We start from the raw sequence: 137,746 nt of genomic DNA on the forward strand, positions 1-137,746 counted from the left end.
TTACTAGGCCCACTCATTGCTGGGAAGTAATAAAACGAGGCTACTGTCAGCCATTAGCCTGAGTTACTACCCAACACTAAAACAGAGCGACCAAGTGTTGAGTGACGGTTTTAGAAGGCCATTATGCCGCTGATAAAGTGGCCTAACATATGAAATGTGTTGTGAGTTAAATAAACATTAAACAAAGTGGCTGCCATGAAAGGTGTAGGGAGTTATAAAGCGGCACTTGCATTGAATTTTTACAGCATGTGGCTAACTGCAGGGTCTGAGTCCGGCGTCTACAGGCAGACGTTTCTGGTGAAACTGACGGGAGCGAGGAGTAGCTGAATTTCTGTGTCATTTCTCCACGTGACAGAACCCCCACGGGGGGGGGGGGGTTCATCTGCGATATCTACGGGAACTCGAACCTCACCTGTGAGCCGGTCATATGACTCGGTCCCTAATCGACAAAACGCGGCCCTCACGGGGCCTCCAGGCTGGGGCCAGAGCTTTCCCTGAGGTCACGTTCTCTGCATTTGTCTCTCTCAGTTCGAGGGGTCTAGCAACCTGGAGGGAGGAGGGGGGGGTTTACATTCTACAATCCAAAGCGTAGACATGGTGGATATTTTATACCCGATTTATTTATATTTGACTCCTTTCGAGGCAGCAACACGAACAGATCAATTGGAGGTTCACTGGATTAATGCTCTCAGAGGTGCCGCTGCAAAGATGAGCTGTGTATCGACCCACTGTTGCTTCTGCTCCCTGCGCATTGTGTGTGTATCAGTTAGTTATTAGTTTGTGGTGGGTTGATTGGGCAGAGATTTATTTGGGAGTCTGCGTCGTAAAAGCGGAAGATAAACTGAAATAATAGAGGCTTTAAAATGTAGCTTTTTAACTCAGGACTATGTGATAATGCAAGTGTCACTTTAGGGCGCCTGTAATTTGTGTTCGTATAGTGTGTTTTTTTTTTGTGGTACGCCACAGTGTTGCCTAAAAACGGAGCGATCTGTCGATGCATGACCAACACCACATGGTGGACCTGGAGGAGCTGCGGGAGGGGGGGCTTTGGCTCACAGGCTCAGTATTCCTGGGATCCTGCCGAAAGCCGAACATGGGTGATGAAAATGAAACACACACACACACCAAAGGTTGAAAACTAAATATGTAAACGTAAAAAACTGCCATCGGTCACTTGCTGTTTGGAATGAAGCCTGTCTGTTGTTTGACCTAATAACCTGCCTGGCGTTTTGCCACCAGCAGTGACAGCACGCGTATCCTAACCGCGGGGAAGGACCGTCCCCGCGCCAGCGCGTCACACCCGCCCCGCGTGCGTGGCACCGGGCAGGCGATCCGTTCGCTTGCTGGACCAACTTCGGCCTTTTCACCCCCATCGATGGCTCACCTCTCCCTGCCAATGTTACATAACCATCCATGCGCCAGACCTGTCCTGCCACAGCGTGTGAAGGCGCGTGTGTGTGTGTGTGTGTGTGTGGGGGCTGAGAAACCCCACCCCCAACCAGCACCACCCTGGCGTGTCAACCGTAATTAACTCTGCCACTGTTTGCGCCACTCTGCGGATCCTACAGTACAAGCAGAGGCTCGAACCCCAGCGGAGCGGGGTCCCCCGCTCGGAACAAGGCGGACACACAGCTGCCGTCGGGACAAGTGTTACTCCGTCCCGTGGTGCGTCTCTGTCCTCAGCGCACGCGAATATGGCGGCAATCACGGACACACCCCGCTCTTCACCTGCTAGTTATGCAGCTTGTTCATCCTCCTTCTGTCTGGGCTGTCAAAAGGCATTCTGGGAAATGTAGGAATGACACATGCAAAGACAGAAGGCAGGGGAAATGAGAGAGCCCCCAAAGTCTCATGCATTTTTTGTTAAAATTGATTTTTTTTCATGCCCGCTAATCGGCACATTCTGCACAAGATCCATAAATTGTTTGCACAAGCTATTATAAGTTGAGCACAAATTACTTTGTGGTAACTAGATAATAACTAGTGCACACAAAGTATTATCTTGTGGAAAAAACACTGTCATCCAATACCTTGTTTGCGCAAGATACTGTAGTTCCGTGTGCAAACTCGTGTGTATCTCTGTTAACTTGTTTGCGCAAGATATTATCAGATCTCTTGTTTGCGCAAGATAATAACTTCGATCCAACTTTTGCTAAAAAGATCTGATACTTTGTCCACACAAGACAGTCGCCTGTGCAAATTTGAGCAAACGTGTGTTCAAGATAAACAAGATAATCATTAACCTTTTCTGAACAAGAAATGAAGTAATATCTTTTGTTCTGGTCCGCACAAATGATTATGTTGTGTGAACAGGATAAAAAAAAAATAGCATGCTTTGGGGACTCTGTAACAGGTGAAGTACATCATACTGTAGAAGAGCTCCTGAAACCCACTCCACACAACAGACTGGTGATATTCGTCGGTGTCTGAGGAGCCGAGGGAGGGTTTTAACTTCATCACAGCTCCAGCTGGCCGACAGCGCTACATTCGTCGTGAAATAAAAGGAGGGACGTGCATCGTTTCGAGGACCCCCCCCCCCCCCCCAACGCTGTCCATCAATAACGCGGAGCTGTAAGACGATTCCGCTGAGAGCAGGGGGACGGTAGCAGTAGCTGTTGAAGCTCAGCCTACCTCCGGTGACGGTTCCAGTTACGGCTGTGGAAATCCACAGCGCCTTCACGAAAAACCTGCAGCACATTAAAGCTGAACTGCACCGCGGGAGGTGCGTTGGAGATAAAGTCTGGGCCGCTTTTTCGTTTTTCAAGTGGAGTCTGAAACGCGGGGGCCTGTCCGTGTTTGAGCTCGAGGCTGCAGACTGGGTAAATGTGATTGTATAACTGAATTTATGGGCTACCAATCAGGAACGTCGTTCTCTCATGGTATTCGAAATTCATTATAAAGTCATTTGGAGTGCATGAGGATTATGTTAAATTAGAGGAGAATATAATAAAAATACAGATATGGGTCGAGCACTTTACACTGAACACGGTGTTCTGGTGATAATCTCATTAATTAAAGCCCGGTTTATCTCCTCTGATCGAACGGTCTTAAAGGATGCTCCACTACATACGTGATATCAAGTCTTACCTCGTTTCTGTTTACGGTTTCAGTCGAGGCTAAGTGTCTGTACCGGCTTCTACAGGGTTCCTATCCTTTCGCTTGAAATGTTCAATTTATTCTGTTCTGCAGACTTGGATTGTGTGGATTTGATTAAATATCTGCTATGCTTTCTGCCAACCGTTAATTGACCTTTACAAACCCTGTATCATTGCTGTTTAAAGAAATATCTGTGGCAATAAACAGCGGAATAGGACGTTTACAACCACAAAAATAGAATTCCCAAAACCACTATTCTTCTATCAAGAAATACTAACCTGTTGTTTCGTGTTTGCCCAGACTTTTCCGACCTGTGCCTGAATTGTAAATATAGACGGAGTTGCCAGTTCATTAGTTAAAACCAACACTTCTCACTGATTTGACCAGTCAAACGAGTTATACGTGACTGCAGTTTGTGGTATAAATGAGAAAAAACTGGTTCCGGCATCAGTGGGTGTTCGGCTGGGAGTTGGAATGGGCAAGCCGAGTCGCCTTAGTGACTTTCACTGTGGCGGTTCCAGACTCTTCCTAACATAGAGATAATGGCATCGAGTCATCTACTCGAAGTTATTATCTAAATGGGAGCTTGTATGTATTTGATTGTGCATCTGACAGCGCGTTGTCCAACCATGTTGCATTGTGTTACAGCAGCCGTTAGTTCAACGGTTTAACCCGAAGACCCCGTGTGTCTGTTCCAGAGTTCTCTGTTGGGACCCCTGCGGGGCCATAAGTGCTCTTCTTAAAATGAAACAGGCGGCATGCGTCTTTTCACACAACGCCGACGCCGGTCTGAACACAGCCTGAGAAAGTGGGTCTTATCGACACCAGATCACCTGGAAACAGAAAACAGTTGCGAGAAAATACACGGTGGCAGCCACAGTCCTAGCTGACCCCACGTATTATCCCGGAAGTTGCTGCCCCCCCAACATACAGTGGCGCATTTTCCACTGGGTATCGGCGGAGGACACGTCCCCTCTCCCTCACCCCTCAAAGTCCGATTCTTGTCCCCCACACTTTTATTCTTTCAGATTGACCTCCTTTTTAAAACCCCCCCTAAACCTTGTCCTCTGTCCGTCAGGCTACCATAGTCCAGATGAGAAAGAAGAAGAGTTGATAAAGCTGCTGATATGCTGGGATATGCAGGGACAGAATATCAATAAAAGACAGTGAGCAGTAAAGCACAGAACTCCTATGGTAAAGATGCAAATAAAAAATACATTATTTATCATCTCTATCAAGGAAACTGAACTTTTTTTTAAACTTTCTTTTTTTTACCTCAGGCCCAGCAGCCACTGAAGAGCATCTTCACAGTTTTGTAGAATCTTTGCCTAAAGTATTCGTGCTATTCTAAAGACCTAAGGTCGTGTTCACAGACGTAAAAACAACAACCCCCTCATTCATTTCAAAGAGGACTCCGTGTTGGAATGGCAAGGGTGGCGATGCAGAAAGTCAAACCTTTTGCTGCAATGCAGTGTGGCAAAATGTAAGTGCACATTCCTGGTAGATTACTTAATCCTGTCAAAGTCGTAAATCTGCCTGGGAATCATTGCGATTGAGGATAAAATGAGTGCCGCTATGATAACTTTTCAGAGTTGTCCTTTGTTTAATGGTATTAAAAACGCTGTGCACTCTTCTGACAGCTGATAAGCCTTCAGACTCACAGATCTGTTAGTCAAACTCTGAAGTACAGTTCTTGCCTCACTGGTACCTGAAATGACAGGTCTTGTTTAACCCTGCACTGATTTTGGTCTGAAGGCGTACGAAGGAGGCACAATACACTATTATATAAGTGTACAAAAACTGGATAATCACAGTTATCATGGACTTTGAAAAGGTATAGAGGACCTTCTTACTGTATGTCTAACTGGCACTAATTCAATTGACCAGAAAATGGATATGAAAAAATTCAAAGAAAATGCCACAATACCATCTCTTTTTGGGGTTATTTGACCTAGAAGACATGAGTAACCTTTCACCACCTAATCATTCTGCTCTATGTGGTGAGCCCATGACGACTCATTTCATACAGGAAGTGGTCAGAGAGCTCAGCCTGCATGCACACACACTGTAATCAAACACACTCATATTAAAGCAACAGACTGAGACAGGCTCTGTCACATTACAGCCAGTGTTTAATCGAGTATTCAATGAGTATGTATTCTCACAAGGCATTAAACGTACAGCAAACTACCACTATCATCATACACGGTGATGGTCTCACTCCATGCCAGAACTCTGCCGGGACAGAAATAATACCATGACTACATGTCCACTGAAGGAACACATATCCTGATGCCATGCACTAATATTAACCATGAGCTGTAAAACCACTGGAAGAAAACAAACTAAATGCACTCACTCAGTATGATCATTTTTACATGAAACCATCACATGAAATGGGAATAATACACGCGCTCTTTTAGATAAAGAAGGGTGGCGACAATGTTATACACAATGCAATAACAATAAGAACAACAACATCGACAAGAACAATAACAGTATTAAAGCTTTTCATGACCATATCAACATTCAGTGTATTGGAAAATACAATCCCAATAGACTCTTTGTATAAAAAAGAAGCTTTTCAAGTCAGCATGGAACAAATAACAGTTCGTTTCTCAGGGATGGGGGCAGGGAGGATGACCGGGGCGGGTGTGCTTCCATAGATTTCAGAGGAGGGGAGGTGTCAGAAGTGTGTGTGTGCTGGGTGGGAGGAGCTGAGCTGGTCTATGTGGCGTAGCGTTTGGTCCACTGTTTGGCTATCCTGTCGTGCTCAGCTCTGTTGGTCAGGTACTGTGTGGCGATGCTTCCAACCAGAGGGTCGGCTGTAACACAAGAGGATTGAACGGAGTGAGACAACAAACAACAAGTGTGTAAATGGAGACCTTATTGGAGCGTTAAGCTTCTTGTTTTTAAATCAGCTCTGGGCTAATCAGTGTTATCTACAGTTCCTCCAATATGGTGGATATGATGCGGTGATGCTTCTTGCAGGACCAATGCTTTGCTAGATGTCCAACTCTACATCTTAACTATGACTACGAGTAACAGTAATTTTCATTTCTGATTAATGGATGATTTTTGCTTTCGATAAACATTAATATATCAACGCCAAAGAAATAATTAAAAATGCCATCATCATAAATTCCCAAAAAGCACAGTACACATTTATGCCACAAGTTTCATGTTATTCCAGGCTATTTGCCTTATCGACAGTTGTTGGTGGTAATGCGAAAAGAGCAAATTGTGCCTGTAAAGGCAGTGAAGAAGCAGCTATAAAAATGCTTTAAGAGGAGGGAAATGTATTCAGCATGTTTGTTACACCTCAAAGATGCACACAGTGTGTTTGGTAATAAAAACTGAATGTAACCATAAAACTACAGAGGGCGCCTTTAAATTTGAACTAATCCAGTAAACTAATTCAGTAATCAAGTGGTTTCAATACTAACCCTAACGTTCCACACATTATCTACTTTTTATTTTAACACCATTTTACAATTAGAGTTTTATTGTGGATTTGAAAAAAAGTTTAAAATAATGGTCTAAATGTTCGTTCGGTTTTTTCAACTTGATAAGAACAGAAATTGAGCCTAAACCAAATTTTGTAATTGTTTATTTTCTTCTGTATTAGGAGAATACACTCAGAATCTATATACTTCATTAAATAATTATTTTAACCACGTAACCTTACTGGCAGCTTTTGTGAGCCGACAAGTGCGTGAGTTTAAATCATGAAATGTTAAGACTTAAATGTGCATTACACCCAATAAAACTCAAATGTCGGATGAGACAGGCAATTGCTATTCTTGGAGGTTTAAAGGTACATGTGGAATATTTGACCATTGGTCGTGTAGAGGAGCGAGGTTTTTACGAGCAGGCCCCCGCGGATGTGCACGCGCATGCATGAAGACAATATGATACATATTCTCCTTCATGTTTCCATGCTACTCCACAAACGGTGGTGGTAATGCTCCAAGGAATGCAACAATACGCCACCAAAGGCACAGAAGAAGATAATTGCTAGCTAGACAACAACACTGTGAACAATGTAATTTTCAAACGTTAAAACAGTCTTGTTTGCCAGTGTTTTATGAGGAAGAAAATGTGTTCAACACATTTATTAGGCCTTAAAAATACACACAATACATTCTGGTGAGAAAAAAAACAAAACGTAAACAAAACGTTGTCCAGAGTACTTTTAACAGCAGTTGATTGTGACACTCTAACTGATGGTGGCACTAAAGGAAAGGTCAGGAATTCGCCAAAAATCATTAAGATTCGTCCTGTGGGGAGCATGAATATCCATGGCGAGTTTCAAAGAAATCTGTCCATTAGTTTCAGACATATTGTACATTGATATGGTCACACTATAATGTAAACCTGTCACACCTTTGCTAACGGATTTCCTGAGGGGACTGTGATTTTAGCAACAGCCTTCAAAAAAATCCACATCTGTGTGTGTGATATTCTATTCATTAAGACATACAGCATGTTTAAACAAACAGCCCCGTGTTTCTGTTTGACATCCAATTACCTGACAAAGTCTAAAATGGTGGAGAAACCTGCAGCTGATCACCTTGGCTGATCAGCAGGCATGGGGATTTTATTACAACCAGTGAAAACCACAGAAATTCCATAGAATTCCTGTGGTCTGAAGTGAAGCTTGTATCGTATGACATACAGCTTGGCCAACACTTTTATTGACAGCACAGTAAAATGTGCATGCTACTATAAATCAGAGGTGATCATAGTGGGCTCCAGCAGCAGTCCCGTCTGCTGACACGCTGCAGATGTCCGGTCAGTCAAAAGCCACTGTTATGAATTCCCACTGGCTCCTCTATCGATCGTGCAGCTGCTCAGTTCGTTGTGCCGCTGGTCAGTTTCTCAGTGAGGTGAAGGAGAGAGAGAAACAAATTCCCTGAGCCTCTCGTATACTCTGCTTGGCTTCAGTCTGTCTCCTGTGGGGCTTAGCCTGCTGACGGAGCAGTGTGATGAGCTTGGCTGAGCAAGCAGCAAAAACAGCCCCTCCGCACTCGTCCCTGCTAGGGTTTCAATGATGGGGGGGTTCTTACAGGCTTATACCCATATTTGATTATGGATGAATGGATCCTTACATGTTATGGCATCGTGGCCTGAAGCTGCAAGCATCTGACTTCTTATTACAGCACAGTTACTCTAAGAAGTCTGCTTGTTTTTCATGATTTTTCCAATTACACAATTACAGTTTGAGCCAAAGACAAAAGTCCAGGAGGAATTGTTTCTTGGTGGAAACTTCTGAAGGATTTTAGGGTTTTGTCGAGTCAAGTTTTGTCCGTCAAGTGTGGACATTTTGAACAAACGAAACAATTTTTAGAAGTGGCTGGATGACACTTCATACATGGTATTTCTTTTCAAGCTTACCCCAGGGCTTTAACTCTGGATACGCAACAAGATTCCATTCTTTGTGAATGTGGCATCGCACGCTGCAACTACAGTCATCTAGTGGTACATCATAGGGAAACTGAGAAAGGTTCAGCTTTACGCAAATATCCTTTGACATGCCAGAGTAACATCCAGGACACAACCAATCAGACTTGTTTTGATTTTCTGGTGAAGTGTTTTGCAACTTCATGACTTCAGCTCTTTGTTAGATTTGATAAAGGATTCTATACCAGATTTGGATTTGTTAAAATGCTGTCTAATTCAACCCTATCTGTACAGCAACACTAATGGAAAAAGCTACTTTTGACCTCTTGAACATGCAACACATTGTAGGAATAACTTGTTTCCACAAAGGCAGTGGGTCCTCTTTCAGGTGGCTTCAGGGTGACCAGAGTTGTGTAAGTCAGGAAAACGCAGGTGATAATGAGGCATATATTGGAACTACTGGACGAATTTAGAACAGATATTACATGTGTGCTCTGTTCAAAGTCATTTTATGGTAATTTCACCCTTTTTGAAACACTCAAATACATGTTTTCAGTCACTTTGGTTGTTGTACAGAAGTCAGGCCGAAGCACCACTAGCTGAGGACATACAAACTTAAACAGTATTTATCGCACATATACTGATATCAATCTAGATAGTAAAGCCTTCCTTTAAGGCAGGGTGAGGCAGGTGCTATTACAGGTTTGACAAACTGAAACCCCTGAAGCTACTGAGGGGAAAAAAAGCAGACACCTTTATTAGAAAAGACTGTCCGAAAATCAGCACACATCCGCTGAATGTACAATCTAACCCAGACAGCAGCGGTACAAATCACTGAGGAGGAATCCCTCTAGCTTTGTTAAAAAAATAAGATTACTTTTTGGTTATTCCACAGAGGTTGAGACAGGAAAAGACAGGGAGAAAAAGGGAGACGTGCGACAGACGCCCTGGGATGGATTTGAGACCTAAATACGCTCTGACATGGCATGTGGCTTAGCCCCAACGAGCCACCAGGACGCCCCAGGTAGAAATCTGCTTGTGGGACCGTGATGCAGGTGCTCAATGTAGCATGTTGCCAGGAATGGCAGCCCTGGTAGGGTTGATTAATTCTCATTGTCTTGATCTAACTCTCTAAAGTGCCATGAGACAATGTATGTTATGATTTGGTGCGATAATAATAAAACTGAATTGAATTGAATTGAATTCCATCCTCTTCCCCTGCTTTAATGAGCTACATGCCAATGATCTCCGCCCGCAAGGGAAATACAGACGGGAGGCGGTGGAGAGGAAAGGAGAGATATTTTTAGGATAGTTCAGATCCAGTGACCACATTCAGGATTTGATATTGGGTTTAAAAAAATAAGTGGTGAGACTGATTTTGATGAGGCAAGAGGCAGAAAGAGGGATAAAAAGTGCGTGGGCAACAGGGAGGAGGGGTAATAAGGATTTTTCTTTGGCAAGGACGGGGTGCTGATCAAGTCTTTTTTGTATCATACTTTAAAGGTATCAGCTCATATCATTTCAGCAACATCTGAAAACGCTGAGGAGGACTAGGAGGAAGGGGAGAAGAAGAGGAAAAGCTATTCTCATTTTCACCCACAGAGGGAGAATCTCCGCTGCTACATTTATCAAAGAGCAATCCCCACAGAGAATGCAAAAGCTATCAGCAGTGGTCTTCACAATCAGCACTATACCCCCGCTCATTCCCCACTATTGACATCTGAAATCACCTTCCATTCTCTTGCAATTTTTTTCCTACCTTTCTTGCTCTGACACATTCTTCACAGTTCTTTCTCTCTGAACCCCATATTGGTATCGATATTAGACAGATTTTTACAACTACTGCTTTTATGACCTTTGCTTGCTTATTGTAAATCTTTATACCAAGAGACATTAACCATATTGGGAGCTGAGGACCAGTGGACCTAGGTTTAACTGTTCCATAAAGACTGAATCCCCCCTTCCTTCAGCAGTGGACTTTGTTCTGCTGGCAATCTGGGTCATAATGGATCTAATTAGTTTTAAAAATGTTGATGTCTCAGTGAATGGTGTCAGCTGTTTACAGGACTGTGTTTAGCCAGGCAGTCCTGAATAAATATTGATTGGACTGCTAGAGAAGGAGCAGGAAAGCCTAGGCTTGCAGTTTACAACATGGTAAACTACAATGGTATGCTACCATCATTATTTTTGCGCCTCATTCCCACAAATGCCACATATTCACACTAAGAGTATTAGTGGTTATTGAAGAGAAGAATATTATCTATTACTGTGTAAAGTCAGGTCAAACAGCATCTGAAATCCTCGTTCCAACAGTGTCATCATGAGGGGCTGAGTCCCATGATATTCATAACTTTCCAAAACAGACAAACCATCAGTCACGTTAAGTTCACACAGAGACTGGCTTCGACACTGGTGTGTTGAAGTGTGAATGGATTCAGGGTTTGAACTTTTTTCTCAAGCGTTTTTTTTCCTTTTCACACAATAGAGTGCAACACTATGAATGCTTCCAGAATAAACCGTTACCCTCATTTATAGTTTGTTGCATCAAGACAACAAAGACACACAAAAGACACTTTTGCCCTAAGCTATCAGACGACACATTGTACAACCTACTTTGTTTGAAGCAGACTGAGGCTTTAACTCAGGTGCTATTGAACAAGATATTCCTCCCTATGTATTAAGTGAGTCTGGGCTTTCCTTCTCCTTTCATTGTAGTCGAAATATATTTCGACCCAGCCAATTTAGTCAATAGAAATTCAGCCAGCAGTGTTTCCATCATTGCAACAAGCCTGTCTATCCTCCGAGGATAATGCTGCTTTTGAGCTACAAAGCACGACTTGAGCCTGAAAGTGACACACCTCTATATACATTACCCGCACAGAATGGACACATCAGTCAAACTGCCACAGCTAAAACTGGGGAGAGATATGACAAGGAGAAGTGTGTGTGTGTGTGTGTGTGTGTGTGTGTGTGTGTGTGTGTGTGTGTGTGTGTGTGTGTGTGTGTGTGTGTGTGTGTGTTGTAGCTCTCACCAGGGTTGCAGTCAGTGAGCAGGGAGCAGATGGACAGTAGGACCTTGGAGATGGTGAGGGCAGGACTCCAGTTGTCCTTCAGGATGTCCAGACAGATCACCCCCTGACTGTTAATGTTGCAGTGGTAGATCCTCGTACGGAACGTCACCTGGGATTACAGAGAGAAGTTTAGATCAAAACTGTTATTAAAAGATACAATTCAATTTTAGGTTGCGTTGGGCCAATATTTTGCCCTGAACTTTGATAGTAACGCAGGAATAATTTAATAGCAAAAAAAGTCCAAAATAATCAGTATTTCCCATAAAAATGTAGATGCTGTAAGGGTGAAAAACCTTTGAGATGATGTTGAGATCATTACCAGCCACTAAAACTCAAAATCAAAACCCAGAATAGCAATAATAGCAATAACATGAAATGCTTATGCATGTGGAGGGAGGGAGTGCATGTTTATCTACAATAAACATGCACTCAAACTTCACCCATTACCTCTGCCATGGAAGCTGTGTTTTCCGTCTGGTTTGCTTGTCTGATTTTTGATGATCAGGATATAATCAAACATGTTAATACCTTTCACTTAAGGTATTTGAAGCAGTATTTGATTATTTTTATTTTTTGATGCTTGGGGTAAGTGTAACAAACTGCAAGAACATTAGAGTATTATCACCCCCTGAAGTTCATATGGCCATCGTGTTACCAACCAGTTGCCAACATTAGCATTCATTTGGAGTTGTGTTTTTGTACACCTGATGAATATATGGCCAATATTCACTCTCCTTTTAGCTCTGTTTTTGCCTCTGCTGACTCCTGAGGGAAATATCTGTCTCTTCAGCTCCACTATGTTCACCAGCTAGTTGTTAACTATGTCAGTATGCTGTTTGCTGCTGGGCGAGTAGTGTACAGTGGGTTTTTGGAACTTTTCACTGGAAACAGCTGCCTGCTGACGGAAGCAAAGTTGATGAGAGCACTGAGAGTGAGCCGAACGTTAAAGTCGTGGGCTGTAAAACCAAAACAATGAGCTGAAACATGCTCAAAGGCTCCGTAGAGCTTAGGTGAGTGGCAGAGTTTGTGATAATTAACTGTGCACTCATTACTGCAAGCTACACCTTTCACATTTCCCATAGCCACTTGAGTCATTGTTAATATAAAAACATTGATTAGAGCAGGTTTAAATCTGGTGGAAGATTAGGCCAATATTACTTAACAGTATGACACACCATATATGTATCCTGTGATTGTCTATCACAGTGTAATTTGGAGATCTTAATAGATCAGCCTTATCTCAACTCCAACTGAGCTATTATAAAGAAATGCAACAGTCAATACAGTGGAAGAAGATGATTGTAAAAGATTGCTGACAAACTACAGCTACTGTTACAGCTCTCACCAGGTCAATGACATACACTTCATACTGTGTCTATACAGTATAAAGGTAATCCTGCCAGTCCCTGTGGATCTACCTTAATCAGCAGTGAAGTGAAGACAGCCCTCAGTACTGCAAGGCCAAACATCAGCACAAGGAGCATAACATCATTAAGAAGTGACCCTTGACCCCCTCCTTAAAATCAATGATGCTGACCAGGACTGGCAGCCCAGGCACCCTTGGTCTCAGTCTCCCTTTTGTGCTTGTTTTGTGGCTGCAGCCTGCCCTTGTTTATTTCCTCCTCTTCCTCCCTCTTTTATCCTCTCATTAAATCTCCATTCCTCCCTTCACATCTCCTTCTTATGAGAAACAAACAACCCTGGCATGTGAGCAGAGGCCTCCCTCCTCACATTTCACGCTGGTATTACCGAGGGGATGGCGGCTGACTCGTGATAGACATACAAAGTAATAAACAGGATGCTTTCCATTACATGAAAGGACTTTCAGAGATGTGACAAGAAAAGGCAAGCAGGCGGGAGACGAGGTGATTGATGGTGACTGGTTGAGGGCAGGTCTTGTGTCTAAGTCGGTCCTCTTCTGTTCTCACACCTTTGCTGAGATGGGTTAGTGGTGGCATGCTAATGCTACCAGCCCAGCAGCCATGCAACAGATCCCTGGCTATCTTGTGTGGTCTCATTAACAGGCTGTAATCCCATCATAGTTGATGCTAATAGATTATGATGTTGCCTCTGCGTAACAAAGCTACGGCTTTAATCATACATCCCCTTTGTATTACTAGGTTTTTTCCTTCAGTGTCTAAACAGAATTTTTGTATTTTCATATTGTATCCCATCAATTCGCATTCTGGTTTACAATCAGAATTAATAAAATAAATACAGCTTTCACAGAAAACAATGAATACATCATTATAAAGATCTACAGCAGACATTATGGCAATCCAGCCATTATTTTTCAGTAGCTATATTTTGTTCATAATGGCTTGAGGAAAGCTCACAGAGACGGAGTGTCCAAAACGAAACGGTTTCATCCTCTGCAGAGCACACACAGCTCAAGTCTGATGATGGCAATAGACAAAAGGGGAACAGGTCCCTAAAATCATGAGGAATCATCCTCTCGGTACCATGAATATTCATACCAACATTTCATGGCAATCTAGTCAGTAGTTTTTCTCATATCTTAATCTGAATTGAGATAGATTATTAGATGGACAGACCGACATCTCATTGTTTAAAACTGCTTTAATTTTTTTTTTTTCCTTTGTCCACTCGGAGGTAGTCCTCCACAAATAGTGAAAAATTATACTCACTTGACAAACAACCAAGTTGATATGGCTAATGTGTGAGCAAATGATTAACTATTTACACAATCAGCAGTCCAACACTGACTCTACTTTTAGCTCTGTTTTGGTCTCATCAACTCCTGAGAAAAAAATCTGGCTCTTTAGCTCCTCAATGCTCCACTTTGTTCACCAGTTAGTCTCCAACTTTCTCTGTCTGTTTTTTGGTGCTGGACAGGTAGTGTACAGTGGGTTTGTCAGAGCTTTTTTGCTGATAACATTTGCCTGCCACGGCTGAAAACAACATTGTGAGAGTCTATGAGAGTCATTTTGCTTAACAGCAGTCATCTCAGCCGCAAGTGGCAATGACAGGAAAATGCTTAAATGCAGCGCAACAGTAGAACAAGTGAGCAAGTGAAAAATAGTCATAGAGTCAACAAACTAACCCAGTAACCTCAGTGTTGCGGCAATATCTAACCAGTGTTAGCCAACATTAGCCTCCATAAGCTACTGCTCACACCAGACCAAGTAAGGCTGAAACAGCAAACTCCCTGAGAGTAAAGAAAGGGTGCATTTTATTGCTCATGAAATCAACTTTTTTTTCAAGAAGAAAATTGTGTTATTTCTACTATAACGTAGTTTCTCTTTAAGTCTCAATGTTATTGGGGCTATAATTATACCTCAAATATCTGGATTTAAGCAAACTATTTGAAATCTTTCCCAAACAGGGAAGCATTTGTTTTATAAAACTGTGTGCATATTGTAAACCTGGACCACTTTCATGGATTAAGAAAATGCTTTTTCCAAATGTTCATGGCAGTGTGAAGAGGAAGACTGTGGAATTATGGTTTAAGGCTGATTTAGGGATGGATTTAGTGGTTTATATAATTTCATATCAAGATATCTATACATACCTTGATATAGTACATTTTCTGAAATTCAATTGAGAAACCTTTTATAGATAAAATAACCTGATGGAAAGTGCCTTTTTGGCTAGTCCAGTGGCCAAAAATGCCCTCTCTCACCCAAACCTTAACATAAAAACATTTTTTTTAAACCGTAAGAAAGAAGGTACTTCATCAAGTTGATAAAAAAATCCTGTCAATTCCAAATTGCCATTATCACCAAATGTCACTCATTTGCACATGCAAAAGGGCTACAGTTGGCTTACCTGTGACAGATCATGTTCCTCTATTATTACCTCAGTTCTGTTCATAACGCAAGGACCACATCTATCAGTCATTTTGGGCAAATGGATTGAAAAGCAATTGAACTGATTCATAGTTTTACGGCAAGGCAGTCATCATGACATATTTTAAATTAGACAAAATGAAAAGGTTTAAAAGAGGGAATGTATTGAATGGCTGATTGTCCATAAGTCTAAGCTTGACTTTATGACCCTTCATGGTACATTAAATAGCCTATTTCACAGTCTGAAAATGAGAATGATATCATGTAGAGGAAGATAAAGTATGGAGCAGAATTTAGTTCAAAGTCATGAGGAAATTATGGTAGATGGGGTGGGATAATGTTAGTTAGATTCTAATCTCTCAGCCTATGTGTAGGTAGCTCTGCTGAACAGGTCCTGGAATGGACTAAGGTTTGACCAAAATACAAATACTGAAGAAATGTCCTTGCCACGCTACACCTCTATCTAAGAGTATCAGTGTCAGCCTTAACAGGCTTTATCATCCTAACATTAGTGAGTGAGCCAGTGTAGTGAGCAGCTGCAGCTGTCAGATTGTCGACTGTGAGCCGGTGATCTGCTGGATGGCACAGCTCACAGTCAGACTGGAAAAACAAGGCTGCAGGAGGCCAAAAGTTTAGATGAGCTCTATTTCTCCTTCAGCATAGGCTGCCAGGAAGGAGGCAGTTTTAGCCAGTCAAGAGGGAATCAGGAGAAGATTGTTGTTCTTTGGGAGCCATGTTTCACACCAGACTGCAGATCAAATACCAAAGGCTATAACCAAATTCCCAATTAATTCAGTTTGTTGTAAAAATATTCCATGTTTTTCCAGCATTACATGTCCCATTCAAGATTGAGAAATCCAGTCAAATTTAAAAAGTTGCAGTGAGTCACTTGTTTTTCATCCAAACTGTGCAAATCTAGTTCTCATTTGTTCTGAGTCTCTAAGTTTACATTCTGTTGGTCAGCGATGGATATTATTTAAAAGTTTTTGATGCTGGTGCCAATGTAATAACCTAATTCCCATTCTGATAGTGACACCGTTACTCTTTTATACTCTCTTATCATTATGTAACAAAATAAATCCAACTTCAATCAGTGTCTCAGTGTTATCATAAACACATTTGCCTACCTTTAGTGGCTTAATGTATGAGAACATGAGGAAAAAATGACTCACATCGAGCCTTATCATTTGCTTAAATTATCACAGTGGATGCAGCATAATAGGCTGCATGAGAGACATGCCAACTAGTTATTGAGAAAGCATTCAGAAAATCTACTGTGATGTGTTGTTTTTTTTTTTTTAAAACAAAACTTTGAAATATGTAATTTTGTGTACTTATTCTCTGATCAGATAGTTATTGATTTAAATAAAAACTGCCAAAGAAATTTTAACTCAAGGTCAACTGACTAGCTTTTTCCAGAGCTTTTTACAGCATCTTACATGATATGTCTCACATGTCAAAAAGCTAGCAGTGGATCTTGAGTCAAGATTGTTCTGTTAAATTACAATTTCTAAGGTGAAAAAGGAACTTTGATGCTCAATGAAAAAAAGTATAATTTTGATGGTAACTCAGGTATTATATTTGCAATAGCACTGAACATTTTCAAATTAACACCCAGGCCTACTATTCTGTTTTTAAACCAATGTCAATATAGAAACCAAGTTTTAGTACCGATACATAATAATACATTTTTCAATTACCTCACAAAGTTTGTATAAATATCTTTTTACATTGTAAAAAAAGGTTTCTCTAAATGAAACCCTTTTTAAATTGCACAAAATAAACCAAATTTCTAAACGCATTAGTGTTCTATTTTGTGTGAACACAAAGCAGCCATATAAGAAATTAATTAAAATAAAATAGTCTAAGACAAGCAATATTATGATGTACTGTATATTAGGAAACAGAATTACGAATAGGCTAACAAGATTGTTCGGTACCAAAAAATTACCAAGAAGAGTGCACTGTTAACAAAATAAAAACAGGCAGGAATGACGCAATTTTCAGTACATTGTGTGATATGCAGTGCTTGTTAGTAAATAGGTGGTGAATGTAGGGATACAACTGTTCCTTGTCAGAAGGTAGTTACAAAAAAAATGGTTTCTGATGCTTTCTTGCCATTCAAGTACCAGTTTTCTATGCTTGCTGATTTAAGAACTTCCTGGCACTGAAGCAAAAAAACACACAAAACTTCAACACACCAAAATATCTCCACAAATACTGGACAGATTCCCTTTCTTGAACACCAGAGTCACATCAAAATTTCCTCTTGAGCAAAGTATCTTAAAAACTGGCCAGATTTCGATAAATTGCCGTGATTTTTCATGGTGCCCCAAAGGTCAAATCCTAATATTTGTGGTGACCATCTGACAGCATTACCCTCACGACAAGCTTTGCATACAAAGTACCGTGGGCAAATTCTGTACTGTTGCTGTTGTCAATTCAACAACTATCTTTCACTTCTCAACCAAAATCCAAAGCAAGCCAAGTGCTTCTCCATACTGAACGGTCAATGTTAAAACAGATGACATATATGGCAAATATCCTAAACGTTTCCCTGTTTCCCTTCTACCTGTTTATTTTTACAACATGTGTCTTTAAATAGCTGATAGAGCTTAGCTAGTGAGTATTTCCAGACATGAAACCAAAACCCAGGGCAAAATCAGAAGTACGACTCAAACCGAGGGAGGTGGCAACCGCTGTAAGCCAGTCTACTGCGCAAATTCTGAAGCACATTTGCATCAGCAGAACACACACACATACCCGAAAACCCACAGCCTCACTGGATGGAAGCCAAATGCTGCTGAATGCTACTGGCGTGTATATCAGGAGGGGACACAATAACAAGAAACAGATAAAGGATACAGCTGGTGATATTCGATATTGTTCTCATTGTCAAAAGATCAAACCCCACAAATAATGTATCCTACTAACAAGTATTGTGTATACATCCAAAACATGACATATCTTATTCCTCTGAGACACAAAGATCCATTGTTGTCCAAAAAGTAACTATGAATGAGCACAATGTTGCACTGGGTGACATGCTCCTTCATTGCCATGATTACACACACTGTAGTTTATTTTGACTCAATCCCACATACAGTACAGCATCCTGCTGCCAGAAAAACTCACTAGAAAATCAAATGTGGTTTCATCCATGGCTGAAAATAGTCCCACATGAGTAATGCTTGCTAAAAACTAGAGTGGCCAGCTGTTTTACAAAGTTACTAAGCCTTTAAAAAAAAAAAAAAAAAAAAAAAAAATCAAGCTAACTACACTCATGTCCTGTGATGAAAATGTTTATTAGTTTCATTTACATTTTAGTAATTTGCTTATTAGTTTTAGTTAACAATAACTCTACTTCAGTAAACTTTTGGCTTTATTTCACTGTGCATTTAAAATTTTGGTGTCTTCTTGGCATTCTGAGGCTACATTTTTCTCCATTTTTGATGTGACACTGTCCCTTTTCTCTTTGTATAGTAGCTGCCTATGCTTTCAATAGCAGAGGAACTGATCATTCAGAAGCTGGACTGACTCATTTGTTCATGAAAATACCATTCAGACAAGCAGCTAAAATACTGACTACATTGGCAAACATTTAGGGGAATATTTAGATTGGTTGACTGATGGTTGACAACTGAAAGCTGCGGAAATCGTAACGTGATAATGTTGCATTAATCTTAAATCCCAAGCAGTCCTTGCTAATGTTATGTTAATGTCATCTTACCTTTTTATAAATGATTTTACCTTTTTATAAATGGTAAAACAAGGTAACAAAGGTAACTAGGACAATTCAAGAAAACCTTGTTTTCATGAATTGTCGTAGCTGTTTTGTTGCCGTTTTTTGTGTAATGTTTAGTAGGATTGTGGATAAATTTAATTCACGAGTCAGTAGTAATAGTTTTCTTTTTAAATGCTTCCTTTAATTTTAGTTTTAAGTGTTCAATTTTTTGTTTTAGTTTTTGTAATGGAAAAAGGTTAGTAATTAATATTTTTCATCATAGTTTTCATTCATGAAATTAACAGTTTCTGTAGGGACCAATGGACTTTGGTCTGAATGTCACAGGCAGGGTAGGAAAGTTAGAGTGTAATGAAAGGCAGACTAACAATTGTTGGTTTTGATCTTTTCCTGGGATTTGTTAACGATAAGAAAAACATAGAACACCACCAGTTTTATCCTTCAATAGTTTAGTCTAGGAATATCCACAAAATAATAATTAACAGGACCATCATTTGTCTTCAGTTCTGATTCAATTTTTTGTGCTGCTGTCACCCGTTACATTGTAAACGTGCTGTAGGTGAACAAGCCTTTAACAGGTCATTGTTGTTGGACAACAGGGTGAAAGGCTGACAGCCTGCTGGGACAGTGGTTGCATTGTTCAAAGCTCTCAGTGAAGGAGTGGGGGGCTGTGCTGCATAGCTACAGCGGAACACTCACCTTGGGTGGTTTGAAGGGGTAGTCTGGTGTGAAGGCAATGTCCAGGAAAAACACTCCTCCCTCGTACACGGAGCCTGGAGGGCCCAGGATAGTCGACCTCCACTCATAGATGTTGTCTCCTTTAGGACCAGCGCTGTATTTATGAAAATAAAGAACAGAGGGAAGAAGAGGAGAAACTGAGTCTTCTATCAGGCATTTAGAGAGGAAAAGACGCTGTAATTGTGTAACTCAATTCTTTGTGCAGCAGCAAGGGATTGAATAAGTAAAGTGTGTGATTATCAGCTATTAAAACAACCACACAAAGCTGCCATTTAAAGTTGTTATCCATTAGAATATTAGGTAACATTGCTTCAGTGTATATAACAAAGACTGCATCTGTAAGCCAGGAGAAATGATGAGTATGATAAATGTCATGTAGGTAACTGATCTGTCTGGGATGTGCATCAAAGCATGAAACACACACTAACCAATCGCCAACCCCCCACTGCACACACAAACATGCAAAAAAGAAAGAAAAAAGGAAAAAAAACAAAAACAAAACACACACACAGCTGTGAGAAGAGAGGCACTAATCCAATTCCATTTTCCATTGGAATTAGGCCAGATGCCCCTGTCGGTTTCTTGTATTACTTTTACTTTCATCATTTACACACAGAGGGAAAGCCAGAGAGAGAGAGAGAGAGAGGGAGAGAGAGGGAGAGAGAGAGAGAGAGAGACAGAGAGAGAGAGAGAGAGCAGGAGAGTAAGTAAGTAAGAGCATGTGTGAGGCACAAAAATGTAAGATGAGAGTGTGAGTGGACTTGCTCATGTGAATCAGCAGTCTGTTGTAAAGCACCGGGCCACAGCAAACCTATTTCTTGTCAGCGTGTATTTGGACACAGAGAGGAACTACAAAGGCACTCAGAGAGCACAGACCTCTGCCAAGGCCAATGTCAAACAACATACATCAGACTTCAGAGAAAAAACATTCAGAGGCATAGTAACTCTGCCCCAAAATGTAATGGGTTCTTCCCTGGCACATGCCCCATTCCACCACTACGTTCAGTGCAAATCGGTTCTTTTTGCATAATCCTGCTGACAAATAAACAAACTAACAAACAGACACAGGTAGGAAACATAACCTCCTTGGCAGAGGTAATAAATAAAAAAAAAAACAAACTACAAAGGCACTCTGTAGAGCGAAAACCTCTGCGATAGGTGAAAATTGCCCTCTATCGCAATGTTAAGGAAATTGATAAAGAATTCCTGGATCCGCCCCTTTAATTGGATCTGCCCCAAAATATAACGGGATCGTCCATGGCCCATGCCTCATCCCTCTGCCAAGTTTGGTGAAAATCAGCTCAGTACTTTTTGCGTAATCTTCCTGACAAATAAACAAAGGAACAAACAAACAAACCAAGGGACACGGGTGAAAACATAACCTCCTTGGTGGAGGTAATTATGTGAGCTAGCCAGGGAAAAGATGCCAACATGTTCTCCTGGATGGATAAAAATAGCTCCTAGAGCGAAAGTTTGCCAGGGCAGACGGGGGACAACAGCCAATAAATCCCTCTGCTTGGTGTGAGGCAGTGGCCTGATGTGACTCAGTGGGGTTTATGTTTCAAACAGCTTTTCAATACTATAGAGCTGGCTGTGGCTATAGATCAGCACTATCAGATTTGGTAAAACCACAATATGGTGCTGATATTGGTCTTATTACTTCTATTATCAGCAGCTCTCCTCACTCTGGTCTATTACCTTAATATTTCAAACACACTTAAAGAAACCAAATTTTGAGCCACAGCTTTAAAGCAACTACAGAACTTAAACTGCCTATTGTGTCCAAAGTCTTGGAAAAAGTAGTTCTTAAGCAGTTTATGAAAGTCTTTCAATCAAACAATGCATTTGAAATGTTTAAATCTGGCTTTTGCCGTAATCAGAATACTGGGCCTGCTTTGCTCCATGTCACTAATGACCATAACATACTTATTGGCGGAGTCCACCCGTGGTAAATTCAGGAGAAGAGGACAGGGAGACTGGTCAGGTTTGAGGGAAAGCTGAACAGAGCAAAGTACAGAGATATCCTTATTGAAAACCTGGTCCCGAGTGCTCAGGACCTCAGACCGGGCCGCTGGTCACCTTACAACAGGACAATGAAACTAAGCACACAGCCAAGTCATTATGGGGAACTGAGTGCAGACTGATGAGGAAATGAATTTTAAATTAATTTAGACGATTTTAGCGTAAGACTGCAACATGTCAAAATGTGAAAAAAGTGAAAGGGGTCTGAATACTTGATTGCATATATATCCAGTTACAAGTGGAAACAATTTCTTTTCTGTTCAAACAGTGTGGTGACCCACAAGATTCCTTCTTTGGTCCCATAATGTTATTCTCAAGTAACATCTTCAGCCAATACAACATGTTCAACTATCTTATACAGATTTACGTTTACTCCTGTGGAAGATGCTTTTATCCAATGCGACTCACAAGTGAGTAACAACACTCAACCTTCAGTATAGTAGGATACCTTGGAGTAAACACCTATATGATAAACCTGTTCAATAAGAAAAAGTGCAAGGGGTTAAGGTAAAGAAATGCCAGTAAGTGTGAATTAGGCATGTTAGGGTGTTAGGTGTTAGAAGAAGAGGTGCTCTCCGAAGAGATGAGTCTTCAAAAGATTCTTGAAGATATAGAAGGACGACCATTCTGTGATAACATTTGGTAACTCATTCCGCCTTCAGGTAACCAGAAATGAGAACAACCTGGCCTGATTTAGCCTTGTATGTAGGTATGGGATTGCCAGATGACATTCCTTGGAGGAATGCAGTGGCCGAGATACCAAGCTGTACCTATATTTTAATCCTAACAATTTAATAAAATCATCAATTCTCTTACTGTCTCCATGACATTAAGAGATGAATGGCCCAAATGTCTTGCAGTTGAATGTTGATAAAACTGAAATATTGTCCCTGTTGTCTAAATAATTTGAGTAATTTAACTATTGAAAATCAGGTGGAATAACTGTGTTTGACTCCCCTCCCTGGTTGAAATTTTCAAGTTTCTGACTTCAAACTCAATGTTCGAAACTCTGTTGCCAGATTTATTACAAACACCAAACAGCCTGTTCTTGCTACTCCGATTTCAGCATGACACTGGCTCCATTTTAGGAAAGCCTTAGAGGTGTTGCTTATGTGTTAATAGCATAGTATCCTTCATGATATTTTGGTTATCAATGCTTTCTAATTGTCCAACAAACTAAAATCAAACCAGAAGGTGACAGAGCCTTTGCAAGTGTGGCCCCTAAACTTTGGAACATCTTATTATATCATGTTGGAATGGTGGATTCTGTTAATATTTTAACTGCTTGTACAGTTTGGTCTTTTTATTATTGTTAATGTTTTCAGTAGTGAGTATAAGCGTTTCATAATGGTTTAAATGTTATTTTACAGGCTTTTTCTCTACAAAATAAAAAAATCTGCTTGAAACACACCTTGTATAATTTCCTCTAACATGCTTAATGTGCCCTATGTGAACAACCCACCGTGTTAGCTTTGTTACATTAACCTGGTTAATTTTAAGGAATATGAGCACAAAAGAGAAATTCTTGGTAGGTTCAACAAACTACCAGTGTCGGCTTCAAGAAACCCATTATATGTCTAATCCTATTGCAAGGTAGACATTTCAGATCATCCTCTAGGCCTCTTAAGGTTGGCCAACTGCTGATTTTTCTCTCTGCTGAGTTCCCACAGTTAACTCTGCAGCATCTGGAAATGTTCAGGGCTCGGCCAGTACCTCCTCTTTTTTCTATTCCTGCAGCCTGATCCAACCTACTGTAACAGCGCAGAGAAGGTTCAATATTTTTACCACCTGCCTAGGCCTGTTAGAATGATGGAGAACACAGACCTCAAAGATTCACCTCAGGGTATGCTCTCTTATTTATCCAAGGTAAACCGGCTATCTTTATTTTCATTTGCTGGGGAGTTATCTTTTAGAATCTGGGATGTACTTCAAAAAACCAAAACTCATGCTGGAGCAAAAAGAGTGCTTTTATTAATGAAGGCTGAATGACAATGATGGACCTGGCTATTTCCCACGGTGTCAATTTCCACACTGTAAGCCATTAATAATGAGCGTGGAGCACTAAGAGTGCCCAGCTAGAGGAGAGCTATAATTAAGACAAGACTGTCTCTGCATCTTTTAGCTCCCTTGCAACACTGAATACTTTATACAGCCTTAAACTGACCAGTGGAAAATGAAATGTCGAGTCTATGACTAACCACAACAACGACACAAAGTGAATTGTCCCCTCAGCACGTATTTATTAATTTTAAAACTCCACTGAGGAGGATTTTTTAGCAAAAAACTTAAACATCCATGAACATTTTCTAGACAGCCAGAAGCATGCTGTGCTCAAGAATACATTTACAATAGGCATACATTTAGTAGTCAGATGCATCTCTGGACGAATTGAAACCAGTTTTCTTTTATACGTATGGAAAATGCTAATTGGCCTGAGAACTTCTTCTGCTTTGGTTTACTTTGTCAAAGTATATTTTTCAACTGTCCAACGTCCCACTCAGGGGACACAATTCTTTAATACCAAATTCAATTCAGTTTTATTTATGTAGCACCAAATCACAAGTGAAGTTATCTCAGGGCACTTTTCATGTAGAGAAGGTCTAGATCGTACTCTTTACATACTCTTTACACAGACCCTACATTCCCCCATGAGCAAGCACTTGGCAACAGCGGCAGGGAAAAACTCCCTTTTAACAGGTAGAAACCTTAAACAGAACCCGGCTAATGGTGGGCGGCCCCGACTGGCTGGGTTGAGAGAGACAGACAGAGAGAGAGAGAGAGAGAGAAAGAGAGAGAGAGAGCGAGATTAAAGGGATCCTATCAAACATATTTGTTTTATGTTATGCATGTATGTAAAAACAAAAACATTTTTGACTGATATATTTTTGTCTGATTTTTTAATCAAATAAAAAAAAAAGTATATCTATCAGTATATCACTATCAATTAAATCTTTCAAGCTCTTATTTACAAATAGTAACCAAGCCGCCTTGACAGTGCTGACTTTTGACAGAACAGAGTCAAAACAGAGCTAACTATCATAGCATGTTAGCTGTATTGCACCCTCCACACCCCTGCATATACTACTCCACAAAAAAAGCAAGGTTGGTAGACAAATATGAGACTGAAACTGATGGTACAAATACGTGTTTTGAGTAAACTGTAAGAACTTATTGCCTAGTTAGTGATCTTGCTGACTGGCAGACCGCAATCTAGGTAGCTTGGAGAGCCCTCGTGACTGATTAGTGCTGGTGTGTCCCCAGCTGGCTAGTGTGTTAGTGGTTATTTCACCAGCTACAGTAGTTTGCTGTGTGAGGTGCTGCTACATCACAGAGTTTCAAACACCTCGTATTTCACAAGGATGCACAGATGAACCATTTATTTTCTGGTGTGACTGACCTTCAGACCACGTCACAAAATGGTTTTGGCAATCAGATTTTAATCTGTTTAATCTAACGTAGCTTGGTTGCATTGACACCTGCCTTTGATTAACCCCAATTTTTAAAATAATCAAAAGCTCAAGATGCATGAAATCCAGGTATTAAACAGCAGACATGTTTTTGTAGATCAAAAACAGATATTAGCTCCACCCAAGAATCTGCATATTTCCGAGAGGATTTCTGCATTGGGATTTGATTAAATTAAGAAAATTTAACTGAGTAGCAAAGGGTAGGGATGTGCTGAATTCTTAAATAAATAAATAAATAAACATACAGTTTACATACTTCAAATGCATATGTATTAATATAAATATAAAACACCTTCTATAGCAGAACTTTGTGCAACTTGAGACAGTTGAGATTTTGGCTTAATTTATTTTGTAGAAAAAAGTTTAGCTGTTCTCAACTAACGTGAACCATAGACCTCATTTTCTCCAAATCTGAAAATTTTGTGGAAGAAAGCATTAAAATCCTGTAGTAAGAACACTGGGTGCCTTAGTTTACTGGTGTTGGTGTAGTGATGGAATCCTTAAAATTCAGTTTCCTCTACACTGTGCAGTGTTTTTCAATAAAATGTCAGTCTAATTGTATATTTAAAAATAAACAATCAGGACTGGATGGAGGTTAATTAATGAATCAGGTTTTGCTTTAGGTATTAAAGCCTTAGTTTTAAATTCTTAGCTAAAAAGATGTTGTCGGTGTAAGAAACAACCAACAGGCATATCAAGAGCTAATGGACCATATAGTTTATACATTCAGACTTAAGGGATGTTATGGCCTTCTTAAAGAACTCAAATCTCTTAATAGTTAGAGGACTCTGTTCATTAAAAGCTTATGGATGCATATTTTCGGCTGGACCGCAACAGTGGGGCTAGCACTATAAACGCGAATTTCCATGACTGACTGACTGACTGACTGACTGACTGACTGACTGACTGACTGACTGATAAAGTTGCAACACTGGCCAACTGAGTGCTGAGGTTACACCATTGGTCGGCCAGCTGAGTGTTGTGTGTTTCCCCATTGGCTGCTGCTCTTTCAAAATGAATTGGCACAAACAGTTTCTATTGTGTCATCAGGGGGTTGTTTACAGGCAATGTTGCCAATTTAGCACCTTTGTTGCTAAAAGTAATGACTTTTCACACCCCCTTTTAGCCACTTTTCTTCAAAAAAGCCTCCAGCAAAAAATCTAGCGACTTTTTGGACAAAACTTAGCTACTTTCTGAGAAGAGAGTCGCCAGTATTGCCCCGCGAGGTCCTGCCTTCCCTACGAGGTACACCTCTCTATGTGTCTCATTCAATTGACCACAGAGGCTGACACAGATGTGTATGAGCTTCTAACTTTCTCTCTGAATGATCATTTTATGAGTAAATATAGCTGAAATCACAGCAGAGCCGTTGTCTATAATTTATGTGTGGTAATTTTGTCAGATCATGTCACGGTTATAAAATCAGGATTTTAGCGGAGCAGAGCAGCAGCTTGGAAATGGCTTGGAAGTGACTGCTGGTTAACATGTCGTCTTAATGGGCCACGTTTCAGTCACTATTTCATACTTGTTTCATTGTCTGACAACAGAAACAGAAAAACATGTAAATGAGAACAGCTTTATTGGGAGTTTGGCTGTATTAAAATACTGTGTATGTGAGCAAAGACGGTATGAGAGAAGCAAACATTTAAAGGACGGTCGAGCCATATAATAGGTTTTGAACTAGTCTTGTTTTATCTGAAATTTCTACCAGTAACTCAAGAATGTTTTAGATAGATTGTACTACTACTGAAATTCAGTTTTATCTTACTCTCACTGTTGATTGCTATATGCTATTCAACACCTTTATAACACTCCTTGCATCACCCGTGCCCACCTTCTCAGACTATTTTTTACCCTCTCCTCCCACCATTTTTGCAACTCTTCCGGAAAACAATTTTTACTGAAGCAAGGGACACAAAGGCCCACATATACACACACGAACACACACACAACAATATAAAATACAGGAACTTTTACTGGTGGCTATAGAGGTTTGAGACTGCTGCGTTTCCTTGCCCAGGGCCACAGGGAAGAGCTCAGCTAACAGAGAAACTCAGAGCAGCTCTGCAGTCTTGTTTCAGCACAGAAGTGCTGAATGTGACTAATGTTTGAACTGAGTGGGTGTTTGTCAATTGTGGCTGAGATAATAGCCATAATCTCCTCTGGCAGCTTGTTAGGACATCAATTTGAAACAGGAGAATATTAAGTCACCTAGGGTTGTGAATATGTCAGATTACCTTTTAAACCATAATTTATAAAGGAAATCTCTAGTGAGCTCTGTGCGCTTTTCAAGCAACTCCCTGCTGAACATTCAGGCACACACAGACAGACACATTCACACAAGCAGCAGTGCAGTACAATCACAGCCTTGTACTGATGCAGCAGCAGCTGGGGGCTCAATGTCCCACTCAAGGGCACCTAGATAGTGGTTGTTTAGGGAGCAGAGAGTGTAATTCATTCACTTTTCTTCACAAACACTTTTCTAGCCAGTTTGGGGGTTTGATGAAATGTTTGGGGATTTGAAATGTTGACCTTCCACTTCTGTAACCTCAAAGCTACTTCTGATTTATGATTATGGACTTATGATAAGAATACAAAAGCTAATGTGTATGTTTAAGGGATGAGTATGAAGAGAAACGGGCAAAAACCAAAGAACAACTTTTGAATCTTTAACGAAATTAGCATGCATACCTTGACTTTAGTTTTAATTCTTGACATATAATAGAGGAAGAGGTACACTAAGTTCCACCTGAAAAGATGAAGAATAAAAAATTATAAATCCCTCAATTTTAGATAAGCTAAACAAAATATTTTTTCCTGCTGTTTTTTTGTGTCTAGCACACAGACGCATGGATTACCGATGATAAACAGTACACACACACACACACACACACACACACACACACACATAAACATATATAAACATAAACATATATATATATATATATATATATATATATATAAACATATAAATATATATATATATATATATATAAACAAACATATATATATATATATATATATATAAACATAAACATATATATATATATATAAACATAAACATATATATATATAAACATATATATATATATATAAACATAAACATATATATATATATATATATATATATATATATAAACATAAATATATATATATATATATATATATATATATATATATAAACATAAACATATATATATATCATATCATATCATATCATATCATATCATATATCACCTTCTACAGCACATAAGGTGACATAGTGAAGTTACACTTAGGCTCAGCCGGCATGTTTATCATGGTTGCCATGTTAGTTTAGCTTGTTAGCATGATTATGTTTGCTAATTAGCACTAAATACAAAGTGCAGCTGAGGATGATGTGAATGTCATTAGTTATGCAGATATTTGCTCATAAACCAAATTATTGGGCACTTTAAAACTAGAATAACAAATTTCTTGAAATATGTTTTGAACACAACATTGACATATCATTAACTTTTAAGTTGATTTTGTGAATTTGTTAGCAAACAGTTGCTTATTTACACTGATGTGTAAATAAGCAATACTTAAACTGAGCAGTGAGAGTGAACTAAAACAGTAAAGTAGTAGTCTGGACATCTTAACAATGAACTGAGACTCACTATAAAGCTCTGTAAAGCTGAGAGGAGCTGCAGCTTCAGGTTATAATTCTCTCTAATGCAGTCACTACCAGCAGCCCCTTTAACATTGTCATTTAACACATTGTTATTACAAAAATATTGATTACAGCCGCGTTCAAATTTTGACCTGTTGATGGCTCTAGATGAAAAGTCAGGGGGTCAACAAAGTTATTTCAATTAATTCTGTGGGTGACATGTACCAGACCATGGCAAGTGATTCAACAGTGTCAGGACATTTTAATTAAAAAACAATTTCAACTTGCTGGTGATGACCAGTTAGGGGATTACCAAAGTCATTTGGATTCAACTTTGGGAACCAAGAATTTTTATACCAAATTTTGTGCCAATCCATTTGCTACATTAGTGACAGATTTCAACTCAACTGTACTTAAACGATCACCAAAGATCATCTGGGGTCTATGAATATCTCTACAAAATTTGGCAATTCATTTAATAGTTATTGAGATATTTCAAATTAAGGCGGACTGATTGACAGACAGACATTGCCTTCCCTCAAAATATGACACTGGGTGTTCTGAAAAATCATTCCTGACATGACTTCATAGAAAAATCCTACTGCTATTCTCTCTATGTGTAAGGCTGATGTGCTACATGAATAAACATTTTCAATTCAGTGACAAATTTCAACAAAGCATGAAGAATGGTCAACATTAGATGTTTGTAAAATATAATAACAGTTTGTCCATTGCTTCAGTTGATCCGTTTTTATTTTCGTTAGTGCGAAAATGCTCATTTATTTTTTGCAAGATTTGAATACGATCACAAAAAGAAGGAAGACCAAAAGAAAATCAAAGCAGCCTTGCCAGCTCTGCCCTGCTTTAAACACTTTTAAAATCTCAGTGCCATTTTGTGATCGACAGAGCTGCATTCAGCTAACACCCCCCACAATGAATTGGTCAATTTAACATTAGTAATTTGCTTAATGGTGATGAAACCAGAGATGTTAGTAAAACAACTTACCATGACATTTATTAAATTAACATTTCAGGAGAGGTTAGAGGTTAATATATTGATAAAGCCTGCATCAAACAGGTCTATACATGGTTCCATTATTGGCTTTTCATCAAAAATCTGATCATGTCCAGTCACTGCTGTCTAGCTTTAATAAGATGGTGAAATTTGAATGACTGCATACCACTCAATCTTGCAACGGGTACTGGTTGTCTATTGGAAGACCCTAGCATGATCTGATCCTTTTTTACTCTTACCATCATCATTATAATCCTCATCCGGGGTTTCAAATAATCAACAGTGAATAGCTGTTTCAGGGGCTTTTGTTTCCTCACACTAGAGCTGCCACTCTTACTTGTAAATAAAACAACTGTTTGAACATGGGAAAAAATATAAGATTAAATTTGATTTCAAAATGTACGATTTAAGTGCAACAGGCCATGTTTTGTGTTCCAGGAGAGGTAATTTTTAAAACGCAAAAAATCTATAGCATGCCCTGTTTAACTGAACGAGGCAATTGTTTTTCTTCTTATCTCTCTGGCCTCATAGGTGAGGCAGGGGGAGGTATCATGAATGAATGGAACCACATCAAAGCCATCACATACTTTCGGATAAGGCTCTGTCCAGTGCATTCAAACAAATCTGAATTAACATCTTCTTATTCCCTTTTTTAATGGGCTATTTCTATTACCTTGGACATATCAAATTTTACAGAAACAAGCAGTCCTTCCAATGTTTTTGTAAAAAACACTTTAATTCCAGTTTGTGCATCTTTTGGGTTTTGTGGTACACGTGAACTTGAATCACAGGTAAAAATAGGCTTATGTCTTTGTTGAAAAAAAAAAATTCCAGTTTGGAATCAAGCATTTTTTGTTTTTTGTAATGGGAAAGTACAAGTATGTTTGAGGATTATGAAAATGTCCTAAACATCAAAACTCTTAAAATTAGAAAACAATCAAGACATACTAAACTTGAAAGAAACCAACTGTTGCCACAAAAAAGTAGCTATTAACTGCTTTCTTGCAAAAACTGTTGCACTCTTCGATAACTTTCTAAATATGGTGCCCCCATTAATTCTGAAAAGTGTGTTTCTTTTGCGCAAGACATTATATTTTGTGCACAAGACGCGAATCTTGTGTACATAAGATAAAAACTTCAACGAGATCCATAACATCTGTGCACAAAATATTAAATTTTGTACCTTATATATCTTTTCTGTACTTCAGAGGATCCACACAATAGCTGGACCCATACTGCAGGTAAATATTTACAAAAATCTTGCAGGTAGCTCCACACAGCCTAACAACAAACAATTATCAAACCTGTGACAGAGCAGCTGTGGTTTCAACAGTTACACTTAGAGCAACAGGCTCTTCAATGAGCAGTGACTTCTGCACTCAAAGTGGCACCATCTATCATTTTGCTCTGTGGATGTATCAATAATTCTGTTAGCTAATCAATTCAGCTAGTGATGGTCAGTTGTTGAGAGGACCCCGGCTGTCCATCTCTGTCAAGTCACATACATTGACAGTTTTAAACTTGGGGGGTTGGGAGGGATTTAAGGGAGGGATTCAGGAATGGTTTTGATTATTTTTTTTCATGGTTCTAATTAACTGGGGGGGCTGTGTTAAGACATCATTTCAGCTCTTGCTTTACTCTATCCATTTTCCATTTGCTGTATACACTGGAAATAAAATTTATACACTAATGCAATTTTCAAAGCTTCTTTTGTTTGTAGCTTAAGAGTACCATCAAACCTTCTGTTCTGCTCTTCACAGATGTTATAACCAAAATCATAAAATGTTGTTATGCAAAAAGGAAATACATGTCAATTTTGACATCAGCTATGCCTACAGTCTATACAGATGTTGCTTGTTATTGCAATTACAGATTCCGGACTTACCTGCTACTGGCCCTCCTGACCCAGAAATCAACCAATATTTCTACCCTGCAATACTGCCCTGACGAAAGCACTTCGAGACATATCACCCAACTCAGCAGTCGTACGGATCATTTTAGCATCTTCCAGCTCATTGTTTTGGCTTTATGGTCCACAACTTTGACGTTTTAGGTCAGTCTCAACACTTTAATCAACTGTGTGTCCAGCAGCCGTAGGCAGCTGTTTTAATCAAAAAGCTCTCATAAACCCACTGTACATTACGTGCTCGGCACTCAACGGAAGATAGAAAAAGTTAGCAACTACTTTCCTCGGGAGTTGTTCAAGGCCAAAACAGCTAAAAGAAGTTAATGTGGAAGTGAATGTTATACTTACATTCATAAGGTGGAAACACAACTCCAAATGGACGCTAACGTCGCTGTGTCTGCTGGATGTGTGAACAGGCAACTGTTTGCTAACATGTCTGCCAAATCAGTTTTATAAAAAAGATAATATGTAAGTGTTGTGTTTCCAGCTTTCTGTGCCGCCCCCAAGTGGCCAAAAAAACCAAATCATGCATCTTTAGGGAGATGAAATATTATGATAATTTTTCTAGGTATTAATTATAAAAGACAGGGTCCCATGATTGAGTAAAATTTGAAGAGCCACCTTTGGGCCCTGGCCATTTCAGTTTTTAATTGACTTAAAGTCAAGTCAATTCCATTTATATAGCTCATTATAAAAAAAATGCTACAAAGGGCTTTAAAATCTGTATAACATAACATAAAACACCTTATATCATCTATGTTTGCACAAAAATAAGGAGGAAACGTACACCAACAAAAAAGGTTTGTATAGTCAAATTTTGTTGTGCTGTAAAAACAATTCCTACAGTATATTTTTCTCCGTCTTTCGTCTAAACCAAAACTTTCAAAGAATCTTTGTTCTTCTGGGTGTGAAACAAATCTAACGGGGCTCTTGGTATGTTTGCTTACAGTGTGTTTGACTCCTTTGACACCTCAACATCTAGCCCACTAAAAGATTGTTATTATTATACAAGCACCTCAGCTATGTTTCTACGCTCAAGGGCACTGCGCAAATGTCAGTGACTCACCAGGGAGTGTAAGGAGAGGCTACACAGCACAAATCTACTACACACAGGTAAACAAACAAATACAGTATAGCACACAGGCAGAAAGCCAGGTGGGAGAAAGACTGTCACTGAAAGGAATAAGGGAATTTAGACATTTAGACATTGGTTATACCAAGTTGCCGGAGTCCTGTATTTGACCTGTGTATTTGACCATGTGTGAACAATTCCATTTGAACTTTAAATTTACCCAACACAGGTTTTGATCCTATTCCAAGTGTTTGTTAGTATAAGTAAACCAAGACAACCTATATTCAGGTGGTGTGAATTTAGATAAATCAAATACAGAAATGGTTTCAACTGTAAAATGTAGGGGAAAAATGGTCTTTCTCTTAAAAAATTATCATTTGCTCCTCAGACAAGCCTCTCAGTGAGACAGTAAATTTTACTTAATAATCCCAGTGAGATTAAATGAGGTCTGTGCCCCTCTGCTCAGTATCCCCTACCAGATAAACAGTTTTACTCTCCAACATTTGGCTGATTAGATTGTGATTGCACCCACTGACAGGCAGGGCAGAGGTGATTAATAAAGACAGATGGATATCCATGTACGATGAGATTCAAAAAGACAGGTCAGCAGGGTGTTGTTAGCCCCAGCTCCTTTTTGCTGCAGTAAAGACAGGACCAAAGAGGAGAGGACAGCAGAGGATGAAACCTGACCGGCAGCATTACCATCTACTTACACTTCAGGCTGGATGGCTAATCCTCCCTCCCATTCCAGATTACTAACTAACTGGATTAAAAACCAATGACGGATGATACAGCACTGCACCAACTCAGATACACTACACACTCCAAGCGCCTTCAGTGGCTGCAAAAACAGATTTGATTTGAAACAATCTCTACCGAAGCTGTCCAAGAGCTTTATGTATTGTATAACAGAATCTTCCACAGCAGATGGAGTTTGTCCAGTTGTCACAGGATTGTAGAGGTTCAAATTCCTGTTTTTCTACCACCACCACCACACTGGACCTTCTGGTGAGATTGTTTTGTCAAATTCTGTTTCAAAGGTCAAAATGAACTTCTAATCTCAACACTGTTGGATACCTGTAGATTCAGAAGATGGTTGCTCTTTAAATGCAACCTTTTAGCTAGCAAGCCAGGTGTTAACCATTGGTGCAGAGCCTTGTAGAAATGAGATCCTAACCATTGCACAGCACTTGAATATTGTGTTTACCAATCTATTTCAATTCTGACCTTGATTGTCAGTGACCTTTTAAAGCACAAATACTGAAATGACAACTGTCAGTGCAAGAAGTCCTCCAAATAAAACTCAAAATTTGTAGCTGCTTCTAGAAAAATGCATAAAAGTGTTTTCTGAACTCACGCCACTATCAGCAGGATGATATTATTTTGTCACTACCTTCCGAAACCTTTATAAATCACTGTTAAATCTGTTTTATGACGTGACAATGCTTAGGTTAAGGTTTGGTTAGATTTCCTAACCCTAACAACTTGGTTAGGAAAAGATAAGGGTTTTGATGACAACAAGTACTACTTAGTCAAGAATTAGGAAAACATGGTGGTTTGGGTTAAAATTTCTGCTTCAATAAAGTTAGGGAACCTCTGTTGCCTTGGTTACAATAATAACCACGTGATTAAGGTTAGGAAACTGTCATTTGGAAATGGGAAACGAACAACTGTTCCTTTGTTAAAATCTAATGTTTTGTTGTCCCATCCATCCAACTCAACCTTCTCCTTCTTTGGACTCTGTCATTCTATAATAATGTTGTGACTTCCTCCTTTGCTCCAAATGGACATGTCATAATTGCTATGAAATCTAGAAGGCTTTGTAACCTAACTGTAAACATAAGTCATTTTGAGGCATTGGCTGAAATGCTTGGTTCTTTTCTTTTTCTTGGCAGGATAGTTAGGTCAGTGGCATATCCTGAAAGTGACCCATGATGAATGATTCTGAAATCCTTCTTGATTTTTGGATTTTAGGTATTCTGCTTATCTAAAGGAGGATAAATGCCAATGCCTTCTTTGTAAAACTTCAATACACAAATCAAAAAGGTCTTTGCCAGGCTTGCCTGGCATTTTGTTGGGGACATTAACCAAATCTTACACCTCTGCATAGTGTTTTCCTTTTTCTATTAAGCAGAGGTGATATTACTGGTCATTTATGGAGGGTCTTAGTGCCTCAGTACGCTTCAAACACAGTTCTTGTCATATCTAACAGCATCTGAAACCCCCTCCCCCACTCATTTCCGACCTTGGAATTGGAGGAGCCATAGCTGATAGTGTTTGTAATTTTCCAAAACTGACAATCTCACAAGCATTCCCTCTTTATGCAGAAATGGTCCAGGTTTAAGGAAGTACACCTGAGTGCAACACCATGAATGCCTTTGAGGTCAGACTGTCCAAAAATGTGCACCATTATCTTTTTTTAATACAATTCACGTCATGACTACAAAGACACAAAAAAGACAGGGTTCATCAGGGAGACACCGTGATACAGCCAGGAGGGGGTTTTGACAGCAGGCTTTTTACCCTGCCTTTGAGTGTGGTCATTTGGAAATACTTTTCCTTCAGAAGTGGTTTGAAAACACTTTCTACATCTTAGTTTGATTTTAAGGAAACTAATCATTTTAGTCCTGAATTTTCATAATTGAACCCCCAACCTACATTGGGCACCTTATCGGACAGGGTAATACACCTTAACAGATGCTCTTATTCATTACAACTACAAAGCATTCTAAGAATAAATCTCATCAAGGAAAACTCAGCACGTTGCAGGCATTGACTGACAACCATCAACTAGTTGTAGCAGGTAATATTAAGGCATAATTCTCTGGAGGCTGTTCCTTACTGGTTAGTAGGATTTCAAAGCTTTGTTAGTGAATAACCAGCAAGAGGTGAAATGCTTCCTTAAAATAAAAGCTCTTAAGCCCTTTGTTGATTTAGCTAGAAGGACAAAATTTTCACTTGTGCAGACCTTTGTCCCTCTTCACTTGTTTCAGCTATATATTGACAATGCACAAATTCACTGGGAGCAGAAGTGACAAGAGCAGGCAACAGAAGGGCTGATTGGACGAAGGTCAAGCCTGGTGTTACACCAGCACTCTCTAACCTTTGAATCAGTACTAAACCAATTGCACTTCCCCATTGTCTTGAACATGTTGCCTAGCAACATTATATCCCTGCAGTGACTGTGTGCATGCGTGTCTGCATATGGTGCTGCAAGAGAAATTTCCATGGAAACAACAACAGTGGTACAAGCAGACACAACAGTGCTGCTTGACTCACCTGAAAATTGTTCAGCTGATGGATAAAAAAAATAAAGGTCGATAAACAAATGAATGATCTCACACATTTATCTTTGTTTATGGCTCATAATCTCCAAATAGGTCCTACAGGGACAAATCAACAGACATTAAGCTATTAAATGAGCCGATAAGATCATATAAAAGGAATCAAGACACAAATTATGTTAGTGACAGCTCATGGGCAGGCATCAAACCTAATACACTCCCTGTGTGCTGGGTCTAATGATGCCTCAAATAAAAAGTTAAATTTGCATCCATATAGAGCAGTTGGAAATGAATTAGGCCAGTCAGGTTTTGTGCATGATTTGCTTTGATGGTGAGCACTGACAGAGCAGTCATGAGAAAAGCTCATCATTCCCAAGTCAGTTACCTCATGTCTTATCTTTATGAAACACACTGGCACCCCGATGGCTCTTTCACACAGGATAAAGTTTCATTAGTGCTTACATGGTACAGCGCAGCACTTGACTAGATGTTTATGGAGAATTAAGTAAAGAATAGGTCGAAATACCATGGGAAGAAGCTCATTATCTCGTTATTATACAACTGCCACTGAAAATGCTTGCTTGGCTGGCAGGTGTCCTTTCAAACTCATATATAAAAGGCACCTCCAGTTCTGGTAAACTGCTTAACCACTTTTCAATGTTAAGTAGAAAAGATAAATTAAACTGTAAGTAACCATAGAAGCAAAAAATAGATATTTAATTTAATTTTCCATCAGTAAGTGAACCTCAGTGCTTTTTTTTGATAATGATCAAGATGAGTCCACAGCACTGAATATTGAAAACTTTGAAGTTCAGAAAGCTGATATCAAATATATGGTCAGATCTGTAATATCGTTCTTTATACTTTGGTCAGATAATTCATAATTTTAAATCATTTTAAGCCTTTTTTTTTTTTTGAAGTTCACATACAACTACGTCTGTTTAGACAACATTTAGCACTGGAGTAGGATGCCTTCTTTTTTTAAGCATAGGGTTTTGCAGAAAAGCATGTTCATATTTTTCTATGTAAGGTATTGAAAAAAGCATAGTTTTGGTTTCGATACTGAAACTCAAGTAATGTGTCAACTCTGGTGTCAAAGCATTTCAAACAATACCTAGACATAGTCCTGAAACAATGGACTTGATGGAGGAGTGCCAACTCAGCAATGTAAGTCGTTGCATTAACCTAGTTCATTAATTTTGTAAATCAGGATGTGCTTTGTCACTTAAATTTTATATATCATCTGTTATGGTCATGGACAAATCTTGATTGTCATCAGCCAGAGGGTTTGCATTATTGTCAGATAACCTCATGGTTCTGACACAGTAGTCTCATCACTATCCTAAAATAATATTAATAGCAGGAATGCCATGACTTCACTTACTAAAACAGTTGTTTCAAATTTGACCACGAGCAGCACAAAGTTTGATAAGAGTGTTTTTTTCCAAAATATAAACTAATAATAGTTGGATGCCAAAACCTTAACTGAAAGTTCACTTACTAGCTTTCCATCCACTGAAGAAGGTTGGATGGAGTTTACTCAGAGTGGATCGAATGAGGAAGACAGTCAGGAAGACAATGATATGTGGTTAAAAGCCCGAGAAAAGGCTTGTAAGTAGACCTTTAGTAAAAAAATGCTTTGCTCTCACACACATTTATGAATAAATAATTTGATTGCTGGCAAGTAAGCCATAATATAAGTAGGATACAGTACTTTATCCAGTGGGGTTATCACTAACCTAACAGCTCACTGTATATTATTCCATTCCTAAATAGTTCAAATATAATTCAATTTGCCTGCTGATAATGCAATCATAGCACTGTTACATTGTCAGCCTTGAAACATTATTTTCATTACAGTATACAGGAAAAACGAAGTGCAGCCATACTTCTGATTTGAGGAAGAAGGGGGAATCTCCAGGTCTGTGTCTTCATTCTCCAGTAGTTGTCTTTGGAGGCTTGGGTATTTGCTTTAGCTCAAAACCTTCTCTCTCTGCTCTCTCTGCTATATGTGTATCTGGCCTTTGTTTAACACATTCCTCTGCAGAAACTCAGATTGATTTTTCCATTTTCAGTAAATCAGCTGAGAAAAAGGATGTAGTCGTGCCCTTATTTTCAATACAGTGAATAGTACACTACAGAGATAAACCCTTTTGTTTTTGAACTGATGTGGTCAATAGTTTTTGGTGCTTTTGGTATCTATGTACCACTCTAAGACTGGGTATCAAACTCAATCCACTTCTTTTTAGGTATAGACAGAATTGACTTTCTGACCATGAGTATCGAAAATTGTAAAGTAGGGCTGGGGATTATGACCAAACATATTATAACAATATTTTTTTTTATGTTGATCAAAATCGATAATTATCAATATATAGATTTAACGTCATTAATGAGGAAAGAAACACATTAAAATGCTTGTTATAACTCAAGGATACACACAATGTTTTATGGTCAGTAACACTGATTGTAAGCATTGTCTATGAGAAAACTTCAGAGGGTACCTTTTAATTTGAATTTCGGGGGCTATATTCAGTTTAGAATCCTACATTAATCCCAAGGTTTGTTATGGTTCTAAACTAATATTTATTTTTAATCAATAATATGATACTCTCTGCAACGAAGTATACTAAACTATATTATATATACTGTATACTTGATGGGATGGTAAATTTACCTTTATTATATGGTGGAAAGTGTTTGTTGTGTTTCCCATCTACGCCGTTACAGTTTATCCATCTTTAGAAATCTGAACTACTCTCAAATCATCAGTGCTGTGTGATCTCTCTTTGCCACAATTTCATCGTCCTGAGTGGCCATGTGACTCTCCTCACAGTTGTTCATTTTTATGTTTCCAACAATCTGTGCGCATGTTTTTTTCCTTTTTGTGGCCCAGCGTGTCAGCTATGTAACTCCACTGCTGTAACCTAATAGAGTGATTGTACAAATGAGGTTTGACTCAAATGCAGAACAGATACATTTGTCAAAAATTACTCATCAGTTTTTTCGTGATTAATATCGAGATCATTTTTATCACTCAGCACTCGTGTAAAATTATAAAAGTTGGCATTGAATGGCTGATCTTAGTCTTGTTTGCTCATTTTCTGAGTCAGTATCTACTAATTTAGATTTTTTTCTAATTTTAGACTGCATTTTATATAGGCAAAGTTCTCATACTACTGCATTGTGGGAAGACAAAATAAATACTGGTGAGATGCTTGTCTAATTTTGTCAAATAGAAAAAAGGTTTTGTTGAAAAACATTTATAAATTCTTAAATCTTGTTCTGGAATATGGCTGGCTATTATTTGAAATATTTCAATAGTATTGCCAATACTAGACCTCAGTTTCGGTACTGGTAAAATAAGGTTCCCTTTGGAGTTTTTGGCCTCAATGCTGTAAAGTTGGTCTATGAGGGGGTCCAGGTTTGGTTTGTCTCATGCACATGCTAGAGGATTCGCCAGTATGCACATATACATAGGTGATGCAGTAAGCACTCCTGCCTATTACACTTATCTACAGGTGGTGGTAAGACACCAAGATATGCAGCAAACCAACAAAGACAGGGAAGAGCAAGTCTGCAATCAGGTCAACATAGATGTAAACAATGCTGGATTTAAAATACTTTTTAAAAATAATCTTTGCAAATGTTTTATGAGGAAAAATGCATGCATTCAACATGTTTGTTAGACCACACAATAATTAACAGATTTACACAGTCCTTTTTGGTGAATAACACTGAATGCAAACACTACCTTTTTTGTTTACAAGAAACCTTTGTAAGGCACCTTTTTTTCAATACATAACTTGGAGGATGTTTTTGTATGAGACTAAAAACAAGCACATATACAAGAACTTTGCCGAAATAAAAAAGTATAAAAACTGACCAAATTTTGACTTAACTCAGGAATTATCCGATCAAAAAATAAGTAACAAGATTCCGAATCTGGTACAATGACCAGTTAAAATGTACCCAGCCCTACATCTTGTCATACAAATGTAAACTTGGGCTGTATATAAAACCTCAAAAAAAATCATTAAATATTCTGCTTTAGCAAATCTGTGTAGACTTTGTGAATGACTTCTTGATGCTTTCTTAATAACTAGTTGGCATGCATCTCCCATGTAGCCTATTACATTTCATACACAGAGATAATTTAAGCAAATGATAAGGTTGGATGTGAGTCATTTTTCCCTCATGTCTTCACACATTCAGCCACTAAAGGGAGGCAAATGTGTTTATGATAACCTTTACCATTCCTGTAGCCGTTAATGGCTGCCATTATGGAGTAGAAATGGTAAATCATTAACCCTCCTCCACTAGCTGTGAGAAACAGCAGCCAGTAAAACAGCATAGAGCTGCAATAAGAAAACAGATAATAAGGGAAGGGGAAAAACAACAAAAAGAGAATAGAGATAAGTTTGATGATGTTTGGTTTAGTGAAGACCCAAAGCTCAAGGGAAAAACTCAGACAAAAGTAGTTAATGTAAAAAAATAAAAAAAATAAATCCAAGATAAAATCCTTAAATCAACCAAATTATCTCCTGTGTTAAATCACAGATAATCATAAATTTATGATTCTCCTTTAATAAAATGATGAAAACTTCATGAAGCAAATGTGAAGATTTCATCGGATTATGATCCATTTTCATCTTGACTTATAACGTACGGTTCAGAGTTATTCCTGTTCCATAAACCAGCTGTGTCTATAATGACATCAGCTGACTCTGAACTCTGAAACAGAGAGAACACTTGGACTGAATCTTTTTTTCTCAGAGTAGCTAGTCATGTCTCTGATAGTGTACGCCAATCATATCGAGTCACTGCGGTGAGAGATGAAAAGAGGCTGGAAGTCTGAATCTTCAGTGGTTTTAACGTGTGTTTTGACTTGGACTTCAAGCAAAAGCGACGGATAAATGGTACAGATGTGCATAAAAGGCTTTCATACATCTGAATTAAAGGAAAATCCGGGATACTCTGAATAGGAAATCAGTCTTAATTGGCCAAAAATTCTCAGAATGATCCATATTTAGTCTTTTTTTTTTTTTTTTTAGACGTATTTAAATCAGTTTTCCTGAGCTCCAGGGGTTTTCTGCACTTTTAGGACTGACCGGAAATGGAGGTTAGGCAGCGAAAAACAAAGCAACAAAGCAACAAAACAATGAGTAAAGATACAGTTATTACATAAACTGAATAATTTTCGTGATCCCTGCGCGATACAACTGCTCTGTGATTATTTGTATTTGTTACAACATACTATTTGGCCATAGTAAATCAAATTTTGATAACTCTTACAGCCAACAAGACCTTGAACCTAAACAACCATACAGGCTGCTTGTCCTTACCCTTGAATATGACCCATAGTAGCGTAGCAGCAACAGGTGTACCGGACCGTTGCTGTCATGATAACAATAACAAACCGACAGTTAAGGTTGTGAAATGGTCATGGTTAAAAGAAACATCGTTGACTATTAGTTTCACACAGGAAATGAACAGCAGACTCCTATGAGACACTGTTTTGTCAACCCATCCATCCAGCCCAACCTACTCCTAACGTGGTCTTTGCTCTAGATACTGCGTCACCTAACTTCCTTCTTTGCTCCTGTCATTATTACGACACCCACTAGAGGTCACCTAACAATAAAACGTAACTATGGGTTGTAATAAGCTGACGACCTACGGCTTGTTTTTTTAAAGGACAGACTCCTTACAGCACCTCAGATAATGTGCCAATTCATTACTTTTCCTAGTCAGGGTGAAGTCATGAAAAAACAAGCTGAAAATCACATTATTTTAATTTATAGGTTGCACCGCTGTAATACTTTAAAGATATGTTCATATTGTTATGAGGCTATAGAGTGTTTCCAATGACTGGGTGACATTACAGAAAATATTTACCCCAACTGTAGAGGCACATAGGGTTAACAATGTGCTGTAGTTAGGGTTTCCACTTCATTTAGAGGGTTAGGACGCCAATAATAATCCAGAACAGCCCTGTTTCGTGTCTGGCTGGAGACTTTTGTTGCATCTCTCTTTCCCTCATATCCTGTCTCTCTACTGCCCGTGATAAAGGTTTTAAACTACCCCCCAAAAAAACTTAAAAATGGGGTGTAGGTGGGGAGAAAGTGGTCAGTGTAATAAGAGGTTCTATATTCTGCTTTGGTCACCGCTGCATGCGCAATATGCAAGATATACCACTGCCTCCTGCAGAGGATGACGATGACGATAATATACATAATATCATTATGAGACGTAAGCTGTCTCATATTCCAGCCATGCGGTATTTTGGGTTCTTGCAAAAGCTAGGTAAGTAACTTATTTAGGATTATTTGCCTACACGCATACTGTAAAGCCTACACATAAAAAAAGGGGTGCTACTTTCTGCATTTTGAATTTTTCCACTAACACTCCAAACCACTACAATAGACCAGTCTCCAACTAGCCAATAACATTTACTTTTTTCGGAGGAAGTAACCAGAGACACAGTTTCTCTTTCATGGTAGCCCCTTTCTCTCTTTTGTACTCTCTCTCCCTCTCTCCTGTCTCTTGTTTATTTTCTAACTACATAGTGAGGCTTTTATCCATGTTTGGGAGGATAAAGAGAGATATTGCACCTGAAGCAACACGGGCATTTTTGGGAACAGCCATGTAAACCCACAAAAAAACTGCATCTTATATTTGGAGAGCCTGTGTCTTTATTGCCTTTCTGGGCTGCGTACAAATAGGTTGCGAAGGTTCCATCAAATGGATGTGTAATGTACTCAACTATGAACCACAATGTTGCTGGTTCGAGTAAAGTGCAACACACTGGCGGCGTATGACATCCTTACAAACACATGGAACCTTTGTTTCCTAATTTAGCTCATACACCAGCAGGATATGCCACTGTCCTATTTCGTGTATATCAAGTGTCCAGAAAATCATGCATTTAGACTCATTTACGCCGTAGATCAGCATATCTTGGGTCCTGTACACGGACTACTGCTTCTGTCTGTATGTCATGTCCAGTGTGTGCTACTGGTGTCAATTGATTCAGCTGTAACAGTAACCAACTGATCTGACACTGAGATAAGAAACTGTCTGTGTCGCACAGAAATCTGAAATATTTACACTATGTTTAAAGGATCTGACATCTACTACAACAACTCAGGGGATTTAGTTGTGTAGAGTGATAGAGAATTGGAAAAAATCTAATTTTTCATGGATGAGCACTGTTAGACAGTGCGCCACACTTTAGCTTCAATTTGTAAAAAGCAAAGCAATCTTACTTCTGAATTCTGATGATATACTGCAGAACCTTTTGCCCTATGTAAACCTTTACTGAATGTTGTTCTAATGAAATCTTCTAATGTAAAAATTTATGAAAGAAAGTCAGTCCTGAGATAATTTCAGGTCATTCCTCATGGCCTCAGTTTTGGTCTTCAAAAATCAGACTGGTGCCAGTGTGATGTTCCTTTCCCAGAAAAACACTCTTATCTAAAAGGCCTCTTTCATCTTTTGTAAAATGTCTTAAGTCAAACTTCTTTCATCCTACTCAAAAAGAGGGCATTAAATTCGACACTGGCAAGGGGATGGAGATATTCTGCTGGTGTGTGCAGTCGGCAGTGTCTCATCTTGTTGAAAGGTAACAAAATCCAGCAGTGGCATCACACCAGTGAGCTCTGTGCAGAGGCCAAGCTTCTGTCTAGAATAAATTCAGCGATGCCTCCGGTGCTACCTCCAACTTTCAAGCTTCACGCTACAAGCAAGAAACACTTTACCTGAAAATGTTGAGACAGCGGTCTAGATGAGAGCTCTGGAGAGGTCAAGGAGAGGTCAAGGAGTGACTGCAAACTCACTCAACAAAAATGCAGCTTGCTACTTCTGTCCACTGTATGACCCTATTCAGACCATGGCTGTGAGCTTGATCACTCCCATGGAGTCAATAAAAAAAATTATCTTCTTACCATATAATAATTAAAAAATCATAACAATTTTGTTTAATATCATTCCATTATATACTGTACATACTGCCCAGTCTACTTTAAATTATATATGAAATTTAATTCTAATTTTGTGGTATATATATCTCAAAATTAGCATTAAATCTTATTACTTACAAGGAGAGCCATTAAGCTCAGCAAGGTAGCAATGAGTTAATGTAACCTTTAAGAGCTTATTTACATGGAATATAAATTACTTGGCTGTGGGTATAATTCTATTGATCTCTATAGATGTTGATCAGGACAATTCCTTTTTTCAGCTTTTAATATGGAAACAGACTAATTTTCATAACATGAAGCTGTGTCCCTCCAACCATTTTACAGCTGAACAGGATCATTATCAGACAACCATGCGCCTTCACAACAAAAATTATAGACATTTATCTGGTAAGCAATAAGTGAGAGAATGGTCTACTCTATTAAAAATTGGTATAAAGACAATGTTTCTTATTTCCTGTTTTCCACCTTCGCATATCCCAGGTACATATTAAGTAATTTATATTCAGAATACACATATAGTAATTATTATAATTATTATAATTGATTTCCACAACTATTTAAAGGTATATTAAACGTACAGTTGATGCTTTAAAATATTTGAATATAATGTCAGTGTTTTCGTCTGTGGTCTTTGCTCAGTCTTGTCTTTATATCAGACTCTTGAATTCCAGTTTTGTCAGTGGTGGGAGTGCACCAATGTTCTGAGATGGGTCTGGACATTCACTGTTGACTATGACAAAAGAAATGTTACACTGTTAGAGAGTGCTATACTGAGTGTAGAACAATTGTCAAATAACGTTTTTTGGTCACTGTCAAATAATATCTCTGTCATCTACCACACAGCCTGAAAAGAGCCAAACTCTTCATTCACATATATTGTATTATTGTTTTATTTTGGTTAGTCTGCATCAACATGGTCATACTGATCAACACTCACCATCGTATTATATTGCAGATGAGTGGACATTGCTATTTCACCACTACCAAACAGACAAAATACAAGCTCTAATGTTACACTTTGCAATACACTAATTACTGACTAATTACCTGGCTAACTAACTATGAAACTGCAGATACTGTATGTTTCTAATATTCATTGAGGTCTATAAAATATCCTGTTACATGGCTGCCAATATAATATTTCCTAAATCATTTCAAAGCACTAATCCTGTTGGTTAAATAACATTCAGCTCCAGTCTGTTTTCATATATGTTAGCTAGTAAAATCTGTCAATTTGCTGGATGGTAATGAGCTCAAATGCTGTAAACCTAGTTAGTATCCCATGGCAGTTATTGCTAAATCAAAAATGTCATAGATGTCATAACTGGGACTGACTTCAACTTCCTACTTTACAAAAATGCACTGAAAACACCGCAACTCTGCAGTGCCAACACATTTATTTTGACAAATAAACTGATTTTCAAGTGAAAAAAAAAGGACCCCTTAAAAATGTCCACATTCCAAACAAATTGTGAAACAAAAAAAACTGTGTGACCGATTAAAATCAACAACAGTGTGGGCTTAATAACCTCATTAGGTCTGACTCCACAGGAGGCTGATGCTATATTAACCTCTTGAACCTCAAATTTCCCCTCAAATTTCCCTTTAAGTAATGCTAAAGTTAAGAAGCCCACAATGTATGACACTGTTGCATAGTAATTCGGTATCTGCTTGTTCTTACACTTTTCTAAAGCTACGATATGATGTTAAATTATGCTTAAAGAGAACTTTAGGAGACTGACAGTTTATTCTTTTGCCTTGAAAATAGCAGTTAATGAAAAAATCTCCACTAGTGGTTAATTTGAGCCTGAATTATATTTCTCTAGGCTGCACGTAGGTGAGTATGCACACCAGTCACTCAGATACATTTACATGGCGGTTTCTTTTATACTTTTATGTAGTATGTTTAAGTTTATATTCATCTCCGTTTGGAACCTGCGTCCTCTTAGGAGCTGAATCAACCAAACAGTTGCTTCACACACAGGTCTGCCCGACGCGTTGTTGAGATTTGGGAGGTGTGCACGTTGGCTCCTGTATGAGCTTCTGCAACCAATGCTTACCCATAACAACCAAGTAAGGGGACCTTGAGTAGACACTTTCAAATTCAAAAACAATTCTTACGGTAAGATTTGTTGTCTTGTGCACCAGACATATATGACACAAAATGGAAACTTTGGGGTCTCCACTAGAAATTCAAACAAAGTTCTATGGGTGTGGCTGCACAACATGTATTTGTAATAATGGACCACCCAGTGAGTTCACAATGTTAATATGAACTTGTTAGGCAATGTTTGTCTCACAAGGTTGTTGAAAATGCCACCTGAAACATCTGACGTGCGGTGACATAATCGAACTGTAACAGCATATCAAAGGGATAAAAAACTGGCACATCTAGGATAGACAGGCAAACAGTCAAAATGTTGTCTATTAAAGCAAAGACAGAGCAACAAAAGATGGAAATGAAACTTTCCAGCTTCAGTTGTATTGGCTTAAGCACCTGACCTTAAAGCTAACTGGTTTGCTGCGGCTCAAATGAACTCTGGGGCATTTGCTAGCTTGGTTTGACTCATTGTGGATATTGTGAAAGCTGTCAATCAGACTGTGGTACTGACCAAACAACTGCACTGAGACAAGCATGACAAGGTGGGTCTTGGACCAAACTGGGGGGAGGGGCATTGAACTGCCCTATATGTGTAAAACTATAGGTGAAATGTCAGTTGAAGCGTAAGAATTGAAAGCAGCTGAAGATGAAAGTGGTTGAAATGTTAGTTGAAGTGTAACAAGTGAAGGCAACTGAAGTGTCAGTTAATGAGTAAGGTGATAAAACATTGGAAATTTCAGCTAAGCACAAACTATGAAAGTCGTTTAAGAGAGTCATTCAAGTTAAAGAGTAAGAGATTAATGCACTTGACATCACAGGTGCCATATACAGTAAATTGTAAAAATTGTTGAAATCTGCAGAAACTTTGAAGTGGAAGCCCTGTAGATAGTTGAAGTTTGTGCATTGTAAGCAAGTGAAATGTCAGTTGGTATGTTGAGATCCAGTTAGCACTAACAGCAAGTAAAACATCAGTTGTAGTGTGAAATTTGAAGCAGTCGAACTGTCAGCTGAAGAAAAAAATGTTCCAATGTCAGTTGACATGCAGCTGGTGAAAGCAGTAGCAGTCAGTTAAAGTGTAAGCCATGACAGCACTTGAAATTTCAGATAAAGTGTAACTTAATGAGACAATTGAATAGCTCTCCTGTTACTCTGAATGCCAATAAGAAAAAAAAACCCAGCAAGTCTGATTGTTAAAAAGAGTGACAATGTGCACTGTTAAAAGATATAAATTATCTATCATGAGGAAATTCTGACCATAAGAAGAGTTTAGAGGTTTTTGTGAGAAAAGTTGACAAGCTGAACTAAGACACTTTGAAAACGATGAACCTCTTAGGTGTGAAAGTGACCTATGACACTTCGACCTAAGTGACCTAAGTACTTCAACTCCTCCACCCCACTTCCACTTTTATCGGATTCTATGCTTTATACTGTCCTCTGGTTTCATTAATCACCCCACACTTGCTACTTGGGTGAGGTCAAATAACGTTTCAGTAATATATCAGAGTTCCTCCCTCTGGCTTCTCTACCCGACCTGGCTTTGCCATTATATCGTCCTCAAGGGGAAACCACACACGCACCAAGGTCACAGAGACCTGCCAACTCAGCTCACTATTGTGAGTGAATGTCCTGAGCTACTTGTTAGGCGTTCTCTCATTATCGTATGCAGAGCTGATGGCAGCCCACTCTCACAGAAATGAACACATTCTCTGCATGGACAAAATTAAATGACTGAGGAAAATTGCCAAGTTACTGTGAATAAGAAACACCTTGAGTATATTGATATAAGAAGACACAATTCTTTCAAAACTACAGCACTATTACATTGGTATTATAAAAAACACACCACGACGAGGTTACTGTGAAAAGAGAGAGGGTGGGCGTATCAAAGGAAACATGGTGACCTCCCAGGCTAAGCAAATAAAACAATCCCTCAGTGCCCTACCCATAGTCATCATGGAAACATCGATTAGGTTGCACTCTGAACATTGATTATACATCGCTCCTCTATTGAGATGCGCTCCCATAGACTCCAATCACTCACAGCCAGACACACTCAGTCTATCTATTCACTTTGTCCTTCATCCTACTGATCTCTCACTCACCCTCCTGCAAAGACACATGCAGTTTGAGATACATGTAGAAGGAACATGCCATGTTTCTGGGTCAATCTCCCCTTCATAGCTACAAAAATCTGAGCATACAGCCCTTTTCAGGCATGCAAGTTGTAACATTAGTGGCGTCATCTACGTGTAAGTAACAGCGTTTGGGCTTTCAAACATAGGTCTCTCTTACATAAATGTCTCCTAATTGCTCTGTTCAATCAAGACAAGGCCGCTACAGGAAGAACCACAATGCTCCCACAATATTTGGCAGCTGACATGCAAGAGTGAGCAGCAGTTCTCTTAGTTCTCTAGCAGGCTGCACCTGTGATGGAGTTAAAAACTTATTTTGCAGGAACTTCAATTTACTGCCATTGTGAGTGAGAGAGACGATAGCCCGTGCTTCTCACCAGTCCTTCAACAGTGGTCTCTAAGATACCTGTGAAAGGTCTATCTGTCATTTGACATACAATCATTTTAATAAGGTAGGTTTCCATCCAAATGTAGGGCAAATTTAAACTGAATTTTCGAGACATTTACGTTTCCATCCACTTCTGTTAAATTAATATTAGGAGTTGGTTCATCAAGGTAAACAGCATGTGACACAAACTCTCCTGTCAGGTCCCAGTAAAAACCATTGCAGAAGAAGAGGGTTTAACAAGGTAACGCAATTAAAAGAGCACCAATCAATCCACAAAGAGTGAAAAACAATGTAGAAACATGATGGAAATATGCCATTTTTCTTTGTTTCATGCATTAATTTAAGGAATGCAAAAGTCTCATTTGTTGTTTTCACCTGCTGCTACTTTGAGTTACTTCAGTGGAGACATGGTTGTTGTTTTAAAACAGGTATCCAACTCTGAGCAACTGAGGGAATACGGCAGCTGACTCTCCATCCCCTTGTATTAAAAGGAGTACGGTATATTTTTCATAGATTGGTGATGCAAAAGCAGAAAAACACCTAGAGAACTTTTACTGTAATGCAGGTCATGCTGCGGCACACATGCTGCTCTCATGTATGTTAAAGGTGCAAACACTTTTATGTGCTGGCACTGTATTTGATGGTTTTCCAAAGGGTTTTTTTCTTTTTCTGATACTGAATGAAAGCACATTTTTACTAGCTGATCTGATGTGAGAAGAATCACCGCTATAATTTAAAATTTGCTCATTCACACTAGTTTGTGGTTTATTAAAGTGATTTCATTTTCTTTGTGGATAAGAAATAATTAAATGATATATGTATTACAACAATTTTAAGTGGGTGGGAAAAAAACTAATTAACTATGTCTGTGAATTTAATGTTATGCGTCTGTGGCCTTTGTGCTAAAGTGAGGAAATTTAATACAGACTTGAGTGTTACAGAAACTGCCGTTGTGACTTTTATGAAAAAGTGGCTCAATGGATTTCTAAACTTACTAACACATTTATTAGTGAAGTGCACGCACCTCAGAAAGGAGCTTAAAAGTTTCAGTTAAACTAACTGGTTAGTTAAATGACAAGCACATTCCTGCTGCATAAAAGTGTGCAAATGGAATATATATGAAGCAGATCACAAGTCACAGTAGAGCGGATTAGGTGATAAAAAAATATTATCAAGACTATAACAATACAAGGTCTCATAATGAAAAGCATGTATGCTCAGCCAACCTACACAGTATAGGTTAAATATAGAAGGTGGTAAAGTCTATTAGCACTCAACATCCGTGTCAATGCTTTCTTATTGATGGCATTCATTACAGTGTTGTCAGCTGGAAATGCCTTGATAAGTCATGTCCTGGGTTTTCACTTTAACTTAGTGTAAATTGAATGAATAGCAATTATACCTGAATAAAAACAAAAGCTTTCAATGTGCTCTGACTTTTCATTGCTTTATAATGATGATGACCTAAAATGAAGGGACTTAATTACAGTATATAGAGCTCACTATCAGAGCAATATCAAAATGAGGATATATAGGCATTTTATGGGAAAACCTTCTCACGTCTGTTTGTCTTGGATGCAATATTCTGCTATCCTGCTGGCCCACTGGCTGGGCATTCGTCACCTGAATGAAATCAAAAGCCCTGGCAGGAAGCTGATCCTCAGTGTGTGTGGTGGATGCTGAGGCCAGGAACTCGGCCTGACCATCTATGCAAAGCTACTTGCCAAAACAGTAATGGAATCCCACTGTAGCCTTGCTCTGCATTGGAACTATTTTTCCTGGTGCCAAGACTTCACTGTTTACCCACATATGAGCCCTCGGGTATGAGCTAACCCATCACCCCTCAGGAAGCTCTTATTCTCACAGCACTGCTGAGACTCAGGAAAAGGACGAAGAATCCACCCAGCGATGACTTATGCTGATCCATTAGCTCTTTTTAAAACAGCATTAACGCTTTTTCCCTGTTGAACTGCCTTGAAAATAAAACGGGAGACACCCCCCATTAAGGACCAAGGCTTGAAGGTGAGAGCTGTTGAAAGCAGACCACAAAAGGGCACATTAAGAATTCAACAGCAAGCGCAGCCACATCAGCTGGAAAACCAACTGAGGCATGCATGGAGACAATTAACCAGAGATTTACTGCGCGGAGGATGATCCTGCGAGGTATGGGGAATTTGCCACTTCCCCCTGTGGCCTCCTATGAGACACTCTGATTAATGGTAGCTCTGGGCCTTGCCAGTGCAGTGACTGGTATCAGAATGGAAAGGCAAGTAGCATGAATGGCTCCCACAGGCTCCATAGTGCTGCATCTGGCATGCAGGTGACCTACAGTCAGCTCGATGCAGTACAACTACCTTGAAACTCCAACTATCTTTGCACTGAGCTGTTAATTAATCTTATCAAGGGCAGACGTGCGTGTGGCGAGGACGGTTGAGGCGCCAGAGTGAATGAAAATGCTCTTTAGAGGTTGATGATACGAGCTACAGATACTTTTCAGATAAGCAGTGGAGAGGGATCAGAGCTGCCTGAGAAGCAAAAAGAAGGGATGATTTTGAACATAATCCCTGAGTGATTAAAAAAAAAAAAAAAACATCATTCCCACGCTTGCCATGGTATTGTCTGCTGACTAAAACACATTATGGTCCGACTTTAAGGCAGCTGCGGACTGTGTGCTACAGTGGAGTGTGTGGGTGCAGCCTGGCTCTCGCTGCACTATTGATTCAGAAACACTGCAGGTTGGAGAGGCATTGGCTGGCTATATGAAATGGAAAATAAACAGAGAACACCAAGTGGGATCTGTGGGAGCTCCATGGGAGCAGACCAAGAGATCCAAAACGGGTTAGAGAATACAGATTTATGGTGACAGCCCAAAAACCTACCCACTGCTCAAGATTTTAAAGAAACATTTAGTCTAAGTTCAAAAGCAACTCTCACTTTTAAGTTTCTTATCTATCTAATGGTAACTGTATCGTCAAACTTCTCTCTCAGGCTCTTTTACTCAGTTTAGCTCAAGACCAAACAAAAAACAACATCTGACAGGGCATCCAAACTGATTGATCAGGAGATGGAATAAAGCCCACAAGATTTCTGTTTGGGTTCACTGTTTTTGTGTGACAGTGAATTTAATATTCATGTCGAGAACTACACAGCCTATGAAAATAGTCGCATGATGTGAGTTATCTCAGTTAGGGCTAGGAGACAACATAATTTTAACAGAAAGCCTGTGTTACAAACTAGAGGTGGGAGTCTGAAACTGGTATTTACCTGGCAGGGAGGGTGTAACCAGAGACACTACTGAGTTGTATTATGGGAAGTCTATGATCCAGAGTTTTTGTGGAGCTTGAACCATACTACACCCAATTACACCTGATATTACCATGCTTTCTGTATGTTGATAAGGGAAAAAGTTAATATTGGTTTATATTTATGCAGAACGCACTGCATAGCAAATGCAATTGGATTAACCAAACCACAATTGGAGCTAGATGTAAATGCAATCTGTACAGTTTGGTCATATTTTTAAGAAGTTTAAAGGTTGCCTAACTCGGCCTCTTCCCTGTAGCTCAAGCTAATTTGGCAAAAAGCTCAAGAGGAATAGCTCTGCCAACCTAATTTTCATAGTAGGACATAATCACAGTGCAGGTAGAATGGGAGCAACAAGAAAACTTGTTAATATCAGGTGTAAATTCAAAGACTTGTTATCAGATGCCATTAACCACATAACATTTTCAGATACAGATAACATGTTCATACCGTGTTTCTACATCTCATAAATCTTCCAACTTTATGGAAGCGCAATACTAAACTTTTGGAGTATCCCTTTAACATATCAGAAGTACAGGAAAACAGCAATGCCAAGAAGGCTTTGCTTATATTGGTACTGCTGCTTCACAGAAAAATGAGAATAGACTATAGAGACTTTATGACAATAAGTCAGTGTGTGCCGGCACTTTTCCCACAGCAACCTTCAAAACACCTTTAACTGCCTACATGAATAGTGATGAATCTGTCTGTCCAGAGAAAGTTTAACTTCACTGAACTTTCTCCAAAACAGAAATGTAACTTAGACTGACACATCATCAGCACCGACAGATCTTGCTGAAAATTATAGGAATAAATAAAACAGACACAGTTGATAAGTGTGAAAGTTAAATGGGACATCAGAGGAAAATCTGAAAATCAGACTATATGGCTATGCATGTTTAACTGAAATGATATGAAATAAAGGTTAGTGACAACAAAATGCCACTGGAACCTGAAAAGTAGTGTATGAATTTGATCCTAAGGCATCAATTATTGACTCTTAACCTAAAAGGAACTGGAAAAAAACAGACTAGTTAACAACACTACAGACTGTGCAGTGTGTCCACCAGGCTTTCCCGAGGCCACACATTTATTTGGTAGTATCAGCCTCAGGTATGTATGATGACTGTTGTCAGCACAGCACAGCTTCACCTTATCTTCCCCCTCTTACAACTGGTTGGTTGAGTTAGGTTGTAACAACGCAGGCAAATAAAAGAGACGCCCTGGACTGTTTCTGTCTGCCTGCTGTCTGTTTTATCTCTGTGATGACAGGCGACTCAGGCTACTAACCAGCCAACTTATACACAACTTAGCTGCTCCTCTACAGACCAGAGGGCCTAATATTAAACTACTCACATTAAAGTTTGCAGCACAATGGCTCAGGTGGAGATGGGACAGTGCAGAGGCTTCATGGGCTGTAAGACGTCTCAATTTTTCTACATGGAGTAGTTGCCTTAGCTCTCTTCTGCAGCAGCATCCTGCTTCATGTTTATGCAGTTGCACACATTCACACTTTTTCTGGTGGCAGTTGAGCAGCTTTTACTCGAGCAGCTGGGGGCCAAAACCACATATAACGTCACATATCAGTGCACTGTTTATTTTTTATATTGTGATCCAATTATCTGTTTCAATTAATTATGTTTATTTATTTAATTGAGTTTATTACTCACTTTCTTGTAGGTTAGGTTAACATATATTCATATATTCAAGGCTTAAAGAAAGTGGCACAGCGAAAGCAATCCACGTGACTGAGAAATATTTGGTTCTAAACTCCTGTTCCTGGCAAGTTAACCGTTGACATGTTTGCTGGCTGGGCAAGCACTTGTCACAATAACTCCTGGAGCTCCTCTCTGTTTTGCCTCTTCTGTTCGGTTTACACATCCCTGAAATTTCTTTCACCATTGTACTCCATTTTAGGTCTGTGGCTAAGGATTATTTTCATTATCGTTTAACCTGCCAGTTAGTTTTCAATTATTTTTTTGGTTTTTGCAAAATGTAAAAAAAAAAAAAAACAATGAAAAATGCCAATCACAACTTTGCAGCACCCTGGGATGGGGGGGGGGGGGGGGTAAACTTATAAAAAAAAAATCTGGATTTTAGCAGTGCAGAGCAGCAGCTTGGAAATGGCTTAGAAGTGACAGCTGGTTAACATGTAGTCTCTATGGGCCAGGCTTCAATCACTACTTCATACTTGTTTCAAAAAGAAAACCATGTAAATAAGCGCAGCTTTATTGGGAATTCGGCTGTATCAAATTACTGTACATGTTAGAACAGAGAGTAGGAGATAGGCAAACAGATAAAGGGTGGTCCAGCACACACAAACACAAACACACACACACACACACACACACACACACACACACACACACACACACACACACACACACACACACACACACACACACAATATTCATGCTAACATACACAGCATGATGGTGTTGATGATTATGATGGTGCCTGGGTCACACCAATGTGCGTTTTTATAGGCTAATACTGATACTTTACATGTGAATCATTTTTAACTCGAACATTTTTACACCAGGCAACTTTAAAAAGTACTCACAGTCGGAGCTTTATTAACACTGGCTATAAAAACCTTGGATTTACACCATCCTGAGACACTACAGGTGTCCACTTAAATCCAGACTGAAAAAAAGCCCTTTCACCCTTTAAATAAGAATTCATATCAAAGAAAAATTACTTAACAATTGAATGATTGTATGCAGCTGGAGTCAGGGAGAAGCCAGCACATCAGAGGTGGAAGACATGTCTGCAAGATACCCTTTAATAAAAGGTTTTATAACTGGCCAATTATTGCTGGATGTATCAGTTTAGTCCTAATGGGTAATGCTCAGGAAGTGAAAGTGTGTTTCTGTGTATCTGACATGAATGAAGTTTCCTGAAGCGCAAGAGAGGAAGTGGTACAATTAGGTGTAAGTGCAACTGTGTCTCTCTTTAGTGTATGTGGGTGTGTATGTGTGGATAGGAGAATATGTAACATGTCTTTCAGTAAGAGACTTAGCTGCACTATAGGAGGATACTGCAGTCTGTCGTCTACAGATCAGGACAGCATATCTAATGTGAGGCTAATCATTCACCCAACACAGAGACAGGTTGCACATAGCTGATATACACACTGATGACCTCATTCGTACACCCACCATTGCAGAGACAGCTGTAGCAAACTACAGACAAGAGAAGGGATTAAATGAATGAGTATGGAGGAGCAGAAACAGGGGAGGAAAATTAGCTGCAGAATCAGTTATACTTTAGCAACACACTTGATCAGAATAGGAGAGTTTTACACCATTAAAGCTATTACATCCACTCAACAGCCTCATGGATTAAATTAATAGTTTAATAATAGAGCTTTCCTGGTGGATGAGAGGTCAAGATGCATACCATATAACCACAACATTTGATTCAAGGCCAGCTACATTTGTTGCATATCACAGCCCTCTCTCTCTCCCTATATAAAAAAAAAAATCACTATGAAGGCTTTTCTTTGAAATTAATAAACTGATAGTCTTTGCTGCTTTACCTCTGACATACACAGCACCTCATCCGTTAAGTAAAACAATGTCCATTGACAAACAGTATGTCACTTATAGAAGATGAAACTGAAAAGATCAGTAAAAGATTATTTGTGACTAATGATTTAGTGTCGCTAGGGCTGCAACTAATGACTATTTTCATTATGGATTAATCTGCTGATAACACATACAAGATGTGAAAATAAAACAAGCCTTCTCAATCTGTGAATTTACAGGAAAATTATTTTTCAAAATAAGTTTGTCCAAGTCTCCCGAGATTCTACCGAAGTTGCAGACTTCACTGCACATATCTGAACCCATTTGACAAATCACAATTTCCACAGCTTGCTCAAATCTTTTACAGGAGAACAAATTGGCACTAAGCGGCCACTTACTGTAGTAAATATTCGATTAGACAGACAACCACATAATGCCTGTTTGAGTCACTGAAATGAATTGCCCACTTGTGTATGCAGATCTGCACACTGAATTTAATTCTGAACTACTACTAAAATCCAGATAGCATCTTCCGTTTCAGACAGTTAAAGATGCACTTTATCCTGAAGCCTTCATAGAAGTTTGTAGTAATATCACATGCTCCTTTTTACAAAACCATTTTTTGGCCCAGAAGGGGGTTATGCGAATTAAAGCTATTCCGTGAGTTCATTTAACTTTCTACCCTGCTGACTCACGATACTTTCCAGTTGCATTGCCCAAAGTACTGATATTGACTGTCTCAAGGTCAAGTTTTCTAGACCCCAATCCATCCCGTTTCTGATGCATTACCACCTGAGCTAAATATGATGCACATAGCACCAGTGAATCATTCTATTATGCAGTTTTAGGGAAACGAATGTGCCTTGTTCAATCCAGGTTTTGGTAGTTAACAACACCGCATGCTTTCCAACACAACTGGTTAAACAACACTGCAAGCTTGTTGCCGAGATTTAGGAATAGTTTTCAATAGTTGGTTCCATTTTGGAACCAGTTCCATGTTGGCAAAATACCTAGATTTATTGAGTTCAAATGGTAACAAAGGTTCTATCAATCTCTCTTCCCATTTTTTTTTACTGGCAAGATAGAAATGTAGAAAACATTCAGGTTGCAGGCCTCCAATTTTTAGCAACTGACAACCCCTTTTCCCAGTTAAAATAACAGATCAACTGGGTGAAACAGTTGCTAATCTCATTTTCACCCAGTCAGATCAACAGCAGATTATAACAGCTGCAGTTAATTAGCATGCATTCTGTAATATACTGAACATTTATATTGAACCCTTTTGCTGTTTATCTATACACAGCTCGTTATTTGTGAGGTGAAAGAAACACCACTCTGTAACACCACTCTACAACCGTGAGTGGACTGTGTGCATTTTTTGTTCACCAAGAACAACAGACTGGTGACGCTTCCCAGGAGAAATGGTCTTTCTCCTCTAGCCTTCCCCAGTACTTGGAGCAAGTAGCTCAAGAAAAATAAGTGGTGCAAAGAAAGAAGGCTACACCTGTTACTTCTATAGGTAAGATCTATTTCACCAGCATTTCATATCTTCTGTTGTTAATCTAATTTTCAGGTTGCAGCTACAAGTTGGCAACATTAAATAGCATACCATTAAAAACTGCTTTTGTTATTAATTTAGTCAGCTGGAAACACTGAAAACACCTAATTAAGATTAAATAAGAGATCTAAAACTATTTAGATTACATAAACAGATCTGACAGTTGATCCAGATTTGATAAAAATGCTACTGAACCCCCACCCTACAGAGATTATAACATAGAGTTGGCTAGTGTTGGCTTTCGTGAGATTAACAGTCATTAAATCAAGAATAGGTCAAAACCTTGTATATGGCTGGACCATGTATGGTCGATGAGTAAAATGGAGGACGTAGTTGAAAACTGTTGTGGAAACTAGCTAAAGCCTGCTTGAAAAGTCGCTAAATGTTTCTTGATGATGTAATACGCTAATTATTATACATGATGGCATTGCATTGTATTTGCATTCTGCCTAGTGTCATCTGGTTTCATCTGTTTGCATCTCTCCTATGCTCTGTGCTCACATATACACATGTACAGTAATGTAATATAGGCAAATTCCCAATAAAGCTGTTATCATTTACATGTTTTTCTGTTTCTGTTGTCAGACAATGGCCAGTGGCTGCAGAGGGAAAGCCCAACCTCGTTCTCACGGGGCGATACTGACGACTCTCTTTTACAAAAAGTGGCTAAGGTTTGTCCAAAAAGTTGTAGATTTGTCGCTAGGTGCTTTTTTGTAAAAAATTCACTAATGGGGTCTTAAAATTCAGTAAATCTAGAAACAAATGCATTAACTTGGCAACACTGCCCGTAAACGCCCCCTGATGACATAACAGAAACAGTTCGCATCAATTAACTTTGAAAGAGCAGTGGCCAATGGGGAAACATTTTGCTGGCCAACCAACTGTGCAACTTCATCACACAGTCAGTCAGTCAGTCAGTCAGTCAGTCAGTCAGTCAGTAAGTACACCTTCAGCACAGAACAGAAGAGGCCTATCAGATATCCTTTTCCTTTGGGTGCCTATTTAGCTTAAACACAAAACAGTCTTAGTAAGTCTGTGCTACACTATATGAGCAAAAGTATGTCAACATGTGACCCATGTGAGATTATTAACATGTCATTTGAAAATTATGGATATCAATATGCTGCCCATCCTCCTTCACTCTTCTCGTTCAGTCTTTCCACCAAATGTTGGAACCTGGTTGCAGGGATTTGCTCCCATTCAGCCCCAAAAGCATTTGTGAGGTCAAGCATCGATGTTGGGTGATAACACCTAGCACACAGGCAGCATTCCAGTTTATCCAAAGGTGGTGGATGGGCTTGAGGTCAGGGCTCTGTGCAGGCATGTCAAATTCTTCCACACCAAACTGGAAAAACATTTCCTTATGGAGCGGGTTTCATGCAGGGTACTGTCAAGGTGAAACAGGAAAGGACTAAATCCAAACTATTGCCATAAAGCTGGGATCACACTATTGTCTGAAATGCCATTGTACCCACATACTTTTGGTCATATAGTTTAAGTTTTAGAAGCCTTTCGGTTAATAAGAAATGACGTGAATAAGTTATCACAGAGTTCTCCTTGAGAAAAATGTAAGAAATACTGGTCAACAGTCAAATATTTTTTCCTTGACAGGCTTTGACAGCAGCTATTAAGTGAAACACACTCAGTCAACTGTGTGGTTTCAAAGTCAACAGTAACTCCTATCCACAGCATGACTGCTTTCTAACATTACACAGTCACAGTCGAGGGTGACAAGAAGGTTGAGTGTCCTTGACAGTAACACTGAATACTTCTCCAGGGCCATAACCTTGAGCTCAAATGAGTAAGGCACCACCAAGACAGAAATTTTTCCACTATTTTAAGTCTGAAATGTGCATTATAAACGGATAAAGATCTGTGGCGACAAAGCAAAGGATCTTATTTCATAATTGATCACTGTATTGTTATCAAACAGCCTGAAACAGCCTGTTATTATAATATACCCCCATTATCCGTGAACTCACATAGTATATCAGTTAGATTTGATCATTTTAAACTTATCGAATTTGTTCTTGTGATCACATTTAGACTGCATCTTCCTTCCTCTCACTGTTCTTGTCTGAACAAATGCAACTTTCAGTCTGAGTAGTGTGTTGCTGGCTGAACGGCAGGTGTGCCCACTAGGCAACTGTTTCGCTGCTGCATGTTTCCTAATTTAAAAAAAATGGACTTCCTCCCATTTATCTGACAAGACAAAACTACAGTCACAGTAGCTTGCTGGGATGCTGCAGGGCTGGACTGCAGACATGACCTACAGACCAGACCACCACACACATGCCTCAACCTCACTCCAACATGACAGTTGAAAGGGACTGGACCACAGAAAAGAAGCTGCAGTTGTGTCAAGTATCCGTCAAACCATCTCTTGAAAAATAGTCTTCCTCTATTTCTAGACTAGAAATGCAAAAGATTAAATGTATCTGTACACCTCTATTTTTATTCTATAATCTATAAATCCATACAGTAAGTAGTTAGTTTCATATATTGAACTTATCTAGACTGCTTTCTGTTATTATGTGCCTTATAAACAAAGTCTCAGGGTTTATTAACTTACTCATTAGATGTTGGAGGCTAATAAAGAAAAAACTAAAGGGTCTCTCAGACTTTCTTCAGTATCCCCTCAGCCTGCATGTCCTTCATTAGTGGTTCTAATAAAAAAGTTCAGGAAAAAAAGGTATATTAATTTTTAATGGTGAAAGTGGAGGCAATCAATAAATTGCTACAGAAAATCCTGAGACGATGGTGCAGTGGTTAGCACTGTCTCCTAACAGCTAGAGAGTTCTGGGTTGTAACCCCGGTTCGGTCGGGGCCTTCCTGTGTGGAGTCTGCATGTTCTCCCCGTGCCTGCGTGGGTTCCCTCCGGGTACCTGTCTCCCTCCCACAATCCAAAGACATGATCGGTTAGGTCAACTGGCAACTCTAAATTGCCCGTAGGTGTGAATGCGAGTGTGACTGGTTGTTTGTCTCTATATGTTTGCCCTGTAATAGAGTGGTGACCTGTCCAGTGTGTACCCTGCCTCTCGTCCGATGTCAGCTGGGATTGGCTCCAGTCCTCCTGCGACCCTTTAAAGGATAGGCGGTATAGCTAATGAACGGATGGGATCATCACATCACTTTCAACACAGTGAATAATTTCATATTACCTTACACGTACAAGAATAATTTTAATCATGATCAAATTAAGATGATTTTGGGCACTTGAATCGGTATCTGGGGAGAAATTATTTGATCGGTGCAACCGCAATGTGAGATCTGAAAATGTTTTTTATGATGGGATGTACAGTATGTTCTTGTGAGTTTCTGATTGGATTTTAGGGTGTATTTTTTGTGATCTCGGGACTTTCAAAAAGAGTCCTGCGTCTCAATGAAATCTGATTAAACCTTAATAAGAAAATATTTTTTGATCCACTCAGCCCATTTTAACAACTTCAGTTATGAGTAATTCGAAAGTGCTGTTTTAAACTTTTTCTCACTAGTGGCTACCAATGCCACAAATTACCCAAAAGTCCACTCTTTACAAGTCATCTTGAATGCTGTTTGGTAGAACACGTCTCACAGTCTGTGGATAAAATCTTTTTCTGTTAGTTCTGCACTGTAAAAAGGAAAAAGTTGAGGAAACTCAAAATTTCAAAGGCAATAAACTTCAGTAAAATTCGGAGTAAGGCTATTGAAATTAGTTTCTTAAGATTAGGCTGTGAGTTTATCCAAATTAGAATTTTTACTTCTGTTAAGTTACAAGTTAGAGTAATATATTATTTTAAATGATCACAACTCTGAATTTTTCATCTTGGTTTGCGTTGTTTTTGTTTTGGCCAGAGAGAAGACTTTCTGACACCTTGAAGAGACGTGTATAAAAAGACACATAACAGCCTTGTTAATGTATCTTTTGTCATATTAGAAAAAAGAAGGATATCTGGTAAATTATAACCTTAAAGCAATATATGGTGGGAAGTAAATGTGAATAAGCTAACAACGTTTTTTACTAACTTCAATCGATGACGTAAGGAAACAATCCATCGGACATCTTGTTAACTGAACTCATGACTATAAGTTCTGAAGGTGAATTAAACAATTTATACTTGAATCCGACAAACACAAGTTAGCCAAACTTTCTGTATTTGTAATAAATCAAAGATTAAGTTATCAGGACCCTCTCACTTTTGTTGAAATAAGAGACCAGGTTCATTCATTGGTACAATTTAACTGTATACTTTAAAAGCTGATAATTTAAGTTTCTAAGGCCTAATAACCTCTAGTTGTTATTTATGTCAAAGAATATACATTGTTGTTTTCAGGGTGACATTGTTCAACACTGTTCGCTTTTGAATTCATCATCTGTGTAGTAAAAGCTGTGATTATATTGGTATATTATGGCTGGAAAAGAACTGACAGGCAGCATAGCTCTGTAGTCAATAACATCCTCTACTAATTTTTCTCCTGTCAATCACTGTGAGACTGCTGTAGGCAAAGTGTTAGGAATACAACTCATACTGCACATTTTACTGACATCTTTAAATCTTGTCTTGTGGCAGTATTAGACACTTGAGCAGACTAGAGACCTTTGACGATACTGATTCAGGACTCCTCTTTATGACTTTGATGTATTACAGTCCTCACAACTCACAACAGCCGTTGAGAGACTGATGGTTCTCACTAAACACACAGTTATAAGAGAGATCTATGAGAAGAGAGACTGTTAGGAACACTGTCTGCTTTGCCAATGCCAAAGAACATCTTTTTCCTGACACACTAACACAAACGTTGTATGGTCTTCATTTTGAAAAAAAGCCTCCATGCAGAAACCATGACTCAGAGTTAAACTACTTTCCACTGTCCAGCTGGCCAGGAAAATAGAGACCTGCAGTACATTCCTATGTGCTGTGCTGAACAGATGTGACTTCTGGACAAAAATGAATAATACATTTTATTTTTTTATATGAAGAGGGTTGATTGTAAATATACTGACACAAAATACCACCTATCGTGGACTTAAGTTTACAATTATTGATTTTAACTTGTGATGCTGCCTTCACCACATAATAGTTTGCATATTACATGCTTTTGATAATCCTCAACACAACAGAAAATACTCTACTGTTTATTACTGTTTTTGGTAAACATACAAATTTGTGATTGCCTTAAATGGGAAAATTTGTTTCCTTATCTTCATTGCTCACTAGAGTGTGATTACTCATTTTTAGGTGACTATTCTATCTGTGGTGGCTGTAGGAATATGAAATTAAGCCTGGCTACTATTATCTTGAATCACCTCACATTCATGCTGCCTGACATTTGATTTGCTTGTTGCTTCTTCATGTTGCATGGTTGTATTAACATCACTGATGTCACTGGTTGGTCACAGAAAATAATGCTATGCTTTGTTTCTTGTGCTTTGGGCGGGATTAATCTGTGAGGGGGCCCTGGGGCTAAATTTTGCTGTTTGGTCACTAGTGACATACCACCCCACCACCATCCCTACTACCACCTCTCACTCTCTGTGGATTACCCTGTCACCTCCAAGTTCCCTTTCAGTACAGTGCAAACTACACATGGCTCTAACATTATATGCCCAGAAACCCAGAAACTAGTATTACACATATGCAGGAATACTTGTCGACATTTTGCCTGGCTGGTAATCGCATCCTTCATGCACAGTGGGATTCTGCCCAACAAACAGTTAAGCAGAAGTGGTAGACAGTGCACCCAGACTCTGATGCAGCTGATCCCATGGTAATTGCTGTTAGTAGACGGCGGCCAAAATAACAGTCAAACTCATTAAATACATGCCATTTGCAGTGTGAAGTAATTCACACTGCAAGTTCCTCATAGTTCCCCATACGTTAATGTTTCCTTTTGTAACAATTTATTTATTTTTCATAATGTTGAGCAGGTGTCTTTCTTTTAGATGAGATGATCAAAGTTTACTGCAAAACACTTCAGGAAAACCTACACACGTCATCCAAAAAGGCAGGATTGATGCTGATCCAGCAAAACAAAAAGGAACCTGCATAGATTGCCCAAATTTAAATGCTGTCATTTTGAAGACATCAACTTGGACTCCAAGAAATCAGGATGGGTATTTTTCTCTTTTTTCCCCCAATCTTTTATATACCAGATGATTAATTGATTAATAGAAAAAATAATTGGGTGACTAATCTGTAATGAAAATAATCATTAGCTGCAGTCCTATTTCATTACGTTTAATTTTATTTAAATGTTATTCTTGTCTAATGTTATGCTCATCTCTGAAACCGCATTAAAACCATTTTGATTCACTTAAAGACTACACCGAGCAGCAGAGTAATTAAGATTAAGATTAATAGCTCTTTAAGGAACCTTATACAACACCTACACAGTAGGGGGAACAAACTTACTGCTTTTGAAAGACCAAATTATATACTAAACTATGAGTGTATGATTGAATGTCCAAATAAATTATAATAATAAAACAAGTCTACTTAAGGTTTTTAGACTGGTATTGCTTAACTGTCAGGGCAGAACTTGCACCAAATGAGCGAAACTGCTGGGCCGAGATCAGTTATTTAGTAAAAGACCAATGTAAGATGAATTTGTCGATCTTGCCCTATGGTAATACAGCTAAATGTATTTCTTTGTTATCAGCTTTGGATAATAGCAGGAAATTTACTAAACATTAGTTGACAGTTTGGCACAACAATACTCCTGCTCAAGTCTAATCACTTGTTTGTCAATAATGTACAGTAATTTAATGAAATGAACAAAGCATGCTCATTTGCATCAAAACAAAATACCACCTATCATGGAATTAAGTTTACAATTATAACTTTTTCATCACATAATACTTTGCATATTACATGCTTTTGATAATCATCATCCTCAACACAACAGAAAAGACCCATTTTTGGTAACCATACAAAGTTATGATTGCCTAAATTGGGAATATTTGTTTCCTTATCTTCATTGCTCCCTGGAGTGTGATTACAAATTTTTAAGTGACTATTGTTTATGTAGTGGCTGCAGGAATGTGAAATTAAACTTAGCTACTCTTTTCTTACATAAAACCAGTCCAACCCAGATGACATAAACATAATTCACATTTTGTTTTTTGCCACGTTTTATCTGTCATCTTCCTTTAAGAAACTAAACCAGCCCTTTACGCCAGACAACAATGAAAGCTGAGTTGTGTTTGAGTCAATCATATCTAAAGCCTAATTGTCATGGCTGAATAGGCATTTCTATCATTCAACCCATTCTGCACTGATACTCTCTTCTGCCTTATTACTTTCATTCCTTAGATGATACCGATATTCACTGGGAAGTTATTCCTCTGGAACACACAAAGTCTTACTGGGATTAAGGAGAGAGAGAAAGCAAGCAAGCATGAATGATAGTGTGAGCGAGCGAGAGAGCATGGCCAATTCCCCCTTGGAATCCACACATTGTTTCCCCGCAGCCGATGGGGGATTCTTATCAAAATGCTGCCAGGACTATCATGAAAGGATATGGTAATTATGGAAAACACACACACACACACAGCCAGCAAGGCGACCAAGTACTGGGCTAATATAAAGTGTCTGGTGTGGGGGCTATTTACATACCCTTCCAGAGTGCTTGTCACATTCAATTAATTACTCTCTGGCAGTGTGACAAAGATGATTAAAAAGAATCACGAAAAATATTTCCTCACATGGCTCCAAAAATTCCACTAAGTCCTTTTAAAATGAAGCCAAATGAAAACAAGGCATGCTGTCTTAGTAAAAGTTAAAGGTGGGGTTTTTTTTTTATTCATTCCCAAGAGGGATTACAGTACCATTGCTTCTATTGAGGAAGGGAATGTACAAAATGAGCCAGAGAGGATGCTTTCTGGAGCTACTGTGATCATGAGCTGTGCTTTATTCTGGCGGGAGAAAAAAAAAGAGCTAAAGCCTGTGGGGTAATGAGCTGCATCACAGCGTCCGTTCATAACCCCTCGCATCTGATTTCTTTCGGCGAACACAGCCTATTTAACACTGTCAGATCAATTAGTAGGTGAAGAAAGGGCTGGGGAGATGTGGAGCCTTTTGTTCAAACAGTCACTGTGTGTGAGTAGGTACAGTACTATTTGAGGGAATTTATCTCGGCAGAAGGTTTTTTAATGTTCACAATGTGCAATTGTGCTTTGCTTTTTGCTCAAAAGAACAGGCTGAATCAGAATTGTTGTGGTGAAACATGTAGACTAAATCAAACACTGGGGATGTGACAGCCTTGTGGGCAAATACCTCAGGGGGCATATGAATACAGAAATCTACATTTCAAGTAGCACCGTGCCTCCAGTGGCTTGCATGTCTGACTCCCCCTGAAAAATGCTCAAGCAGCTTGAGCCAAAATTTTCACTTATGACTGAGGATTCCCGACTTCAGCTGAGTCCCATTTGTCACAACGGGTCTTTTTAGTGTGGACATTCTTCAAGGAAGAACACAAAAATGTCATTTTCCATACAAGTGTCTGTCCATGAAATTTCTTTTTCCCCCTCTGTTGTTTGGCCCTTTGTCACGAAACATAATGGCTTGCTTCAGCCAGATTAGCCTTGTCTTTGAAATTGGAGGGGCCAACAAACAGCCTGCAGGTGCTGTGGAGATCTCTCAGACTCTGAAAGACACTCCCTTCATAAAAACAGGTTTATCACCTGCTAAAAGAAACAGTGGCTGTTTATTTACAATGCAGGCAGCGTGGAAGATGAATTGTTTTATTCTGAAAGGTGAGAGGCTTTATATCCATTTATGTCTGCAGATACAAAACTTTCCAAAGGTGAAATGGCAATTTTAAATGCCTTTCAAAATGAGAAATCCATTTGATGAGTGAACATAGTAAGTCAGCAAGTGCTGACCATGCAGCATTTGTCAAGAATTACAACAGATGAAAAAAATCTTCAAAATTTATAATCAATGCAAACAATGGATGCAGCTGTTCTCTTAAGAGAGTTATTCTTAGCTTGGCTAAGAATGGCTGCAATCATCATCTGGTCCATTTTACATTGTTCAGGTGTAGTTATTTTTCATGCATTGAAATCACATTGGTTCAGAGGTGGAAGAACAGAAATCTGGTTGGCTGTTGATGGATGACACTGTTAGGTAGAGATCTTCAAGTTAACCCGACCCATTAAAATCTCAAGACCCAAACCTTATTAATGATGATCTTTTAGCAGCTAGAGTAAGAAAATCTAGACAATAACTCCACATTAAGTATACATTAAATATCTTCATAAAAAATCATTAAAAAGGACCACTAACTCTATTTTTCAGAGCCACAGGATTCCTGCTCATGATACTGCATTATTTATCAACATGCCAGGTATCAGATGGGTACACGTGGATGGAACTGTGAATTCCTAATTAAAACCCTTTAGAGGAATTATGGAATGTTAGTTTAGTAAGTCAGTTTAGGTTTGTGAGTAAAAATAAGTGGTTAAATGAAGAGCTACAGAAGCATGTAATGAAGCTAAATGACACCTTCTGACTTTGCTGTCCTGTGTACACCAAAAGGAAAATGAGTACAGCATGCATCATCATTCATCACAGCAGCTCCGCGCAGTTTGTAAGATTTGTATATAACACCAGTAGACAGACATGCTAAGTATATTAGAAAGGTTGAACGTGATGGTGTATCTGCCCTCGGGTCAGCATATGGTACATATATAACTGAGGTTGACTTATTTTAACAACACAATTGTATAAATTGTCTGAAACAACAGAATTCAAATTTGCATGACTTTAAAAAGAATGATGGTGTATAAAATGTCTCCAAAGGGCTGATATTGACTCAAGTTTTCCCGCAGTTAAGTATATAGGTTTTAAATTTGGGGAGAATAGCACTGAGTTAAGGTATCAGAATTGGTATCGGAAGAGAAAAGGCTTGATTGGTAATTCCCTACTTTTTGGGTTGGGTGCTACTATTTGGAGTGACTAAACCCAGCTGCTCTACCTACAAGCATGAGAGCATCCATGCATCATTGAGTTTTCCTGCTTTCTCAGCCCTACAGGGGCTGAGCCAGAGGAAATGTCTACACATCAGTGACTTACTGCCTGCTCAGACCTCCGACTTTCCCTTGCCCTCTAACACTGCTCCCAAAAATCATCCCTTTGAGAAGAAGTACTAACGCTTACTGAACAGAAAGCCCACACAATCATAGCGCTGACTGAAATCTTGATTGGCAGGAGCAACTCTGCCGTTCACCACGCTCTGACACAGGAGCAAAATAAACCATGCAAACCAGTCAAGCCACAGCACAACACTGTTGCTACTGTGATCCTAATGGTAAACACTGCAAATACAGCACAGTAATCTACCTATGCTTTTCATGTGACTCACTGAGCCGGCACAATCCATTCACACAGCTCACACAGGCTCACATACACTCGCGCATTCACAAAAGTGCCTAAGGAGTCAGAGCAAATAGTCCTTTTAAAAACACACAATCAACAGGCTCCTACCTGCAATTTGGCGGAGGGTCCAAGGTTATCTCTGCTAGCTCCTTCTGGATTCTGAAATGAGAGGAAGATCTGTGTTATAATCACATTCCCAAACACACACACAAAACACAGACAGTTGTATAAATCCTGACTGTAAAATCAATCTGTAAGTGTACACACTGAATACCTCATTGATTTTCTAATGAGCTCAGGAGCACTGTGATTGAATACAGGAACAAGTCCTCTCACACAAGATCAACACGGGGATGCATGGCTGAATATTTGCTATTTTCTAACCATGTTAGCATAAATTGATATTGATGTCAAAAGGCCATGTTGGATAAAGGAATCGTATCTGATGTATCTGGGTAAATTAATTTTACTGCTGATCATGGTCCTGTCTCAGCCCTCATGCTTTCAGGAAGCGGTTGGGAGATTTTCCACAGTGGGCACATAAAAAAAAAAAATGTATAATGAACAGTCTGTCAAGAGGCCAGATTTCTCTCTGGTTAAGTATTCATTACATTATTATGCCAGTGATTTGCCTACAAGGATCTAGTAGCCAGGTGTTTTACTTGGTGTTTTACTTTACTATCAGCCAATCAGCTTTAAATGCTGCTGTTATTCTCTCCTGTGCAAAGTGTCACCTCTGCCTCATTTCATGTTTAAGGAAGTGGGAGTGAGTTGCTGCCTCAAATGAAGCAGTTTTAGTATTTTGGGGTCTTGTTCATGGGTGAGGGGAAAATGGAGCCACAGGCAGATTGTCATGGAATTGTAGATGCTCTATGCTCCTCCAAGCTCTATCTTCTGACAAAGATCTTATGGTCTGAAAAAAAGCCCAGAACAGGTACTAAATGGACCTTGACATGAGATTGTTTCCTTAACTGCTGTTTCCCAGAACGAACTCTGAACCTAAATAAATTAAACGTTTAGATTTCAAACAAATCCTACTGTCCCAATTACAAATGGCACACTAAGTGTACTGTGTCCTCACAGTCTTGCAAGTCCGGACTCACAAATTGAACTCCCAAGGACACAAGTTCAAACATGGCATATTCTGTACTGAGAAAGACCTTGAGAGAATTTCCATTTCCATTTTTCCTCTTTTCAATTCCCCTTGCAGCAAATGTTTAAGGATGCCATAATAACAACAAAACTAAATAACTGACTACTCTTATTTATCATGCAGTCTGTTCACTCAGCTGTTTGTTAGTTGAGACATAAAAATAATTTACTATTGCAAGAGAGAGGGAGAAGAAAGACAAGCAGTCAAAAATGACGTGATATATTGTTTCAGCAATGACATGGCAATGAATGGATGTGCAACAGTCACACTGCAAAGCAATATGATGCTTACTTACATTATACTAAACTTTTACTGCTTAAGAGAAGCGTCCTCTGTCAAATGTGTTAAAATGGCACTGTACTGTACACTGAAGAAAGAATACACTGTACACATCTGCAAGAATTATGGATATTGACAGGTGTACTTACATGCTTAATTTACCATTTTTGAGGAAAATAGTATCTTATTTCTGCCAATCAAGTGTAATTCGAAAGGCAAAAGTCTCAGTTTAAACACAGTTACAACAGTTAAATAAACAAACCTTTCCAAATTACAGACTAATTTGCTTCAGATTTCTCCCAAGGTTCCCCATTTTGAAATGCAGTGAAGTTACTAAAAAGTCCAAATTATCATCCGTTTTCCAGGTAACTTAGGAACCACAAACATTTGTTTAGGACCATCTTTCTGTCTACATATTTTGGAAAACTTTCAGGAGCTATCAGGCAAAGATATTCCTTTGTAAACAATTTTCTTATACCTGATACTGATGTACAACTGAATGCAAAATTGTTGTTGGCTGGCTTGACACCAACAAAAAACGATTGTTTTGTGAGGGATACCACTACCAATTCATCTTGGACAATGGTTATGGTTTATTAAAAGCTGTGATGATGAAAATGTCTGCCAAAAAGAATTAGCAAGCCTAAAGGTCCAGGCATGAAGTGGACTGCATGCAGGGGCAATTGGTTTCTACTACTACAACTACTACTACTACTACTACTACTACTACGAACTTGCAAGCTAACCATTAACCCCGTAGTGCTAACACACTAGCCAGCCGGCAACATGCTAGTGCTTGTTTGCCTCAATAGGTCTCCAGCTAGCTGGCTTGCTAACTTTGAATTAGCAAGCTTGGTTACTCACAGAACAGTAAGTTCACACAACCTATTCAAAAGACACGTTTGTACCATCGGCTGATGGTTTATAGATAGGTTTCCTGTTTACAGTTTAGGATACACATGGAGCAGGAGAGTAGAAAACCCAATGCCCCACTGTCATGATAGCTTGAATCATTTGAAGTATTTAGAAATGAAGCAGCTTGCTTGAAATCAGTAAAATTACTCTTAAAACGTGAAGAGCTCTGGCTATCTAACATGTTACATCTTTCCAGTGAAAAAAGACAGCTACTATAAGCAATGACACAAGACTACACAAAGATAGCTCTTGCAGGTAGTGAGAAATGAACTGTAAGTTTTTCCCAGACCCAAACCACCAACAGGCAGCAAAACCAAAGAGGTCCTCACTCTCAAAAGTAACATTAGCATTTATGATTATGTGACAGTTCCATTGACATTAACTGTTTCTGCTCAAAATCTTTAAATTCTGTTTTAAAGGTTTCAACAATACAAACTACTTTTAGCAATTATGGCACTGTCATGCACGTTAGTTCAATGGATTGTGTTTAAATAGAAAGCTGCACCAACCTTTGACAGCTCTATCTACCATTTTTGACTTGTCATGCACTTAGTGCGTTTTGTCACTTACAGTAAAACTGAAATTACCAGTTGTCTGGTAGTAGAGCAGTAAAGATGCATAACATTTAACGGCAACATTCCCAGTTCGATTCTAGCCAGGTAGCTTTGTAGCATTTCCTCGCCCTCTCTCCCCTTGCATTTCTTGTCTGTATATCTACTGTTTATCAACAAAAAGGAAAATGCCAATGCAAGAAAACTCATATCACTGGCTGTTTAAGGCTACTATCAGAACTAGCTAGATTATACGTGATTTGAACGGCCACACTTGAAGATGGAGTGAAATGCTGATCAAAATGGAGAGGGGGGAGACATGACTTCATTTTAAAACAGGAATAACAGCACACATTTTCAGACAGTCTCTTCAGGAAGACCTTCAAAGTGTTAAGTTATTCACATGAAAAGTGCTACAAATAGTTGTGAAACAAATGAAAAAAACAGATCTAGAGAGAGAAGTTCAATCCTTGGCTCTTTTCTCCCCTCTGCACACCTGGCCAATCACAGTGTGAAGTGGTAATGGATGTCAGACTGTCGGTTTTGTAAAGTTAGAGAAATGGTCGGACACAATCTCCCCTTATCCGACGTTGGAAATGTGTCGTGTGAGCAGGTTCCGAAGCTATTTGGCCATCCCACAAGCAGTTCTGATAGACTATACTGGTGCCTTAGCAGTTACAGGGAACATATTTGTGCCAAACGTCACTACTGTCAAGACAATTTGAAACTGGTCAAAGGCATAATTTGTGTATCGAAGCTATTCGATGTAAAGCATGCTGGCTTATTAGGAAAATTGTGTTTGAAATATATGTTGTCTTGTTTACAAAATAAAAACAAATAGTAAAAAACTGCTAGTATTCGCTTGTGTGAGGTTTTTCTACACTGGGAAATGTAAAATAAAAACCACACAAAAAACAAAACAAAACAGTAACTTAAGAATACAATGCCAGCTAAAGAAATGCAGCTACAAAAAGTTAATAACCATACATCATGTTAAAAAAACTTCTGGATGTTACGAAAACATAACAGATTGATGATATATAAAAAGGGTAAGAGTATGCAAGGAGGGATTCAGTCGGGGAAAGAGGGTAAAAGACATATATTTGCAAAGGAGCCTGTAATACAATCTCTACAGTTATGGAGTCATTCTCAGCTTGAGTGCTTGCTGTGTAATTTAATCTGCAGTATTTCCTGAGGTGGCACATTTTGACATCATAAGCTGGGGACCTGTTGGGGAGAGTGCTGCAATGAACGAGGCCAGGGGAATCCAAAGGGAAAAGCACTGATTGTACTGTGAGTTCTTCATGCTCGTGCATGGCCTCTTTAGTGAAACAGTTGCTTTCTCTAATGTTCCACAGCTCACTGCATTTGATAATCCCTTGAGACACTGCTAGCACTAAACTATTACATTTTGCATGCCTCGACAAATAAGTCAATATCATCTGAACATAGCTTTTATAATAGAAAGCACTAGGTTTGGCTTGTGTGTAGCAGCTAGCACTGAACGCAACTAAAAAACAACTATGGCTTTCAACCTTCCTATAAAATGGTAACCCTGGAGGTGCTTATTTTTTATGTTGTAGCCATCTTTGGTGATAAGAAGTCATCGCTGTGATAAAATGTCAGATGTGGCTGAAGTTATAAGAGCACAGTGCATCATATCCTTTGTGCCAGAGGATTTTCTTTCCTGGGAAATACCTGGAGCAGAATGTTTACAAGAGCAAATACAGAAGCTTTCATTGAAGTAGTCAGACAGATCCCAGGGAGTAGGGACACAAAAAGACTGTAGTTACCTAACTTAGCTATATGATAGCCAATATGAGCAGACAGTTTACATTAGGGTTTTGCCCCATTTGAATAATACTGTACATTTTTTTCCCCTAGTATGGTGGGGAAAGAAGGGCAATTGTTTTTCTCCACCATATAATCTTTAAGGTGTGTGTACGCCTAAATCAAAGTGTTTGTCGGGTGGTCGAACAAGGACTGAAAACCCTTTCCACCAAATTTTTCCAATGTTAGAATCGGGGAGGTCTGTTCCCTGCAGGTATTGTTGCTTTCCGTAGCCAGCAATTCAACAGTCACTCACTTCACACAGGTGTGGGAAAGGAGGCAAGGGCTGACCTTTCCTCTCAAGCTCTCTTTTTACAATCAACAAACCCCTGCTTGTCACTTATTGTATGCACAAATAAGCGCAGCACTAAGAATGCCTGCTGAGAAAGATTGTCTAAAAGTGTGCACAGTTAACTCCATCTGAATGATTATTATGTCTCTCCGTACTCTATGACAGCAGGCATTTCAACCTGCCGTCAGGTTTGGCTGGTCGGAACAACTACAGACACTTCTGATTTTCGATATGGTGGGATAACACGTCACACATGCTAGATGTTTTCACGTCTTTTTTCACACTTGCTCTCAGACACAGTTGGAAAACATGTTGTACAAACTAGTTTGTTTCAACATAGCCCGGCCCTTAGGGTCCAGTTGCACATGTATTTTTAATACCAACATTTCAAACCCAATTTAATTAATTTCAATAGAATGGCTGTTATCGGTGGATTAGCTTGCAGTGGCAAAGTAAATCTACATGAAATTTTCGGGTAGTGTTCAACTTTGGACAAAATTACACCATTGACCAATTACAGATGACTTGATGGTACTGACCTTTGGCAAAAATATGTTCCCAGTAACTGTTAAGGCATCAGTATGCTCTGTTAGAACTGCTTGTCGGATGGTCAGATATCTTTGGAAACTCCCTTCCCTTCCCTTGCACCTTTCCGAACCTCAGGTTAGAGGGGCTGTTTCTAACCATTTCTGTAACTTTCCGAAACTAACAATCCGACGACCACACCCGTTTCAAGCTGCGATTGGCCAGCTGTGCGGATGTCAGAAAGGAGCCAGGGTTTGAACTTCTGTCTCAGGCTCTCTTTTTTCATTCATTATACAAGTATTCCAGGGGAGTCTGTCTGAAAATGTGCACCCTTATATCCATAATGATGAACAATACCTTGTCTCCCACATTCAAGTGTGGCCGGTCGGAACAACTATAAACACATCTGATTTTACGACTTGGTTAGATAACACATTATACAAAGTAGACATCACCAAGGTGTGAGAGAATGGATGTATGTAGACACAACAGAATTCCAAGCAGCTATCAACATAACAAGAAGCACTTTTTTGCATGATTACAACATATTTAAACGTTACTTTTAGTGTTCTCTTTGTTCTCTTGGAGTAGCTCAAAGACAACTCATAGAACCGTGTTCATTCACTGCCGTCTTAGCAAATAAGTACTGAGACTGGACAAAAAGAACAATAGAACAATTCCTTGCCATGATTCACTTGCGTAGTTGTCTGGTAGGGCTGTCTCAGGAAAAGGCCTTGAATGAATAGGAAGTGAGGCTTCCATGTCAAATATCTTGTTTGGAAGAACACAAGTGCATGATGGTTGAGTGGATGAAGAAAATTATTTTTCTGTTGATTTTCTAAATGATTCCTCAAGTAACCATAAGCACAGAAAATCTCAAGTTATACACTCACTATTTTGATTGAGAGATGATTTCTGGTAATGTCAAAAACCAACACAGCACGGAACACTCAGCACCAAAGACAAAACAAAAGAACAATTAAGTGGCAGATGACCACTTGAGCAGGTAATCAAAGCGAGGGCAGGGCAGGCAGCAGAGAACACAAAGTAAAAGACAATCAGTGCGAAGAAAATCTACCTTTTGGCACTGGTGGAGAGCTTGGCAGCGGTCTTGCTGGAGATTTTGGCCTCCTTCTTTTTGGGCTGGGTCTGATCCCGCTGCTCGGGGCCTGACTGCTCCGGAGGAGCTGCCTCCCTCTGCTCAGCATCCGAGCTTCCCCCACTGGTGTTGGGGCTGTCGTCCGGCCTCGGCTGTACCTCATTGGACATGCTGACACTGCAAACACACAGGCAGTGTTAAGCACACACAGTGTCTATACAAAAACACATACCTAAAAGGTTTTATGCATCACATCAGAGACATGATTCCTTCATCCGGACGGGTCTAATCAATATTTTTTGAAGGCTGCTCACATTTTCTGCTACTCTTACAGAATAGATACATTATCAGTCAAATCCACCGTAGGACAGAAGGATGATGTTCACTACCTGACACGATTTTAACTAACTACTGCAACTAATGATTATTCACATTAACCACTAATAATCCACTGATTATTTTTTCTATTTCCCATCTGTAAATGTCTTGCTTTGTCCAATCAACAGTCCAAAATCCAAAGATATTTAATTTACAATGACATAAACAGAGAAAGGCAGGAAATCCTCATTTTGGAGAGGCTGGACCACAGAAAGTTTGGCATTTCTGCTTAATTAATCAAGCAGTACTCCAGGTGAGGGCTTTTTTTGCATGTCTTTTCCCATATAACCCCCCACCCCCACCCCCACCACATGTACACACACACACACACACACACGCACGCACACACACACGCACACACACACGCACACACACACGCACACACACACACACACACACACACGCACACATTTCCTGTCATCTCTCTACTGTCCACTTTCAAATAAAGACATACAAATAAAAAACTATTAATTAACTGTCAAAATTGTTCTAGAAGAATTTTCTGTCAATTAACTTTTTATTTCATTCATTTTTGCACAAAATTTAACCATTGTCTAATATTCTCAGTAAATTCAGCTACTTAGTGTAGTTGTCTGGTTAGATTATTACCAACTCCATCTGGGACATTCATAGAATTCATAAAAACATAAAATGTTTCATCAAGCTTCTCGCATCTATCTGCTAACAGTTTTATGAATCTCTGGACAGAGTCATTTTTTTCAAGAATGAAGAAAAAGCCTTCATTAAATTTAGGCCAGCAACTAATGATTGTTTTCATTAAGAATTATACTGCAGCTTAAGTACTCATTGAGTGATTAATTGTCTGTTTTATAAGCATCAGATGCCAACTGCAATTTTCCAGAGCCAAAATCACATGACAAGAGCTTTACAGCTCTATGAAGCCCTTATATAGAAGTCTTGGAAAATATCACTTTTGAATGATTTGGAAATTATACATGCCTTTTCTTCCTTTGGGATAGTGAAAATTTGTCAATTAATCCATCAACAGAATATTAACTGACAACAATAGTGACTGTTAAAACCAAATTTGCAAATATTCACTAGTTCCATCTTCTCAAATGTGAAGATTTTGTGGTGTTCTTACTCTTCTAAGACAGTAAATTGAATATCCTGGAGTTTTGGACAGTTAACAGACCAAATGTTAAAACAATCATAAATGCAGAAAAAAACCAGTAGATGAATCAGTGATCAAAACAGTCATTAGTTGCAGCGCCACTGATGTTATTCCTCCTCTGAAAGGGTTCTCCTAAACACCCCTACAGAGGTACATTTGAAGCCATGAGTGTAAAAAGTTAAATACAGACCACAGATCTTTTACCACTCATCCTCAGAATCACCCAAGTTGAGCATCTGCTGGTCATAAGCCTTGAGTCTCAATAATGAAAGACAGCTACAAGGTCATGTTCACTAAATCCAATTCCCCCATCACCCTGTGTGGGCGTGTGTACGTGTGTGAGTGCCAGTGCATGTGTGTGTGCATGCGTGAACGTCAAGGTGAATGCCTCTATTTACATTCCCAGGTCCGGAATGAAAAATGTACGACACAGATGAACATGTGTGAGGGCGTTTTTACTATGTGCTGTTGAGCTGCAAATGAATATCAAACTGGGCAGAAGTAAGGACAGACTGTTCAATAAACACGACAGCAGCTTTGGCAAGCCAACTTGGCTTCTGACATTTGACAAACAGCCACGGCACACAATTATCTGATGCAATTAACTGCATTTGGTGGTGAGCTGATATGGGGGATAACTGTGGGATTATATGGGTTAGGATAACACACAGGGGCATCATTTCAAAGGTTATCACATCTACATTACATACTCTGGTGAATGGAATCCTCTCAGGGTAAGCTGTTATTATTATGTAGGAAATGATGTGTTTCCAGTTGTCAGGTGAGGACAAACACACAAGGGTAAAAGCAGCAGACAGAGGAAGTATATCACTTTGGGCTCTTGCTCACCAGAGACTGGGCAGACGTCTTTTTCCCGATTGGTGTGAAACTGTCAAAAAACACCTCAACCATAACTACCAACCTTGGTTAAGCATTTCAGATTGTGTGTTACTGAGCAGGCCCTACCGAAAAACACGCACCCCAGAGAGGGGCCAGATGCATTCCGTGCACTTATGTGAAGAAACGAACATGTCAAATTCCCTCCAAACATTGGGCAGCTAGCTTAATGCTGCCTTGCTTTTCGGTAAAAGTATCGTAAATTTATTTCACTTTAAATCATTACTGAATCAAATTATTTTGTAGTTAACAAACCAAGCTCTTTAAAAAAAAAAAAAAAAAAAGAAATTTCATTTTTTACATTTGGTCCGCACCGTTAGCTAAGCTCACGTATTTCAGTGGGAAAGGTCGTGAGACTACCTGGCGAGCTCTTACGGAAGTTTAAATTTTATTGGACTTATTTGGAGTTTCGTATAATGGATGTACATAAAATTAAACGATGGCTGCTGATGATTTTTAAAGGTCTTGTGGTATTGTTGTAATGTATACAGTATATACACGTTTAAACGGGCGGAGGTTTAAAATCACTGATATTTTGGACTGAGTTCGGGGGGTGCTGGGGGGGGGGGGGTTCTCTCCATTCTGTGTCAAACAGAAAAGGCACGTATCGGGCTAATGTTGAGGAGCAACCCGGTCCCATGGCTTCCTGGCTATCGATGAAGAGTTAACAGCAAGACAGCCTCGGTATGAGACATCTTTATAGGTAGAACAAGATAGAACTGAACAGCACACTTATCCGATATCTAGCCTGTCCACTATCGGAGCTCTCACTGACCACTGCAAAATCCGCTCCAGCACAAAAGACAGAATGCATGCCCTCTTCTTTTCCCCAACCACCACCATCGCCCCCTCCCTCTAGAAGGTAACGCAATAAACCTTCATTCTGTTGGTTGACTTGATTTTTTAGAGAAGAATACGGGAGACTCACCTTTCTACGCAGGCTGGACGCACAGAGGCAGGAGAATTGTGTTATAATGTCCACTGTATTTCCCGTAATCCGTGACACTGGTCGTCCGCTGCTCTCCGTCCGTTGCTTTGACTGACTGCTGGAAAATGTGCCGAACCACGGCTGTCAGGGTAGGCGTAATTACAACCCTCGCTTCCGGTTTCAGCTGGCAAAATAAAAGCCCGATTGAGCGGGTTCTCGTGTTTTTCATCGGAAATATGAGTGACGCATTGCAAATGAAGTCCGTCTGCATTTAAGAGGACTATAGGAAACTATAGGAAATTAACTATACTCCGATGTTTCCAAGAAGTTACTCACTTTTACATTGGAAGACTCTTTACTTCTGCACATACTGTATATATTTGCACAAATATTTGCGCAATGCAAAAAACACGTGTATGGCCTAAGTATTGTAATGTCCACCAATCTATAATCTAAATCTGCTCATTGTAATGTATATAATATATATATATATATATATTGAATGCAATTTTCTTAATTTCTTATTTTGCTGCATTTTGTTGTGCTGTAACATGATCCTAAATTGTATCTTAAATAACATACTGTTTGTTGTAAACTTTAAATCATGGTTAATATTTTGGCAGTTTTTTTTTCAACTAAATGATGCAAAAAGTGCTGTGTAACAATCTATGACGAAAACTATCAATTTACACAGCTCCTCCATCTTTCGTTAGTTTTTGCTCTTGTAGAGAAGACAACTTAAGCAAAAAGTTTGGAAATTGGGAAATCTGTTCCCGTGATTATGCTGGTGAGTTCATTTTTCTGCAACATTTTCTGCCTGAAAACAGAATTTTATCATACCCCCCCCCCTCCTTTTTTTTAAATCAAACGTTTAATACATTTATTTTTCGAAAGAGAATCCCCACTTCCGGTCTCTTCCTTTTTACCGAAATTTGACCAATCAGACCGCCTCCGTGCGCGCTCCCGCGCGAGTGTACCCGCAAGATGTGTGCTGTCTGAAGCGTTATGGCAGGCTTTGATGGCAGGGTAGACTACAAAGGAAGTGGAAAAGAGAGGAATATCATCGGGGCTGCCAATCCATCTTGTTTGCAAAGTATGCATATAGATTTCAGAGGCAATTCCCTGCGTAGTAATGATTTACAGTAACAAGTAAGAGCAGTGGAGTTGTTAATGATGTCTGTGCTTTGGTGACCTACAACTATAGGGAGGCGAGGGCCACATGTAAACCTCATTACTCAATTCATAAAAAACACTGGAGCTAGTTAATATATTTGAAATGAACAGTAAACACACAAGATAGACATATAAATAGTATAATTGACTATGTGTAAATAACTGAATTAAGCCACTCCAAATGGTGTCATTACTTGATTGTATGTAGCACATTTCTCTCGTAAACGAATTCACTGACATTTTAGAAATATTGTTGCCTTTATTTGTCTGTGGTCTGTGTGGCCAGGTCTCCACTGCGGAACCCTTTCACGTGGTTTACGTTTCTCTATGCCGAGTATAGTGACGGACCTTAGCTCCTCAACATGCGCCATTGACATTAAACGTATCCCAAACGGCGGGGGGCCAGTTTCTTTCATTTTTTACTAGCTAGTCAGGGGCCGTAGCTCGTCTTAAGTAAACGTCCGCCTCATTTTGAAACAATGGAGACTATTTTAGAGCAACAGCGTCGCTATCACGAAGAGAAAGAGAGGCTAATGGATGCTAAAACGAAAGAAATGTTGCACAAGAAGTCCACGGTAAGCTGGCCGCTCTCTGGTAGCTTTAGCACTGTTGCTAACCAAATATTGAAAACATGAGAAACATCTGCAATTTAACCGATGTTTTCAAATGCGTCTTGTTTCTCTTTCTTGTAGCTGCGGGAACAGATTAACTCTGACCATCGAACAAGAGCAATGTTGGATGTAAGCAAGAGTTTTGATTTGTCATAAACACAGTCTGGCTAACGCTAGTATTGGTTCTAAGTTAGAGAGGTAATCTTTTTCTTGGGCTAAAGTTAGTTAAACCAACATGTTAGTTTAGTAATTTCATTTATGAAACAAGTTTTTCTAGCGTTAAGCAACGTAGCTACGAGAAGAGAGTGCCACATAGACATTTTTTCCTAAAATCTATCCGTTAAATATCTCTTCATTATAAAATAACAAATATGATTGCATTCTTTACTTTAAGCGTTATACGTTTTGTTGGGATCCACTGGAATATATAAGCACGCAAGTGATTCACCAAATAGGTTAATATGAACTTAAATTTCAACATCTGTTAACCGTCAACATTGGTTAACTCCTTAACTCCTCTAAACTATGGCCGCTGTACTACAGTGCAGATTTTAAAACTGAAAAATGAAATATTTCAAGGAACAATTCGCTCCTTTCTGTGGACTGCATATAACAGAGCACCCCGACAATTCAGAAGTGCTTCACAGTGAAACTTTGCAAGTTAAACAAAACAGCCATGTACTGTTAGAAGTTGGAGGGTGAAGAGACAGTGGTGGGAAAAGAGTTTGGTGAGCCATTTTCTCCATGTAATGCATAGGAATTTAGGTATAATTTCAGCAGCTGCGCTGTATTACCATTACAGTCTTCTCATCTTTTGACAGAGGTATATGGAAGTGAGCGCAAATCTCAGAGACTCCTATGAAGACAAAGATGGGTAAGCCTTTTCTAAGTGACTAACTTGCTCCAGTTTAAGTGGCTACACCTGCCTTAACTCATATTCAGATGTGTAAAAAGGGTCCCTCTCCAAATCATAGCTGTTACTGAAGGATCATGGTATTATGAGTTGTTAAACACAATACCTGTTGTCTTAGCCTTTTCACAAACATTTGCTGTTAGAATTTTATTTTATTTTATTTTTTTTTTTTTAATTGTCAATTTTTCATCCTTATGTTTTAATCATCGTGGACACAGGGACTGTAGTCAGAAAAACTTAGTAATTTGTGGTGTTTATTGTGGACTATTACATTCAGCATAGTAACTTAACCTTTTTATATTGATTAAAAAATGCCTTTTCTCATTGAAAGAATGAGGAGGGATGAACTTGCTGCCATCTCAGGACCAAATGAGTTTGCAGAGTTCTACAACAGACTGAAACAGATAAAGGAGTTTCACAGAAAACATCCAAATGAGGTAGTTAACCTCTGTAAATTGTCTAATTACGCTCTGTAAAGCTTTTGAAACTGAATATTAACAATATTGCTGTTTGAATTTCTTGTAGATTTCCATTCCCATGTCAGCAGAGTTTGAAGAGCTGATGAAGGCCAGAGACAACCCCAGTGAGGAGGCTCAGAGTAGGTTCTGTTGCACAACACAACTTTGACCCGACCACTCTATCTTTGTCATGGCCAGGTTGAGCAAATCTTACACTGGTCGTGACAAAGGTGTTTATCAGCTGGCCCTGTTAAAACCCAGATTTTTCCAGGCCAGCAGTGAGATAGTTCACATGAAATGAGAAGGGACTTTAACAATGAGGCCTGTCAAATGCATCATGCACTGATCCAGATCAGAAGATAAAAGGAAAGTAATTGATCCCTATTCTGAAATTTGGTTTATAATATAATCCAGTGAGGAAAATCACAGAATGCAATTCAAAAGCTACATTGTATAAAACTAGCATATAAATAGTAACAAATAACACACTCTGCCACCAGTGCTATAGACAGTTACTAGAAACATGTAGCTGGTGTAATAATCCATGTTATTTAATTAGATTTTTTGTTTCTTCACAAAGTCGTTCCAAAGCTGTAGTGATTGAACAAATGTACAACAGTCTGCAGTAATGCAATTACAGCCAGGATAGCTTTGAAGAAATCCAGATCAAGAGATGAATTACCCACAATAGATTTTCTGTATCACACAATTGTGGTCAAATACCTAACCTACTTGCTTTTTCTTATAAACCCTATAATATGGCCTGTATGGATGTCTATGGTGACATTACTGATATAAAATCATTCATTCAAATTGAAAATTTCCATTTGTGTTCAAATGATGTGTGACAAAAATATCTTATCTCATTTCTGGTGAAAACTAAAAGTTTGATAACAACACTGTTCTTCCAGGCCTCTTGTGTGAAATCTGTCAAATTCAGTTATGAAAGTCACCATGAGGGAGACCATTTCCATTGCATGTGCTTTGGAAATGTGCTAAATTCAGGCCTACAATTCAAACATCAAAGTCAAGTTTGCAGTCTATTTTTCATGTTTAGGTTGCACCCTTCGGTCTTATCTTGGTTACAGTTCATAACATTCATCAGCAATGTGTGTGTTATTTGCTTAAAAACCAATGGCTGCTCATAAATCATTATCAGTTTGTTTTTTTTTAACTCTCAAATATAGTCAGGCTCTATTAATCAATACATTATTATTATATTATCTCTAATGTAAGAACTTGCCTAAAACGGGCAGACTCTGCTGCCTTGTATACTCCTCAACAGTGTTATTTGAGTCTGTCATCTCTGGGCAGTATTTGGTCCATGGCAGGGTCCTGTAGGAATAGTGACTCCATATTTTCAGACAGGTGACTGCGGAGGATGCTTCAAATACATTTGAGCCTGGCTTTCTAATATTAGGTTGCTCTTTAACGGGTTAGCTGACCACCATTAAGATGTAGCCCAGTTACAAGTGAACTAGTTACGATTGATGTTCTGGGTCTGTGAGACTGGTTCCAAACCTGTAATGGATGATGGAGTGAAATCTGTGTATCTTCCACAGACCTGGTGGAGTTCACTGACGAGGAAGGTTATGGCCGTTACCTTGATCTCCACGACTGCTACCTGAAGTACATCAACTTGAAGGGAGCTGAGGTTATGATCCCTTAAGTCTGCATAATTCCTTCTTCACCTCCAAACTAAAGGGTTTTTTTTTTTTTAACCAATGTCTATGCTGTCTCTTTCTGCAGAAACCTGAGTATATCACTTACCTGTCTTCATTTGACCAGCTGTTTGACATCCCCAAGGACAGGAAAAATGCTGAATACAAAAAGTAGGTCCATCAAGCTTATTCTGATCAGAGCTGACTGCTGACACCATTTAAGTTTCAGTGTTTCTGAGTTTAAAGCACAGAACAAATCAACGGTTGGAGATTTAAAAAAACAAGGAATCATGCAATCTTCCTGTTGAACTAAATTAAATTTAAATTTCTGACTCATCCAGCAGCCGAACACACTCGAGACATTCTTCCTACAATGGAAATTAAACATTGTTCAGAGAGTTTGTCCCAACACTGTTGCAGAAGTTCCAACAAATGTGTTGCACTCGCAGGTTGCTTTGGTTTCACCTTCTGTCCAGTTCATCCTAAACCAGCTCCATGGGGTTTAGCTCTGGAGTCTGTTCTGGTCCTCCATCATGTGAAGCCACTGTCTAGTTCTGTTCTTCTAGTGTTCTGGGTCATTATCTTGCTATAGGATGAAGCCCTGACCAACCAGTCTCTCTTCCTTTGTTACCTGCCTTTTTTCTCACCATTCTGAGAGCAATATAACCAGTTTCTTAATCCCTGAAAAGGGTTGTTTTTGTATGAGATTTTACAGGATTGTTCAGTATTTGGTGACCTAAACTTTTTTTTTCCTGCTGAAATTTCAATAAAAACTGGAAAAATGGGGGTGTTGTGAAACTTTTGACCCGTAGAGTATATATAGCTGTGTTGATCTGGATAACACAGATAACACTGTAAGACTCACGTGATGTGGTGTCTGTGCAGGTATTTGGAGATGCTGCTGGAATACCTGCAGGACTACACGGACAGGGTCAAACCTCTGCTGGACCAGAACGAGCTCTACGGCAAAGTGCTGTCGGACTTTGAGAAAAAGTGGGAGAATGGGACCTTTCCGGGCTGGCCTGTAAGTTCTCCTGTCAGGGTCTTCATATGTGATGATGGTTCAGGTTTCAGTTATTCCCCTCATCTGACTCGATACTTTTTTCTGAATCTGTTTCGTGGGAATGTAGAAAGAGACAAGTAGTGCTTTGACACATGCTGGAGCTCATCTGGACCTTTCTGCCTTTTCTTCCTGGGAGGTAAAAAATTGAAGTGCTCATACTAGAAGATCTATCATTGAATATTAATGCTAAGAGTGCTAATATATGCGTGTGCTGATTTTTTATTTATTTATTTTTTTCCTCTTCTTTCTTATTCTTTCACACAGGAGTTGGCCTCCTTGGGTCTGGACAGATTGAAGTCTGCCCTCATGGCATTGGGACTGAAGTGTGGAGGGTGAGCATGTTGTTTGCAAACAGAAATAACATTAAAGCAGTAATGACGTAAATCTTGCATACCATGATTCCATGGAGAGTTCACTTTAAAAGAGCCCCCAGTTTCGGACCCTAACCCAAAATGAGATACCCAAAGTGTGGTTGAGTATCTTTTAGCTTTCTTTTAGCCATTTTTCACCGTAGGAACTTAACAAAACGTACAGTAACATGTAGCCATTGTCACAGGTTCTGCTTTTGTTTCCACTGTTCTCTACCCAGTTTGGGTTTTCAAGATCTAAATTTTGACTCTGCTCAATCGGCCATTCTGCATGCAACTTTCCGATACTTTCATGGGTTGCTGGCAGTGATGCCAGTTTGTGAGAAGACATGTCCTCGCATAACTACAAGGAAGGCTGCGAAAAACACATCCACAGTATGAAGAAATGGGGATACAACACACACCCAAAAAGTTTTAAAAGATAGAAGACTGTAAAAAAAGGATCACAATATTCACTGTGGAGGAAACTAAAAAACTGGCTCTACTTGTAAATGTTTGCTCACAGATGACCATCTGTGCTTTATCTGGACAAAGGGAGCTAACTTTAGTTTCGTTTGATCCAGTGACAGCAGCTTTACTGTAGGAAATGGAGCAAAGTTAGCTGCTATTATCTTTCTGTGGGAAACGAGCAAAATGACCTCTCAAGGCATACGATGCGCGTCAACACATCCAAGTGTCCGTACCCTGACGACTAATTCTGTCCAAATGATACCTTCAGTCTGTGCTACAAATGTCATTAAATAACACAATGCTGTATAATGCGCTCCAACAGAGTGTGTGTGTTGGACTAAAAGGACGGCGTGTGGCTGCCAGGCATCCTTAATTGTAGCAGAGAAAAGGAAGGAAGCGGCTGATAAAGAAAAAGTAGCAACAACAAGGCTAATTAGTGACAGGAAGCAATTTGAATTTTGCTACGGAGTAAGAGACATAAAAAATTGATTATAGCTGCAACTAACAATTTCTTTCACTGTCAGTTAATCTGTTGTTTATTTTTTTGATGAAACGTTTAGTCAGCAAATCCTCAGGTGAGCAGCTGAAATCAGCAAATGTTTGCTTGATCAATTACCAGTAGGATTGATTGATTATCAGAATCGATTATGATTAATTTTTTCTGTCGATCAACTTGTTATGACAGCACAAAAAATTATGCGGACTGGTCAAACAGAAGCCACTCACTAGCTAGAGCATGTGTACATCATTCATTCCGACTGCAAGCAAGGACTTGAGATGGGAATTTCTCTTAATGTTTTTGACCTGTAAGCCACAGTATCCCTCAGTAAATGATAACAACACAGCTATCTGTGCACCTCGTTGTCATTGGAAACAGGTTTAGGCAACATAGAGAACGTGTCGCTTACTTTGAGACAGCGTAACTTGTTAGATTTGTGAATCTGTGTGTATGCTTTGTACAGGACTCTGGAGGAGAGAGCTCAGAGACTCTTCAGCACTAAAGGCAAATCCCTGGAATCACTGGACCCTTCACTGTTTGCCAAGAATCCCAAAGCCAAAGGCCCAAAAAAGTAAGTGGGAGTAAAAATTCAGTTTAGTGCTGACAAAGACTTACGATAGGGTTCGTTGTATAATTCATAACAGTTTCCATCCATCACTCCTGCAGAGACACGGAGCGTAACAAGGAAATTGGTTTCCTGGAGGCTCAAGTGTATGAATATGTGGAGATCCTCGGGGTAAGTGAATATATCTTCAGGTTAACTCTGCTGTTGAACTCATATGAAAGATGAGAGCCAACATTTGGAGGAACGTGTTACCTGGCTAGCTGTGGTCAGCGTGGGCTCAGATATGACAGTTTTAATGACAGACATTGTTGGTGGTTAAAGGAGCAGAGGCAGCTGACTCATGAGAACGTGCAGAGGAAGCAGGCCAGGACCGGAGAGGAGCGCGAGGAAGAGGAGGAAGAGCAGCTCAGTGAGAGCGAGAGCGAAGATGAAGACAACGAAATCATCTACAACCCCAAGAACCTGCCGCTGGGCTGGGACGGCAAGGTGAGGCTACATTTGTTCTCTGGGACAAAAGAACACAAATCCGACATTCGGAAAGATTTTCAAGAAGCACGAAGCCATCTGCCTGGCACTGGTGGACTGCAGAAATTGAAGCTACATTCCCATTTCTCCTGAAGTTAGCGCTGCTTTCTGGCTCAGTGGGCAGCTCTTGGTGGAAAAGGCTCAGTATTGGACACAGTTGAACAAAATATGACACCACGTCCTGAATAAAGTTTAAAGAAATACGATAGGTTTTATTAGCTGTCAAGTGAATCGAGTCAGCTGAGCTCAGAGGCACGTGGTAGAAAATTCAGTCCAAACGAAAATGACAGAACTGTCACCCATTAAAGAAGTGCTGCATTTTGTGCTAGATGTAGATGTGTTCTGTGGTGCTCAGATAGACAGTTAAAAAAATCTTAGCATCTAATATTTTATTGTTTTGTTTTTTTTTTTTTTTTTAAAGAATGACAACCCTTAAAATCACATCTTTGCTGGTCTTCGGTGGTTTTTAAAGGGGCACAGATTTTACACACACATAAAGCCAGGACTGCAAAGCCTGGGAAAACAACTGTATAATGTCTTCAGTGGCTGTGTAGGAGCTTTGTCGAGAGAAAGTTACCTCTGACCTCTGATGATGTCCCAGTGTTGTCAGGCTTATCTCTGCTTGGACTTGGAGGCCACACATTTATGACAGAGAGTCTGCTTTACAAACTGGAACGACGAGTTTGAAAAAACCTGGGCACTTATAAAGCAGGGAGGTGCTAACAAATAGATGCTGGTTGTTTCATTATGGGACCCAGTGTTTTTTTGGAACTTGACACATGCTAGGAAGTAGAGGTCAGGATACCTCAGTCTACGCTGAATCAGTCTTCAGCATTCTTGTTGTTCTTGTCTAAAGTGGTTTATTTTGAGTCCACCGACTATATGGGAGGATAATACTTACGTCCCTCTTTGGTGCAATATCAGATGTCTTTTAAAACCTTGCTTTATCTTTCCGTGTTGAATTTTGTTTTGGGCTGGACTGGTCCAAACTTCATTTAAACTGGTACATTGCTCTGCTTCTATGCGCAGGTTCATTTTTGCTTCCATGTCTCTACTTTAGCTGTGTGTTTGCTGACTACTGCTTTATTCCCTCCAGCCGATTCCATACTGGCTCTATAAACTCCATGGGCTGAACATCAACTACAACTGTGAGATCTGTGGAAACTACACTTACAGAGGACCCAAAGCCTTCCAGAGACACTTCGCAGTATGTTGTTGATTTACTAAGGACTCGCTGTTACATAGTCTTATTAGATTCAGTGCGCAACTTCAGCTTTTCTAACAGATTTTGCACTGTGAGCTTTATAGAACAGCCAAAAAGAAAAAATAGGAGGCACAGAACAGTGCGTGTGACATCAAATGTTGAATACTGAGACTGAAGTGTGTTTTGTGTTGTGTTCTCTAGGAATGGAGGCACGCTCATGGTATGCGCTGTCTTGGAATTCCCAACACCGCTCACTTCGCCAACGTGACTCAGATCGAAGACGCCGTCTCTTGTAAGTCTGCCAAATCACGAACCTCTGGATTTGGAAGATTTCTGGACTGTTTTAATAAGTGATTTGTGTGTTGTTTCCTACGTCAGTGTGGGCAAAACTGAAGTCCCAGAAGGCTTCAGAGCGGTGGCAGCCAGACACAGAGGTGAGTCCACATTGATTGAATCGGCACAACTGATTGGAAAGTATGCTACCCAGTGGCACTGTACATACTTAATCCATGACTTGTGCGTTTTTCAGGAGGAGTATGAGGACTCGATTGGAAATGTGGTCAACAAGAAGACCTATGAGGATCTGAAGAGGCAAGGCTTGCTGTAGATTGAAGCGAATTTGAATGAGTAGCGCAGAGGGAATGAAAAGATCTAACTTCTAAAGAGCGACCTCAAAAATTTGCTATACTTTTTATCACTGATTTCCCTGTTTCTTATTATTTGTAAGTAGTAGTGTTGTTTTACAGACTGTCCCACCCTCCATTCCTCCATTTGATAATTTTGTAATGTGGCAACCATTGACTATTATAATAAACTCCTTACTTTTGACACTGCTGTTTTACTATCACGTATTTGTCACTTTGCTTTGCTGGTGAACCAGGGTTTATTATCAGTGCTCAGACTTTACAGCGGCTGTGCAGACAGACCTCGGTGAGCGTGCTTGATTTAATGGTGCCACTGACTTGTAAGCCTATTTGAACTCTGGTTTACTACTGTGATTTTATAGTGGCATTAAACGCTTGAGGAATACATTAAAATGTTGATAGTTATATATTTTTCATTTTCAAGCAAGCCCACTTAGGGCATAGAGCCTTGTTTGATCCTCTATTCTAGGATATTAAAGGTATGAATGAAAGGTTTTCTCCTGGCAAAGAATAGTTGGATCACATACAGTATCTGACAGGAAATAACTGAAATAAATCTGTGAAACTGCATCCAACATAAATTTTAATTTTTTTTCTGTTACATCCTGCAGAAAAACTTGTCCTCCGTGTTTTGTGCCACCATGTTACTTATGATAGGATATTATGAGATGCTATTGAATAATTTGTTCAGATAAGATAGAATATACTTAATTGTTCATGCAGGGAACTTCGTCTTGGACATCAAGAGCACTGGTGCCAAGATTCTAAAATATAAAGACATTCAATACATGAAAGCCATGTTGTCCTGTTTTCATGATGCTCATTAACAGAAGATTAATTAACATCACTTCATAGTAACTGGTTCATAGGTGCCAAGGCAGAGTTGACACCAAACATTACGGTGTTATAGCCTTCTTTACCAGGTCAGCAGTGACGGCAGCAGGGCTCGTTGTGCTCTGCTTGGTCTGGTCATTCCTCCCTTTGAGAGGTAAAGAGAAAAGTAGCCATTCATTTAAACCACCCTACAGATACTGTACATGATGAACGGACGCATACTGAATATTTGAAAGGTTATCGTCTCAACACAGCTACTTCATATTTTATGTTATGCTATGAATAGGATGCCATAAACTGACATAAGATAAAATAAACACTGTAGTTCAGGGTGGACAAGGAGGGGGGTATAGGGACAGTTGTGCTAAAATGACTGCAATTGAAAGAAACTGATGTCCACATATTCCGGCTTTGTGCTTTATTAAAATGATTATAATGATTATTGACCAATAATGTGTCAATAATCATTATTGACTAACCTGCAGATTATTTCCTTGTTAATTGCTTAATGCTCTGGTTTGTAAAATGTGAGGAAATAGTAGAAATAGCCTGTTTTGTCCAGAAAATCTTCACTTGTAAGAAGCTGAGACCATTAAACCGTTAAATGGTTGTCATCCTTTGCTTGAAAAAATGCCATTAAATATGAATCGATTACGAAAATAGTTACTGATTTATTTTAATCATATCAAACTACCTGAGAATTTTTTTGTTAATTAATGAACATTTTGCCTGCTTTACACCAATCAGCCACAGTTTGTTCACAGTTGCAAAAAGCAATTAAAAATGTATGAGGTACCTTGATTGTCAGATTTAGCCAGTTTCAGATTACTCTGGAGTGGCATGACTAATTGGCTTCATTTCTAAATTTGAAGCAGGGACAAATGAGCTTTTCATCCTTAGACGGGGAGCAATTTCTCTGCTTGGTAAGTCTTGGCGCATACAGTCATCAATAATGACTGTAATTACTAGTAAGCAGTCAGTGCATAAATTAAATTAGAAGACACGATTTTGATGCTACGGAAGCACTGATGTGTTATGTGGCATGATGAATATTGCTGAAGGGAAATGAAAACCAAAGGTTGAAGCTCAGCTTAAATTCACCGAGAAGTCAGCATCTGAATTTGAACATGACGACATTATGTGCAAAATCACTGACCACGTTCTAATCAGGCACCCTTCATATAAATGGTTTATAAGTTGAAAATAATTTGTTAATGCTCAACAACTCAATTATTGATGCTTTATAAATTAGTTATAATTGCTTAGTAGGAACAACTTTGCAGTTGCCAAGTCCAGGAAAGTCCCTTTGGCTGCGGTTCAGCTTCCACACACCCTTTGTCTTTTTTCATCAGGAAGACACTTCCAGTGGACCACGTACGTTCTGGCAGAGGTTTGTAGAGTATCCGGACCAAACAACTCTTTCACATTTACAAACTGGATGGATTATTGTAAAAAAAAAAAAAAAAAAAATTATTTTACAAATGACTTACTAAGATTTATAACTACGCACATGACGGCTTCATAGAGAGTTAGAAACCTATGAAGCCTTTTAATGTTATACCAACACTTACGGCTGCCAAACAGGAGCAAGTAGTTTGTGGGGTGCAACCCATTTTAATTTAGTGATTTACAACATATTTCTGCTAGAAAGTTGTGCTTACTTTCACTGACTTTCTTGTAATCTTTGTTTCGTCTTTAATGTGAATTACTGGATGATGTAACTTCTTCAGGGTTTCAAGAGGAGACGGGAACAGCCGCTCTTTGGTCAAACTGCTCGTTGTCGGAAGGGCTTTGCAACCAGCAATGAGGTATTGCAAGTAGACACTGATTTGTTCTAAGGAATTACAAGCCAAAGAGGTTTGGGATCACTGATCTGTGTCCTGATTTAGAAAATTACTGTTACACTGAAGTGTACACTGGGTATTTTATCAAGTAGTGGCAGGTATCTCGGCCAGTCATACGCAGCAGAGGTGGTTGTACCTTGCCGGTCCCACCTACAGTAAGCTCTTCCCAAATTTTGTCTAATTTGGGATTTTTTGGCCGGGACCTTAAATGAGGGAATCGTTCAACATTTTGTACACACAGATATGCCTACAGTATTCCCTTTCTTGCTGAGAGTTAGATGATACCACGCAACCTTAGCGTAGCATAGCATAAAGGCCGAAAACCGGAGGAAACGGCTAGGCTGGCTCTGTTGAAAGGTTCAGAAAATCTGCCTAGCAACACCTCCAGAGCTCACTGATTAACAAGTCATATCTAGTTTGTCTGACCCACATGAAATCCCGGGGATGACTTGTGGCTTTGCGGAGGGTTACGTACGGGACTGTTTCTTGTCTGCGAGCAGTGACCTCCTACAGTCTCTGTCGGCTGTCTGTTTATGCCAAGCTAAGATAAGTGGGTCCTGGCTTCAACTTCATCTTTAACACAAGACTGGTATCAATCTCTTCATGTAACTGCTGGCAAGAAAGCGAATATCCCAAAATATCAAACTTTCCTTTAAGAATATCCCTTCATAAATCTGTGTGTGATGTCACAGTCTTTTCTTCCTTTGACTCGACGGTGTGACTTGAAATGATGTCAGACGAGAATAATGACTTAACACAAAGAGATCCGGGTGAAACGATAATCTCCACGAAGAAAGGGTCTGGCTGATGCAGCAGAAATGCTAATCAGGTTACCATATGTATACGTGTATGTCTGTGCTCGTGAAGCTATCAGCCAGTCTCAACTTGTGCAGGGTGTTTACCAGCATTAAATCATATCGGTCTGCCTCATCAATCAGATTCCATATAGGAACTTGGGCCCAGTTCTGATTTATGCTCTTCATTCTTACCCTTTGCCTTTACTCCTGTAAAAAACTCCCAGTCACCAGGTATAAATTATAGATTATGTTTGAAGACAGGCTTCGGTAATGTCTGCACATCAAAAACCACAACTGAACGAACTCGACAGAAGACTGAAACATGTGCTCTCAGGTTCAAGTTCTCGCTTGGCAAAGCTTGAGTTTTAGCACCTGTGTCAACAGCGTGTAGTAATAAGATCATCACAAGGCCTGATGCCATGAAATCATAATAGTGATGCTCAGAGAGTGGTTATCAGCTTCACTATAAACAGGCTTTTGAACAGGTTTTTTTCTAATAGACAGGTACAGTATTTACTTACTCAGCTGTGATGATAATCCAAGCCACTTGAAGAGACAAGGTATTAGTTTGACAGGTTTTTATACTACTATTCCAATGTTAATCCATCGTGATCTTTTAAAAATCAATATAGAGGAGATGGTGTATTTAAAACCAACCTGTTTAAAGGGAGATTTTACTGTCTTTTTAGTGCTACTTTTGAGCTTTAAATTCATATCATCATATCATATGGGCAAAGGCATGTGATCACATTATTTTTAGGGTGGAAAATACGTACCATCCTAATTATTCCTAACATCCTATACTATGTCTTACCACTGTCAAACATTCTGCTTCTTTACCAATACAGATCACCACATCATGGGATTATAGTTAACTCCCTTCCTTAATTTACCAATACAGCCATTAGAATGATTTTTTTTTTTACTGTACTCTTTGATAGGCTGAGTTTCTGTGTAGGGACATGTAGTGGATGTAAAAATGACGAACGGAGGGTCTGTCCCGCCTTTTACCCAGCACGCAACCGTTTATCACAAACGTGCTCGATGATTTGCAGCGAGTGAACTGTTTCCAAAGGGTTTGAAAGAGGCATCCACCAGATGGGGCTCTTGTATCCAAGAGTGTTTGCCTCAGCAGGCTCATATTCTTATTTTGCAAAAGAAAATGTAAAAAAAGGGGGAGGTCTTATAGAATGTACGAGAAGTCATCCATTGGGTATAATCTATAATGCCAAAGCAAATGCAAACTGTACTTTTCCTCTCTTTGCCTCTCTGCTGAAAAGAATGACTTGTCCTAAAACAAAATAAATGTTTGGAATATGATAGGATCTATATATGGAAAATGACCACACTCATGTTCTTTATAGCTATATTATCCGATTAAGAAAAAATTCTATGGCCCTGTTTGAAATGTTAATTTCTTTTTAGACAAGACGTTAGAAACACCTTTCAATATAATGCACTCTGGTACAACACTACCACCTACTACGACCTCAATGAAAAAACATAAAGTGGAATTATCAACGTTCTTACAGTGTCAACATAAACTGAACATTTCAAGCCTCATAAAGGTAGAATTTATGGCAGAGCTGTCGTATTGGCTTGCATCACAGCTACAGGTGTACCCAATAAAGTGGACAGTGAGTGTATATAACATAGTGCAATGTAATTTAAAAAAGCCCTTTTACCATTTAGAGTTTGAATAGATTCATGCAGACTAAAGGTTAATTCCATTTAATCACCCAGACATGCTGTAAATAGAGACTGTTATTTACTGGACATTTATATTCCAAATTGAAATCCTAACCAAAGAAATATGTGCATATACTATCTTTACAGTTGCTTACAGCTATTCTGTAGTTATCACCTTTTATGTGATACATACAGTTGAGTTTTATCATCCACTTTTCTACTTGTAACATGCATTATGGTAATCCGCATTATGTAAGTGCAGTGGGCCTTGGACAAAAGGGGGTCATCTGACCTTCAGTACAAATGAGGATGTAGTAAGTTCTCCGCCAAATTACTTGTGTCATACCAGCCTCATCTGTCTGTTTGTATTTCACTTATCAAGACTGGGAGTCTGCAGCCACGCCGGCAGCTCTGTGAGGCTGCGTTTGGGCACCGTGCGGCTTTGAGCTAAATACTCACATCAGCTAACGTGCTCACAGTGATAATTACAATGGTTCTCGCTCGAACAGAATATCGTGCTTGATAACCTGAACAAAGGAAGGAAAAAAAGAGAAAACAACATGCCTAATCATTTGGTTGGTGATTATTGGTCAAGCAGTACTCATATACTGTAAATACCACGTTAACATTGCATTACATGTACAGTTTTCAAGCTGCACATTCTTCATATCAGTTCTTTGTAACCATATTCACTTTTGGTATGACAATAAAATCATTTGTTATAGAACCCACGACTGGGCTACATTTCGACTTAAAATAGACTTTTTTCTGCTTTCGTGTAAATAAACGGTTAACAGAGTGACTCATTTTGGTTCAGTTATTGAACTAGTTGAACCCATCTAGGAGGGTTTTCCACCTTGCCATGAGACAAATACCGGGGAAATACAGAATACAGTCTTGAAAAGCCTGTGTAAGTTTAGACCACTGCTCTCAAACGGTCATCGTTAGAAGCCTCCCGTCTGTTCAGCAGTTCAAATTTAACCATCAAATGCAGTCCTTAGTTCTTAACAACTAATCCAAGCCTGCAGATGGTGCTGCTTTGCCATCATTATCTGGTGGAAAGTCATGGGGTGGATTGTACATGCTTATTACTGGAAACTGCAGTATAGGTACAAATCTGCCATGTACTGTGAGGTTATGAAAAAAGAATATAGAGGGAGAGAAAAGAGATGACAAGGCCTTGATATCATCTGTCTGCTAGATTCTGTCCAATATAACAGTGCTGCCGACCTTCAGATCTTCTTCATCAAACAGCTGTACTGCTTCTATCTATATCTTTCATTCACTATTAATGAAATGCACAACTCCCTCACTACCATTTGAGCTTATTCACTGAATTAGCAGAGATCCTCTAAAGTATCAGTGTATCAATATCAATGTACGTCACTCTATAACTACTACTGATGTATCATAAAAATCTTTTCCAATACACTGATTGTGTGCTCTTCAATAACTATATATTGCTGGGATTTTTTGTAAATAAACATAATCCTTTGTCATAGGTTGGCTGTAAATTTTAACACAACCAGAATGTATTTTTTCGATAAGCATATGACTAAAAATGATAGCGGATGTCCAATATAATGGTTCATAGTGGTTCAAGACCTGGTCTAAAATGATCTGGATGGTGAAAATGCAGTGAAATTGCCCTTTGTTGTTTTCACAAATAGACTAAATGTCTTACAGATCTGATAATGTGTTTTAATTAGTCTCAGTGGTGGAAAGTAACTGAGTACATGTACTCAAGTACTGGACTTTAGTTGACTTTTAGGTACATGATTCTTACTTGACAGTTTCCATTTTATTTTCTACTACAATAACTACAATGTCCAGTACCTGTTTTACAACTTTTAACATTTTTTAATTATTAAAAATGATCCTAGTATATATTATCATACGATTATACAATACAAATTTTCCCTGTGCTGTAGTGAATTCTGTTTACTTTTTTGTGTGTTCTTGGGGGGCCCATAAATAAGCATGTCTGTTCTGCCAAACATGTTGCTAAAACACATTTAAAAACTTTCATCTTTTTTAAATGCTTTGAATGAAATAATAAATGATAAATAAAATTGAAACATTTTATTATCTTTTTTCATATCTAGGGCTGCATGCAAGTGCATACAAACACAATACAAACAAACAGACAGACACACACACACACACACACACACACACACACACATGCGATTCCTCTCTAGCAGATGTTTTATTGTTGTTAAAAAATCTTTACCTGATGTTTTCCTACTCTAACCATATGGTCCCTTTTAAAAAAAGCCTGTATTATCATATTATATTTTAGCCTTATGAATTTGTCAGCATGTTTAGAGTGTTGATATGGTAATAACAGTAAGTACCTTATATCTCCTATTTCAGTGGCAGTCAGACAAACAAACATTTAAGCACTTGTTAATCATTTTGAAAATACTAGCTTTGAAGAGCAAACATATACTTCTAAATGCTATTAATAGTTAGATTGAACCAGCGACTTTATATATTGTTCACTTCCTGGTGTTGTAAACATGTCTATTATGGGATGGAAATACCCAAAGACAAAGAAACCTTGGGCAAAACACTTAGGAATAATGGTTTATTCAAGGGGCTTATTTAAGTGGCACCATTGGAAAGGGTCAAATAGGTTAACCCCCTGGAGAACATTAAATGTTCCCAAGAACAAGCTGTCCCTTAGATATGGTATTTTGGTTTGCGATCATGACCTTGGCTTGAAGGTTGTGCTTGTAAAAAGAACAGGAGGCCATTAAAAATATTAGGATCCATCCTCTAGAAACCATGAACTTCCAAAGAAAATATAATGGAAAGCAGGTCACAGTAGTTGTCGAGATATCTTGTTTTGAACCAGTGTAATAATTGATACACATAATCATTTAATCCTGAATTCTGTTACGCTGTAGGTGGGGACTTGCTAAATGCTTAAGTACAGTACATCCGAGGCTGATGGAAATGTTATTAGTTTTGCAGGTATTTGGTCATAAACCAAAGTACTGAACAAAATAAAATTTTGACCAGATGCTGGCAATACATGAAAAGTTAAGGTAGCATTAAATTTATTAAAAATCATCCTCTGGGGACCATGAATGTCTGCAGTGAATTTCATGGCAATCCATCAAGCAATTGATGAGATATTTCAGTCTCGACCAAAGATGGTGGTTTGACCGAATGACTGACCAACACTGCCATGCCTGGAGACAAACTGCTTCTAGGGCAAAAAAATAGATTACAGCCTAGCACTGGGCAGTTGTATAGTGGCAACAGTAGAAGTAGCAGTTAATAGTTGTAGTTGAGGCACAAATCAACAATAGTACTTGTAGAAGTGATCATAAGTTTTATATTATCCTGGGTTTCAGGGGAGGGTCTAAATTCTATTGCAGAGGCTCCAAGGAAAATTTCTGGAGGAAACATTCTGTACTTAGCTTTTAAATCCCAAACTGTAAATTAGTGATGATTAGCTGCTCTGAGGCCTGACATTTGTAAAAGGGCTGCTGGCAGCCTGGTACTAATGTGATTTCCATAGGCACAGGCTTTGTGGGGGCAGAGCCAGCAAAGCGTGGTATTAGAGTGTGCAAAGGGATCTGCTTTGCTCCAGTGGTTTCTCATTCACATGAGGGCTGCAGCCAGGTCCTTTTGAAATGGTTGGATCACTATGTCTGATGTGTTCCACTTCCAACTGCTTGGTATAGAGGCACTTATTCAGGCTTCACAGGTAAATTACACAGTTGCATGTTGGCCATCCTAAGCTAGCTAATATCAAGTCTGCACACTGAAAGCTGCTCCATGGGTTTATGAATTTGGAAAGGCATGTTCTGGTGAGAACTGCCTGAAATGTCCAGGTGTTAGTATGGGAGTGTTAACCACCAAGCATACATGGGAACGTTTATGTGAAGATCTCCTTCTCATTTATTTCAGTTCAATGAAATACTTGCATGAGATGCTTGAAAATACAGCTCTCAATCCTTTTACAAGTGAACATACCGTATTTCCTGCTAATGCAGGACTGGGAACATAGTCCAGACCAACTGTTGGAAACAAGCCGAAAAAAAAGCTTTTATTTCAAACAAGATTGCTTGGATAGACGAGCTAACAAAACCAAGGAATGACAAACCAGTCTGAATAGAAGTTGACATTAAGGTACTTTTTATGTGTTTTTAATTTATATGAACACCACCACTTCCACAATTAAGTTATTATAGTTTAGAGGAACAAAGAAAAAGCTTCTAACCAAATTTTCTGTGCCTACCCATATAACTGTATCTAACCTCTTTCTCTACCATTTGTCTCAGTTCTCACAACCCTTCCCTCGAAACCCCCTCTCTGTTGCTGGCACATCTTCTCTCTGATCACAGGAACCACATGAGGAACAATAAAGCTGTATAAAGCCTCATTAAAGTTTGCCCACACCCTGAGTCTCAGCCCCTGGGTTCCTTGCAGCGACATCACCTGCACCATCTGGCCCATCATGAATCACCATTTGACCTTTTATATGTCCCCTCATGCTCAACCCCATTTCATCCCACCCCTCGACCACTCTCATCCCTTCATCCTGACCATCATCAACCCATAAACTTTACTTGTCATTCCAATAAACTAACTTGTATACGTCTTTGTTAGCGAACAAGCTAATCATTCCAGTTTATTACAACTTGTTGGACCTGGGAATGTGGCAGCATCACTAAAAAGTGGTCAGATGGGAAAAAGAATACAAGCTGTAAAACAATGGGACAGGTTTTAAACAAACCCAAGGTTAGCTGAACCTGGCAAACTGTAAAATTTGCACAGAAACTCGGTCACAGTTCCCAGGTTGACTTCCAACGTTGACCAACAACTCTTACTATAGTTGTCCTGTACATAGACAGTCAGTAGGGATTATTATGGACATTTCAGATTCACTCAGATCTCCAAATAAAGGGGTTTGGTTCATCCGGATAATCAGTTGGCTTGCTTACAACAAGGGAATTGACCTTAGCACCAGATTTCAACTGTCATAACCAGATGTAGGCCATCTTACAACTCGGTAGCTGCCATTACAGTTCTAGACAGCTCTCTGATGATTTCTGTAAGCTCTTTTGAAAGTTGCATTTGCCACCTCTGTCACTTTACATCAAATACTGATCCTTCAGCAGTAAACAGACACATATTTTAATTTGTCTTCAAAGAAATACAGGAATGAACATTTTTAGAACAAGAGCAGTCTCCTATCATAAGAAAATAAGAAAAAAAAAAAACAACCCTACAGAGCGGAGTTACTGTACATAGCTTCCTTGATACAGATACAGAACTGATTTATCATCAGGAAATGATGATTATCTATCACTGTGACCCTGAAGCTTCAACAAAGCAGCGACATTATTAACCTGTACAAAAATGTTAGTGATTAAAAACAGTGAGGACAGAGTGAACATTTGGGGCAGTCATCAGCAAGGCTCATCAACAGTGCTCAGAAACGGAGAAGAACAGGTAGGTGTACGAACATAAAGTCGTCTTTCTACAGTGAGAGCTGCCTTAATGTCATTTGTGGACAGGCTCAGCACATCTACCAGGGAAATAAGACCATGTTCACATCAGCCATTTGTCCTTCTCCTTGTTGAAGTTCTCGGCCCACTGGCGTGTAAGCTCCAAGTAGTGGTCAGGCTGGTTGGGTTGGTAGTCTAGGTACAAACGGGTCACTGTTTTCTTGGGTACAGCCTTCTCTATCTGTGTTCCTTCGTGCCATTGATTAAAGGATGTAATGGTGACAATTTCTGGGCGGACAGACAGAGCTGCCTGCAGGGATGTCTCATAGTAACGTCCATTCACGCGGTTCCTGGTGTTATGGTTGTTCCATGGTCGAACAGCTGTGTCTACATACCCTGGACCGACACTGGGGATGAAAAGCAGATTGTTTGCGTCACAGAAGGCCTTGATGGCTTTCCAGTTCTGGTGGGATGAGCCAAAGGAGAACCCATTGGAGGCAAAGTAGGTGTACATGCCATCAAAGCCGCTGGCTAGGATGTCATGTTTGTGGCGCTCCTCAACAATGAGGGCGAGGAAAATGCCATCATAGGGCGTGCCTCTGATGCTGTGGGAGCCTTTAGTTGTCAGGAGCTCTGCCCAGGACTCTGGTGGTGTTAGGTAGGAGTCATAGACATAAAACAGAGGCAGGACTTGCCCTGTGCTGGACCTGAATCTGTAGAAGGCGCCATGTTTTCCATACCTTAGAAACACAAGAGATAAGAGAGATAAATGTAGAAACAGTGTTGTCAGTTACATATAATCAGGCAAAGATAAACAATGTGACACTTTGAGGTAGTGATGGATATATAGATTATGACTGCTTGTAAATGTGATTAGTTAAAAATGGGAATATCCGATCAGCATAGGACATTGCCTTAAAGCTGATTTAATCATTTTTTTCTTTGCTGAATATCACATACACATTTGACATATTATAATCTCATAAAGTTCACATTGTTAATATGTTAACAGTTGCCTCTATAGACATCAAGTGTACACATAGCAACATTAGCATTCATTTGAATTTGTGTTTCTGGCGACACAACAAATGTATTCACTTTCCTTTTAGCTCTGTTTGGGTCTCCAAAAACTCAGCAAAATGTCTGGCACAGCTGCTACATGTTCCAGCTTTGTCTGCATGCTGTTTGGTGCTGTGCAGGTAATGTACAGTGGGTTCGTTAGAGCTTATTTGCTGAAAAAGAGCTGGAAACTAGGTTGATGAGGGTGAAGAACCAGAAAAATAGATATGCTAAAATGAGCTGAGGGGAACTGTAAGGTCGGGGGATAATTCTCAGTGACTTTGCCAATTTGAGCTACACCTTTCACATTAGGCATAGCCGTTTAAATCATTGCTCATATAAATATATTGATTAGTGCAGCTTTAAGGTTTGAGGCAGTTTGGCTGAACAGACATTTACTGCAATACAAGACTGCAAGTGACATGCTGGTGATGGAAAACCTTGACATAAAGTTGAACCCAGAGTCAGTTCATTAGCCGAGCTAGATGTCTATAGATGCTAGCAAGTGGTTTACTTGGTGGTGTTATTTGTTTGATTGTACATATACTAATGTTTCAAATTTAATGTTTCTAAAATGCCACATAAGGTTGAGTTTGTGTCTGACATGCAGAAAATATTCATGCTTTACTTAAACTAGTAGATCTATTTCTGCCTCTCCAATTTCTGTTCCATTTTATACAGATGGTCAGCACAGCGGGTTTCTGAAAATACTGGCAGCAATGTAAAGCCCAGAAATCACAACTCAAGGCACTCTAGACTGGGATTTGATTTTGTTCCAGTCCAGCATCTTTGTAAGCAAGGCATCACTGAGATTCTTAATTCTTGTTCCTAGTCACATTGTGGTTTTTCAGACCACTAATGAATATCTTATTAGATGAAATATTATATGAGTAATCTCATAGTCTTTCTCCATGTCTCTCTCATAAAGCTAACATATTTTATTCATCACTTGAGTTATAGGAAAAACTGAATATCATCAAATTTTATGAGATACACAAAGAGTCAGACTGCCTTTGACACACATTACGGCTGGTTGAAGTTAGAGCAAATGCTACCCGCTGATCCATTACAGCAGGATCACAAGGGAGACGTCTATATTTAAGTACCTGTTCCTCATCTTCCCTTATTAGGCTTCATGTTTCACCACATCGCTAGACTTCTAATGTGAGTGGCCACTGATATGGAACGCAGAGCTTCCTTGGTGAATGAAAGGAAACAAATCTGGCACAAAGGGAAGTGGATGCACAGAAAATCAGCTTACTTGTCAGTAATGTATTTGATGTTGTCGTGCATGCTCTGGTCCGTCCGTCCTTTGTACGGCTGTATGTGAAAGGCCACCTGTGCAGAAAACACATTTGAACATGGATATTAACTGAAAAACTTTAAGAGCACAATGTGAATATGCAAAAACCTGAAAAAAATAAGGGGTTATGCATTGAATTTCACACTGACCCCTCACTGCTCGTTATTCCAGTATCTTATTCCTTTTGATTGACAGCCAGTATGAAGGCAGCATTAAATTAATGGCCTGTGGACCTCGCTAATTTAGCCGTGCTGTCCGTGAAACAATGTCACTGCATGCCTACTCTGTTTTTGTGTGGATACTCAAATATCAAACTGCGCTACACTCCAGTGACAGCATCGTGTTCATTTTAAGTACCAATCCAAGCAAGTCTACTGTCTTAGGTTTTAATGAGGAGCTTTTCTTGAAGTGTTTTCTTAGGAAGCCAATCTATGTACAGTAGGCCATTAATAATGTGTATTTACACCATGGCCGCAATCAAGACTAGGTACAAAGAGGGTTGAGATCAAGCTAAGACAGTTCCAGTCAAGTCCTGATCAAGACCAAGGGATTAATCAGGTCAATGCAAATTTAAAAATCAAATGAAAGGATTTTTAAAATAATGAACAGCAATGTATATCTTTCTGTTGGAGCTCTGCACGACACCCTCCAATATCCAGCTGATCAGTGCGTTCAAGTCCACACAAGTTTAAGTCCTCATTATTGCACTTTATTGCATTATTGTCTTCTTTGGAGACACTTAACGCAGGTGAGCGTAGCCCACTGAACATTACCTTATGGTTTGATCACATAAAAGTTTCCCGGACAAACTATAAGGGAAAAATCCCCCAAATTTTTAATTGTTACCCAGGTGCAGGTTGTTTTAATAATATTTTCACTTTTCCTCTTAAGTTTGAGTAGTGAAATATGTGATGGAATTACGGAGTTAGGCGTTAAGTGTTGAGGTCACAAATGGGGCTAGTGTGAACTAAGGAAAAAAGAGTATCTTTCAAAGTAATAGGCCACGAAAAGGTCATATCAAAATCTGAAATCTGAGATTAAGTTTAAAAATTAGCCTGTACAGTGGACTCTGGAACTAAATTCCTCTTGAACAGCCAGACAGAGTAGAGGTAGCTTTTAAAATGTCTATTTAGTACAATTCAAATCCTGCTGTTCCAGATGGACACCTTGAATTATACATAATACATAATGGTAGTCCAAGTTTGGTTTGTGATCATTGTGTGTTCACATATTTTCACAATGCATAGATTGCCTTATAATATGGTGTCTCTGAGTTAAAAAAAGAAAAAGATTACACTGCTCTCTTGTTCCCAATTCTTCTTTTATTTCAAATGGATAGAAATGACCACATTTCAACCACAACTGGTTGAAATTGGTGAGGAAGGGGTTGGTGAGGAAGACGCATAATTTATGGGTGAAACGTCATCAACCATGTCCCTATACTGTACAATAACAGAAGAATTGGGAACAAGATAGACAGCAATGTGCTGGTACATTCGTGTTTCTTTGTGAGGATAATTGTGGCTCAGCTCAAAAATTTATGGATGGACATGTACCTCTTGATGAGTGACAAATGAAATGTTTGACACACATTTTATAGCCCTTCTGCAAAGGAATTCTATGCACATTATTAACAGAGCATACCTGCTGCAATGAAAAACCAAACATATTTTTCCTGCTGGTCAGTGGTGTGTGATTACGGCAGGACCGGCTCATTTGACCTTTAATTAAGAACTGTTGCTCCATTTAATAGATCTTTAACATTAAATTATTAAGGACGTGTTTCAGCTCTTAGAACCTATGTCAACATGATAGTATACACAGCAAACACTGTAGAGCATTACTGTAGTTTTAACAGTTTACTTTGGAGGTGGGACCTGGCTGAGATGCATACCTTAACTGCATTGTTGGCCCTTGTTGCATGTCCCACCTCCCTCTCTCCTTCTCTCTTTCTCGGTGCAGTTTCTGTCTGTATCTCCACTATTACTACCAGAACATAGACACATTTGAAACATCTTTTAAAAAAGTTCAGTACGATTTTGGCATGACATGTTGTATGTGATTGAACATACAGTGCAAAATTTGAAATGTGAAGTCTGAGTGTTGCTTTGGTATACCTGGGTCCTGACGTCTAAAAATATGCAACTAGTATTTTGAGTTTTCGAGTTTTGAGTTTGGGGCACCATTTGGGCCACAAGAGCACAGGGTACACTGACAGATGAAATGTTGACTCCTTAGTTAAAAGCACCCGGTGGAGCTTTCATTGTAGACAAATACAGTTTTATTTACATTAGGCATTTACCGTATATTCTCAAGACATTTATCAAACATGTTGAATCCATTTCCAACACGTAGAAAATTTCCAAAGCCTTTTTAGTGTTTGGAAAACTCGCAAAAATACGGATCAATCCCATACTCGAACACATGTCCTCCTGCTAGCGCTGTACTGCTAGTGGTCAAAAACTCCCTTTAAGTTTTTCGAAAAATAATTTAAATTTTGCAAGTGACAGATTTCTTTAAATTGGGAATTTGACTAAGACAGACTGAGTGTGCTTGGATTCTGGCATGAACACTGGAGCAAGAACAGGCAGGCACACTGTGTCCCTTTCCTCTGGTATAAAGATAGAAAGAGAGAGAAGAGGCTAAGTTTAGCCTGCAGGATACTGGAGAATGGAGGTGAGAGGGAGGAGGAGCAGAGATCAAGTGAAGCAGATGCTCATCATCCCCATAGGCATGTCCCATATTGTAATCTCATCTGTCAACACATTCAGATGACATCTATACCACTGATCCAGAGTGTCTCAGAAATCCATTTTTCGTTGCCTCTCAGCAGTAATTACAAATTAAAGGAGTATCTGTTGAGTCTTCTTTTAGATTTATGTGATCCAGAAGGAATTTTAGTTTATATGCATGAGATAGTTTTCAGAGGAATCCAATTAAAAAATTGAAAATCACTAAAACGTTCAGGTATGGAAATAATGTTAAAGAGAACATCGTGTTATGTTCTATAGCAGGAGCTGAGAGATGAGTGATGGATGCCTTCGGTCATCCAGGAAAAACTATAGTATGCCTGTTTGCTTCAGTCACAAAGGGGGAAAAAAGGCGACTGCAGCACAGTGGCAAACAGTAAAGCATTGACGGAGCTGTTGAGCCACAAACGCTGAATGCTCAACGCCCACTCCATCTCTCAAAAGAGGCTGCAAGGTCTTCATAAACAGTTTCCATGGCAACATGGCAGTGTTTGGCACCTGGGCTCGTGCTTGTCAGCCGTCTCAACTGGTTGGACATCATGAAAGGCCAGTGAGGTAAGATGCTGTTAAATCTGTTCCTGTTTGGCTGAATAAGCCAGTGATGGATGCGGATGAAAAGTGCTTTGTTTGCTCAGATTCCCCCATGTTGTGTGATGCTGGCAGACTCTCATATTTACATTCCAACCCTCAGGTGTATAGATGCTACCACAACAAACAAACCTCCTGAACAGATTTTACCAATGTGCTTCTCCTCAGATGATGAAAAACACTAACCTGAAGCGATATTATATCATCGCGTTGGTGTATGCTACATTAATTCAGCTAATTACGTAAAATGAGATGATAAATTCAAAAGTGCAGGCGCAAAATACCGTTATGAAAGAAGGCAACTTCACTTCTTGGGGGCTTGAAATGGCAGAAATGGTACCCTGATTAACCTAAAATTATTAGAAATCTTGCAATGTGACCTGGGTTAACTATACACAGCACATCCATATTTAACTTCCATCTAGTCTGTGATTCTTTATGCCGAGGGAACCCGAAGGAACAACACAGGCACAAAGTTTGATGTTAGCAAAATCCGGTTTTCTCTGGACAATATAAGCAAATTCACATATACCCATCAGCCTCAGCATTAAACCAGTTACCGGTTTTAATGTTGCGGCTGATCAGTGTAGGTGCAATTTTACTCTAAAGCACAGAAATGCAGAGATCCCACACAAAGAAAAAATATTGTTCTTACGTTCTTTTATGGTGGGAAGGTTTTCTCATTATAACTAGAAAGTGTCATAATGGGACTATTTTGTCTCTATAATGTGGCAGTTTCTCATAACATCCAGATTGCTTTAAAGCGCTATCATATGCAGCCCTTCTGCCTCCTACACACTTTTAAAAATCAACCATAGCAGCGGTGTGAGGGGGAGGCCAGCCTAGCTAAGTAGCACTCTCAGTAGGCTTGCTAACACTATGGAGAGTGTCATGGACTGCAAGCTGGAGCATAGACATTCTTTGACCACCTGTGCCATGTTCACATAACACAGAATTGATGGTAGGGATAGGAGCAACGGGGCAACTCACGATGGTTGACACGTTGGTTGTGTGAGGTGTCAGGAAGTCAAAAAACTGGTACCTAAGGTAAATCCATTGTGATGTGAATGCAGCATCTGATCTCTAAATCTCTGGTATGATTTCATCAAATGTGCTGTAGTCAGCTTTGCAGCAGTGGTTAAATATCCACATCAGGAGAGACTGTTCAAGTTTTAATTCCTAAAAAAAAAAACAACCCTTATTTTTTATCTGTTTTGCTAGAATTCTTCACAGACAATATATATGAATTTATTAACAGCTCAAAACGTTTTGTTTTTGTGTTCAGTTAATCTTTAAAGCTGCATTTATCAGTTCTTTTGGCCACACGTTTTATGCAAACAATTACCTGTTTACACATCCAGTAGACACAGAACAACATTAGCATCTATTTGGAGCTGTGTTTCTGGCTACCTGGTGAATGTAAGCCCCATATTCACCCTTCTTTTTGCGCTCCTTTGGTCTCCACCAGCACCAGAGAGAAATATCTGGCTCTTTAGCTGCTAAATGTTCCACTGTGTTCATCAGCTAGTCGCTAACATTGTCTGTTTGTCGTTTGGTGCCGGGCAGGCAGTGTAGAGTGGGTTTATCAGAGCCTTTGTGCTCAAAACGCCTGCCTGTTGGTGCTGGAAACAAGTTTGATGAGGACGGTGAGAGGGAACCAGACAGTAAAGTTGCAGGATGTAAAACCAAAACAAAGCACGAAAAGAAGCTAAAAAGCTCTGCACAGCTGAGGGGAACTGTAGAGTCAAGTGATAATTCTCCTTGGGTTTGTCACTACGAGCCACACCTTTCACACTACACAGTCATTTCACCCATTGCTCACAAAAACATTTTGATTAGTGCAGCTTTAATGCATTATCACAAGACTTGATGTTAATTGCTGTGTACTCTTATCAAAAGAACATTTAGTTGTGTATTGACAAAAAAAAGGAAGAAAGGATTGATCAGTTAATTCATATATTGAAATCTCATCTATGTTCTGGCAGCTGTTATTATTATATTATATTATTATTACAAGAGAGTAACTTCATCATTAAAACAAGAAAGCTCAAGTGTTGTAGCAAGAGGTCTGTTGTCAATATGAGGGATTTTTTCATTAGAACGTAATACTTTACTGCTCTACAAAGGCTATAATTTCTCACTTGTTTGCAGCCACCTTTCTTACATCAACATTTCACTGGGTCAATCTATGCTTAATTAGTGATGATGGGGGACTGGAGGGGATTATAGATCAGCCTGTGTCCTCCTGTCTGTCATATGTGGTGTGCTCACTGACTCCTGTGACATCAGCGGTCTGCTTTGGGTGACATTTAGAAGGATGATCAATCTTTACACCTCGTCCCACTTTAGAATACTGACTCCTGTGTCAGAATCACTATATCACACGATGTGATGTCTGAAGGTATGTATATGTGACACTTTCAGAGGAAACACAGAAACATGACTGCTCATACACACAGACTTCAGTCTCTATTTTGTCAGCGACGGCTCTGGTACGCTGAAACACTGGAGCATTGGCCCTCAGGTCAGCTGTGAGATACACACTGTTGTGTAAGTCTGACTGAGACACACAGAGAGACCCAGTTCTCAGTTTAAGACTTCCATATTAGGAGCACGACAGTAGACTGACGGAAAGCTCTTCTGTCATGTTAATGCTGAATCTACAGTCAGTCGGCACTTCAGGTCTTTAAAAACAGCTATTGGCGTAGCTAGAATGAGTCTGATAACAGAACATTTTTATCTCTCTGGAACGGCCATATTACTTTAAATGTCAGGCTTTGAGGTCAGAGCACTGAAATCGAAACAGCCATGTGGAGATACACATTTCTTCATCGCCAGTAGTCACAGTGGACCAGAAGGCAATGCAGCTGCAAGACATTCTGTGTTTTGAATAAAGAACACACTTTTTCTCACCTGGATTAAATGTAGTCTTAAAGGCCTGTTCACACCAGTATTTAAAAGCAAAATTTCTATCAAAGTACAGAGGTTTCAGAAAGTATTCAGACCCCTTCAATTTTTGAAGACTTTTTTGTGTTGTGAATGTAATTGTAAATGGATACATTTGCCATTTTCCCCACCATTCTAAACCTAATAACCAATAATGACAATGTGAGAACAGGTTTTTAGAAACTTTTGCAAATTTATCAAAAATCAAAAACTGAAATCTCTCATTTACAAACATATTCAGACCCTCCACTGTGGCCCTCCAAATTGTGGTCAGGTGCATCCTTTTTGCTTTAATTATCCTTGAGATGTGTCTACAACTTTGTTGGAGTCCACCTGTGGCAAACTGAACTGAGTGGACATATGTTAGAAAGGCACAAACCTGTGTATGTAAGGCCCCACAATTCACACTGCATGCCAGGACAAAAACCAAGCCATGAAGTCCAAGGCACTCTCTGTAGACCTCTGATAAAACTTTGGTGAGGCATAGATCGGGGCAAGTGTATAAAGCCATTTCTACAGCTTTGAGTGTTCCCTGGAGCACAGTGGCCTTAAGAATGGTAAAATGGAAGAAGTTTGAAACCACCGGGACTCTTCCTAGAGTTGACCGTTTGGCCGAATGAGTAACTGGGCTAGAAGGGCCTTGGAGAGGGAGGCAACCAAGAACCCATTAATCTCTCTAACAGACCTTCAGCAATCCTCTGCAGATATGGGAGAACCTGCCGGAGGGATGACCATATCAGCAGCACTCTATCAATCAGGCCTTTATGGTGGAGCGACTAGATGGAAGCCACTTTGTGTAAAAAGGCATGTGACAGCCTGCTCGGAGGTGTCAAATGTCATTTAAAGGACTCAGAACACCAGGCACTGCTCATTGCATGGCTAATACCGTCCCTATGGTGAAGCACGGTCGTAGCAGCACCATGCTGTTGGGGAGTTTCTCCACAGCAGGGACAGGGAGACTGGTCAGAATTGCTGGAGGGGTGAATGCAGCCAAGTACAGAAAGGTCTTTGAGGAAAACCTGCTCCAGAATGCACGTGACCTCCTACAGGGGGAACGGTTCACCTGTCAGCACAGCAATAACCCTAAGCGTACAGCCAAAGGCAGCGCTGCAGTTGCTTCAGGACAAGTCTGTGACTGTCCTTGAGTGGCCCAGCCAAAGCCCTGACTTAGAACATCTGTGGAGAGACCTGAAGACAGCCGTTCACAGCAATTCCCATCCAGTCTGAGAGGATCTGAATGGGATAAACTTCCCAAATCCTGGTGTGCAAAGCTTGTAGAGACTTACCCAAGAAGACCGAAAGCTGCAATTGCTGCCAAAAAGGCTTCTATAAACCTGACCCTGAATTAAGGGACTGAATACTTTTGTAAATGGGAGATTTCAGTTTTTGATTTTTAATAAATTTTTAAAAACCTGTTTTCACTTAATCATTATGGGTTATTGAGTGTAGACTGAGGGGCAAAAATGACAACATGATAAATTGTACAGTGACAGGGTGTGTATACTTTCTAAAACCACTGTAAATCTGTGCTAATCTTTTATGTCAAATTCAACTTTGGTGAACTTTGACACTCAAATCTGCACCATTGACCAGTAGCAAGCCATCTTGATCACAGTTATGAGATAGGAGTCAATGGTACAGAGCCTCCGTAGTCTTGGAAAATTAAGTCCACCAGACAAAAATCCTCTTTCAGGACTTTGTGAGCCCTGTACGATGGACTAAATTTGTGTCTTTAACAAACTTTGTGAACTTATTGTCCTGTCCTTGCTACAACAAAATCAGCAGAAAAACACAAATATGTTTTGTTTAAAAATCTTAAGTAATGTGTGTTATAATGCATAAGGTCCATAAATAAAATGGGTTTATTATACATTTTTGTTCATAAGTGAATTTTGTTTCAGCTTTACCTTGTAATATTATGTTCACATGCCCAAAACGGATTTATTGCTCATATCTTATATTTTGAATGATGCTCTGTATCTATTCCAGGATAAAACTCATATCACCGATATGAGATGAGTCTCAGGTCCAAAAAACCCCCAAAGTCACATCTATATTTATTTCAACGCGGTCTGGTTTGACTGGATTATCCTATCTTTGTAGAGTAACACTCACGTTGCTACCAGGCTGTGGGACCAAACAATGGGGCTGAAAGTATGACGACTAAGATTTACTTTTTGTCAAGTTAACACTGAAAATTTCAGCATCCTGTTGGCGGTGTTCAAAAGGAGCATGTGACCTACAAGTGACATGCTGGTCGAATGTCTCAGAATATGATTTCTGTACCACACATTTATGTTAGATCACAGTCAACATAAACTGACTCAATGCAGCGTTCCTATTTTCATGCTGCATAACTGAACATTTTCCGCATTGCTCGCGGCACCACACAGTTAATTGTCACTGGCAAGCCATTCACTCATTCAGTAAATCATCAGAAAGGAAAAACATACCGGTTGTCTCACCAGTTACCTTGATGCTGTGCCTGTGGGCTGCGTCCATTACAGCTGGAACCAGGTCCTCTGTGGGCTCCCCGTGGTCATCTGCCACCCCGGGAGGATACCAGGACAACACCAGCACCCCTACAACACCACAGCACGGAGACTTGGAACATTGTTGTAATTATACTGCAAGACCAAGGTTTTATCCAAAGTTCAGTTTTGTATTGAATTACTTGGAGTATGATTCATTTCTCATTTCCTCTAAATTTTCCAATTGTTACTGGCTTTTTCCTCTTAAACTTGTTTCTTCCAACATTTAAATACCAGTAGGAAGAAGTAAGTACTTTATTGGTACCTGATTCATACAACAAAATCTCCCTGTATTATAAATTGTTTAATCGTGATTTATACTTGTGTTGTTAATAATGGTCATAAAGTAATAAGCCATTTTTTCCCAATATCAACATTCACATCACAGAAATTGGCCTTTTCTGTCTGGGTCATGACCCCTGGGAGGGTGTCAACGCTTGACCATAACAAACCGAACGTACAGAGCCAGTGTTGCAGGAACTGTTACCTGCTGTAGCCGCTTCTATCTGGGCCATGTGTGACTCCAGCACTTTTGGGTCCCTGGAGCTGTAGGGTCCCAGCTCAGGGTAGAAGCTCGAGGCGATGTCCTCTGGTGGTGTGTGCCTTCCTTGAGCATGACTGGCTGCAATCTTAGGGTCCCAGTGTGGCACCAACACATGATCCCAGTGAATGTACTTGTTGTCCATGCTGGGAGAGCCGTACCACAGGTAGTAGAATATGTGGACATCATAGAATATGCTGTAATCTCGGTCGGATTTGGTGAAAACCACTTTAGTGTCGCTGCTGCCCATGTGGAACTGGCCCGGCGACACCACCACGTCTTTCACGTCCGGCCGCCGCCTGTCGGATCTCTCCCCGGTGAAGTCCATCCCCGGGGCCATGTCCGAGAAGCCGTCGCTGGGCTTCAGCGTCCTGAGCCCCATCATGGTGCCGAAGATGAAGAGCGTGAAGAGGAAGAGTGCGACGAGAGCTTTCCTGCGGAGCCGAGTCATGGTCGCTGTCCGCGGTGCTGCAGAACGCAGCCGGTACACGAGGCGGCGGGGGGGGGGGTGAGACGGCTTCGTCCTGATGCCCGGCTGTCGTCACTCAGCATGAACCGGCCCCGGGCAGGTAAAAGAGGGGGCGCCCAGGCACGATGGAGTCTGTCACGGGCACGTTAGCGAGAGCAGTCGCATTTCACTTCCACAGTCACGACCTGAGGGCATCCTGCACTGTCACGCTGCAATAGGTCGCCTCCCGTTCGCAGGGGCACGGCCATGACGGTCACGCCGGGTCTTTATTTCTCCTCCATCCGTTCTCGTCGCGAGGGAAGTGCAACACCGGTTTCACCCAACAGTTCCTTCGTGTCCCAGCTGAAAACAGAGGGCGGTCTGGTCGGAGCCGAGCCTTCCGCAAAGCTCCAGCACCCCGAGTCTGGTTACCTTTGTACCCCATCCAATCGCATGTTCGCACCGTCCGTCTGCGTCTCTGTTCTCCGCCGAGCTGTGGCCGCGGCTCTCCCCGTCATCCCATTTTCGGTTCGAGGGCTCACTGCTGTTTTCTTTGAAAGCGGCCCTCTGAACCGGTCCTGGATTAGAGCTAGACGCCGTTTCTCATCGAGAGTTCAGACTAGACGAAAGAACGAAACATTTGTTTCTGTGGTGCGCGCAGGGGGGGAGGTGGGATTAGCCCCCGACCGGAAAGAGAGGTATGAGGGGTGATTAAAGCCGCAGAGGAGCAGGAGGTGGAGCCTCTCCCTGTCTGCCGGAACTCAACTGGGCTGGTATTAAGATTGTGGAGCAATATTTCTGTCCACAGGAAAGGCAGACCGCGAACACTGAATCGACACATGCCTGCACCTATAACTGGTCACACAGTTTGGCGACAGTTCTCAAAATATGCGCGCTATTTACAGCAGAGTTGCTAGTAACCTTCAGTGCCGGGGCAGCCGGACGTCGACGTTCGACGTTCCCATCCCGGCTCATCCTACTCGTGCTGACATCGTTATTTTAGCAAGAATAATTGATCATTTTGGGAAAAACCCTCATTTTCCATCTCTCCGAGACCGAAGTCAAAACGCAGAGGTCAGGACGTGGTTAGCCTTAGCATAGCATAAAGACTGGAGGCAGGGGCAGACAGCTGGGAGGGTCCTGTTCAAAGTTCAATAATACGCCTACCGACGCGTCTAAAGCTCACATTTTAACATGCTGAGTTTAGCCTGTTTAATCGATACATGGACAGAAATATAAAAACAGTTTGTGGTTTGAGGGGGAGTTATGGGCTGGAACATGACGAGCAACACTTTGATTCTCTGTTATTTCTTTTTCACTGTGGACAGATCCGGGCTAGCGGTCTCCCCTTGCTTCCAGCCTTTATGCTAAGCTAAACTAACCATGTCTCCATTCCAGCTACACACTCAACACACACAGACATAAGAATGATATTGATCTTCTCACCCTTAGAAAGAAAGACAGAAAAGAAGCATATTTCATAAAATATGAAGTCTTTACCTAAACTAAACCAGATACATGTACGATAATAATATTCTGTTGTGATATGTTGAAGAAAAATCTTTGAATTTGTTGTTAATTCCCCCTTTTTTTTTTTGGATCTCATTCTCCCTTACCGTGGCACTAGTCACCTCTCATACAGGCGTCTCCTTCATTTTCTAGAAAACGTATGCCTTAGTCTGACAGATGCTCTGGTGTAATTTAGTGAACTACAGATATTTCTGGTAAACTGAAGGACCCCCAAGCCATTGTCTTCTTCTAGGTTTTGTTTTATTAAAGTTGTAGTATTAATTTCGAAGGAAAGGCTTGCCACAACATAAAGTCACTCAGGAATTAGAGCTTTATAACTATGCTATTGCTGCAAACTTTCCTTTACTGTGACAATGAGGAACTTTTTCAACAGTCATTTTGCCTTTTTGGCTGTTTCATCATTTTCTCTATGCTATAAACCTTTTATTGTAGGAAGTTATTGGTTAAAGGATGATGCAGTGGGCAGTAACCACTTAATATAACCGTATCTTTATTAAACCATGTAGATTAAAGAGGAACAAAATCATTAGAGTACAACATGACTGTTAGAGGTCGTACCAAGTGAGACTTAATGGAAGGCAAAGGCTCTTTGAAAAATATTTTTTAGCATAAAATTCATAATGAGTGGAAAGATTTTTAGCTTGGATGGCCCTAGTAAAAGTTTCTGCTCCACCCAAGCATTAACATAATAAACAATTGATTAATAACTTGTTTTATCTGAAAGTGCTGTTTGTGTGGCGAGCAAACTACAGTACATCCATTCGCTACTGTATTTGTTATTGTCTGTGATGCATGCATTTTTCTCTTGCAGTCTGGGGTGGTCTCAGAGAATGAATGCTTGAGGCGACATCTAGTGGGAGTGAGGAAATGGTGCATTTATTATCTGCATGCTTGCAGATGTGGCTGTTAGTCACTGTGCACTGAATGCAGGGCTGGTGATTATCCTCCAACAGCTTTTGAGAGTACATTTTGTCCCTGGATGCACTGCATGTCCACATGTCACCTGAAGATGGTGTCTGTGTATCTAGAATAGAATAAATCACTCAAGACGCTGAAGGCAGACACTGTAGTCACCGATGTTCTTGCATGAAGAAATATCACATGGCAGTGGGCCATTTTCCATTTCAAATTTAAGTTTTAATCCAGTGATGACCAAGGGTAGTATTTTGTGAGCACCATTTTATTACTTTTTACCTTTCACAATATAACAGTACAGGCCCACTGTATGTTTAAACAACAGACAAAAATAAAAATGAAAGTTAGGGATAAAAATAGTAATAACGTGAAAAAAAATTGGAAGAAAAAAGACAGAAAAAAAAACCAAAACATACAAATTAATCACCCACACAGTCCCATCCATTCCTCTTTCTGCTTTGCAATTCATACAGAAAGTTTAAGATGCTAATTACCTATATATGAAAATGCAGAGTCTATCCTTTACAAATAGTACATTTAGGACATAAGTAAATTGACTGGCATATTGGATTAATCAGTAGCTGTCTGAATTGCAGCTATTGCCTCATCATAAAGAACATTTATAGACGCAATCAACATTTCTAAAACGAATATGGTAATAAATATTAGTATGAAAATCCTTTAGGTTTATTTTTTTTGGCAATCTCCAAGCAGCTTTCATGTGTCTTTCACTGAGGGGAGGCCTCCGTCCTGCCACTCTGCCAAAAAGCCCAGATCAGTAGAGTCCCGCAGTGATGGTTGTCCATCTGGAAGTTTCTCACATCTCCACACATAATCTCTGGATCTCAGCCAGAGTGACCACTGGGTTCTTGGTCACCTCTCTTACCAAGGCCCTTCTCCCCTGATTGCTCAGTTTGGCCGGCTGGCCAGCTCTAGGAAGAGTCCTGGTTGTTCCAGACTTCTTGTAGAATCATCTCAAAGATTCTTCTACACCTTCTACACCTTTATTTTTATAAATTATGCATAATGTGTTTTGGCTTTGTCATTATGGGATTTTGAGTGTAGATTGATGAGGGAAAAAAGGAATTTAAACAATTTTAGCATAAGGCTGCAACATAACAGAATGGGGAAAAAAGGGTTTGAATACTTTCTGAATGCAGTTTATTTACTATGTGAAGGTTTGAGGGTGTGAGGGCAGCTGCAGTCGAGCTTGATAAAAAGGATCTTCTTTTAATATCTTGGCAAATTAAGGAGTGAGTCATCATTCAACAGCTCAGTGCTTGATAAACATGGTATATGATCCCTAACAACATATGATAATATTAATTTATACTAAATTAGTTGGTTGTTTGTCTCTAAGTGTCAGGCGCCTTTGCATTCATTCTAAAAGTCTCTGGAACTCTCCTGGAGGGAGGAAACACTATTCTTCCAAAAGATATTCCCTCATTTGGTGTTTTGATAATGGTGGTGGAGAACGCTGTCTAACATGTTGGTCAAGAATTTCCAGTGGGTGTTCCAATGGGTTGAGATCTGGTGACTGCAAGGGCCATAGCATATGATTCACATCATTTTCATACGGCTGTGGCTCAGTTGGTAGAGCAGGTTGTGGTTGGTTGCTGGTACGATCCACGACTCCTCCTGTCCAAGTGCCAAAGTGTCCTTGGGCAAGACGGTGAACCCTAATTTTCCTCACTTTTAAGGTACTTTGGATAAAAGCGTCTGCCAAATGGGTAAATGTAAATGTAAATACTCATCAAACCATTCGTGCTCTGTGGATGGTGGCATTGTCACCCTGGTCCTCCACTCAACATGTTGTTTCTACTGCACGTTTTTATAAATATGAGATGAGCTCACTGATTGAACTCTTCAAAGCTTCAACCTTGGGATATGATGATGACAGTCCTTGATTCCAAGTTACTCCATAGATTACATAGCTAATTGGTCATGGATCAATAATCCATTTCAGTGGACTTGGGCATTAATCAGCAACAGACGGACTGTAAATACTATATCGTTAGGCAAAAAAATTGCTTAACTGCCACAACGGGAAGCCTTTGCTTGGTTAGAGGAGCTGTTCCTGGTGCTGAAACAGTTCCCTGTTTACATACAGTCACATACAGTATACAGTGCTCCACCCTTTGTGGGACAGAGGCTATTGATGAGCTCCTATGTGGGTAGAGCATTGTTTGTTGTTCGTCTTCGTCTTCCTTTCAACAATTTCTAGAAACTGCCGGTCAATTGTGTTTATGCTAATTGGGCAGCAAAAGGCTTTCATTCATGTCCTTTAATCCATGGCCCTTTAACCCTAATTTTCAAACTTATTTTTTTAAATCCAATATTTTATTATTTAAGCTTCCAATAAGAACTGAGGAATATAGTGTATATAATATAATATATAAAACATGGACTATGCCAGTTTCATCAGAATTATTTTTTAAATTTACAAATCTACAATGTTCACCATATAGACATCAAGCGAAAAGGAAAATGAATCTGTTTTCAGTTTCATTTAATGGTAAAGTTGACCAAAGTGTCGGGCCGTAAAATTTTTTTATATTCCTTTTAAAGCCAAGGATTCAGCCTGTCATTGTTGCCTCTTCGGCCCTGAGGTGGCCTGAAGCAGGCTGTGCTACCTAGAGGCTTGTTGTGGGAGGGATATCTGTCACAACATGGCAGCGCGTTATAGATTTGTTATTGATCAGCTTTATTGATTGATTTCTCTCTGGAGGAGGGGTGAAAGGTGAGCTGACAGGCTTCCCATGCAACCACTACTTATTTTCCCCCTCGGTAATACACAAAGGGCCCTGGCATTCCCAAAGTGTGTTCTAAAGCATACATCATTACACACACACACACACACAACATAAATACTGTAGCGCCTTAATGGAAATTTAATGTGTACAATTCAAGCCCACGTTCTGAGAGGCATGTTTTCAGTCACTGTGAAATAACAGCCTGCGTGGGTGTCGATTCAGTGATGGCAGCTGAACAAGCGCGTGGCGAGGCTTTGTTCCAACAAGCTCCTCTGGGTGACCCGGGTCACCTCAGGGTGGCCTTTCTATTTCTATGATGACTTCAAGTAGGCCTCTGACTGGACTGTTAGACTAATGCAAGAATGGAGGGATGTCGTTTGGTTTTTAATCAGGCAACACACACACACACACACACACACACACACACACACACACACACACACACACACACACACACACACACACACACACACACACACACACACACACACACACACACACTCACGTAAAATGTGTAGAGATATCAAAAGGCAGATGTTCACAGGAGCTTAGAAAAAATTCTGGCCTTAGCTCGTTGTCTCTGCTCAAATGCGATGCCTGTAAGTGTGAGTGTGTTATCACAGGAACATCCATGACTCAGCTGTGATGAGAGCAGGTTGGTGGTACTGTATAGCAGCTTCAAAGTCACCAATTACCTATTAATGTGCAGGCTGAATCAGCTGAGTTTTTACACATTGTACCAGGTGAATGTCAGTCACCTCAGCACAAACAAAAACAAAGAGATTAATGTCATCCACAACCTGATACGATATGATTCACCCTGAAGTGCTAAAAGAAGCGAGAGAAGCCATCTGGTGTCTAAATTTCACCTTTTAGCTCGTATAACTATCGTGGACAATACGGCACTGATCTTTTTAGACCTAATTTACACCCACTGATCACATAGGAAACATTCAGTGCCGGTGTTTCCTCTCAGATGACAGCTCGGTGACCTTGGGTGTGTCTAATAATTCATTACATGTATAATGATAGATATTTGTAACAGATGAAAGCAATCACTATAAAACGTGGAAATTAAAACCCCATAAAAACACATTTTAATTTCAAAATAGCTAATTTACAGATCAAGCAGATTTCAAAGGCTACATGAATATCCCCTTACATTGAACATTAATTTGAAATATAGTCTTTTAATTGCCATTATAAGATGTTATTAGGGCTTGATGTAAAATACACTGCTAACGCTAAAATTACACATTAAACATTATGACATTTTAATGGATTATTATTCAGGTATGTAGGTTTACCCCAGATATGGGGGAAATTGGTGAATACATTAATGGTTTGTAATATATTAAAGGGTTTTAATGCATTTTCTGAATAGATTATGGGGTTTTAAGGGTAAGATTTGGGAAAGTTTCACTAATTAACGTTAAAGAGGAAGGTAACTCTTACTAAGTACTTTAAAGGACCTAATTCAAATTCACCCCTTAATGTATATATCAAAGGACCTAAATCTTTCAATCAAGGTGCAAAGTCAAGGGTGCACTGCAGACTTGAGGCTGATTAATGGTTAAAGGGTTATTAAAGGGTTGAAAAAACAAAGAAATTATGAAATAAAAGGAAATTAAAGCCATTTTAACGCATAAACTAAGGGATGGCTTCCAGGTTATTTGGTCAGTTTTAAACACTATCATTTTATTTATTTCTACCTCTTAAAAAGTCTTTAAAACAGGCAGATAATCCATAATCCAGAAACATCTTAATATTACAATCCATAGATGTATCCATTAATAATCCACTGAGAATCCCATTAAAAGACCTTAATTACGTCAGTAGTGAATAATGTCATTTTAAGGTATAAAATTAAGGGTTTCAGTTTCACAGTGATGGTGATATTATGCTAAAAGACTCTGCCGCAGCTTGGGTTTGACAGCACTAACACTTCTAATAATAGCATTAATCCTTTTGATATAACTTTTTAAAGCAAAGTAACAAAGTGCTTAAAATGAATTTGACCTGTCTGGTCAAATTCATGTCGCTTTGAATACCTCAGCACTGACAATTTTTATTTATTAAATTATTTTTACTTTATAGCTCTGAATGGTAAAATGCCTGTTAAGCTCTGATACTTATTTCTTCTGACCTATTTTACTTATCAAGAACAACAAGTCCTCCAAATTAAGAAGCCCCATTAATTATTTCCTAATTATTATGTCTTAATAAATTGCATTTATGACATGAAAGGGTCACTTTTTATTCCATTCTGGCCCTTAGTCAGAAACAAAAGGACATCTGACCCTAAAATCTCTTAATGTCATTGTGCTTTTGAGCCATTTAATTTATTTTATTTTATTTGTTAAAATTCGAGAATTACGAGAATGTAAAGCTCCCACAAAAGATGTTAAAGCAAAAATAATTTTGAAATGATTTTCAGACTCAACAGATCAAATCTATACTCTCAAAAAGGAGAGTTCATGAATGACTCCTAACCTGAGGAGGGTTGGACTGGAGATGAATGTCATTCCGTCTTTTGTCTTCAGTATTAGATGCTTGTTTATATTGACACATGACTTGAAATAGTTGCAAATAGATTAGATTGTGGAAAATACTGAAATGAAAAGCCTTTCATTTGAGCAGTAGCTGCTAAATGCCTTGTACTCGGGCTTTTGTTGTGTGTGTGTGTGTGTGTGTGTGTGTGTGTGTGTACACGTGTGTGTTTGTGTGGTGATGGAGGGTGGTAGTGGGCGGGGGGGATGTCCCTCTGGGCCCTTGGGTTCAAAGTCCTGATTGGTCCGTTTGTCAATTGTTTTGCCTTCCTATCTTCTTGGACGTGTGTGATTTATCTGCGATTGGAAATCGCGAGGACTTGACCGAAAAGGTGGTGGTCTGCTTAAGTGTGTGTGTACGTCTCTCTCCGTGTGTGTGTGTGTGTGCGCGTGCGTGCTTGCGTGTGTGCATGTGTGTGTGAGGTGGGGATTACTAGAGGTAGGAGGGCCAGTGGGCTCCTGCATATTGTGCAAGAAGAGAGCAGGAAGCAGGGAAACACATTTTCTCCTGGAGGATTGCACACGCGCGCACACAAACACACACACACACACACACACACACACACACACACACACACACACACACACACACACACACACACACACACACTGGCTCACCAACGAGGAGAGAACGTGCACGGACGTCCAGCATGCAATTAAGTCACTTGATCTAGTATTTTGCGGGCCGGACCTTGTTCCTGCGGGAGGCTGTGGAGACCTCTCACCATGGCAGAAGGTACGAGGAGCAGAGCCTCTTTCAAGATGCTCTTAAAGGAACCGGCCGGTTCACTGGAGAAGGGGAGAAAAGGAGAAAAAGCAGGGCTGGCGTTTCTTCCTCCCGCATTGTCTTTTTCCGCCCTCTCCGGGGGGCTGGCGGGTGGCCGGCTATTCAGAAGCACCTCTGCAGAGGTGCTGCCACGACTTGGGGTCGGGAGGGAGGGGGGGCTGTGTTGTCGTTGGTGTGACTGTAGAGTGGAGATGTAGAGGAGGACGGCGGCTCGGTGCGCTGTTCAAAGGGGGGGCATCCGCAGAGGGATGGGCTCTGCTTCCACCCAGAGCTTCACAGGTAGACCGGCAAACAGCTCGGAATCTTCTCAGAGGAGATGGTGGCCTCGGTTGATCTCCTTAAAGACTTTGATATGGACTGAGGAAAGATAGGTTTTATTTTGAAAGGGCCGTTCTAGCATGGTAGGGCACGCACGTAAAAACAGATTACGGAATGGACCTAATGGGTTCTGTCATTATAAATATATGCATTCATGATATATTAATTCTAAATCTCTATAAATCAAGTGTATTACATCACAAATAGTGAGTTAAACAACGGATCCATCGATGTTATCGTTTATGGCCGACACAGGTACTTGATGAATGATTAGTGGATGGACACTTTCTTGTCGTGGACTTCCTTCCTCGGTGCTGTCAGGACTGGGTTCATAACCCCGGTTCCGTCATGTCTTAACAGCTGGGCACGACGTAGTGCGTCCTCTTGTCAGAAGGAGAAAGTAAGAGCAGAGGAAGACGAGGAAAATGGTCCACCGAGTCATTTTTTTCCCAAGTTAAAAAAAAAAAAGAAAAATAAAAACTTCCAGCTTCTCAAAAGGTGAGCATCCTCTTCGTTGGATAAGACGGTAGACTGGGGGACTGGGGGACATTTTGGGGAGTGACATTTGAGTAAGTGGCTTCGGGCAACTTCGGGAGTCAGCGTTCACACTATTAACTGACAAGAAAAGAATCGTGGCTGCGGGTCTGTTATTCTGCCATCCGGCGCATTCATCTGTATCCTCAGGCCAATCTCCTGGCAATCTTCTTCTTTTTACTTTTTATTTGCCAGATATGAGCAAGATTCCACGACAGGTCCGTTACGCCTTTCTTTCGGACTTTTTCTTCTTGCGGGCAAGCTGGGGCCCCCTCGGGGCGCCCCGGGGTGTCGCTCTGCCTGCCATATCACATCCCTGTCTCCGTCTCTTAGGAGGGTGCGCGCAGAGCCAGTCGGAGGGAGCGGGTCTGTCCGGGGGCAGCGGCGTCTGCAAGTGGTTCAACGTGCGGATGGGCTTCGGCTTCCTGTCCATGAGCAGCGGGGACGGGGCTTCCCCGGAGCGGCCGCTCGACGTGTTCGTCCATCAGGTGAGTCTCTGCTGCCGAGATCCAACCAGTCCTTCAAGTGCCTGGACAGTCCCTCTTTCTTGGATGTACTGTCTTTACGTCCCATTCAGCTACAAAACTGACCGAAAGTCAAACTGTCTTTCTGTGATTCAGGAGAATTTATTGTGGTTCATCAAATTCGTTATGAATTCCTGGCATGAGTGGAAAGCTTGGCTACTGATGTGTGCAACTGTTGAACTGATGCAGTAGACACACAAAACATTTTTTTTTTATCCATACAAACCTTAAAAAGGTATAAAGTTATACTTTTTTTTTGTTTACAAAACTTTGTTCTAGAGCTTTCCATGCATCTCCTGGTATTCGTCAGTGGAATAACAGAAGTTGTGCCACGAAAAAGATGAAAACCTCCCATGTTTGAATGGCATTTGGCTCTTGAATTCTCACTTTACATGGGGGGTTTTCGCAGACTGAGCAAATACAGGCACATGTTATGTCTGTTTACAACGTGAAAGAACCCTTCGAATGCGGGGGGAAATTCCATTCTTCAGCTCAGAAGGGAAAAATCCTCTTTCTCTCTCTCCAGATACAACCTGTGAAGAAACCCTGTCTATAAACAGACATACAGTGTGTCCGTAAGCCTTATGTGATCTGTTTCTGCGAGGGCCTTTATTTATTGGGTTTGTTTTACCGTCACAACCATTCGGTTTGGGTTTATATCAGAATTGGAGCTTGGCATGGGGCTGCCTTGTGTTGTGTTCTCAAGGTCAGAACTGACCAAAAACTATGTATAGAAGAATCCGAATTTTAGACATGAAACACCTCTCTGGGGTAAAGCTAGGTGTAACCCTTGCAAGGTAGAGGGGTGATGAAGACAATGGAGGGGGTTTTCTGTGCAAAGTTACCTGTAGATTAACACATCTTGAAATCAATACTGCCACTCCCCCGCCCACTTCACCTCACAGACTGATATTTGCCGTGGAACTTAAAATGTGTAGAGGGGGGTGCAGGGCTCAAGCATTTCTTTTTGAAAGGGGTTAGAGGCTACAGCAGAGATAACAAGGCTCATTCCTCTCCCCACCCAGCCCTGCTTCCTGTTATAAAGACATTAAAGCATCAGGGAGCCCACCCAGCCCTTAGTCCCGGTCCCACCTCCCGTGCGGAGCCTTTTGGCGGAGACCTCTTCTCAGGTTTCTCTGCCCCAGTGTTGCTGTAAATCATCCGATGAGAGATGGGGAATACGGGCTCTTCACTTGGCTTGTTGTGGGCTTTAGTGAGATCCGTAGCTTTTACTCCAGCAAACCGTTACCCCTAGTGATACAATAATTACCTGCAGCACATTACCGACTGTGGTCAGGTCTGAGTGAGGTAGCAGCTTCTAACTTCTCTCCGAACAAGGAGCTACATGTAGCGCTAAAAAGCTTTGTGAATTACTCTCAGACCAAAAGCTTAGGAGTCCTAAAGTTAGGACTGACATGCCCTAATTTTTAGGAGTTTCCCCGAACACAACCAGATAGGAGCTACTTTTAGCGTTAAGATGTTTTATGAATACAGCCCCTGGTGTGCACTCAATGCACTAAGTGGCCACGATTGACAAGGCCACTTCATGCAGTTTACGCCATCATTTTGCTGGAGTAAGCTCCAGTTCTTTTCTTTTTAGCAGACTAGCCAGAAAAACACTTAAATGTAATTTGCTGTGGAGTTTTTCTAAGAAACACAGCAGGTGTTGAGAAGAAAAGAAAAAAAAATGCTCTCAGAGTTGACCTACTCACCACTGTGTTCTGTGGTTGAGAGTAAAAAGGCATTTATTAAAGTGAAAATTTCCGACTATAGTTCTCGTGTCTATAGTGTAGTCAAGGGCTCCTAATGTTCAGCAGCCTTACTGTGTTTCCATAGGCTCAGTCAGCAGCAGCTTTAATGTGCACACGGCAACAAATGGCTGTCTAAGGCTTGTGGGTAGTTGGCTTGTGGCTGCAGCACGCCGCCAGGCTGAGAGAAGAGCCAAAGCGACTGTTGGATTGTTGAACTTTTCCAAACCGACAATCCAACCGGCTCGGCCACTTAACGCAGCGACCGGCCAGGTGTGTGGAAACGGATCTGAGACTCTCACTTTTCATTCTTTACACAACCACGTCTGCCGACTGACGCGGTTGTGTGTTGAGGGTAGAATGTAAAGTCAAACTTGTGAAGATGTTTTCTTCATTTAGTTGTGTTTTTTTCAATTTGGTCTTGTGGTTTTTTTTTTTCAAGCTGCTGTGCTTTTTCTGCAAGTTCTATCAGAATTTTTTAATATTTTGGATACTTCAAAAAAGAATGTAAAGTAAAGTACAGTTGGTTTTTTGGTGCATGTTTACCTTGCAGTACTTAATCCTTCCTGTACATCAGTCAGAAAGTTATTACTGAGAGCTGTACAGTACAGCACACAGATGGGGGAGTTTCTTTTCTCACTCTGCGTACGTTCTTGCCACATCTTCTGTTAGCCAGTCCAGGAACAACCCTGTCTCCTAAAAATGATGCTTCTGTGCAACTGGGCTGCAACAGCATTGGACAGCATTCTTATCATTGGAAATGAAACTGCTCTGGTGTGACAGTCTCGTGCTTTGTACGCCTGCCATCCACCTAAACCAGCTGCGAGCTGCTAGCTGCCCTGTAGTGCCTCATTCACCCAAAAAATATGTTGCCTCTGAACATAATCCAACCAGCGATTACGTTTCCCACAAAACGTATCTGTTGTTGCAGTTAACTTGTATAGAAACGTAATTTATAGGAGACAGGGTTGCCAGGAACGCACTCTTTTCCCCCTCTGTCATTTCCCAACATCCTCTAATGCAGCGGTTAGCTTGAGTCTCGACCAGATCGACTCGCTGATTGATAGATTCTGCGGCTGCTCCTCGTGGTGGTGTTGAGGTACCAGGGGTGGGGGGTGTGGGGCACATGCGGTGGAGGAGTGTAGAAAAGCGCTGAGCATTGTTTTAACAGGGCTGTCAAGAGGATTGGGTTTTCATGAGGGAGCTGAGGTTTCCCTAACAGAGTGGCTGCGTGTTTCATATCTTTCTTTCATCTTGTGCCCCTAAAGAATTGTATTCATGTGGTCAGAAACTCTTATCCAAAAGAGTGGGCTTGCCGTAAGATGAAAAATCAAACAAACAGGGAAATAGCCAACAAAAAGAAGCTGTGCCCATTCCAGTGCATGTAGGGGATGGGCTATCATTTGCTACAAGCAATGATGTGTATGACGCCAGCGGGTGTCATGTGACCTGCAAATCTGACTGTGGTGACTACACCACAATCACCTCACAGTCCCATGGTATTCCTGGTGGTTCGGATAAACAAGGCCCAAGGCCTAAGGCATTTGTTGGGATAAAAGGCTGAACAGCTGATTAAGTTACTTGAGTTAATGTTTGCTCTTGATTTTCAAACTGGACAAACATAGCAGGTGCTGTTGAAATGTTCTCAAATATCCAACACAATCCACTTTCTTTCTGACTACCTTTGAGGTAAAATACAGGCTATGCAGTCACAGAGTCATGATTCGTTTTAATCTAATCAGTGCGAGTTGTCAGGGGAACGCAAACCAAAAACTAGGCACTGGTCGTGGGAATAAATGCGTCTCCATCCACGCTGAGAAGAAACACCGGAAATTCAAAAAAAAAAAGTTTTTATGTGTGGTTGAGGTGGGACGGTTGGTGTATCAATAACAATAAAATGTGACAAAGTGCAATGGTAACAGACTTGGAAAATAAGTCATGACGTGCTGTACATTTGAGACATTAACATCTACTGAAGCTTCCGCTGAAGAGAGAAAAACATCAGATACGTGTGGAGTGATGAGGTGACAGTAACCTTCCCCGCATCAGTACACAAACCAAACAGAAACGCCACAATTTCGTCACATATGCCACATTGTTTTCCATCGTTTAAGGTCTGACTGCAGTGCATTCAGTTGTGTGACCTTGTTGCGTGCTCTTCTTCTGCAGTGTTTTCGGGGCAGCTGAGTGGAGAATTAGTGCCACGAACTATTCATTTTGATGCCCCCACAGTAGTGGATGGAAACGCACATTAATTTGCATTCTCCTTTTCCACTTTTCAAGAATCGCGGTAAACAATTGCGCTAAATGTGGATGGAAACTTGACCGGCGAAAAGAGAGTGAACACACACTAAGCTCTGCTGATTTTGTTATATCTCAGGACATTGAGACTGAACTGTCTTTTTCGAGGCAAGTTTAACATCTTGTCAGACACAGTGATCATCCCTCTTTTTAATTAACAGAGTAAACTGCACATGGAGGGCTTCCGCAGCCTCAGAGAAGGCGAGGCTGTGGAGTTCACCTTTAAGAGATCGTCTAAAGGACTGGAGTCTGTCAGGGTAACTGGGCCTAGTGGAGCACCGTGTCTGGGTAGTGAGAGAAGACCAAAGAGTGCCCAGAAACGACGCTCCAAGGGGGACAGGTAAGTCCAGTTTGAGGTTGGCCACATGCTAGTCTAGGACTTGAATGATAATTTTTACATTTCTGTTTGTGTACAGATAAAACAAATGAGATACAACATGATAATCACTGGGCTTAAGAGGTGTTACAGATACTTTTTTCACTTCGGAAGGAGGCGGGCTAACTGTTCCCCACTGCTTACGGTCTTTATGATAAGCCAGGTTAACCATGTCCTGACTCCAGTTCCAAAGTTCACGCACGGAGAAGAGAGTGGTGTCAATCCCCTCAATCTCACCATCGCAGAGAAAGCAAATAATCTTATTTTTCAAAATGTAAAACTATTCCTTAAAGAAACATTTTGCCTCATTAATGTGACACATTTTCAATACAAACATTTGTGCTTGGCAAATGTTGTTTCCAAAAGATACATTTATTCTCACTGTTGTTGACTTACGAAATGCAGGGTTGTTACCACTGTACCACAGGGCACTGTGTTATTTACTGTATGCATTTGCAAGATACAACATAGTACTTCCATGGTTCTCTTTAATGGTAAAGGTGACAGGGGTTGTTAGAAATCCTGTCATTCGTATTGGACTTTGATAGCTTACTAAAGGAAGTTTCAAGTGTGGCAGGAAGAAAACATAAAGTTTCTTTCCTTTAAAAATACAAGCAAATATTTTGGAAATGACTTTACAGTTATTACTGACTTAAGACACTGAAAAGATGAAAACGTCACTTCAATTTCATTGCGACTTTAAAGGAAAACAATCACTTGACATGTGTAATATTTATCCATTTTGTCTATAACTGGGGCGTAAAAACATTATTTTTTTTGAACAACTGAAAAATAACTGCTTTGCAGTTATAATAGAAATCAACATGTTTGAAGTATTCTCCAAAAATTAGCTTCAAGAAAATCAGGAAAGGATCAGTAAAATTAAACTCAAGTTTAGAGAATATTTGAAACAAGTTGATTTGCATCATAAACAAGTTAGGATTAGTTAGGGATTTCTTCCATTGTTTTGGGAAAAATACAACCTTCGGGACTTTCAGGACACAGACAAAAATGCACTCGTGATAAGAAGTTTTTCACAGCGTTGCTCGATTAAGTTTTCCAAGTGATGCCAGTTCATCATCTAACGGCTATAAGTTACCTTTAGAGCTAATAAGGCCCTCAAACAGAAGACAGTGTGATGACAAAGTGTTTGCTCTTTGTGGAGCGGCAGGCTGAGCCGGATCAATAGATGGTTTGATCTCTTCGGGGTTCTCTAACCCCCAGCGCTCCATTTTTTTTTTTTTTTTTTGGCTTCGGTGCTGGCCTCAGAGTAGCTTCATCTGTTTTTCACTGTATTACGAAACAAAAATCAAAAGTGATTAATGAATCTGTAAATGCATGCAACTAGAAGAAACTGCAATTTATTTGCAATTGCCTTTGAAGCTTTTTTAGGCATTTAAGATCCAGTAAGGCTATTAATGTGATAGCATCTTTTAGATTTGACCATATTAATAATGGATGGCAGTGATAAAATTAATCCCGCATCTTCCTGTCTGGATTTGATTGCATTCAGATGTTCAGACTTTCTTCTTCTCACTGGTTCCCAAACATGAATGTTGCATTCAAGAGAAGAAAAGGGTTTGATTTGTAGGTTGTAGGCCATTAAGAGCTGACAAAGTTATCCCTGTGACAGCATGTTATTAAATTCAGCTTCATTAATCATAGTGAGAATTGGGCAATGATAAAAATAATCCCACAGTTTCCTGTCCTTAAATACCGACTACAGGTTTGATTGCGTTCACATGTTCCCTCTATTCTCTCAAACATAAATGTTGTATTCAGAAGTGGAAAGGATCCTATCCGTTTAATTGATAACAGATGTAGGTGCTCGGGAGAGGTCAGAGGTCGCCCCTGCCTTAGTAACAATGGGAAGTGGTGTGCAAATGAGGTGGAGGGAAGGGTGGGAGGAAGGGCGGTGAGCGAGCGGGGGGCATGGTTGAAAGGTCACAGGAGTACTGAAACAAAGGAGCTCCTTCTGCCACCCTCGTGGCCAAGCTGATCAATAGTGAGCGCTGGTGGGGGGCGGGGTGGAAGAGAGGAAGGAAGTGGCGGTTAGCTGTGAGAAGACCCAGGACCCGGTCTGGGTTTCATCACTCTGTATCTCACAGGATGCATTCTGCTGCTTTAGAGAATAAAGATGATAATATTCTACATATTACGTGCGGGACCACCAAATGTGCGCTCCGCCACTCAAAGTAGGCCCCAGCAAATGCACTACTTCCAAAAACATTTGAGTAAAATTTGCCATAAACTATGGTGCCCAGCTGTTTTAGGCAATAGCGGTGCCTTTCAAAAAAAAAAAGAAACTATATATTTGTGAGGTGTTTTTAATTAAGATTACGTCTTCCGTAGGACCCAGTGTCTTTTCGTGGGATTTTTTGACCATTTGTCGGCCAGTTGTTTTCATCAACAGTTTCTGTCAGTCTGTGAATTTACGCCATTTTGGTCCATGCACAGCCGACAAACGTTCGCTATAGTGTGTTGGATGAAATGATTAATTCCCGTTTATTTCTGCACGGTATTTCAGAAATATGAAGAAACATGAATCTCGCTCGAGATAAGGAATTCCTCCCAGTGAGCATTTGAACTTGTTTTTATTGAGGCCAGTGCTGATATACTGGCTCATGTTTATTTTCTATGTACTGAGCACACCATGTTATAGCTGAAAATTGAACTCTTGTGGACAAACTGTGATGGCAACGCTGTTTTTAAAATAACTCACACAAAACTTAAGCATTTCTGTACTGCAGTCCCTTATACATATCAGCCACCGTGTACGCCAGCACAAATATATGTAAGCTATGCAGATGTGTGGATCAGGCTCTAGTGAGTATCCAAGGAACTTTCCTGCTCCCTTCTCCTTTTGCATACTTGTTCGACCACAGATGGAGAGCAAAGGAAAAAGCCACGGCCAGTTGGAAACCACATTGTCCAGATACAAAAAAAATCAATAGTTTTTTCCTTACTGTTTAAGTGCCCAGTGTCCCATTGTGTCAGACTGCACAGTGCTTGAGCTTCGCTTGCCTTATTTATCCTGCCCTAATGAATACACCAACAGGATTCCACTTAGTCGCTGATCATTAGCTTTGTCAGCATAGATCTACTGATGAAATACCCATTTACCTGCAAGATCAACAAACAGTAGCAGAGGTGTAGTGTTTTATTCACGGAGGCTCGAGCAACAAATGATCTGTGAGATTTATAATTTACACTTTGAGCTGTTTAGTGCAAAATTAGGGCTGGATGATATTTGAATGTTATCGTCTACTGACTTTCAGTGGACGCCTGTTTTGACAATATGGCCATACTGTGTTATGGTTTAACAAATTTCTGTATAAATGTGTTAGACTGTTCTGTCGAAATGACAGATTCCAAGTGAGTTGCAATTAAAGGCTAATAAAAGCAGCAGTGATTTATGTTTTATATATGGAGCTGTTTTGACATGCCGTAGCAGAAAAAGCACAAGGGTAATTCATCAAGTTTATGATGGTAGCGTCTCTGTAAGCCCTGTCAGCGAGAAAACACACACTACCACAGGCCTGGAACTGGCTCACCTAAATGGAATGCTGCCATCATAAATGTTATTAATTGCACCTGCGCTTCTCCTGCTATTACATGTCAAAAGTCTGCTGTGAAAAAGGCCTATATGAAACACTGGAACATCCGTCTAATCGTTTTACATTTGATTGTACAAACATTTGCCAAGTTGCAATATTTAAAGAAAAATAATATTATATTAATATTTTAAAACAATTTTTAACGTTAGGATAATAATTATAGTCTGATTGCAATATTCTGCAAAATCTATTAAATATAGTCACAAGCTTTCAGTCGAACCTTCTTCATTCACAGGGCTAATTCACGTAATTAGCCTCAATGTAAAACATGTGTGTATCAGACACAAGATCACAATCACTGGTGCTGGAGTCTCATGCCGCTTTCTGTGTGGACAACAAAAATGGGGGGGTGAGGAATACAATATATGAGACAAAGAAAAGGGAAACGCGCTTTTAAAACAACTGCACATTCGATAAATTGACAAATATTTGACAAATTTGTCGAATTACAGCACAACACCCAACTCAGCTGTATTGTGCTGTGGCACTGTTTATGTGATCGCAGGGAGTCTAGGTTATGGTACAAATAACTGACTATTCTGTAGCTTTTTTCTAGAGAGATATTCCCTGGCCAGTGGCTGTTTTCTCATGGTGTTTGGAGTGACAAAGCTGCTTAATCTATAGAAATGGATTTTTGGCAAAGCGCATATACTTCCCCTCCAGACATGTTTTAAGACATAAAATACTGCACTCTGAATAAAATTTTGTCTGATATGGTTTTTCAACAAAATGGTTCAACAGCCTAGTTAAAAAAAAGACTGCACAAATATCATTCTGCACAGTGAAGCTCAAACATCCAGTTGAAGGAACAATAAGGGAGGAACTTTGAAGCCAAGGTTCACCTGTTTGTCATGATTGGAAAGGAAAATGAGAATGTGGTTTGTCAGTGCAGTCCATACATAGTCCCTTGAGGGACAGAGGTCAATTTAGCTAAAATCCCCTCACAGCTGCCAGCCACTGGGACAGTTAACGTGGATGCATAGTGACAGACACACTGCGTTAAGTGACTCGGCTCAAAGCTGAGAGTGTGCTGCTCCCTGGTGGTAGAAACCACTCCACTACAGATGGGATTCATTTAGATATCAAAAGTTAAAAAAAAAAAAAAAAAAAAAAGAAATCAACTGCTTGTAAAATCTATTAAACATATTTGAATAATTATAATACTAATAAAATATACATTTTACAATTCATCAAGTAATTAAAGAAGCTGACAAACATAATACATGGAGGAATGTAGCAGGAATTGTTGGCTTGCCTAGTAGAATACATTGACTGAAGTAGCCCAAAATGTTAAAGCTGCAAAGTTTACAGCTGTAACATGTAGCCTCCCTGTATGCCATCATATCCAAATAGCTTTAGCCACTTAGCTAGCTAGTTAGAATTACTACTAGTTAGCTAGATTATAGCTTTACTTAATTTTTTCAAAAAAATATTTTTTTAAATCACAAAGAAACGATATGAAATACGAAGTACAACATACACAAAGCTCAACAAACGTGTTAGTGTTTTTTCAAAAGCTGTAAGCTACCCACGAGCACACCTAGCAAAGCTCAACGAGCCACGGTTCACAATGTGGCCATGTTAGATTGAGGCTTTTCCGCTTCTTTACACACTATGAATGAAAGTCTGGGGAAACACTGACTATTCTTGATGCAAAAAATATCAAAGCTCTTGACACTGATAACCGTAACAAAACAAAGAGGCTGCAGCATTTATCTAAGAATGTCTGTACTGGCCTTTAAACAAAACCCACAGGGCTATAAGTCAAACCCTTGTGTTTGGTCTCAAAATAGAGGAGTGGGTTCAAATTCCCTTACAAGTCCTGGCAAGATCATACCCTGTGAAAGAAATATATGAAATAGCGTTGTCCCCTTTTTTATTTTATGCAATTTATTTTAGAGTTTACATTGTAAAACACGCAAATATTGAACTTGAGTTACAGAATTTAGGCTACTTCTCACTCTCATAATTTTTTTTGTCGGTGTCGATACAGTTTTGTATAATGAATGTTCTTTTCATTTTCCAGAAATCTTTAAATCCATTATGCTTGATACGGCTGCCAGATTGAGATAATTCCCTCTTCTCTTGTCAATTTAGATGCTACAACTGTGGAGGACCTGGCCACCATGCCAAAGAATGCCAGCTTCCCCCCCAGCCCAAAAAGTGTCATTTTTGCCAGAGTGTGTCCCACATGGTGGCCAGCTGCCCAGCCAAAGCACAGCAGCAGCAGCAGCGGCGGCGGCGGCAGCAGCAGCAGCAGCAGCAGCAGCAGCATTCCTTCCCAGGCTCTCAGGGAACAGCGACCTCACCGAGGGATGAGGAAGAGGAGCACAGCCAGGCCACCCACTGAAAACCCAGATTGAATCATTCAGGGAATTTGTGAAGATTTTTCACTGGAACACTACTTACAGTAAGAGCTACCTCAGGTTTTATTTATTGAGTGGCAAAAAGAGACATCACTGTAATACTGCTGCGACATTTTTTTTTCTTCTTCTTCTTCCTTTCAATGTTCTTTTCTGACTTAGGTAAGTGTCTTAGCTTTGGAACGAAACAATCAGACTTACTGTTGATTCAGCTGTTTAGTAGCCACAGATACCAAGGCCCTGCTTGGACTGATCTCACATGATGTGTGCCTCCGTGAGCAAATTCTCTCAAGATATGCTAGTATTTAGGTCCTGCTGGTTTACAACCCTCCAAAACACATGGGTTTGCAGATATTTGACCGTACTGACATAAGGCCTGCATGTTGATTATGATAGACCTTTTCAGAGCAGAGGTTTTAACTTGTGATGACAAGAAAAGCTCAGGTGCCGTTAATAACACTAATGATGGCTGCATTCCATTTAAGTGTTAAGCTCTGGTATTGTGCATGCTTGAATGTTGGCATGCCTTACTGGAGCAGAGCCATTGTTAATTGAATTAGTTCCACCCGTGCATTTCCTGCTCTGACAAATCAAAATATCTGCTGTGAGGCCTATACAAGAATTAAGCACTCTCAGGAATGTTTAGTTTGGGCGCTTTCTTTCTTTTTAACATGGGACGCATGTGATATGCATGGAGTTCAAATGGTTAAACTTTGGGAAAATCACGAGCAAGTGACAAAAAAAAGGACAATGTAAAATGTTCTTTAACAAAGAGGGAAGAAAAACATTCGAACATGCTATTTTTTTTATCTGCATTTCACTGCCATGGGCTTTGCCTTTTAAAAGCATGAGTGTACAGTCCACTCAGTCACACATTTGATGAGTTACACCTCCACAGTCTAATGTAATCCAATACAACAGCCCTGCCATAACATCTACTTTTATGAAGCTTAGAATTGACTCTTTTTGGCGATGTTGTCAGGAATGTGTAAATTCAATGATGTTAATTACGGAGTTATAAAGATTTCATGTAGTCCAGTTCAGCACCACCTTTCACTATGTTTAAATCTTTCCTATGAAAGGCAAAAACACATGAAGGAGGCAGAATAGCAGAAAAACGTCTGATTATACGGTAATGTCGTTCAGTACAACACCACCACTAACCATGACCTCAATGCTAAAGCATATAATGGAATTACTACCTCTATGACAGTGTCAACACAAACTGAAGATTATAGGGATCATTAAAGTAGACTTTATGGCATGGCAGTTGTATTGGATTGCATTAGATTGTACAGGTGTACCTAATAAAGTGGCTACTGAGTGCATATCACAACTCCTGAACTCAGAGCTGTATGAAAATCCCCAATTACAAATCCTGAGTGCCACAGAGGGTCCTTCATATGGAATCTATAGTTCCAATAGTTTAACTTCATCTTTCAAAGGCCGGCGAGTGACATAATTACTTTGGCTCCGCTGGGATTTGAAATGGAACTTGAAATAGCTACGGTCGGTACACATTCCAGCATGTAAATGTAAAGAGAAAGAAGATATCCTGATCTACCAAACACTTTACTGACGGTGGGAAAATATTTTCAGGTGTTATAGTGAAAAGTGAATGTCACAACGTAAGTGCCATAACCTCCACTGTCCAATGGGGTTTCTAAGAGCTGCTTTCAAATGCCATATTCCATTAGACACAACATTATCTCACCACACACTTACCAGTGAAAAATAATTCTACTTTTTCCATCAGTGGTGAAATGTATGTCTTGATATCAAGTGGCCATTTCATAATTTAAATTTATATGCAAACCCAGTATTGATTGTATAGCAGGCTTTGTCCTTTGTCTTAAACAGTATTAATCCAAAGGGAATGTTTTTACAATGTTTTATATCAGGGAATACGTTTTTCACACAAACAACACTTTCTCATTTATTGTACATGAAAGCTGCAGGTGAAGCAAAGGGAGGACTTGAGACAGACTCCCCCCACTAATCTTGCTAAAGGGGCTAAATGTATGTAGATAATATCTTTTTTATATTAACTATTTATTCAGAATTGTTCCCCTCCCAGTTATATCTCTCTGTCATTGGTTTAGGCTGAGGAGCAGACTGAAAATCTCAGAGCTTTAATTGTATTGTTTCAACCTGTGCCGTGGTTCAGAAATATCATTGTACCTCTCAATACCAATCCATGTAAATTTCGCAAAGCTTTGGCTTTTTTCGCACACATGTTGTGCAGTATGTCACAACGTTTCTGACAAATTCTGACAATTCTATTACTGTGTAATCGTTTATTGACAGTGTAACTAATCTACAACTTAGTGTATTATCACTGCACAAAAAACCAGAACATTCCAGTGTAAAGTATGTTCTTTTTTCTTTTTTTTCATCTGTGTATGTAAAATGACTTTCACAATGCTATCAACGTGCATGCAGTTTATTTAGCGTCTTCATTGTGAACTCAGGGAGAACTTTTCTGACATAGTTTCATTTAGGATGTGTCTAAATGCTGAAGTTATTTACTGTCTTGGGTTGCTAAAAGAACCAGGGCACTGAATGCCATATGAGCCATGCACTCTCTTTATCTGCTAGACCAAATACAGCAAGTGCTGTGGCAACCTTGTATGACTTAAACATCTTTCAACAGTGCGTAGTGTTCAGCCTGATATGCATTGCATTTCTGGGTAGAGTTTGTACTTTTCTGTTGACATGTGGTAACACATCGGCAATGTGATATGACATTAAGATATTTCGCTACAATGGCTTGTGACGGCAGAAACTTTTTTTTTAGTTATAACTGTTACAAAACAGTTGTAAGGGAAAGTAGTGAAGATATTGTTTTTTCTGGTAGCTAAAGTATTTCAAAAAGTCTAAGTTGCTATAATGTAGCATAAACATGTAGCCACCTAGCCTATACCATGACATCCATTTAGCTTTAGCCACAAGGCTAGCTAGCTAGATTAGCCAGTTAGCTAGCTAAAAAGGCTACAGCATTGTCTAATTTTCAATGTTGAATTATTCTTTTAATTCTAGGCCTTTCCTCTGGTTGTCTTCTTGCTGAAAGACATTTGGGGAAATTTGATGAGGGAACTTTGGTTTATCAGAGAGGTCAATTAAAATGTTTCATTGCAAAATAAGCCCTGGAATGCACCGAATATCATATTGATTATATGCTATACGTGAAAGTGTACGAACAGCCAAGAGTACTTTAAAATTCGTTTGGGAAAGACTTAAATCATCCAAATGAAGATTTTTTAATCATTTGCACTGACATTACTTTTAACAGTCCCGCTCTCGATGGATTCCAAAACTGGTCAGTCAGCGATGCCACTGCAGCTATCCATTGACATTTTCCTTAAGTCAAAGCAAGGAGGGCACTATATTTTAAAAGTCACCACAATGCTCTTTTTTATTGTACATATTCAGTGTCTTTTTCACGGTATTAATATAATGTTCATGATGATTCTGCATGATAGTGAGTAGAATAATAGATTAGCTTTTTCATGTAAAAGGGACTGGTGACTGATGTGATAGCGGAGCACAGAGGACGTTTCAAAACATCCGGATTCATCATCATTAAGGATCGTTACGTTTCTGTTTAAGTTTAAGCACACCAAAAGTGCTCACTATGCTGGAGTACAATGGGGTCTAATCTAATCTAAGGGAAGTCCCTGTGATTTGTCTTGTTTCTTGTTGGTTGTATTACTTCTTATGTGTGACCAAGACAGAAAAGGTCTTGTCAAAAATCTATACCAATCTACCTCAGGTGTGCTTTTGGTTTTAATATGGACAGCTTGAGAACAGCATGTGCAAAAACCAGTTTTGTAAGAATTGTACATTTTTGTTTATTTCGTTGTCTGTTCAAATATTTATCATGTTGTTCTTACAGTTCATTTTCAGTGTGATGTGTGCCACCTCAAAAAACTTTTGATATCTTTAAGCTTGTTGTTGCTACCAATATAATGGTAGATATTATACCTAAGACCAAAGTGATGCTTTTGAATGAAGACTAGGCATCTTTCCAGGAGAACAAGAAATACAAAAAAACTGATGAACACACAACTGTTCTCTTACAGCTTTCGAACAAACACCCATCTTTACTTACCAGAGCAGACAAACCCACCGTTTTTGTCTTTCTGGTGATGTTACTGCAGACAACGAATGTCTGGATTAAACAAGTTCATGTTGACGTCCCAGGTATAAGTTGAATTACGTTGAGTCTTTACTTGGTGCTCAGGGTTGTGCTGAACACATACTGCAGACTTATTGAACTCAGTAAGTACATTTGTGATTGCATATGGATCATTGTCTGACTTTGCTGATTGTCTTTTCAGCCTGCAACTGAGATATTTTTTGCTGCAAAACAATGGCAAATTAAAGATCAAAAGTAGACACGTTTTGTTTGTTCCTTGTATGTACACTTTATGCTGATGACTGTAAAACTTCCTCCTTCTCCTTTTTGATAAAGCTCACAGTTAGGCTCAGGCTGGTCTTGAACCATCACCTAGTTATGCTACTATAGGCCTAGACTGCCTGGGGACTTCCCATGATGCACCGAGCTCCTGTCTCCTCCTCTCCCTCTCGATCTGTACGCATTCATATCCCATCGATGCTCGTTAATAACTTGGCTTCGTCTCTCTCCCGTAGTTTTGTGTTTTCTCGTCTCTCTCCTGTCTCTTCCTGTTGCGTTCTGCAGGTACTTCTGCTCCTGGTGCTAGAAAGTCTGGATCTGTGACTGAAACCACCCACTGCCCCCATGATCCTGCTTGACACCCACTGCTTCAATTATTATTATAAATATTATTATTATTATTATTATTATTATTATTATTATTATTATTATTATTATTATTATTATTATATGAATGAACTGAATTGAAAAAGTAATATTCAGTATTAACATAGGGTGAATTAAGGGTGATTGGGACTGTTTCTGAAAATCCACCTTGTGTAAGCTTTCTTGCCATACATTTTTTTAAAAAGTTATCCCAACACATGATACATTTCTGTAATGCTGAAGATGTCTCCTAACCATTTGAGGAGGAAAGAAGGTTATATCATATTCCAAGGAGACATGGCATACCCCTTTTTTTTTAAATGACCCAAAATGGGGTTTTTTTGTAACATTTGGGTGACTGGGACAGGACCTTTGGGTGAATGGGACAGCACATCTTAAAACTGATTTAGGTTTGTGTAATCGCAGAGTTTAATTCATAGTTTGATATCATTTCCAAGGCACATTTTCCTTTTCTTGTTCATCATTATAAATTAAGACTCCATGATCATTTTTGTTAAACTTTACCACTGAAGATTTAAAAAACCAAAGGTCCAAAATTCATTGAATAGCGTACATGTAACTTAAGTAAAAACAAAGCTTCACTGCCTCCTAACCCCCAAAACTGCTTGATGAACACATTCCTACATCTCTCTTCCTGTCTCAATGGTGCCATTCTACTCTGCAGTGGCATCATTGCTCTACTCTGAAGCCCAGAACGCCAAAATAAAAATAATCTAATCTCAAAATAGGAAGATAATATTAACACATTTTTTTTTTTTTGCTGATTTTGTTTCAGCAGTTCATCTTATTCATGTTTTTATCAAAGGTTTGTGCAATATATTAGCTATGAACATTTTTTAACATTATGATCAAAAATAACTAAAGCTTATCTAATTTTCCTCACCAGGGACACGTTCAGCCCCGGCAAAACGTAGCAAGACGTTTATTTAATTGGAAACGGTGGTGCGTTGAACACCCTGTTGTGTTACACATGTGTAACTGTAGCACTACAGTACACACCATGCCTTGTGTGATATTGTGCCTCACATCACTCAAGAAATACTTTGGATTAAAATAATTGAATTTGTATTAAAATAAGAAAACAGCAAAATGTTATATCATATATGGATATGTTGCCAACCAAGAATCGTTTTGGGAGATCCCCTCAAATAAAAAAACATTTGTTTTACCCTTGCTTTGATTGTTTAATGATTATCTGATGATAACAATGAAACTTCTCAGCCTCAGGTTACTGTTGTCAGACTACGGAACAAGTATGAAATAGAGACTGAAACGCATCCCATAAAGACTACGTGTTAACCATCAGTCACTTCCAAGCCATTTGCGCTGCTAAAATCCTGATTTTATAACTGCCATTTCGTCTTACGAAATCACCATACACATAAGTTAAAGGCAATGGCTTTGCTTTGATTTCAGCTATATTTACTTGTAAAATGAAACGGCCGTTGCCAAGTTTCGCCATTGGCAATGGGCAACACTGGACCAACCAGCCGCTGGTGTATCTTCATCACTCAGTCACACGGTATTTGTCTGACCAATGGTGTAACTTTATCACTCAGTCAGTCAGTCATTAAGTCAGTCAGTCTGTCAGCCAGGGACAGACATTTGCTTTTATAGGGCTGGCCCCTCTGTTGCAGTCCAGCCAAAAATGGGGGAAAACCATGTAAAGCTAGCCAAACTTAGCCCAGGGCATGGCCGGAAATTTTGAAATTTGCCTTTAAAATGTAGTTCATGAATTTGTCAGCTTGGGAGAGAAGAAATTTTCAATTCAAATTGTCAAATAATAGTACATAGTTATAGTTATGGTTAGAGTTTAGTTATATAATGATATATGTAACTGCAAAAATAGGACCGTGTGAGATGATGTTGAGCATTAATGGAAATAGCCATTCAGCACCAAAAGGCCTCTGAACAAAGTATGATATAATAAGTGGGATTCCGTTTGGTGTGATTAGCATTTTATAGTTATAGTCACTTAAGCCGTCATAGTTTATACATGAATGATCAAATGAATATTTGCCTTCATGTATCCAGTTTTAAAAAAAAAAAAGATTGCAATTTTGGGCATGACAGAATAATTGTTTTCTTTTTAAAAAAAAAAA

General features: G+C 39.7%; 3 protein-coding genes across 4 annotated transcripts; 1 reads left to right on the top strand and 2 right to left on the bottom strand.

Annotated features, from left to right (window-relative positions):
* Positions 1–5,210: 5,210 nt before the first annotated feature.
* LOC120786823 (ubiquitin-conjugating enzyme E2 E2-like) lies at positions 5,211–77,726 on the bottom strand. Its single transcript, XM_040122518.1, has 6 exons — positions 77,594–77,726; positions 74,235–74,432; positions 67,720–67,770; positions 19,821–19,953; positions 11,532–11,679; positions 5,211–5,921 (listed from the first exon to the last, which is right to left on the bottom strand). The coding sequence occupies exons 2-6, from the start codon at positions 74,423–74,425 to the stop codon at positions 5,824–5,826; spliced, it is 621 nt and encodes a 206-aa protein (XP_039978452.1). The 5' UTR covers positions 74,426–74,432; positions 77,594–77,726; the 3' UTR covers positions 5,211–5,823.
* An 816-nt stretch (positions 77,727–78,542) lies between these two features.
* On the top strand, positions 78,543–87,911 carry sf3a3 (splicing factor 3a, subunit 3). Of its 2 annotated transcripts, none has more exons than XM_040122385.1 (17): positions 78,543–78,686; positions 79,459–79,506; positions 80,199–80,251; positions 80,622–80,727; positions 80,816–80,888; positions 82,311–82,402; positions 82,498–82,580; positions 83,295–83,433; positions 83,540–83,608; positions 83,737–83,804; positions 85,253–85,360; positions 85,456–85,525; positions 85,676–85,840; positions 86,976–87,086; positions 87,285–87,375; positions 87,462–87,517; positions 87,613–87,911. In XM_040122385.1, the coding sequence occupies exons 2-17, from the start codon at positions 79,498–79,500 to the stop codon at positions 87,688–87,690; spliced, it is 1,371 nt and encodes a 456-aa protein (XP_039978319.1). In that variant the 5' UTR covers positions 78,543–78,686; positions 79,459–79,497; the 3' UTR covers positions 87,691–87,911. The 2 variants fall into 2 exon arrangements, with proteins under 2 accessions (XP_039978319.1, XP_039978318.1); XM_040122384.1 differs by lacking the exon at positions 78,543–78,686 and adding an exon at positions 78,717–79,341.
* A 9,523-nt stretch (positions 87,912–97,434) lies between these two features.
* maneal (mannosidase endo-alpha like) lies at positions 97,435–110,542 on the bottom strand. The gene is made up of 4 exons (XM_040122043.1): positions 110,024–110,542; positions 109,478–109,587; positions 100,680–100,756; positions 97,435–99,099 (listed from the first exon to the last, which is right to left on the bottom strand). The coding sequence occupies exons 1-4, from the start codon at positions 110,526–110,528 to the stop codon at positions 98,463–98,465; spliced, it is 1,329 nt and encodes a 442-aa protein (XP_039977977.1). The 5' UTR covers positions 110,529–110,542; the 3' UTR covers positions 97,435–98,462.
* Positions 110,543–137,746: the final 27,204 nt, after the last annotated feature.

The sequence above is a fragment of the Xiphias gladius genome, chromosome 24 (genome assembly GCF_016859285.1).
Source record: "Xiphias gladius isolate SHS-SW01 ecotype Sanya breed wild chromosome 24, ASM1685928v1, whole genome shotgun sequence".
Classification (NCBI taxonomy): domain Eukaryota; kingdom Metazoa; phylum Chordata; class Actinopteri; order Istiophoriformes; family Xiphiidae; genus Xiphias; species Xiphias gladius.

What these genes read in the sequence shown, in the direction of transcription:
- LOC120786823 (XM_040122518.1), bottom strand. Translation starts at nt 74,425, where the DNA reads ATGTCCAATGAGGTACAGCCGAGGCCGGACGACAGCCCCAACACCAGT. An exon ending in CTCTCCACCAGTGCCAAAAG is followed by an intron (nt 67,771 to 74,234) that starts GTAGATTTTCTT and finishes CTCTCATTTCAG; the next exon opens with AATCCAGAAGGAGCTAGCAG. An exon ending in GACCCTCCGCCAAATTGCAG is followed by an intron (nt 19,954 to 67,719) that starts GTAGGAGCCTGT and finishes TCATAAATACAG; the next exon opens with CGCTGGTCCTAAAGGAGACA.
- sf3a3 (XM_040122384.1), top strand. Translation starts at nt 79,246, where the DNA reads ATGGAGACTATTTTAGAGCAACAGCGTCGCTATCACGAAGAGAAAGAG. An exon ending in TTGGGACTGAAGTGTGGAGG is followed by an intron (nt 83,805 to 85,252) that starts GTGAGCATGTTG and finishes TGCTTTGTACAG; the next exon opens with GACTCTGGAGGAGAGAGCTC. An exon ending in AAAGCCAAAGGCCCAAAAAA is followed by an intron (nt 85,361 to 85,455) that starts GTAAGTGGGAGT and finishes TCACTCCTGCAG; the next exon opens with AGACACGGAGCGTAACAAGG.
- maneal (XM_040122043.1), bottom strand. Translation starts at nt 110,528, where the DNA reads ATGACTCGGCTCCGCAGGAAAGCTCTCGTCGCACTCTTCCTCTTCACG. An exon ending in GATAGAAGCGGCTACAGCAG is followed by an intron (nt 109,588 to 110,023) that starts GTAACAGTTCCT and finishes GTGGTGTTGTAG; the next exon opens with GGGTGCTGGTGTTGTCCTGG. An exon ending in ATCAAATACATTACTGACAA is followed by an intron (nt 99,100 to 100,679) that starts GTAAGCTGATTT and finishes TGTGTTTCTAAG; the next exon opens with GTATGGAAAACATGGCGCCT.